The sequence below is a fragment of the Pavona decussata genome, unplaced genomic scaffold (genome assembly GCF_977016875.1).
Source record: "Pavona decussata unplaced genomic scaffold, jaPavDecu1.1 SCAFFOLD_46, whole genome shotgun sequence".
Classification (NCBI taxonomy): domain Eukaryota; kingdom Metazoa; phylum Cnidaria; class Anthozoa; order Scleractinia; family Agariciidae; genus Pavona; species Pavona decussata.
In genome coordinates, this window is record NW_028145468.1 from 978,519 (window position 1) to 1,122,697 (window position 144,179).

At 38.5% G+C, this 144,179-nt stretch overlaps 9 protein-coding genes, 1 non-coding gene and 1 pseudogene across 12 annotated transcripts in view; 9 read left to right on the forward strand and 2 right to left on the reverse strand.

Moving 5' to 3' along the window:
* Positions 1-15,164: 15,164 nt before the first annotated feature.
* LOC146482355 (uncharacterized) lies at positions 15,165-60,973 on the forward strand. 2 transcript variants are annotated; one of them, XM_085107209.1, is made up of 28 exons: positions 15,165-15,355; positions 15,830-16,180; positions 19,363-19,594; positions 20,514-20,827; positions 21,982-22,028; positions 22,558-22,660; positions 22,814-22,942; positions 23,554-23,730; positions 24,834-24,921; positions 26,052-26,152; positions 26,755-26,821; positions 27,494-27,602; positions 29,091-29,169; positions 30,536-30,708; positions 32,416-32,497; positions 34,893-35,146; positions 35,636-35,864; positions 36,278-36,334; positions 36,933-37,028; positions 37,441-37,511; positions 37,917-38,076; positions 41,860-42,030; positions 43,182-43,363; positions 53,685-53,868; positions 54,524-54,668; positions 56,017-56,167; positions 57,242-57,314; positions 58,297-60,973. In XM_085107209.1, the coding sequence occupies exons 2-28, from the start codon at positions 15,872-15,874 to the stop codon at positions 58,768-58,770; spliced, it is 4,257 nt and encodes a 1,418-aa protein (XP_084963335.1). In that variant the 5' UTR covers positions 15,165-15,355; positions 15,830-15,871; the 3' UTR covers positions 58,771-60,973. The 2 variants fall into 2 exon arrangements, with proteins under 2 accessions (XP_084963335.1, XP_084963336.1); XM_085107210.1 differs by lacking the exon at positions 15,165-15,355 and adding an exon at positions 15,506-15,669.
* Positions 25,818-25,890, forward strand: Trnav-gac (transfer RNA valine (anticodon GAC)). Its single transcript has one exon. It is a non-coding gene; the product is annotated as a tRNA-Val (tRNA).
* Positions 60,974-61,116: 143 nt separating the features above from the next.
* LOC146482357 (sodium/hydrogen exchanger 7 pseudogene) lies at positions 61,117-64,651 on the reverse strand (annotated as a pseudogene).
* Positions 64,652-66,787: 2,136 nt separating this feature from the next.
* LOC146482358 (E3 ubiquitin-protein ligase RNF216-like) lies at positions 66,788-71,215 on the reverse strand. Its single transcript, XM_085107249.1, has one exon. The coding sequence runs from the start codon at positions 71,102-71,104 to the stop codon at positions 69,011-69,013; it is 2,094 nt and encodes a 697-aa protein (XP_084963375.1). The 5' UTR covers positions 71,105-71,215; the 3' UTR covers positions 66,788-69,010.
* A 127-nt stretch (positions 71,216-71,342) lies between these two features.
* On the forward strand, positions 71,343-89,352 carry LOC146482359 (BRO1 domain-containing protein BROX-like). The gene is made up of 11 exons (XM_085107253.1): positions 71,343-71,538; positions 73,158-73,361; positions 74,826-74,921; positions 76,579-76,651; positions 80,679-80,787; positions 82,098-82,187; positions 83,092-83,177; positions 83,708-83,789; positions 84,634-84,784; positions 86,509-86,668; positions 87,929-89,352. Exons 1-11 carry the CDS (start codon positions 71,435-71,437, stop codon positions 88,028-88,030), a joined length of 1,257 nt encoding a protein of 418 aa, XP_084963379.1. The 5' UTR covers positions 71,343-71,434; the 3' UTR covers positions 88,031-89,352.
* Positions 89,353-102,307: 12,955 nt separating this feature from the next.
* On the forward strand, positions 102,308-103,541 carry LOC146482360 (adenosine receptor A2b-like). Its single transcript, XM_085107132.1, has 2 exons — positions 102,308-103,080; positions 103,119-103,541. Exons 1-2 carry the CDS (start codon positions 102,308-102,310, stop codon positions 103,228-103,230), a joined length of 885 nt encoding a protein of 294 aa, XP_084963258.1. The 3' UTR covers positions 103,231-103,541.
* A 2,584-nt stretch (positions 103,542-106,125) lies between these two features.
* On the forward strand, positions 106,126-107,055 carry LOC146482361 (putative G-protein coupled receptor 45). Its single transcript, XM_085107142.1, has one exon. It carries the CDS (start codon positions 106,126-106,128, stop codon positions 107,053-107,055), a length of 930 nt encoding a protein of 309 aa, XP_084963268.1.
* Positions 107,056-113,496: 6,441 nt separating this feature from the next.
* Positions 113,497-115,950, forward strand: LOC146482362 (histamine H2 receptor-like). The gene has a single exon (XM_085107226.1). The coding sequence runs from the start codon at positions 113,758-113,760 to the stop codon at positions 114,697-114,699; it is 942 nt and encodes a 313-aa protein (XP_084963352.1). The 5' UTR covers positions 113,497-113,757; the 3' UTR covers positions 114,700-115,950.
* Positions 115,951-122,998: 7,048 nt separating this feature from the next.
* On the forward strand, positions 122,999-124,512 carry LOC146482363 (melanocyte-stimulating hormone receptor-like). The gene has a single exon (XM_085107111.1). It carries the CDS (start codon positions 123,521-123,523, stop codon positions 124,463-124,465), a length of 945 nt encoding a protein of 314 aa, XP_084963237.1. The 5' UTR covers positions 122,999-123,520; the 3' UTR covers positions 124,466-124,512.
* Positions 124,513-130,364: 5,852 nt separating this feature from the next.
* On the forward strand, positions 130,365-132,899 carry LOC146482364 (5-hydroxytryptamine receptor 1E-like). Of its 2 annotated transcripts, none has more exons than XM_085107112.1 (2): positions 130,365-130,926; positions 132,170-132,899. In XM_085107112.1, exons 1-2 carry the CDS (start codon positions 130,465-130,467, stop codon positions 132,320-132,322), a joined length of 615 nt encoding a protein of 204 aa, XP_084963238.1. In that variant the 5' UTR covers positions 130,365-130,464; the 3' UTR covers positions 132,323-132,899. The 2 variants fall into 2 exon arrangements, 1 of the variants encoding a protein (XP_084963238.1); XR_014864109.1 differs by lacking the exon at positions 130,365-130,926 and adding an exon at positions 131,612-131,716.
* Positions 132,900-144,039: 11,140 nt separating this feature from the next.
* The window catches only part of LOC146482365 (putative G-protein coupled receptor 45), a 930-nt gene continuing 790 nt past the window's right edge, over positions 144,040-144,179 (forward strand). The window contains exon 1 of the mRNA XM_085107144.1: positions 144,040-144,179. This exon is cut by the window's right edge and continues 790 nt beyond it. Within this exon, the coding sequence (XP_084963270.1) occupies positions 144,040-144,179 (140 nt within the window).

Consider the following 144,179-nt stretch of genomic DNA (forward strand, 5'->3'; position numbering starts at 1 on the left):
AAAGGCGTAATCCAATTCGGTTAACTCTCTTCTCGGTCCCTTGACTTTGAGTCTATTTCTGCTTGTCGCGATTTCTGAGTGAGATGAATGCTGCAATGAAAATATCTTGTCACTGAGATAAGGCCATGACGAGTTCTTGTTTAATCGTTGTCTTCTTTTACCCAACAGCGGCCGCGGTAGTCCGATTGAAGATGAATATCCAATTGTCTTGTTTTAGTTGATTTAGTATAATTGTTACAGTAATTTGTTTAGTTTTGTTTTCCCTTTTTCCAACCTGGCACAAATACACTCATCGTATACAAATTTTAGGTAAGAAATGGCGGCTGAAATCCTCCCTTGATTTTGTTGGCTCGATGACATTCTCTGTAGCAAAGGAACCAAGCTATGGAGGTAAGTGAACATTACACAATCTTTTCAAAATTTTTGACCAATAGGAACCATGGAAAACCCAAAGAACGAGTTTTTAGAATGCCGATATTTGTTTGATCTTTTGCAAAATACCGCGTAGTTGCTGTCATTTTCCCCTTTGACATGCAGTTTTAAATTTATGCATTAACATCGTGATGTTGCGTTATAGCAGATATCAACAGACGTATTATTTTTTGAAGAATACTCATGTCTGTAGACTAATTGGCCTGATTTAACCTTGATGGCTTGTTTTTCACTTTTATGTCGGTTCTAGAGCTTAAACGTGAGTCAAATTATGTTTCTGAGTTTAGAGCAAAATCGTCAATTGAAATAAAACAACAACGACAAGAACAGAAATCGAAAAGTCAGGTGCTTGTTAAAGCATTTAGGAAGAAAACTTAAAAGTAAGGTTGTTCGACGTTTCGATGTATCAAACATCATTATCAACAATGAAGAAAACGTTTGTTGTCGGGGTTGCTAAAAGAGTTGAGTTTGAATAAGTAAATGAAATCTCATTCGACGTCATTCCTGCGTGTTTAAGTTTTATGTAAATAAGTTAGCAGAATATCTTCGCACGAATCGAATCTGATTGCACTTTTAACGATGTTTGAGCTCTTGTATAAACAACATTTCATAGACAAGGCAGTCAAATTTATTCCGGCACTTTCTGAGGACCGAGAAATTGTACCGTGATGGTTGATTCGTCGACTCAAATTGTTTTATGTGTTTCCCGATCGAAGATCTTGAGCTTGTATGTGCGTTAATGCGTTGATAGAAGTGTTGATTTATAAAACGAACGTAGTCCATTTCACATAGACCACATTTGTAATGAAATACCACGCATTATTCGTTTACGATCTTCGGTTTTGGCTCTCTGTTCTTGAGAATGTTGCAGATTTTCATAGTACCGAAAACAGGTTGCAGAGCGACACCAATTTTGGGAAAAACAGCAAATGAATAAAAATATAAAAATAAAAATAGCAAATAAATAAAAAATTTAAAAAAAGTAGTTTTATTTGGCTGGAATATAATAAGGTCTATCTAAAGCACCCGAGAACCGAGTCTTGGAATACCTTCTAAGACACCGTGTGATAATAAACTCGCGCCAAAACAAGTCAGGAAACTTCTAGTTTCTATCATTAATTTCCTACCCAGATCTATTCTCGCTTTAAACATCTGGGCACCAGACTTAGTTTCCAAAACATATAAAGCAGCCATACACTAAAAAGTACTGTACAGAGGCGTTGGTGTGGTTCACTTCACAGTTCTGCATTTCGTCCACTGAATTAATAAATCGAGACAGTCAAAATGACCAGTTCTTCAAAGGGGGCTCTTAAAACCTTTGTCAGTTCTTCGTATCTTTTCTGCGAGCGGCGACATTTTGAATAATTTACGCGCCGTCGACTAACTTAAGGAGTGGACCCGAGTTTCCTTCGAAAACCGTTCGGAACTCTAGTATAAAGAGACAAGGGATGAAAGTAGATTGAAAGTGTGCAAGATATCGCCGCATAATGTAGCCAAACCCCTTCGAAACGTCATAAAAAGCAGCATATGGGAAAGTCAGATACGTTTGTGGCTAATTTCGTGCAGAAGTGGAAAATTTAAACATATTTTGGCGTCGTTCTGAGATGCTTGATTTCGTTTTATATCAGTCTGCTGCCATCAGAGGTCACGAAAGTGAGAACTGTGAGTGCTTGATTGACAGATTTAAGGTGTAAGTATATTTCTCATGTGGTTTGATTGCTGGATATGGAATTTGTAACATTTTTTGCGTCGTTTCTTAACGCTTTCCAGATAAGCCCGTTTTTAGTTGTTTCAACATATTAAAGACGTTTAATTTTACAAGGATGAAACTGTTTTTCTTTTGGTTTTATTTACAAAATTTAGATTTGCGCGACAAGTCGGCTGAAATTTATTTCCGGCCCCGCTCAATTTGTGACTAAACAGGGAGCGGTGACTGTCCATGGCTGTCGCGCAAAAACATCTTTGCGAGGTAGGGAGAGGCGACATTTCGCTCGAGATGGCGCGTAAATCTGTGACGTCTGCGCCAAGGTAACTGGCCGCAGCTGTTGCGAAAAATTTCACCGAGCAAAACTACGAAAAGGGAGCTCAAATGCTGGCTCAAAATTGTTTTTTCTTGGGATTCTAACAGGTAAGTGTGTTCCAAAATTATCCAGATTTCATTTAATACGAATTTAGTTGCAAAGAGGCGAACAAGTCGAACGCTCAAACTATTTTGCTGAGTATGTTCAAATTGTTTCGCGAAAAAGTTGCCTCCCTTGTCAATATTTATATAGTAAAGTCAGCAGATGCAGATCAGCTCGCGCACAACTCAGTACACGACATTAGTGCTGTCGCGTAAATTTTATGCAAATGAGCACTATAGAAAACCGTAAGAAACGAACAACGTAAGTCAATAATTTAACAATTTATTCCTTTTTCACATTTTTTGTTGACTCCCTGTGCTCGAACAGAACCCACCAAACCACAAAATAGATGGTGGCCTCTGGCTGCACTCCCCCTCCTTAACCTCAAAAGATGGTGGCTTTTTTGCATAGCCATCTCTCTGTCTAGCAGTAAAACCTGATGACAGTGAGATTCAAGCCTCACTTTTCTTGTTTCAATTATCTAGTAATGCTGACTCTTGCTATCTGAGTATTTCTGTGTCGACCCAAGTTTTAAAGCCTATCAATAAATTTTGTCGGTAATGTTTATGAGATAGGTGGTGTTTTCGATAACCCTGCTAGGTCCAAGACAAGATGCGTCCTCTTCGAACAAACTTGTTCTGACCAGTTCCCTAATTGATGTGAGAACCCCTATGGTATGCAAAAGTAGTACAAAGCCTGAAGGAGCCAAAAATATTTTTAAAATATATTTCTATTCTCTTAAAAATGACTAAAGAAATCAAAGAAAATGATTGCTATCTTCATTTGAACAAATGCTGTATCAAGGAAAATCCGTGGCCGGTATGGACAAAGTACTTACATGTTAATACAAAACAAGTCCAAACTGAATAAAATTCACGCAAACTTAGCAAAATATATACATACTTGAAAAATTGCATGCAAACTTTCTAAAACGCAAGAAAAATTTAAAAAAAATTGGCCAAAACTATTTGAAGTTACAAACTTAATAAAATTCACGTAAACTTAAAAAACAAAACAAAAAAAATTTATAAAATGCACGCCAGCAGGCTTAATAAATTACATGGAAACTTTATGAACGTATGCAAACTTTGCGAAAGCAAAAGCGAAAGGCTAGGTGAGTTTTAGCTCAATAAATTCCGCTATTTTCTTCCTTTTTGTGCCTCACTAGCTAGGGAGATCAAGGGCAATTCTATTTCTCAGTTTATACTTCTTTTGTTTAATTACATCAAAAGGTCACGTATTAAAGCTGTTTAGACCGAAAACGTTGATCAAGTGAGAAAGTAAATTGGCGAGGCTTAGTGCATGGTTTTTATTATGAAAATCAGTTTTCATTCATATGCAAACAAAACTAATTTTCATATGAAACGCTTTGCACTTAGCCTCGCTTTCATAATGAGACTCAAAGCAACTCGGAAATGGCCTATCATCACGAGAAAGACAAAACTGAGGGATCCTGCTAGCTGTAGTCACATAACATCATAATGAAATTGTCCTGTTCTCTAATTCACAACTTCTTAAATATAAGATTACACTCTTCGGGATGAAATTATTTACCTATTTGTCACTGCTAAATATTGACGAAATCAGCTGCGTAGAATTCTTTATCTGTTTAAAACACCCTCTGTTAAAAGTTTATTACCAGATGGCTCTCTAGGGATCCCTTTTGGCTATATGAGTCAATCATTCTGTTTCATTTTTCCTCTTTTGCCAAGTAAGTTACGCGCTCTGCTTTGGCTGGTAGAATATTTTTACCCTCCCTCCTTCCCTTCGGCGACGTTTCTCTTTGCCTTCATCACTGTCTCGTGACCTCCTCCCTAGGCTAAATTTTGCCTCCCATATCTTAATTCAGCCGAGGCGGTGAGTTGTTTTAACTTGACCACAATTTTATGCTTGACTTATATAACCAAAAGGGTTAGCGTGCTCTAGGCCTGAATCAGCTTTTTAGTATCATGGAGTTTAGGGCTAAGAGACCCTGTTTAGGTTGTTCAAAATATGCAATTATCACAGTGACTTGTAGTTTTGACCTGTGAGCTGTAAAGCAACCTGCTGAATTAGAAAAAAAAATACCGTTGAAATCAAGGGATCAGTTTCCCTAAGGAGTGTGACGTGTTCTTGAAACATTTCTCTCCCATTCATCGAAAGATATGCTCGATATTCTCAAGTTTCGCGGCGCCATAACAAAAATCACCGGTAATTACGTCTGCATCACCATGACAACCTTCACAGATCTCTTTCTGTCAACCATTTTGTTCTTTTTCGCTCTCGTCGATGTAGGATTCAATTTGCAGATCCTCGATTATGATCACAGAATCGTCCCCAGTGCCGTCAGTGGGAGCGGGGTAGTCTCGAATTTCTTGACTTACATTTTGAGATATAGATAGATCGATTGGCTTATTTATTGGAATCTGACGGAGTTCAAGAAATTCCCCAGAGGGTTGACTTGTAAACTTCCCTGCAGTCTCATTAGAACTGCCAATCTCTCTTACCTGATAAACGCGAGCAATATTTCTTCTCCCAAAAACTCTTGATGTCGACCCGTTTCGTATTCCAGGGAGGCAGTGACACAAACGGCAAGCGAATCTCTCACTTCGTACAACATAGACGAGGGGTTTGATCCCACACTGTAACCAGTAGAGCCAAAGAAGGGCGCAGAGAACATCATCCGCTATCGCGTCTTTCCCTGCTCGTTCCCTTTGCTGATTGACAAGTCTTGCCGCGTGTATTGGTAACACCAGTGTTAGGTACATTAACACGAAGAAGATCGTGGTCCAAACCGATCGTAAATGTGCAGCCACTGTCAGTTTTTCCTCGTTAGAAAGAAGTCCAGGACTGACTCGGCCACGAAGAGGACAAAGATATGCCAAGATTTTCCAAATCATAAAGAACGCAAGCAAGAAACCAACAGAAGTGCTAACGATTTTTGTGACTAAATGCACATTGTTCCAGATGTTATGCTGTTCGAAAATTGGCAGACATATTCCAGCTATTTTCATGAAGGAATAGTTTTGAGGGATGATAGGTGCAACGATCAGCACTGGCAAGAGCCATACCATACATAATAAAATTGTGACCTGACGGTGCGAAAAACTGGGAAATCGCTTGCGATAAATGGCTCGATATCGCTCGTAAATGATAGCAGCGGTGCTAAAGCCAGCCACGGTGGCCAAGTACACTACCAACAGCCTGCTAATCTCACAGAAAACCTGGCCAAATACCCACTTACCGCAGATAAGGGAAATAAACGTGAAAGGCATTATGAAGATGCATGTGGCAAGATCGGCAATGCTCAAGCTTGCGACGATAAGGTTTAAAACTGGACAAAGGACATCGTCCACAAGCACGGTGTAAATAATACGTCCGTTACCGTAAATACCAACGACGAAGAACAGGAGGAGTGAAGCGGCCTTGAGGACGAGAGAGGACGTGTTTTCTCCTTGTTCAATCGAAGATTGAAGTGTACCGTGCATGTTTAGTTATTACCAGATAGAACCTTCGATTCCAAGGCAGAAGACAATCCACAGTCGCTTGTCGCGCAAAAGACGCTTGAAGTCAGAAATTGTTAGAGGATCGTCCTGGTTATGGTCGTGCAGTTATATTAATCCTAGCACAATGCAGCAAATTGGTGTCATTATCAGGAATCCATCTTTGAATTGAGAGGATAATTATTTTTCTGAACTGAGAGTCCCTCCACAAACGCGTAATCCAGTTCGATAAACCCTCTTCTCGGTCAAAGCTAGACTTTGAGTCGCGATATCTGAGTGAGATGAATGTTGCAATGAAAATATTTTGTCACTGAGATAAGGCCATGACGAGTTCTTGTTTAATCGTTGTTTTCTTTTACCCAACAGCAGCCGTGGTAGTCCGAGTGAAGATGAATATCCAATTCTCTTATTTTTTGTTGATTTAGTACAATTGTTGCTGTAATTTGCTTAGTTTTGTTTTCGGTGTTTCCAACCTGGCACAAGTACACTCATCGTATACAAATTTTAGGCAAGAAACGGCGGATAAAATCCACCCTCCATTTCTTTGTGGCTCGATGAAATCTTCCGTGTAGCAAAAGAACCAAGCTTTGGAGATATAACGTGAACATTGCACAATGTTTTCAAAATTTTTGACCAATAGGAACCATGGGAAACCCAAAGAATGAGTTTTTAGATAGCGAACTCGCGTTTGATCTTTTACAAAATACCGCGTAGCGGCTGTCATGTTTGTTTTCCAAATTTTTCCCTTCAACATGCTGTTTTAAATTTATGCATTAACACTGTGCTGTTGCTTTATAGCAAATATTAACAGACATATTATTTTTTCAAGAACATTCATTTCTGTGGACTAATAGACCCTTATCACTCGGCGGCCATGTTGAGTCTTGGCGGAATAAAAAGCTTTGTTTTTGCGCGGCACGCCTGGCTTGCCGCGCAGAAACAAAGCTTTTTATTCTCCTGATACTTAACATGGCCGCTGAGTGACAAGGGTCTATTGGCCCGATTTAACCTTTGATGGCTTGTTTTCTACTTTTTTGTCGGTTCTAGAGCTTATTAAATTAAACGTGAGTCAAATTATGGTTCTGAGTTTAGAGTCTGAGAACAAAATCGTCAAATAAAACAACAACGCAAAAGAACAAAAATAACAAATATATAAAAAATTAAAAAGTAGTTTTATTTGGCTGGAATATAATAAGGTCAATCTATTGCACCCGTGTCTTAGAGTACCTTCTAAGATACCGTGTGGCATGAAATTTGGTGAATTTCGCGGATTTTTAATCGATCCGCGAAAATTAGACCCGTGAAAATAAACTCGCTTCAAAACAAGTCAGCGAAAATCTACTCCTTTTATTTACATAAATAATTTCAATTAAATTGGTTGCAAACAACATTACAACAACGACCTGTATTCTTTACAATTGTAATGGAGAGCCTCTGTTGTCTCTTGGTAAATTTGCTTTTAAAGACAAGGATACTAAGGTACGGTATCTCCTGTCGAAGAACAAAACAAACAATGAATGACTGCGGTACACGGTGGAACTTTTTTGTTTATAAAAATGAGTTGTCCGAAGGTACATCATTCTTAGGGCACATCTTCATGTTAAAAATTGTGGTGAGAATTTTCGAGATTGTCGTAGGTGGCCGCTTTGAATTGTACCCTAATCGACTACTCGGCACATTAGGAAAATAAACAACGAAAACGTGGCATTCCCTTGTTGTTTTATGCAAGTACCGCACATGAAATCTGCGAAAATTTGTTCCCAGCATTAAACTCTGAAATGCAAATAATGCAAATGTAAATGCGAAAAAAAAAATTAATCCAAAAAAAGAAAAAAAAAAAATGGATAATCCGCGAAATTAAAATCCCGCGAAAATTTCATGCTACACGATAGTAGGGATGTCTGCCTTGTGTAGCTATTTGGCTGATTATTGTTTTGGAGGGGAAAATGTTCTCTGTGGTTTACTATGATAGCAACCACCTTGGTTTGCCTGTCTCCCGAAAAGCCTCCAATCGGCATGCGTTTCATGGCCGCATCCCTTCTTGGTTTGTAAGTGGTCGCATGAACTATATGGAACAGTATCGAAACAGCTCTTCGATATTGTTAAGCATTCCTGGGTATTCCTTTAATCTCTATTCACTATTATGTTTTACTGTATCATACTTTAAAGAGACTATTTCGCCCCAGGCGCATGCGCCCGTTGGGATAAGGACTTTGAAATCGTTGGCCCACCTTTTTCAATACCGTCTGAGAGTTCATCTGTTTGAATCGCGTTCATGTTTGGAAAGATAGCTGAATGTTTTATTTACAAAAGTTCTTTAGTAATTACAGAAGCTGTTTGTTGCGATATTTTTGAAAGCTTTTGCTATGGCTGAAAAGCAAAAATCCTGCGACGAGTTGTATTCAAATTAATCTCAACCGGAATCTACTGTGTATCTGCCCCAGCTAACAACGTCCTTTAATTAAGAAGTATTAAAATAACTAGTCGGAATGAAAGTGAATAATATAAAGTATCATGAATTTGCCCTGCAGGTGAAAGATTTTAGTAGCAGAAATATCGTCGCTGCGTACGTTATTCCTACTGGGAATTTATAGTGCTACATACACGTCTGTTCATGAAAACGTAAGGCTCTAAGTGGTGCAACATCTCTTGCTTAGGAAAGCAACATGATGACAGAGCCCAAGATTCAAACAACAAGTAGACTTGAACCACCGTCGAGTTAGGACGATATCATCCTCAGAGAAACAGGGGGAGTCAGTCGGGGGCGGGCGAAATGGCGCGATGAAAGTTTTCAAGAGCGGGCAAAGGATTGAGTGGCTGTAACGAGTCTTACCATGACCTTTCTGCCCGTTCTTGAAAACATTCGTCTTGTTTAGCGCTCCATTCCATTGATCTGCACGCTGCTACCAATACGAACTACTTGAGTGACTTGACTCTAATACGAACGCCATTATTACTAAAACGAACCACTTGACTCTACACTTGACTCTACAAAAAAAAAAAAAAAACAAACAAAACCTAAAAACAAAGGTAGCAAAATGGGAAAAACAAAACATACTGGGGCTGGGTCAATGATAATATTCACTTCACGTGCGTATGTAATTTGTGCATTTTCCACTGTACCTGAAGAAGGCTGGCATTGACCAGCCGAAATATTGGACACTACAAAATCAATTAAACTCTACGTTGTGTCTGCTTTGCTTTTTTTCTTTATTATATTTTAGCTGATCAAACGTATATTAGCAGATTTTCGTCCACGGTTGCCTGCTACTTCATGTTATAACAATGCAAGTGTCCAATGAGAAAGTCTTAAAGATGTATATACAACAGAGCAAACTTTAAAACTTTCACTTCCTTTACAATTACAGCTATTTTTTCAGCAATGTTTTCCATAAGAGAAGTGGTCAGAACTACTATGCTCGAACAGAACCCACCAAACCACAAAATAGATGGTGATCTCTGCCTACACCCCACTTCCTCAACCTCAAAAGATGGTGTCTTTATTGCATAGCCACCTCTCTGTCCAGCAGTAAAACTTGATAACAGTCAGATTCAAACCTCATTTTTCTTGTTTATCTGGTAATGCCGACTCTTGCTGAGTATTTAGCTATTTAGCATTTTCGTATTTCGTGTCCAAAAAAAACCCCGTTGAAATCAAGGGATTAGTTTCCCTAAGGAGTGCAACGTGTTCTTGAAGCATTTCTGTCTCATCCATCGAAAGATATTCTCGAAATTTTCAAGTTCTGCGGCGCCATAACAAACATCAGCGGGAATTACGTTAGCGTGACCATGACAACCTTCACAGATTTCTTTCTGTTAACAATTTTGTTCTTCTTCACTATCGTCAATGTAGGATTCAATTTCCAGATCCTCGATTATGACCACAGAAATGTCCCCAGTGCCGTCAGTGGGAGCGGGGCAGTCTCGAATTTCTTGACTTACATTTTCAGATATAGACAGATTGGTTGGCCTATTTATTGGAATCCGACGGAGTTCAAGAAATTCCCCGGGGGCTTGACTTGTAAACCTCCCTGCGCTCTGATTAGAACTGTCGATCTCTCCTACCTGATAAACGCGAGCTATTTTTCTTCTCTCCAAATCTCTCGATGTCGACCCGTTTCGTATTCCAGGGAGGCAGTGACACAAACGGCAAGTGAATCTCTCACTTCGTACGACATAGACGAGGGGTTTGATCGCGCACTGCAACCAGTAGAGCCAAATAAGGGCGCAGAGAACATCATCCGCTATCGCGTTTCTCCCTGCTCGTTCCCTTTGCTGGTTGACAAGTCTTGCCAAGTGTATTGGTAACACCATTGTTAGGTACATCAACACGAAGATGATCGTGGTCCAAACCGATCGTAAATGTGCAGCCACTGTCAGTTTTTCCTCGTTAGAAAGAAGTCCAGGACTGACTCGGCGACGAAGAGGAAGAAGATATGCCAAGATTTTCCAAATCAAAAAGAAAGCAAGCAAGAAACCAACAGAGGTTTCCAGGATTTTTATGACCAAATGCACATTGTTCCAGATGTTATGGTATTCGAAAATTGGCAGACATATTCCAGCCATTCTCATAAAGGAATAGTTTTGAGGGATGATAGGTGCAACCAATACCACTGGCAAGAGCCATACCATGCACAATAAAATGGTGACCTGACGGTGCGATAAACTGGGAAATCGCTTGCGATAAATGGCTCGGTATCGCTCATAAACGATAGCAGCGGTGCTAAAGCTAGCCACGGTGGCCAAGTAGACTACTAACAGACTGCTAATCTCACAGAAAACCTGGCCAAATACCCACTTGCCATAGATAAGGGAAATAAACGTTAAAGGCATTATCAAGATACATGTGGCAAGATCGGCAATGCTCAAGCTTGCGACGATAAGGTTTAAAACTGGACAAAGGACATCGTCCACAAGCACGGTGTAAATAATACGTCCGTTACCGTAAATACCAATGACGAAGAACAGGAGGAGTGAAGCGGCCTTGAGAACGAGAGAGGACATGTTTTCTTCTTTTTCAATCGACGATTGAAGTGTACCGTGCATGTTCAGTTATTGGCAGATAGAACGTTTGATTCCAAGGCAAAAGACAATCCGCAGTCGCTCGTCGCGCAAAAGACGTTTTAAGTCATTAATTGTTAGAGGATCGTCGTGGTTATGGTCGTGCAGTTATGTTAAGCCTTGTACAATGCGGCAAATTGGTGTTGTTATCAGAAAACGACCTTTGAATTGAGTGGATAATTATTTTTCTGAACTGAGAGGCCCTCCACAAACGCGTAATCCAGTTTGGTAAGCCCTCTTCTCGGTCAAAGCTTGACTTTGAGTCTATTTCTGCTTGTCGCGATATCTGAGTGAGATGAATGTTGCAATGAAAATATTTTGTCACTGAGATGAGGCCATGACGAGTTCTTGTTTAATCGTTGTCTTCTTTCACCCAACAGCGACCGCGGTAGTCTGATTGATTGAAGATTTAGTATAATTGTTACGGTACTTTGCTTGGTTTTGATTTCACTGTTTCCAACCTGGCACAAGTACACTCATCGTATACAAATTTTAGGCAAGAAATGGCGGCTGAAATCCTCCCTTGATTTCTTTGTGGCTCGACGAAATCTTCCGTGTAGCAAAAGAAACAAGTTTTGGAGATAAGTGAACATTGCACAAGCGTTTCAAAATTTTCGACCAATAGGAACTATGGGAAACCCAAAGAATGAGTTTTTGGAATGCCAACTTGCGTTTGATCTTTTACCGCGTAACGTCTGTCATGCTTGATTTGAAAAATTTTCGCTTCAACATGGAGTTTTAAATTTATGCGTTAACACTGTGCTGTTGGTATGTAACAGATATCAACAGACGTAATATTTCTTCAAGAACATTCATTTTTGTAGACTAATAGACCCTTGGTGGCCATGTTGAGTCTCGGGGGAATAAAAAGCTTTGTTTTTGCGTGGCAATCGTCGACCAGACGCGAAGCTAACATTGCAAAAACAAAGCTTTTTCTTTTTATTTTTTCATTCCTTTTTTGTCGGTTCTAGAGGTTAAAAGTAAGTAAAATTATGGTTCTGTGTTTAGAGTCTGAGAGCAAAATCGTGAAATAAAACAACAACGACAAGAACAAAAATATGAATTAAATAAAAAATTAAATAATTAGCTTTTATTTAGCTTGAATATGATAAGGTCAATCTAATGCACCCGAAAACTGAGTCTTGGAGTACGTTCTAAGACACCGTGTGGCATGAAATTTCGCAAATTTTGCGGATTTTTTTTATCGAGAGGCGAAAATTAGACCAGTGAAAATAAACTCGCACCAAAAGAAGTCATGAAATTTCTAGGTTCTATCATTAATATCCTACCCAGAAAATCCGTGGCCGGTATGGACAAAATACTTACATGTTAATACAAAACAAGTCCAAACTGAATAAAATTCACGCAAAACTTAGCAAAATAACTAGAAATACGTGACTCGCAAAACCTCGCGAAGCGGGGGCTGGGTGGAAAGCCCTCTTTACTCGTATTGTAGCATCAAACGAGGAGATTAAGAGGCGCATAAGAATTTTTTTTTGATGAGCATGGTGTTTTCGTAGTTCCACGGGCTAGTTTGCGGTTGAAAATCTATTTCTGACGCGACGTAATGTACAACGGGCGTGCAGCGCTGTCGTGTTCGATGAATTTATTTTCCCACGGAAAATTATTGACCGCGGCCACAAAACGTGTAATTTCTTTAATGCACTCTTTCACAAAAAAGATTTTTAAAAGAAAGGGAAAAGATTCTGGAGAGATAGTTCTGTGTCCAGTGAATATTGATGAACATTGCAGTTGAAATTTGATCATGCACGCATATTTTTTTCCATGTATGCAAATTTTGCTCCAGAGAACGCCAGACAGTCTGACGTCATTGTGCGGACACCGTCAAAGATATAAACATATATAGACATATATAAATATATTTTTCGCTCGAATTCGCGCGGCTTAGCTCCGCTCGGGCCGGCTCGGCCCGACAAATTTATTAACCTCGCCTTCGGCCCTCGCTTCGCGAGGAAAATACATACTTAAAAAATTGCATGCAAACTTTCTAAAACGCAAGAAATATTTAAAAAAAATTGGCCAAAACTATTTAAAGTTACAAACTTAATAAAATTCACGCAAACTTAAAAAAAAAAAAAAATTATAAAATGCACGCCAGCAGGCTTAATAAATTACATGGAAACTTTATGAACGTATGCAAACTTTGCGAAAGCAAAAGCGAAAGGCTAGGTGAGTTTTAGCTTACTAAATTCCGCTATTTTCTTCCTTTTTGTGCCTCACTAGCTAGAAAGATCAAGGACAATTCTATTTCTCAGTTTATACTTCTTTTGTTTAATTACATCAAAAGGCCACGTATTAAAGCTGTTTAGACCGAAAACGTTGATCAAGTGAGAAAGTAAATTGGCGAGGCTTAGTGCATGGTTTTTATTATGAAAATCAGTTTTCATTCATATGCAAACAAAACTAATTTTCATATGAAACGCTTTGCACTAAGCCTCGCTTTCATAATGAGACTCAAAGCAACTCGGAAATGGCCTATCATCACGAGAGAGACAAAACTGAGGGATCCTGCTAGCTGTAGTCACATAAGATCATAATGAAATTGTCCTGTTCTCTAATTCACAACTTCTTAAATATAAGATTACACTCTTCGGGATGAACTTATTTATCTATTTCTCACTGCTAAATACTGACGACATCAGCTGCGTGGAATTCTTTATCTGTTTAAAACACCCTCTGTTAAAAGTTTATTACCAGATGGCTCTCTAGGGATCCCTTTTGGCTATATGGGTCAATCATTCTGTTTCATTTTTCCTCTTTTGCCAAGTAAGTTACGCGCTCTGCTTTGGCTGGTAGAATATTTTTACCCTCCCTCCTTCCCTTCGGCGACGTTTCTCTTTGCCTTCATCACTGTCTTGTGACCTCCTCCCTAGGTTAAATTTTGCCTCCCATATCTTAATTCCGCCGAGGCGGTGAGTTGTTTTAACTTAACTTGGTGTAATAATTAGGCGCATCCAGGATTGGGCTGGGAAGCAGGTGGTGCAGAGGATGGCTGGAAGACTTCATTTTCGCCATATTTTTGTAGCACAAGTGTACTCTTCTATCATCTAACCTATCTAGTTTACCTAACTGTAAGGCATGAGCATATTACTCTGCCTCGGGGTTAAGCGCCCTTTTTTGCACTCGTTCTATGGCTTCGGACAGGTAGGCAGGAATGTTCTGCCAGACTGGTACAGTAGTTACTCAAATGCCGCAGTTCAATTCGTTAAAGTTTTTTATTCAATACCAAATACATGGCCTATGTGCAGTTACCCGAACAAGAAAACTTTAAATGTGCGTATCAGTTTTCCAGGATCAGTTTCGGCCCTTTCAAAGGGATATTTATGTAGGCCAACACCGTTTAGTCTGTTTGCATTCTTGGAGAAATTTTGTCCTTCCAATTATGTCCTTGTTCCCAGAATCCCATCGTCCAAATTTACTCTCCCCAAAATTTCTAGCCAGCCTTGTTTCACATTCTTCTTTATACTTACTTATATTTACGTGCATTGCCCCTCGAAAATAGAAGGAATTGATTTCCCCATTCTTGCGAAAGTTTGAGGTAATCCGATTTTGCGGGGCCTGCCGTAACAGATGTTCTATCGAAAAGAACTGTTGGGCACCCATAACTGTACTAACCATAGGAATCATCATAGGAAACCAAGAACGCTGAAATTAACAACATTAAATTGCTCTCGGCTGTCAGTTCTGGCAAATCAAAAATTGAGTAGCTTTTTCAAACTCAAAAGAAACACCGCGGAATTTCATGCATTCGAATTTTAAGTGACTTTGGTGGTTTTCAGTTGCAGATTATTTATAGTATACTAATGCTGTTAAAATAACAGAATCTGATTACTGTGAATATGCATTATGGTCACATAACGCACGTGTTTGTTGTCACGGTTACAATTTTGACTGTCACTCGATCGAAACAGACAGAATGTGTGTCGACCTACCTCGGGTCTGACAGACCTGAAGTAACCAAGGTTTTCAAATTTGTGCAAGTCGATGATGTATATCTTTCACAGCTACTGAGAAAAACGTTCCTCCGCCAGACGATAAACCACGTAATCTAGAAACTGGCGTGATACACTCGGCAACAGCTAAACAAATATACCGTCTGCATAAATTATAAGGAGGCTGGGAGTCAAAACAATCGTATGGAAAAGGAAATTTCACGTTTCATCTAAGTAAGCTCCAGGCGAATTCACTTAAGAAGCTTAGATCACAAACTATTCTCACGCAATCTTACAAATTCAGGTAGGCGATACACTTCTTGTTGACAGAATACAATCGTCTATAACTAAGTCATTGTCGAAGAATGCATGCAATATTCAGGTGAATATTGTTGGGACTTGCGAGTATATGGGCGAAGGTCCAAGTACTGCCAATCAAGTGACACCTTTAAAGCATTCCTTCCATTCAATATTACTTGTTATGTGTTGATACAACGCGATTCTATGTTTTAACTCTGATAGTGTCGTGTGTGGTCAGTGGTTATATAAATGCAAATGCAAATGCATTAATTTCCCGTGCCACTGTTTACAAACCTACAAAGCGATTACTATTTTTGAGTAAGTGGATGAAATCATTCGCTATACATATTCAAGCGAATGCTTTTGAACAGCACCGCCAATAACCGTACTTCTTGGGTTGTATAAGGATTTTACCAGGCGAAGGTTTGTACGATAAGTAATATAAAGCTGACGTTACATGTTATTTCGAAATTCGCAGATCCACTTCCGTGACGAAGCAACCGATGACGCTGGACTAGTGATGGAAACATTCGCCATCTTTGCCATTTTGTGTCTCGTCTTCATTCGTTCAAGCGCAACACCACCAGTCTTAATCGCTATCCCAGACATCTACGAAGTTCGCAGTGGTGGGCATGCCCTAAAAGAACACTATGATTCGGTAACGGAGAGACACTGGAAGACGGAAGCCAGTTTGGACAGGCTTGAATTACTCCTGAATGACTTGGCCTATAACTTACCTTTCGAAACATGCATAGAGGAGAAAATGACACGCGAAAACAAGTTTGCAGACCAAGCAGGACAGAGTTTTAAGTTTGAAGAAGTACATCAGGTACAGTTGATTTTAGCCTTTAAAGCCCCGATATCAACATACAATTTCTCCTCACTGTTCTTTCTGTTTTTCTTACAGTAAATGTTAAGAGAATTTGTTTTACAATCAAGTCTGTCTTTTCTCATCGTCATTATGTCGGATTAAGTGACGTTAGTTCACGAGTAATAGAATCCCAAAGTTTTCGTTTCTGTTTCCTCCTACGCGTATAACATTTGCATAATTTTGGACTGTTAAAATTGGACATTGTTACGCTTTAATTTTTCACTCCAACACAACGTTGCCGCGATGAAGATCTAAGCTCTTAGGTCGAAACGTCTTTCGTACTTTTACAAAACGTTTGCTTTAAGCGCTTATTAAAGCAGTTTCAAACCTTTTCACATATTTTCTATGGTCTCAAAGTGTATGGATGAATCTCTCGGATCACATTAGCGACCCGTTATTGGTAAATTTAGGAAGGAAATGGCCACTTTTGAGAGAATTTAAGAGACTGAATAAAGATAGTCGCTGGTAGCGAGGATTTAACTGCAGTATTTGGCTAAGACTGAACTGATTCAAAAGGGATTTTGAGGAGACAAGTCGCTCAAGGAAGTTAATCACTCATGTCATTAAAAACAGTGTTAACTGACAACTGGTTCAAAAGAGATTTCAGCAAGAGTTCGCGGTCTTTCAAAGAAATTCTTTTCATATACGCTTTCGATCCTTTTCAAACCACTCGATAAATATCTTGAATTCCAGTTGGGTTTGGTCAGTTTACAGGAAACTACGTAGGTTTGCCTCCCGTCTGACGCTTGTGTCTAATGTACATGACGAGGATCAAGAGCATACAACGGCTGAGAACATGGCGGAGAGCAAAATACTTAAAAATATTGTATCTTGCATTCCCATATCATTTTCTGCCCTTTTCGAAAAAGTAACACATTTTGATCTGTTCGGATTCTCGGGTTCTTTAGCTGAAATTTAAATTGACGAACATTTTAGGAAATGGAATTTTATTCCCCCGAATTTACAAACTGCTGTTGACTTCCGAAAATGCTTGCTGGCCTTAATTTTCAATTTCAATGACATATTTACCCCTCCGAAAATAAAAGGGGTTAGGGTTTCGAAAGTCTAATAATAATAATAATAATAATAATAATAATAATAATAATAATAATAATAATAATAATAATAATAATAATAATAATAATAACGACAGAAACAAACCGTTGGCGCCCTTAAAAGGCGCACATAGTTCAGAGAAGTGTGTGGTGTTTTTTGCCGGGTTTTGAGGACGTGGGTTGTCCAGGGTTGATTATGATTTTAGTTTAATCTATGTTAAAGACAACTTGAAACATGCGTTTAGAAGAGCTCCTCAAGGAAACAGAAAGGCCAAAGAACACAACGTCGATCGGTAAATGGGTTCGACCTTTACATTTCGAAATTAAGAAAGTACTTGGTGTAAAATTATTTGGTACAGATAAAAGGCTGTTTACAAGGGCCTGGGTAGATTTAATTTCGAAGGACCTGATCGCTTGTTCCAAAAAGCATGTGAAACCTAAGCACAGTTGCGTGAAGGCATGCGATCAAGTGGATTAGTGTAAACTGCTTTGTCATTTGAAGTTAGGTTTTGTAAGGTGTAAGAAATGCAAAGTGACGGACTAACTCTTGAAAGCTGTTTATGATTCAGAATAGAATTATTCGTCAAATGCTGCGGACGCTTCAAGTTATTAAATAATTTTTTTGACAAATGTCTGGTAAAACTTTTTTAGCAGCTTGTCTTGTCATATTTGAGTCTAGTGAATGACGTAGCTCGCCACGAGTTTCTTATTAGCTCAGTGGCAGGGCAGGCGACCAGTGTACGGCAGGTCATAGGCTAGACTTCCCCAAGGGGACTCTTCGTTCCATGCTTGTTACACGAACATTTAATGTGTTTTTCTTATCTCTAATATAATTGTTATAACTTTCTTCAGCTGTTATAGTAAGAGTCGGAAAACTTAATTTGCTGTTAAAGGGACTATGTCACCCGAGGCGCATTCGTGCGTTAATGAGAAGCACTTTGAAATTCTTGGCCCAACTGTGTCATCTTTTTCAAATACCGTCGGAGAGTTTAGCAAACAGTTTTCATCTGTTTGAATCGCGTTCATCTTCGGAAAGATAGCTGAATTTCTTATTTACAAACATTCCTTAGTAAATCCAGAAGTTGTTTGTCGCCATATTTTTGAAAGCTTTTACAATAGAGGAAAAGCAAAAATCCCACGACGAGTTGTATGCAAATTACTCTCAACCGGACCTGCCCCAGCTGACCTAGCTTTAAGAGACAGATAGTTTATTAAGAAAAACCTATTGCAGCTGAAGGGCTAAATTATGGTTTCTTTACAGAAACATAGAAGTAAAATAGTGGCCGAATTTATTATGAAACAGAAATAATTGATACATTAAGAGAAAGCCGGTGAAAGTCAGTCCCAGTAAGTTCAGCTTTTGAAATCAGGAGTGAGTTGTTGAGAATTCCTCTTCAGGGCTGAGTTGCTCGAAGCATGGTTAGCGCTAACCGTTGGTTAACAGGTGTTAAAACCTATAGGTTGTCATGGTATTTAACCCGGGTTAGCGCTAACCATGCTTCGAGCAACTGGGCCCAGAAGCGGCTGGGGTAGTTTTTCTGTGAAAGGCTCAAACCAGCTGCGTTCTAAACAGAAACACCTGTCCAGCTGTTTTCAGTTGGTTCTTCAGAAGTTTGATGGAACATGATAGCCCAAAGGGTTGAAACTACATTGCTGATCAAAAGTCTTTGGGAAGAGATCAATAAAAGGAGGAATTCATTCTTAACTTTTCTAAGCTTCCCCACCCCACCCCATGATAAATGTTGAAATATTGTTGCACTTAAGGACAAAAATAAACATTAAAGTTGAACGGAAGTGGGGTGACGTGGAGGAGAAGGGGGTGGGGGTGGGTGGGGTACGATGGCCCCAATGATCTTTTTGTGACTAGGACTAAAGTTTGCCAAGATAATAGGACATTTCTGAGTTGCTTTAAACCTCATTACGAAAGCGAAGCTAAGTGCCAAGCTATTCATTTGTAAAACTAATTTTCAAAATAAAAATTTTGCATGAAGCATCGCTTTCATAATGAGGTTCAAAGCAACTCGGAAATGGCCTGTTTTGACGTTCAGCATTGTAGGCTCAACTGGTTAATTTCATTCCATACAGCAAGCTGGATTCCACCATGTTCACCGGCCCTCTATGGCTGTCAGACCTCATTGTGTGTTCGATGTTGTGGTACCGCTTTATAACTCTTCCCGCAAGACGCAGATTCCTGGCGAGTACTGCATCCCGGAGCACATCACTGGCGGGGCAGCGGTGGGAGATTACGATGGAGACGGCATGGAGGATATTTACTTCACCGTGTTTCACGGCAACAGTGTATTGTACAGAAATAATGGTGAGCATGCGCACTGGAATCCACCGTACCGATAAAGATGGCGACTGGTACATTTACCCATAATTCTTTACGTACGAAAAACCCCCAAAACGCCCATAAAAACGCACAGGAAAGTTCCAAAAACTTCAGAGCTGCATGCATGATGTTGTTAGTATTAGGGCGAATTTCGCAGAAACTATTACTTTCTATGTGCTTTTTGGCTGTATTAGGTTCGCAAGGTATTGTGGTAAAATGTACAGCCCCCATCTTTTACCGTACGGTGGATAATAATATTCGACACTCCTCTAAGCTATTTAGTTCTTTTGTTTTTATCGCAAAGCTTAACAAAAATAAATTGTAACAAGGGCTTTTGGGGAATTTGGCTCTGTGGCTGAGCGAGAGGTGCCCTGCTACCTTCTGAGATTTTTTTTTACAAGTGGCCCAAATCTTCTTCACAGGAACATAGCGTTTATTGCAGATCTTGAATCATTCTCTTACAGAGCAGAACTCAGGAGCTTTTACTGAAGAACATTTATCATATAAGACCCGTAGCCAATAGCTAGTATTTTGACAACTCAAATTCACTTGCGTAAGCTTAACAAATGGAGGAAATTCTAAAGATTAAAATTACTTTTCGCTCCTTTACAAACTGAAGCTCATTTCTTATTCGAAAGAACAGCGGGTGTTTAACACCCATGTGTTTTACTTGACGGTTGCAAAGGCTCCGATATTTCCTAAACTGAGTGAAATCTACTTTTACTGCCAAATGTCTCGTGACAAAATAAATAAATAAATAAATAAATAAATAAATAAACAACGAAACAAATAAACAAAACACCCTAGTGCTTCCTTACAGACCATTTCAATGTTGTAGTGTGTAGCTGATGTTAACGCCTCCAGTGACATCTGAGTCGTCTATTCACTTCCTCATACCTTTCAGGAGATGGGACTTTCACTGACGTCACCAAAGACACCAATATTGGACCCAGTTCCCTCGCCAATGGTGCTGTCTGGGTTGACATTGATCAGGACGGAGACCTGGATCTTTTCGTGACAACAGTGGGTGATACAAGACACTACCTGTATATCAACTACGGAGGACACTTTAGGGAAGAGGCAATGAAGAGAAACTGTTCATTGCAGACGAGTGACAAAAGAAAAATTTCTGGAATGACGCCAAATGCTGGTGATTTTGACCATGATGGATTTGCTGACATTTACGTGACAGAATGGCTTCCGCAGACTTTGGGAAAGGTAATGGCGTTTTTGAACGTTACGCGCTATTTCTATTGCTCCTTTTCGTCGCCAAACCCCTGTTTTTCAGGGTTGGCATCAACTTTTTAAGCCTTTTTTTTTAAAGTTGGGTCGTGTAAATGTCACTGAAATGTTTTCAGTGACCTGTAACTACTTTCCCCCGCTCACTTTTTGACTTCATTAAACTGTAATTTCAAATTAGAAATATCATCAAGAAGGCAAAAAATCAAAGAAGCACTGGTTTACTTTAAACCTCGGGTTAGCGCTGGTTTGTTTCCCTTCGAACACTTTGTGATTTGACTTCCCATCAAGTTAAGGTAAAGTTTATTGAGGCAGCAAAGCCGGAAGATAAGCTTTTAGAGATTATAACAGAAATGCTTTTGTAACACCAATGGAGACACACATACCTTATAAGTCTTAGAGACGATAAATATACCTTGACACTTCGCTCTGGTACACTAGCTACCCTTAGCATTATATAGCCTTAAGTTCGTGTTACTAGACGTGACGGCCTTTCGAGCTGACAAAATCAAAATAAATAGTCTAGTGAGCGTGACTTTCATAGGTAATAAGCCTGGTTAAAAGGCAAGAAGACCAGGTTTGGGCCGAGAAAATGTTAGCCTGGAACAAGGTGAGTCTGGCTTTTCCAGGCTTACTGGATTGGTATAGTTTTTGTGGAGAGGCATTCTACAAATTCATTTAAAGAGCCAGCTGGAAAAGCAAGTTTGGCCTGATTGAAAATGTTATTGTCTCTGCTTTCTTTGTTGGCCTGGTTAAAAACTGAGAAGAAAGGGGAGTTTGGTTTGTGGCAATGAAAGATAAAAACGCGCTTACTGTTTTTCAGAACTGACAAAACGTTAAATGGTCGGACAGGACTAACTTGTCAGTTTATATATAACAGTCCTTTCCAGTTGTTAACGAACTAATTTCTTTGTAATTCGCCGGTTAGTTCCGATAAAACGTGGGCACCCAAAGGAGACCTGGTTTTACCCGGCTTTCTGTGTAAGGGCAGCCTTGCGGGCTTCAACAACAATGTGTTATCTGCTCAGTGAGCGAATGATGTACCTCCTCGCAAGAATCAGCTAATCACTAGTAAAGTTAATTTATTTTAGTTCTTATTTTGATTTCGATTGATTGTGATAATCTCATTTCAGCCGTCAGCCTCGAGGCTTCTTCGGAACATAGGCCACCAAGCACCTGGGTAGGTTTGATAAACAAACAGTGACTTTTTGTTGATTTCTTTTTAGTTTTTTGACAACGACTAAAGGCAACGAAATCTAGTACAACGAGGAGCTGAATAACCTTACAAAGAAGGACGCTAAAATAAATTTGGGGTACAAAAAACAAGGGAGTCTCACCATCACCCTGTACTGAACCATGTTATATTTAACAATTAATCTACGAGCACGCGTTGGATATAAGATGATAGACTTGAAACGAGGCGCGTAGAGCCAAGTTGGCTATAATCATCTCACATCCAACATGCGTGAGTATAATAACTGTTTTTATTAAAAACAATCGAGAAATATTACTAGACATTTCTAATTTCGCTTTGTACGAACAACCAGAGGACATTTTAATGGTCGCTATTTCTCGGACATAGTATAATGGCTCTTATACCATGGTTGCTATGCCAACCAAATCGCTGGAATTGCATTATACAATGATCAAGTTTTTAATAAAAAGCATTAGCTGGATGGTAACGTATATATAATTGTGTTATTCCTCAGATATTTTGAAGATGTAACCTCAAAAGCTGGAGTGAATATGGATGATTCCTTTCGTGGTTCTCCGCTTAATCTCGGGACTTACTCGTTTGGCTCATCATTCACGGTACGTTGGTATTCTGGGTAGGAGAAAATATCAACTAAAGGTTGAATAACAGGGTGCTGATTTTGGGAAGCATTTAAATTTTGTTTCTGTTTTTCAACAGATAATGAGATGTACACTAGTTTTTTTTTTACAATGATGACATTTTTGTTTCAGGATTTTGACAATGACGGCTGGCAAGAGTTGTTGGTTACTGCAGATTATGGCAGCAGTAAAATGTTCTGGAACTCCCAGCGTAACAACTTCACTGAGTGCACGCAATCTTGTGGCCTTGACGCCAAGCAAGTAAGCCTTTTTTAAATTACCCGTTCCGAAGTTCATAAAGGGACTGGGCCCTGGCTTACACATTGTTCAAATTGCATCATATGAAGAAATGAACCCCATCGTCAGAAAGATCACAATAAAGTTAATAAGTTTACCAAGCTTGGTTATGTTTTATCGCATAGTTACCAGTCTATGAATTGTCAAAGGTCGGCAAAATGGCGTCACCCAAATCCATACAAAGTCTCAAATTTTTCCAATTTTTAAAGCCTTCTAGATGGTTGCAATCTAACGACAGAACCTCCAACTTGGTAAACTGACTAACTTTGATGTGATCGTTCTTGTGACGGACCTTAATTTCGGATTAAATGAACTTTCAAAATTCCTCCCCCGTCTTCATTTGAACTCCGGAACGGGTCATTGGAGGTTAGACCTGGGCTTTAAAAAAATTCAACTTTTAGGATAATCAAACCCTGAAACTGTCGACGTGGTTCATATTAACTAAAGAAACGTTTCAAGCCAATAAACAACAACTCCGTGGAATGATGGTGGTACCAATGGCAATAATGATAATGATAATGATGATGATGGTGATGATGATTATGACGAGGACGGTTAATTTTAACTCGTTTTAGGACGCCATGGGCCATACAATTGGGGACTGGGATAACGACGGTAATCTGGACTGGTTTTCAAGCGCCATTTGGCACAACAGAACCGAGTGTTCCGTGTCTGGGTGCACGTTTGACAATAAAGGAAACGTGTTATTCCGCAACCTGGGCGGAAGGCAGTTTGAAGATGCCACCGAACAGGTAACAAATTTAAATTATTAGCCTCATTTTTTTAACCTACATCTCAATATTTCATTAAACTGATCCGTCAACCATCGCTAGACCTTTGTGTGGCTCTGTGGTCACGTAGAATTATTATTCAACGCTGCCCAAATACGGTCATGGTGCACTGAATGTTCGTTGTCCATAGTCTACAGATATCCCGCGATATACGTAATTTCGTGTGTCGGAGAGAAAAATGGAAAACTGAAGATCCTCTCAAGATTTTCTGCAATAAAACTGTGCTTTGTTGTTAATGTGTTGAATAATAAAACAATTATCCTGCTCAACCTTTTGAAATATCCCCAGATTTTAACCAACTCGGCCTACGGCCTCGTTGCTAAGTATCTGGCGAAATTATATTCTGCTCGATTTCGCAGGATAATTGTTAAATAGTTGCCTTAAAAATCTGGAGCGAACGGACATAGAAGTTTCGATGACGTAGCGGACCAGTGGGCTAGCCGTGACTACCGTCAGTGCCAACATGTGTGATCATGAGACTGAGCAGAGTCGTTCAAAGTGGGTTGCTAGCTGTTCCTATTCGGGGCTATGTGAACTTCTAAGAGTGCTGGTTGACAAACAAAGAAGAAGTAACTGGAAGAGGTCACAAGAGATCTTAGTGTCCCTGCGAATAATTAGAGGAACGTTCTGAAGCTACAATTGGCGACAAAATGTTAAAACACTGTTTTTTCAAAGCGTCTCCGTCCCTCTCCCTCCCAAGCAATGTTGTTTAAAAGCAAATTGGAAGCGGTGACGACACGGTGGCCAATTTGCTCAACCAACATTGAACCAGGGGAAAGGGGAGCAGTGTTTCCACGACTTTTGAGAGTCGTCATAGCGTCAATATAAAGGAGTTGACAGAACACATTCTCAAAGTTACCTTATTTGCAAATCTGCAAAAACAATGGCAGTTTGGCTATGATAAACCAGTAACAAGATTTCTTTTTCTCCATCACGCAGATTCTTAGTTGAACCAATTGTCGACCATTATATTTACATGTACTCCTTGCTATGCTGCTTTACTTCGTTTTTAATGGTTAATTATCTTTTTTGTTTGTTAAATTGTTTATTTGTTTGTTTGCTAGGCTGGAGTAACAAATGGTGGATGGGGTTGGGGAGCAGCGTTCGTGGATTTTGATAACAACGGATTCTTGGATTTTATCATGACCAGCGGTAAACTTTCATTTGCGCATGTTTATAACGGGAAGATATCCTGGCGTCATGTCTTTACGTTAGGGTACTTTTTAGAAGCGACGACGGTAACACCAACGAAAACGTCACTTAAAAACATACCTTTATTTTATTTGTGTTAAATCAGGATTATTTCAACTTGTTCAACTTGTACAAAAATGGCGAACTACACTGGAGCTAAACTGTTAGAGTAGTGGCGTTCAAGTTAAAAAAGAGAATGAAAAATTCATCTCGTGTGCTTACATTCTACAAAAACCTAGAATTTGGTCATTTCACGTTGGTGTTCTGCAGAGGTCACGGCAAAGAAATGTACCAAAATTTTAAACGCACGTACAGAGTGATTATTTTTCCTCATCTAACTTCAGTTTTGTTCTGTGGCGATGTCGTTGCTTTGCTTGTCGCGCGATACCGGCGCAGTATTCTACCAACTGAGCTATCAAGCCACACTGTGAGCTGATCATGAACTGCAGAAGAAAGAATGAATAAGTGAATGACCATCACAGATATTAATGAGCTAATTAGTTACTTACTCATTATTTCAACCGCAGCTTAAAAGTATGAATTTCTTATATTTCATTTTCATCTCATTACCTCTATGGGTACATTACGAACTCACAATATGACCAGCTCCCAGTTGGCTTCACTTGATAGCTCATTTGATAGAGCACTGCACCGGCATCGCAGAGGTCATGGTTCGAATCCCGTTCAAGCCCGAATTTTTTTTCAGGCGTTAAAAGTTGCATACTAACTGCAAGGATCTTTCGTCTGTTTGATCTTTCATCCACAGCTCAAAATATGTTTCAGTTTCATATATTTACATTCATTTATTCATCCTTAACGGGTATATTACGAACTCACAATATGACCAGCTCCCAGTTGGCTTGAAAGCTCAGTTGGTAGAGCACTGCACCGACATCGCAGAGGTCATGGGTTCGAATCCCGTTTAAGCCTTAATTTTTTTTCAGGTTTTCCTTTCGCAACTACTTAAGTTGCGCACAAAGCTGCGATTGTCATTCACTTATTCATTCTTTCATCCACAGTTCAAATATATGAATTTTCATATATTCACTTTCATGTTTTAAAAATATTAAAAAATCATTTTCTTTTATAAGGAATCGATTTTCCAACGACGACCACAGACGACCATTTTCGCGTGAACACGATCCATCTTTGGAAAAACCTGGGCGCTGGCCAGAACGGAAAAACTCTAGAGGTATACTCCCTGTCGTTCATTTCTTACTTGTTTCACGTGTTTTTAAGGGCCTCATTATGTAAGCGAGGCTAACTGCAAAGTTTTTACTATGAAAATTATTTCCATTCATATACGAACAAGACTAATTTTCATATGAAAAGCTTTGCACTTAACCTCGCTTTCATAATGAGGTTCATGGCAACTCGGATGTGATCTGATCACCTGACTATTGACAATGCGTAATTACAGAAGGTCCACTGTGTAGGGAATGGTACATTAATAAACGACCAGACTAACCGCTTAGTTATTGCCGGTTTCTGGTCTCGATTCGTTATGGTCGATGGTCTAATTTTGAGTTGGTAGTGTGTTTGCTTCAGTGAACTTAAGAAAGGTAACAAACATCTTCCTGTCTTGTTTCACACATGAAGTTCTATAATAAAATGGAAAACACTCCAAGAGAGCAGTAGAAAATGAGAATTCTGATACAGACTGAAATAATCTGAATTGAATGCAAAGACAAACAGAAAGGAAGAAAAAGGTTTTTGCATGTTTTATAAAAGTACTAGACCATGTCACTCGCAAAGGAAGTTATCTAAAATTTTTTTTGTCTCTGTTTCTCCGAGGTGTCTGCCTTATATGGATTAAATGGCACAGGACAAGGGCGTGGTCTGTTGAAGTGGGACTACGACGGTAAGACATGCACCTTCACAGCGGTCAAGCCTACGACGCGTGCGCAGTTGAGATCATAATTTCCCGAGGCAAAATATAGACAAACCTGGAATTCTCCACTTTAAAGCCAAAACTGGTGACCTTTTCTGATATCTTAAGCTTTTTGCGTTAGGTACACATTTAAACGTAAACATGTACAACCTTTGGCCAACAGTTTTGTTGGCATTAATCCCTTAGTCGCTCTACTTTTTTATCGTAAATAATTGTCAACGCAAGCTTCACTGAAGACATTTCTTCCACCTGTTCTGCAGGCTACCGTTATAGCTGCTTAAGGTCTCCATCATTTGACTGAATGCGCTGGTAATAATATTTGACTGTTTCAACAACAACAACAACAACAACAACAACAACATCACAACAACCTTTATTTTCCTCATGGTTAATTAGGAAGATTGTTATAATTACATTCTTGTATATATAGTAAAATTTTGTTTTAATTTATTTTGAATAATATTGAGGTAGCGATTGAGGATGGAGGCCAAGCTAACCATCCGATTTTCTAGTTGGCCTCCATATTACGTAATGCTGTTTAGAAATTCATGACAGATGAGGCTCCAAAAATGAAGAGATTTAAAATAAAAAGAACTAAGGCAATAAGTACCTACCGTGATGTTCGTTATTTTATTTTCCAAGATGATGGCGACGAAGACATCGTTGTGTGTAACAACATTGGAGCGCCGTTTTTCTATCAAAATCAGCAACGAGAACCAAACAACTGGATTCGAGTCCGTGTTGTGCATCGGTATGTCAAAGGGGCTATGATCACTGATAAAGCAATGCCGTACTTGGCGCAGAATGGTCGGGCACTTAAGGGGTGTTTACATGTGAAAACTCGCCCTGGTGCGAGTTTGATACCGGTATGACATTGTGATTTCATACCGTGTTTACATGAATGGACACTTTATTTCGACCGACGTGATTGTGACGCCCAGGTGACGCCATATTGGATTGGATATCGAAGACTGTGCATACGCTATCCGTTCTAGACTCCCAGGAGAGTGATTTCATGCCGGAGCGAACAACCGTACCGCGTTTACATGACATCGGGATGAGTTTTCGTACCGGAATGAAAATCTCGCCCCGGTACAGTTACCGGGGTGAACTCGCACCGGTATAACTCGCTCCGGTACAAGATTTTGTGCTGGTATCATGTAAACGAATACAGAGCCACAAGAGGGAACTGGAGTGAACTCGTACCGGAATGAAAGTCACGCTGGTATCATGTAAACACCCCCTTAATATTCACATGATTAAAGGGGCACTGTCGCGGCGATTTTGTACTTTGGTCAAAACTATTAAAATATTTTGCAAAGAAATGGTTTGTAAATGATATTTCTCTTACTGACATCAGGAAGTAACCGTTAAAGTTTTTACTCTTCGGAAGAACAAACCACAATCAATTTTTAGCAATTTTTTCTCTAAAATACATAGGAAAAACTTGGAAAAATTGGCCAATTTTTTTTTTCAATTTTTTCTTGCAATCCACTTCTATCCTAGTAATCAGCAGCAAAACATAATCAATAGTCATGATAGTAGTTTCTTTGCACTAGTAAGGTTATTGTTAACAAACACCGACCATTATTTTGAGGATTCCGTTGAAACAAATACGTTTTTTGGCTATTCGTAGCGACACTAAAAATCGGCGACACTGTCCCTTAAAGTATCGCATTAGCATAAAAAAGACGCGCTGGAGCGCCAAATTTGAAAGCGAACAAACTGGTTTTTAAAAGTAATGGCGTCAGAAATGGGCGAACCGCTAACTTTTTAAATTTCATTCTTAATGGCTCTTGGTTGTAAAGTCCATACTTGTTAGCTGCATAATGGAGACGAAATTACACTTACTTTATAAACTGGAGGTCTTAAGCGAAATGAAAAGACTTTTCGAAATGAGCTGATAAGAAATTACTTGAGACTAAAATACAGTTTCCTTTCACTGATTTTTAATTAAGCTCATAAACATTAAAATAAATCGAATTCATGTCAATATTTAGAAAAAGAGATGCTCTACATGCCGGAATCTACTGACTGCCGTACACTTAATGCAACAAAAAATACTAAACAGATACTTTAGTCACATTTGGCGAAGTGGAGATCAACTTGATGCTGCGAAACTGACCACTCGCACCACACTTTCCTAATTTTCTAAAGTTGTACAGTGTTGATGGGTAAACCTACTGAGGTAATTTGCTTTCATGGTCTCAGTGTCTCTGTTATATTTGTTTTCTTTTAGATGCCTTACGGCCCACGATAAGTTATGTGACAGCCTTGGTGCCCGCGTGCACGTAATCATGGGAAACAACCACACACAAGTAGGGCAGCATATACTGTAAAGTAAGGGTGCGTTCGATTGACCCTATTCCGGAATAGGACTACATACAATGAACACAAGAAATCTCTCGTGAGAGATTTTGGAGTTACTGGAATACAAAATCGCTGGTAAATTATCGTGCATCAGCGGACATTTGCAGAAATGGAGTCCCAAATTTACTTAAAAAGAGAAATCTAACAGCTATTTCGGATATTCTTATACCGTAAAACGGTCAATCGAACGCAACCTTAAATTAAATCGATTTTGGGGCGACATTAGGCGGCTTTTTAATGACGGCTAGTTGGGAGTAAATAATACGGAATATACTCTCCCAATTTTGACTTTCTACGATGAATGTTAACCACAAAATGAAGCAAATAAAAGTGTTGAATAACAAACAGAAAATGTTTTGAATAGTGTAACTGAAACGAAAAGCAATAAAACAACAACAACGCCGTGCAAAGTCGCCTGTTCATTCACAGAAGTAAAATTTTGATCTGGTCGTGCCGATCCCATTGAAATATCGCGCTGCCATGACAGCTTTTGAACAAATTACAATCCTGCACTTGAGGAGACATTATCGCAAAATAATTTCGTCTCGAACACAATCAAAAGACTCCCCTGGATTGCGAAAAAAGAATAATCAGTTACCGGCCATGTTTCTTGCAAACAGCAAACCCAGCTGGGTCGGTGGGGAGTGGAAACTAATATTTGGTTTTATCAACCAGTTGATAAGGTAGTTGACAACCGTAAAGACATTCGAGTGCTGAGCGTCAACCCCTCTTCAGAGGTAATCGATTCGCGTCAGAGCGATTCGTTCTGACGAACGGCTAATTAAAGGGGAAGTGTCATGGGGTTTTTGACCTCTTTTGTTAAAAATGGTGAAATAAGGCCTTCACTTTGCTACAAAATAATGCTAGAGCAAGAAGAGGAGAGAAATCAACTCAATTCTTGACAGGAACAACTCGTACTCTGTTCTAGCGCATTTTGGAAGTACAAAAATGCGAAAACTTGAAAAACGTTAGACTAACATTTTTCAATTTTCCATTCCGACCTACTCTGTCTCTGGCCAGAGGCACTAATAAACAGTTTTATTGCACTGGGGTGATAATATATAACAAAACTAGAGAATTAGTTTTTTTTGTTTCTGCTGTTAGACAAACATTTTCGGGTTTTGAAATGACACAAAATTTTCGTGATACTTCCCCTTTAATTAACGCTCGAAACATCAGCACTTAAATCTCTTTACGGTGGTAAAATTACCTTTTTAGCTCACTAGATAAAAGCAAACATTCATTTCCATGCTGAGTATATAGCTTATTTTAATAAGCCTTGACTTGCTGTACCGCTATCTTCTTTTTTTCTAGACACAGGAAATCGGTTCCAGTACACATTTTCTGGGTCAGAGCTCCCTGGCAGCTCATTTTGGACTGGGACGAGACAGCGGTAATGTCACCGTTAAAGTCACGTGGCCCCCTCATTTCATGCAAGTGACATACGTTAATGTACCTCCTAACAAAAGACTTCGAGTCACAAAAAGGTACGTAACAATGTCATAAACAAAACTTCATTTAATGTGCCGTTCAACAGCTATTGAGCTCTGGACCCAGTTGTTCAAAGCCCGACTAAGCTAATCCTTGGTTAACGCGAACTTTGATTCAAGTTTAATTACTATTTAATAAAGATGTTTTCCAAAAAAAAAAAAATTGGCCCTTAGTTGTAATTTAATTTTTTTTTACCATTAGCTTAAAATACAGAAAAACAGGAGAGATTTATTGCTCGACGTTTCGGGGTCATCGTCGAGCAATAAATCTTTCCTGGTTTTTTGTATGCAATTGCTTTAGCTTAAAATGGGCTTTTTAAAGACGTTTCTTAGTGAGCGAGATGAAAATTAAACCTGCTTTCAAACAACCGGCCTCTGAAGTTTAACCCTTTACGCCCGAATCAATCAACGTATCCTAACAATATCACTGCTCGACGAAACAAACAGGTCACGTGACTAAAAGAAATGATCACCACTCAAGTAGCTTAAGGTATCTCGATACGGGACCATATCCCACTTTTTCAACCGGCTACTGCGTGGTCTACAAGAGGCTGATTGATGTCTAATTTACACCAGTTATTGGTTTTGGATCGAAATTTCTTAGGATTGATGCTTTGGCAAAATCGATAAAATTAGTCGAAATTAGTATAAATTGTAAATTTTGCGCGATCCCGGTTTGAATTAGAAAAGCCACTACCGAATCCTTAAACTATAGTTTATGGACAAGATCAGAGTAAAAATGAAATTCTGTATATTTGATTACAAATAAATCAATAAAACATTTCAGAACTGAGTTGTGTGTACTTATAGTGAATGATGCGTAAAATAAACACTGCTTTGATCAGGGGCACCCAACGGATCGTTTCGGTAAATTATCTGTTCGGAAGGCCCTTAATCTCCTACAATTTTCTAAAGGGAATTTTCACTTCGAACTTTCGTGATATGAAAAAATTAAGGCCTAGTGTTTTCGGATTGATAAAAATGTCGTTTCGAGTACCGAAAACGGAAAGGAAATAAGGCCTAAGGTTTTCGGGAAATGGACAAAGATGCCCTAGTAGTCCTAGTAATTTCGAAAAGACTCAAGTTGCCCTAGAATGACCGAACAGATAAAAATATTATAGTGCGGCCTGAAATGAACCTAGAGAGCTTTAAAGGCACTCCAGATAGCCTAAAATAGCGCTTCAAAGGATCTGAGAGAAAACTGTCGTTGGGTGCCCCTGTTTGATGAAGTGACTTGAAAATATTGTCAAGTCAATATGTGCCTTGAAGTCATCGTCTCAAGCCACCATCGTTTTACTGATTTTTTTTTCTCTGTTGTATACTTTGGCTGTCGCCTCAACCGTGTTTGACGGCAACCAAAAAACGCAATTGTTAGTTCGGTTTTGAAGTTCAGTTTGATTTGAACGTTATTAAAACGCCCAATAATGTAATAATGCTTGCAGCAATGCTCGCGGCACGCCCAAAACCTTGGAAAACTCCGTCCGACTACATTTGGTTGAAATGCAAATGCAATGCTGCCCCATTCCTGATAGAAGCATTTTTGATGCTTGGAAAAAGGAGGATAGCAACCAGTCACGCGAAATATAGAAAGGTGCTTTCCAACGCACAGTTATTTTACTGAGTAGCGAGGCTTAGGGCCTTAATCCTAATTTCAGTTACATCGTCTGTCCCAGTTGAGTAATGCCATTTTGAACATTTCTTTAGGTTTGGTGATTCAGGGAAGACCTTTCATTACTCCTCACTAAACAAGTGTCCTTCTTTGAAACTTGCGAAGATCAACAAACAGGTGATTTATATTCTAACACAATTAGTACAGAGCGACATCTTGGAATGCATTCAGTGTTCAGTTCCACGCTAAGAAGAATGATTTTTTTACAGATAAATGGATAAAAAAGTAAAATTTTTTGAAATGACTTAATTGAAAAAGCCTTTCTGAACGAAGAGATGGGTCCTTATGAAGGATTTAAAACACCCATCAGAGGATTAATTCTATTCAGGAGGCGTGTTCCACAGTACAGCTGAGCAGTGACAACAAACGCACGATCCCCACTCCCCTCAGATGCCAGCAGCCCACTGAACAAATCAGAACTCGTAGCAAAGACATGGCAATCGCGGGAAATCGAAGACGCTTTTCCACGCCTAACTAAACTGTCACGTGCAGCATTGCACGCATGTTGTGTTGCAGACGTAGAATCGTAACGCAGAAACCCGGGAATGGTCGCAACGAACTACTGTGTCATGATCTCCAATGCTACGTTGTTTGTTCAAGGCATTAGAGAGGTTAAGCACCACGTTTGCGGCAAACGGCAAACGGCAGAAATGACCACGTGACCATGTTTATCCTTCATTTGCCGCTCGCTGTTTTCAATTTCTCAGAAAAATTGAGTGTTTTTACGTTATAATTAAAGGCCAGAATTATTTCTACTATTTTCATCTACGCACTCAAATTTTCAAGAAAACATAAACGCGAATCTCATGTTTGCCGTTTGCCATAAACGTGGTGCTTAATCTCTCTATTAACTTAAGGTGGCCGAACACAGTTTTCCAGTATACAGGTGTTGGTAAACATTATTTGAAAACTACGTAGTTCTGAGTACTCGAAATTAGCATGGTGCAAGATTAACTAAGAAGGAATAAATTTTGATACTTCTTGTTGAGCAAGGTGGCGTTGCCATAGCAACACAGCAAGCTATTAACCGTCCAAAAATAATGGTTTTCCTTAATTTTTAGAAAATGTACTCGTTAGATTTTTTTCATTTTTTGTATCCAGAAAAACTCACAAAATACTGACAGAGTGACGCTGCTTTCATGTAATTTTAACAGAGGGATATCCTGTAAATGTTGCTTTTGCACTTTAATGTTTTTTGGAGATACCCTCTGTTAGATTTTGTTTTTTGTTTGTAGGTGAATTACACTTTTAAGGAACTACTGTTGTGTCAAATTTTACAAAATTCTAACGAGCGGTTCCTTAGAAAAAGGGTTTTTTCCATTAAAAAAAACAGTCACAATTTTTTGGTCAAATGCGCATGCGTGGCTTTAAATTAGTTTTCCCAGCAAAGAAGAAAAGCCTGCAAAAAGGCTTAGCTCTTCGTGAACTCACTTTCTTTGTTCGGTGATAAATGAAGAAGGATTTGCAGATAAAAACTGAGTTATTTTAAGAGCAAAACTCACCTTTGTGATCCATTTAGTATAAAACCGAGGGATCGATAGTATTTGCTTACCACAACCCTAGCGTGCGCTCAATAGCATCAGAAACAGAATCTGTAAAGCGCGCGCAAACTGTGTTCGGCCACCTTAAATGAGCCGTGTTTACATTGAGTTCAGATCCAATTAAATTTTAGCAGAGTTAAGGTTGGCAAGGCCACATAAACCGACTAACAACATTCTCTTAATTGAATGGAACGTTCCTTGTTGGCATATTTTCACGACCTGATAAAAACCCAGCAATTGTGAGATGTAGAGATTGACAGGTTCAATTCTAGTTCATCTGAAAGGAACGCAAGTCCAAAACCCGAGTGACACTAATTTCTTAACCCTATCTTGGCCTGGGGAAGCAGATTCTGCCCGCGGCGTTTTTGAAACAAAATAACTTTTTTGATATTTGAGCAAACAGCCTGAAACTTCAGGACTTTTTTTCTGAATTTGATCTGGGAACAAATTGATGAGATAGGTTACTGTTCATTACTTTGATGTTGACAGGTCATCTTTTCAGAAAATGGAAAATCCCGTTTTAGAATGAAGATAAATTACTTTTCTTTTTGTAACTTTTATGTTTTTAGCCCATATCAGTGTTCCTTTATTGGTTCTGATTACTTTTCGTTCAATTTCGTTCTCTAAAAATAAATTTCCTAAAGTTTTGAGAAAATCCGGAAATCCAAGATGGCGGATCCAAGATGGCCGCCATTTGACAACTTCATATGACGTCATCACTTCTCGTTGCGGACTTCAAAGGAAACACCTTTGGACGTACTTTCTCTTCTCCAAGTCTCACTGTCATAGCATTTGTACCTGCGAAGTTATGGAAGGGGGGATGTCCCCCCCCCCTCCGGCCCAGAAGACGGAAAAATCCCGGTCTAGATAAGGTGAACGATCGACTTTAAAGACAACGAAAATTCAATTAAATTCAATTAAATTAAATTTCTATTCACCTTTCAAAAGTAATACTCTATAACTTTTTTCAGCCCTCCCACTCAACGGTAACCATCAACCCAGATGGGAAGACAGTGAAATTTCAAGTTAATCGTGATGTTAACCCGGCGGAGCTTCACATGCAGAAATTCACCTACTCGATTGGCCTAGAACCTAGTCCGGGTAACCAGCTGAAGACTAATAACGCCACATGTTACGTCATTTTTTCCTATCGCCGTAATTACTCTTCCAGCGAATGCGAGGATGGCAGACAGATTGGACTGAAACCTGGTGTTACAGATGAAAGGTAAGTTGGTAGTGCCGTTAGGTTTTTCGAGAGGAAAGTGTGGCTTGGTCAAATAAAAAGTACGTACTCGCTCGCTCACTCGCTCGCTCATGTAAAAAGTAAAAAGGAAAGTAAATTAATTTATTTATACACGGTTATATTTAAAGGTAGAGGCTTGTGGGGCCGTGTAATCAAAGAAATATTTTAAACAGAACAGAAACTCTTTAAAAAATCCCAACTGGCAGGAAGGCTTACCAGTTGGCTATTAACAAAGCGTGGCCGAGGATTTGAACAGGGGACCACCATGAAACAAATGCAAGCTAGGGGTCAGAGAGGGGACTCGAACCTGGAACCTCCAGATTACGAGTCTGCGCCCTTAACCACTCGACCACGTCGCTCCCCTCACTCATTCACCCACCCTGTCTGTCTTAAGCTGCCTTCACTACCCTATATAAGTAAAAAGCAGCCTTCCCACCGATTGGAATTAAGTATTTATGTTTATTTTTAAAGACGCTTTGATGGCACCTCTTACAATAAGGATCACGTGTGGTGGGGCGCTGCAATGGAAGATGTAACACGTGAAGTGCCTGCCATGTACGCTGACGGCATCGCGATGCCCGCGGGCACATGTACCCCAGAGCAGAGGCAAAATGGAAATTGTAGATACTTGGACGCTGTGAATGGATTTGGATCTAACAGGCCATCGCCAAGGGATATCAGCAATGGACTCTTTCGTCAGGTACGAAACTTGATGTTTTGAAACGCAAAGGGAAAAAGGACGCACAAAAACTTTGAAGTGAAACATGAACTTATACGAACTGATGTATCACTAATGATGGTTAATTATTTACCTGCTTTGCTGCATGAGGAAATACTTTTTACAAAAAATATATTCTATATTCTGTCTGTAATTGTATTTTGTTTCTGGGGTCATCCACTAGATTAGCCCTGCTATTTGGATGATCCCAACTCCCTCTCTATTTTGTTGTTATAATTTTACTTTCCTTAGTTGAACTCTGTTTTAGTTACCTATTTAAATTCAACCTATCCATGTAAAACTGAGCTGAGTTAAATAACTCATCTTGTCTTGCCTTGTCCTATGTTGAGAAGTTAGCGTTAGATGCTGACGCAAATGCTTTGTTTTTATTGCAGATTGAGTCAAAGATTAGCGCTCGAAGACTTAGTGATTTACATTCACACTTTGGTCAGGTAATCAATCGTATAGGATTAATTTTTTTCAGCCTTGTTCAATCTCCCTATCAATTTAGTTTTCGATTCGTCATCCCCTCTGTCTGTCAGGGAGCCAGCAAACGAGCAGGGAAATCAGTCATTGAGTCAGTGAGTCAGTCAATCCGTCCGTCTGTCAGTCTATCAGTCAGTCCGTCTGTCCGTCCGTCCGTAAGTCAGTCAGTCAGTCAGTCAGTCCGACCTTCTGTCAGTCAGTCAGTCAGTCAGTCATTTAGCCCGTCCCTCTGTCTATCAATCAGTCAGTCAGCCAGTTAGTTCGTCCGTCCGTCAGGCAGACCGTCCATCCGTCTGTCAGTTAGTCAGTCAGTCAGTCCGTCAGTCAGTCCGTCCGTCACTCAGTCAGTCACTTCATCAGTCAGTCAGCCAGTCAGTCAGTCCGTCCGTCCATCCGTCAGCCAGTCACTCAGTGGTTCAGATTCATAGAATAGAACTAAGACCAATAGCGGTACATGTTTTAGAATAGTATTTTGACTCAGATTTCGTGATCACTCGCTGCAGTTCACTCATGAAATCATCACGATTTATAAGATAATAGTATTCATTTGATTCTATTTTACAGTTCTTGGCTCACGACACGGATTTCTCCAGTCCGCTGCCTCGCTACGAATTTCAAGGTGTTTTGAGTGACGTGTGGCTACCAATTAAAGTGCCCAAGGTTCGTCTTGCATTTACAAACTTTATTTACAAGGCTTTTAATAGTAATGAGGTCCGACGAACATTTTTGATATATATTTCTGAGCACACACCCCCTGCAAAAACAAACAGATAAAATAAAAAAATTATATATTATTCAACTAACGTCTGTGTACATAAAACAAGAGATTTAGATGTTTCAACGTAAATGGATTGAATACCTCCTTTATGTCTTTTGAAGTGAGCAGTAGTCCCTCAACTCATGGTTCAAGATTTTTTTAAGTCACTTATAAGTCGTAAAAGTCGCCTGCATTTTTTATGCGTTATTAAACTTTTTGTTGTATTAATATGTTAAATTTAATAAAAGGAAAGTTAGTTTTTGCACCCATATTCAAGTTTTATCATCAAAACTGAACATACTTATTTTTTTTTAGGGCGATGTCCACTTTGATCCGCTGAATAAAGGCGATATCTACCTTCCTTTTGTGCGTTCGACTTATAACAGGTTTGACTGATTTATTAACGGTTAAAATTGTTTCATGCGGCCACAATAGTTTTAGGCTCAATTTCCGCTGCTCCCTTGGGTCCGGTTTTCCTCCCCGAGCGCGGGCTCGTTTCCCGAACAGCGGCTGGTTATCGAGCCTACAATAATTTCTCCTTTTGCTGAATGCCGAATGTTACTAGTGTCGTAAAACCAAAACCAAAGTTATTACTCTGGCCAATCACAACTGACGTAAACAACACAACGAGCCAATCAGATTTCGAAGCTATATTATGTAAGCGTCACCTCCGGTTTTGTATTCGGGTTGGGAGTGGAAAGGGGGGGGGGGGGGGGGGAGTTCATTATTCATTACATATTGTTTCAATTTATTTCCTTTTACAATGGTTCATGTTTGCTTTGTACATTTAGATGTACCGGTCGCAACACCAACATTACGAGACAGCAGATCAACAAAATAACCTCCTACATTGATGGTTCAGTAGTGTATGGTGAATCAGAAGGAAGAAACAGGGCGCTGAGAGAATTTAAAGATGGCAAGTTGAAACTTGGCCCTGGGGATCTCATTCCGGTAGGTTGTACAGTGGTTTCATCCATTAAGGAACTTTAGATCTACCACGGTGACGTCAAAGGGAACGTCACAAAACAATTGCCCGTTCCGAAGTTCATAAACGGACTGGGTCACAGATTATAAATTGTTCAGATTACGTCATATGAAGAAATAAGTCTCATCACCAGAAAGATCACATAAAACTTAGGGTGTGCTCGATTGACCCTATTCCGGAATAAGAATACATTCCGGATTATTCCAGAATAGCCATTCCATCTTTCGTCAATAAAACGATTATTCTGTTTCTGGAATAATGCCCGCGACATAACACGCAGACAGCGGTTTTCCGAAGGAAAAAACAAATTTCCGTAACATCGTGAACAGCGACATGGCGGCGACATTGAAGGTCATTGTTGCAGGTTTTGCAACTTTTGTTGAAGAATTTCTCGAAGAGGAATCTGTATAAGGGGAAGAAGATGTCTTAGAAGAGTTTCTGCCCCTGTTTTATGCAAATAACTTGTTGTCAGAGCGGCGTAAAGCGGTTTGCATCGAAGGTTATGCGGAAACTGTTGTTCCCAATTATAATTTGTCAGAGTTTCGCAGCCATTTTTGCATTTTGGCGGACACATTTGAACAGCTTGTTGTAGAACTTGGAAACTGTCCAGAGCTTCTTACTGGCCCGCAGCACGGAGGTAGAGAGCCGATAAGTGTTGAGAAGCACTTGTTGATTACATTGTGGTTTCTTGGAAATAAAGAATCAATAAGATCGATATCAGACCGGTCAGTATAAAATGCAGACTGCAGATTGCAGACTGCAGACTGGGTATAAAATGCAGACTAGGTGTAAAATGCAGACTGCAGACTGCAGACCGGGTATAAAATGCAGACTGAGACCAAAACCGCCTTTTGACGTCAAATACAGGATATTCTATTCTATGCTATTCTACATTTTGAATTTTTCAACTTAACTTACGCTAGTGCCATACAATCGTCTTTCGAGATCATTTCCCATGAAATTGACATTATTATAGCATCAACCTTGAAATAAACAACCGCAAAGCATGACGTAGGCAATAACGCGGACACATGACCTTTACTTCGCACGTGGTTGACCTTTTCGCCGCTTCGGCGACATCGGTAAGTGGCATGGCAGTCAGGGTGGGAGTAAATCCAAATAATGTTGAAATGTTTTTTGAATAAAATATGTGTTCATGTATAGCTAGAATACTGAAGGTATACAATTTGTCTTTGACAAGCTTCGTTAATATTCAAAGAAACTAGTTAAAATCTGTTGATGCCAAATTGCTTGCCCCGTCTGTTTCCCTCATTATAATAATTATGAAAACCGTCATGGGCGTAATTGTTTACGAACTAACGCAAAGCAATTTATATTAAGCTCGAGTCTTCTTTGTGAAGAAAGGGCCTCAGGAAATGAAAGCTACCAAATCGAGATAAAGAAAACAAACTGTTGAGAAATGGGTCAAAAATAAGGTCAATTTCGTGGGAGATGATCTCGGAAATGTGATTGCGTGCCCTAGGGTAAGTTGAAAATTGAAAATGTATCCTGTATTTGACGAAGAGACGGTTTTGATATCAGTCTGCATTTTGTACCCAGTCTGCAGTCTGCAGTCTGCATTTTATACTCAGTCTGCAGTCTGCAGTCTGCATTTTATACTGACCGAATATCAGACAGATTCAATGTAACGAAGAGCTCAGTATTTACATGTGTCAACAGAGTTTGCAAAGCGCTGAAAAATAACATCACTGGCCAGGTTATTGTGTGGCGGAAGCCATTTTGTTTGTTGATTTGAAAAAAACCGTGAAGCATGACGTCATTATTCCGGATTATTCCAAGTATTCTGCTCTCTGGAGCAGAATGTTTGGAATACATTCCATGTATTCCGGAATTGGAATAGCGTCTCAATCGAACGGTTGTTCGGGTTTATTCCTATTATTCTTATTCCGGAATAGTGTCAATCGAACGCACCCTTCGTAAGTTTACCAAGTCTGGTTATGTTTCATTGTTTAGAAACCAGGCTGTGACATGTCAAAGGTCGCCCAAATAGGCCTTATCACGGTTTTCGACGCCATTTTGACGGGTAGGCAAACAGGCTTGAAACAACAGTGTTTGTATGGAAATCCAAAGTCAAATAACTTTCATAAAACATCGCTTCTGAAAAATTAATGAATTGGAAACTTTTGGCACTAGGAAAAGGATTTTAAGAAAAAAATTGGAGGGATGTAGCTGTGACAGAAAACGTCCAGTCGTGTTTTGAACTTTCCATACATTTCCCTGTATTTTTTCGCGCGAACTATTTTTAGTAGCAGTTCACGGCTGGTTTGCTACACAGACGTATACCCCCAGTCATACAAACGTCTGTACGTTTGTCAAATTTCATCTTACATTTCCCAAGCTGATATAACACCTAATATGCTGAAACTTTGCAAGGTTACTAAAGTAAAGGAGCTCTTTCCAGTGCTGGTATCAGTTTTTCATTCAGTTCAATTTTAACTCATTCAAATCTGTTGCCGCCATTTGGGAGAAGGGTCTATTGTTCGTCGGCGCGATGTCCATCCGTCAACCCAAACGATCTCTAAATTCCTTTCTCGTACCAGTCTTCTCACTATTTCTGGACATAATATCTCTGCTGTCCTATGCGGAACAGCAACGTGAAATGACCAAATCCAACGTCTTATAGAGAGCGTGAGGGCACGACAGTGAATCTTTTAAGCTCTAACTGGGTAATTCGGTTACATTGTCCAAGTTGAGCGAATTAGAATAATCGCGAAGAAGTTCAATTAACGCAGACTCGCATTTTCAAGAGACATTTTTGTTGGGGGTAATCTTCGTAGCTAGCTCTTAAGGTCCCAATTTTCTCTCCACGTTATCAGGGAAGGGTCATATGTGCATCACGGCTGAAAAGAAAGCGAATTTATCCAAAAAGGAAAATGGATACGTAATAAAATTCTCCCCGTTGTAGTCGCATAGGAAATTAAACAGAAATAAGATGTAGACTTAAGCTCTCATAGCAACATTTCTCCCTTCTTACTCCCTTCTTAATTACTTTTATTTATCCCCGTAAGTTGTCGAACCCGCAAAATCTCTATCTTCAAGATGAGGACGAATTTTCTGATTTGCCCTCTTTTCTCAGATCTGTTAAGCTCTTCAGAACTGCATTTTAATTTTCCGATAGCCATTTAGTTTGTTTCTTTGTTCTTTTTAGGCATTTCCTTTTTTTTTGTTCATGCATATAAAAGTTAGCACTTAATCCTATTAATTCCTGCAGTGTATATTCACTTTCTGCTGATTTGTTATAATCCTAGCTAGTAACCCGCCACGATTAGTCTAAGCTTCTTGCGGATTGCAGCATATTTAATCTAAATGCAGTAAGATAATTTTAAGTAACGTTTAAAAAACGAGCAGGAGTGTTTTACCGGGTTTTAGACCCAATAAAACATGTGCTGCGAGTTTTTTGAACAGCTTTTAAAACATTCCTGGAGTTCATAACAATTTTACTTTTGTAAACGTTGGAAATTAGCAGGCGAGAAAAACACCGCATACTGATGAGGAGTGTTTTATCAGCTGATAACCACAGCATGCTAATAAGGAGGAGGTTTATCGATATAAAGTCACTGCACGTGATGTATTATCGACCATTTGATAGGTCAATGGGCTTATGAGTTGCTAATGAGTTTTTGAATTTGCACGAATGTACATTAAGTAGGTTATGTATGCATGAAAGTAATGAATCAATATATAAATGTGTAAAGGAATTTCATCTTTTTGTGTATTTCTTACCGCAGGATAATACTATGGCGATAGCAAATGACAATCCAGTGGGTCGCGATGCAGACAGCCTGTTGGCAGCAGGCGACTCTCGAGCCAATGTTCAGCCGGGTTTGATTGCACTTCACACTCTTTTTGTGCGCGAACATAACCGGCTTTGCGACGAGTACAAAAGGAAACACCCACAGGTGGAGTAGTAGCTTTATTAACAGTATCACTTTATTAAAAATGCTCTTCCAGCGAACCGTTTACATAACAAATTAGAAAACTATGATTCTAAAAAGACACAAATATCAAATACTAAAAGAAACAATTCTACAGTTAATTGCACAAAAATTAACCTAAGATATAGCTAGATTAGTACTAACGCAACTCCCTCAGGCCGCCCCAGTTCCAGACAAAGTCAGAGCGGACTTGAAAGAGTTGAGTTCTGTATCGTCTTTAAGTTTGTTGTTAAGGCCATTCCACATGACAGCCCCCTATAGCTAAACGCGGTCTTTCGTTAGTTGCTTGTACTGCTAATAGAACCTAACTAAAGAAATACTGTGAAACAACAGTTGCACGTAAAGGTGGCGCAGTACCTTTCTCTTTGCTTTGATCACACCGAAGGAATTCACTGACTCAAATAATTAGATTTCAATAGACCTTTATCACACGGCGAACATTTTGAGTCTCAGGAGAATAAAAAGCTTTGTTTTTGCACGGCAAGCCTCGCACTGAATTCGCGTCTGGCCGAGGCTTGCCGTGCGTAAACAAAGCTTTTTATTCTTCCGAGACTCAACATGGCCGACGAGTGATAAGCTGGTCTATCGAGTTTTAAAACAGGAGTGGTTGGTGAACATGTTACGCTTTGAAACTAGCAACTGGATATCCTCAGACAATCTCGTTCCCAGGACCCCCTCTGTAACGAAGGAAAAGAGAGAACCCTGGGAACGAGGTTGCTCCTCAGGTTCTCCTCACCAAAAATCCAAGCTGTCCCAGGCCTCTACCGGTCCTCTGGAATATTAAAAGACTATCAAAACATATTTCAAATTCACACGAAGAATCTAAACTACTTGCAATAAAAGACGATCTTAAGACTCCTGAACATCGTTCCAGAAAACTCTTCCAAATTACCTTGTGTACTAAGTCCGGCATTATTCGTTTCAACCGAATAAAGTGATTGAAAATATTTGTTTTGGGCAACGCCACTGCTGACCTGAAGGTATTTGAAAATTGTAATGGCTAAAAAGCTAGGCAGATGTGACCTTTGCTTGATTTTTCTGCTTATTACATGCATTTTATGACGCACACTCACCAAATGCTAATGAAATGCTGAATACATTTTTTTCTTCTCCAGGCTACCGACGAGCAGCTATTCCAGGCCGCGCGTCGCCTGGTAGCGGCTGAGCTCCAGGCCATCACGTTTCGTGAGTACTTGCCGTCGTTGTTGGGGGGCACGAAGCACATTCGTCCTTATGAAGGGTACAATAAGAGTGTGGACGTTGGGATGAGCAACATCATGGCAACAGCGGCTTTCAGGTTAAATTCCCACATATTTTCCATTGATTTCCAGTTAGTTATTTGTTATGTGACATGTAAACGTGGATCAATCCCAAATCAATTTTGTTTTAAGTTACCTAAATGGTATTTCATAAATAAAATATTTCAATGCTGTCGTTACTGAATGAATGTTATTGGCTAAGATTTCAAAGCAACAAGATGCCTATACCGGTATTTTTAGCTTGAAGCTGTGGTTGATTCATTTATTCCAACTGTATGCTTCGCAGATTGATAAAACTATCCTTGCTAACGGAATAGCTTGAGTCACGAAGATCGCGTTACGTCGTTTCCCTTGTGTTACGCTACTAAGGGTCTTACCTAAGTAGCGTGTTTCCAAGACTGTCAAACAAAGCACGATTCCTTCGCCAGGAACTCTCCAATTTCCACCGTTTTATATGTCAAGTGCTTCTTAGAAGTTATTCTTTCGATTTACCGCTTCAAAATGGTGAAATTTCCGTCACACTTAAGTCCACAACATGTTAACAATATGGCGCCACATATTTAATCCGGTTTTAATGAATAAATCAAATGATACTTTGACGTCACACAGGTAGGGGTGAGTGGGTCCCCTCCCTCGCGATATAAGCGACAAGAATGGATTTTGATTGGTCTGCTTTTGTTGAAGACAATCAGAACAATACATCCAGACTAGGAGAGGGGAGAGTTTAATGAATAAATTAATGTGCGGATTTGTGGCTACGACGAAGAAAAAAAAAAACAAAACAAGATGCCTATACGCTTGATGCTGTGTTTGCTGTACAAAAAGGTTAGACTTTGCTTTCACAGAATAGGTGGTGCACGGGGGTAAGAACTGGACTGAGTGGAGATCAGGAATAAAAATTTTGCTTACGCTTTTTGCTGGCCTTGGTTACATCGGCAATCGTTCCACAGTAAATAAATGGCTGTTTATTTAAAAATAGATTTAGTTATTACGCGGGATGCCCTGAAGGGGCATACCGTGACTAAAAACGGGTCGATTTCTTTTTCTTCGTCGTAGCCACAAATCGGTACATTAATATTTATTCATTAAACTCTCCCCTCTCCTACTCGGGATGTATTGTTCTGATTGTCTTCAACAAAAGCAGGCCAATCAAAATCCATTCTTGTCGCGTATATCGCGAGAGATGGGACCCACTCACCCCTACTTGTGTGACGTCAAAGCATCATTTAATTTATTCATTAATCTTGGATTAAATTGGTGGCGCCATATTGTTAACATGCTGTGGACTCAAGTGTGCCGTTTTAAAACGGAAAATAACAATTTTGAAACGGTAAATCGAAAGAATAACTTCTAAGAAGCACTCGAGCTTTACAAAGGTGGAAATCGGAGAATTCCTGGCGAAGGAATCGTGCTTTGTTTGACAGTCTTAGGCCACTGTGCGAGACTGAAAAGAGGTCATTGAGAAGCTTACGTTATCGTAATGGAATTTCAGAAATTTCCGGTGAACGTCTGAGTCGCGTAACACAAGGGAAACAACGTAACGCGATCATCGTGACTCAAACTATTCCATCAGCAAGGATAGTTTTATAAATCTGCGAAGCATACAGTTGGAATAAATGCATCTCGCGTAAATGCCAGTATAGGCATCTTGTTGTTGTTAACTTCGGTACCTTCAATGAATCAGACTTAAAATGTCCCGATGATTATCAGTTGCTGTTTCATTTAACCATTCATTCAAAGATTTATCTTAGTCGGCCTGTTGTGTTCAGTCAAAAGTAAGGGCTAGAGTGAAGCATTGACTCGTTATTTCAAAAGAAAAGAAAACATAATCTAGTGGATACAGTAAAAACTTTATATCAGTGTTGCAGTTTTAGATGTATTTCTAGTCATTTCAGAAGCCTTAACTTTTAAATTTTTTCAGGGCCTCGGACCCCCCCCCCCCTCCCCCCCTACTTGGCTCACCGATAACGCGTTTGAACTTGAAGCGAAAACGATCTGAACACGTTTTGATCAAAAGAGAAAAAAATCTCAGAAAAGTAAACAAGAGAGCATTATACTGAGGTCTTAATGTACATTTAGCGACCAGCGGGAGTTGTGCTTGGCCTGTCACTTTTATTAATTTTTTTTTTAATATCAAAACTGAATAATCAGAAGTGGAAGGGGTCGAAGAGGTGACAGAAGTGGGAAGACCGACTGCCCCCGCACCCCCACCCCCTTCTCCGCCAAGTACAGCCACTAGATCTGGAAGGAAGTCAGGAAGATCCACCCTAACATCTGTTGTATTCCGACTCACTGAACAAGTGACATCTGTCGGTGTTCCTTTCCACCAGTGATGTCGGCTTCCTCTTTCGGCAACTGATTCCTACCATAAATTTTCCTTTGATCGCTGAAACTTAACAGGGTTGTGCACTGCTTCAGAGGTTTATTTTGAGAGAATGGCAAAATATATATAGTATAAAGGCTATTTTTGTAGTTGTAAAGCAATTAATGTAAACTTTATTTGTTTTCGGGGAATGACGTCATCAGTTAGGGGATATGGGATATTTAAAGGAAAAAAAATTAAGAGATACAGGAAACCCATACACCCCACTAATAGGGCCTCACTGGTTTATCTTTGTCGCGCCGGTTGATCTGCTTTGCTAATGCCTGGCATTTGGACAAGTGAAACTATCATCTAATCGGTTTTTTTTTTTGTTTTAATCTATCGTTCGCCGGCAAACGATTATTTTGCTCGCTCGGCAGAGGAAGAGAATAGCCTATATCAGAAAACAAACAATGCCAGATACAACTTTTGATAGAAGTAGCTTCCGGCAGTGGCCAGTTAACAGAAATAGTTTTCTCGTTCTTTGGCAATTTCTGGTAAACTTTGTACTCTCAAGGTGTTTTAAGGCATGAAAAAATGAGTTAAAAATGCGAAATGTTCATACCTGCCTGTGAAACAAATCATTCATCGCATCGACATCGTTTTGGAGATAAGTGATCGGCTTTAGGACTGATCTTTTCGGATCTATTTGCAAACGCTCTTTTATTGTTCGACTTATCGTCCAATGAACGAACATGATACATCTGAAAGATTTGCTTGGATTTGAATAGGGTGCCGGGGGATCCTGTGGGGATGTCCCTGATACTGTATACATACCAAATATAACACTCTTCACAAATATACAGCAAACTGCGTTACAAAAATGAATAACGGAAATCTAGATAGATAAATTTTAATAATGGCGTACAAGAAATCTTAAAAGTTGAAATATTGTAAAATCACTATGACTGATAAATATACAGATATCTTATAAACTTCTCCGTTACAGTCCTCAATTTGTTACAGGTTCATATTCTCTCCTAAAAAGGTATGTCAGTAGATCTGACACAGAAGAAGTGAAAGAGAGTTCCAAAAGAAACGGGTTCAACAGAAGAAAAAGCCCTGAAACCATAGGTGAAAAATATTTGAGGAGGTAACAATGATGGGGAATTTCAGGGGTACAATCCATATTATTTTTTATCAGTATTTGGCAGGGAAACTTTTTCCAGGTGAGTCTCGGAACTGTATAAAACTCTCAGTAGAATCGTTGAAAGAGATCACTTTCTAACTCAATTCTCAATTGTCAATTCTGGTCCAAAAACTGATAATAATTGCAAAAGATGGCGTTTTCCTCCGAGAGCAATTTGCGATTGTCAAACCTTTGGGAGCTACAAATACAACGAGTGGGGAGGGGGGGGGGGGGGGGGTGGATTAATAACTGATAAATTCCTGATTATACTCTGAAAGAAACAGCGAAAATGTTCCGTTTTCATACACAAGTGTATGTAGCATCAAAAATAACCAGTGAAAAGAGTTAGAGGAGATGAAAGAAAAGAAATAGTATGCAGCGACTCTTACAGAAACATCCCACAAGCAGTGTTGCCTAAAATCACAGTGAAGTAATATATTGAGTAAGAGGAACAGTGCTTCATCCGATTTTCCAACACCAAGTAGTCAGTTTAAAAACACAAGGCGCAGCTGAGGTGTTTGGAAATGGAACAAAACACTCTTTCGAGTTTCCAATCTGAAACAGAACAAAACTTCTAAAATGAATGGAACTGGTTTTATAGCAAAGTTACCTTATCCACTAAGAGTTCAAATACCAGTGAAAGTACTCAGGATATGTTCCATTGCCATATTCCGGAAAAAGAATATAAGCAATGATTACTTAAAATCGTTCATAAGAGGCCTAGGTTTATGAAGTCACCTGGATACAAAACTGGTCTTGAACAGCATGCGCGAGCAAGTGCTTGTAAATAAGTCATATACCTTATGCTCGCCCCTAAAACTAGAAATCTAGAGACTATTGCCTTCATATTAATCCTGGCATGCGGTCAATCGAACGCAACCTTAAACTTGATAGAATTGGCAAGCTGTCCTTTTTTTCTAATTACATGCAGTATTCTTACATTAACAGCCTGTGCTATTTATACAAATGTTTTGTTTTATGAACAGAGTTGATTAGGCCCATTTGGCCACCGTAAAGAGATTGCTTGAATCTGCTGATGAAATATTCGTTTCCACTCCCCACCAACGTAGCCCCACAGTTTCTTTAGAAACTAACCCCCTTAATGTATGTGCAAAACACGATAAAACTACATTTATTTCGTTACCGTAAATGCCATATTTTGTAGAGGGAAACTGCGAATTTACTGTAAATTGTTTCGTTGGTAAAAACTGATCTAGTAATTAATTATTAATTATTAAATGTTGTTATTATAAATTATTATTATCAATTCAGTATTAATATATTCTATCAAGGGTTCATTTTTCTGAAGGAATCGATTACTCTAGATTACTTACAATGCTTGTTGTTTTTGTAACTGATGTAAGATAATCTTTATTACTCCGAGTTGAACATTAACACCACACTCAAGGAATAAAGTCATACCGTTCGCGCTATTTATGGCACAGTTAAGCCCAACTGAAATTGTCTTAAAAGAAGTTAACATTACAATCCTGATTAAAATTGTTCACAGTCACAAAAACTGCTTGGCACAAAATAGATAGGGCGGGGGATAAAAAAAATTAAGAAAAAAATGGCTATGCTCGCAGCTTAATGGCATCAGTTTAGCTTCCGAACATTCCTTGATTTTATCAGCGCAAAGGAGGAAGTCTACTTTAGGTGAAAAATTTTGTTTTTTGGATACTAATTTACCGTAGATTTAGTCTACAATAAACATCACTATATTGGCGAGAAGTCCATATCCACTTTGCCTTGCTTGCTATACCACTGATAAATCCCCAAGGTGAGTCACCGTGATTTGCAACCACAACTGCAAGAGGCCACTGCTGGTCATCGAAATCCGGGGAATTCCATCCGGGAGATAATACACCACTGCATCGCCAGCTTTCATTAGTCACCAGTCCGTTGCTGAAGGAGCCGAGTAAACCATACTTTACTCCCGAGTCCTTTCCTGCCACTGAAATAACTTGGGTGTCTCCTGGTATCAGAAAGGTCTCCGGGCGATTCCACATCCCGTTATCTTTACCGAGGCTTCTACCATCAGCAAACATTTCCATTGAGTTGTCACAAGTGAATGTTGCCTTGAAATCTAATGAACCAAATTAATACTCTGGTAATAAATTAATGTCATGTCGGCGGTTATGCTATGTTGTTATTTATCTATAGAGAATAGCATCTAAGTTTGTTGTTACCTGCTGTTTCGCATCTTTCCCCTGTAAATCCTGGTGGACAACTGCAGTTGAAGCCATTGACTCGATCAGTGCATGTGCCATTGTTGAGACAAGGGTTGCTCTTGCACTCGTTGACATCTGCAGTAAGAATCAACTTAATACACTCATGGACATGTACTTACTGACTAGAATTGTTTAAATCTTTTAATAAACATGACTGAACTGAATTCCATAGCTACAATATCAGAGAAGCCATTAATACCCCGGTCCGCATCCCTTTCTGTACAACTAACTACATTTAAGCGCGGTGCCTCCTTTTCCTTCTACGCGCACGTTTTGCGCATCTAGGGCCGAGATGGTCCAAGAAACTCTTATTTCTTAAGAATGGTCCTAAAAATTCAGAATTATTTCTGCGCGGGTTATGACTAATGGGAAAAGAAGATCTTAGAAAGGGTAAAAAATAAAACGAAATTGAAACTGGAAATGCCTATTTTCAACAAAATAAAACGTAAACGAATGGAAAGTTGATTTTTCCACAATGGATACAGACACCAAAAAATACGTCCATCTAACAGGTCAGTGACTTGGCAGCTAGAATAACAAGCAAAAGTCATAAAGAAGGTTTCTGACTGGTGACTGCTGCAATAACATATTCAATGCAACACCTGGCGGGTGCCAAGTACTGTAATATCAAGAAAATACTTTCGGGAAAAGTCCCTTACTTGTTTCGCAGTTTTTCCCGGTGAAGCCTTCCTTACAAATGCTTCTCGAGGGCTATAATGGGACGTTAAAGAGAAATTTGACCAGTTATTGTAAAGGTACAACCGTAGATAGTCCTAATGACCAGAGAAGCTATCGCGGAAAACATTTAAGAGATTTCAAATACGAGACAACAACTAAATTAACTGACCGTGTTGAAAAACACTTGGATATTTTGTACAGTAAAATCAAAGTGATTGTTTTCTCTGCTTGCTTAACTTTTCGATTTCTGAAACTAGTTTTACGTATAACATGTAATCTGTTTTTACAATAGCGTCCAGCGAGAGTTTTTCTCTGATTAAATAGCAGTATTGTTATTCGTTTATCGTAAATGAATTGTAAATTCTCCTTACCAGGAGATTGAAGTGATGGAAAAACTGGTTGGAGGCAAACTTATCCGAGTTGTTGTATTTGTCCAATGACAGCAGTTCACATAACAGTTTTCCATTACGGTCAGGAAATGCAGCCAAGTTATAAGAAAAGCAAGAAGAGCTTTCTAAACAGGCAAACCCACACTCGCTTTCGTCTTCAATTAGATCCGTGGCAAGGCTGGTGATGTTCAGATAGAAAAACTTGTTCACCCGAAAGTTGTGATAAGCCAGAGTAGCCTCAGAGGATCCTTGGCTGAAAGCTTCATAAAACACACCCAGCAAAAGGAAAATAAGTGCTTTAGTGAAAAAATATCATAATGAAATGTAGACTGATAAAAATTTATTTTTAGATCAGGATTTTAAAAGTCGTAAAATGGTAAAGTGCCAAGCAGCGAGTAATCTTACCTTTATAACTAATCACAAACATGGCGAAGATCGCCATTGTACAAACAGGATAACTTTTTAGAAGCACTGGAAAGACGGTAATCATGTTCTCTGTCGCGGTTTGAGTTTCGTTGATAAAAAATCTCTCTGTATATGCTAAACGTTCTATATAATTCAGGTAAGACAAACGTTTAGCGCTTAATTTGATTTTCGCTTTCGAAACAATTTTCACCTTTAATTAATGCCTGAAAATCGACTCAGGATATAAAAATTGTTAAACAATGAAAATAAGAACAATGAAGAAACTCACACTTGTGCTATGTTACCTTTGGATTTCTTGAGTTTATTTATCGTTTGGTGTTGGGAAGTGATGCAATAAGTGTTTTCTTTATGGTGAATATTCGAATCCAGGGGATAAAATATTTAAAAAGTTCAATGGTTTACCATTTTATTTATATTTTAGTTTAGTACCGATCTACCGCTGATCAAACGTTGTTTTCTCTTGGTATATATAAATTTGGTATAAGCAGGTGTTCTGCTTTGGACTTTTTCTCAGGACACTAATCTTTCCGTCAAGTATTTTTGAAATTGGTTTTTTACAAATAACAATAGATTGTTTACATTGAATCCTGCCTTATTTTACTTCAAGTTAACCTTTCGCTGGTATTGGCCTGGAAATGGCTATTCTTCCTATTTTTATGGTTTTTGGTAGGTTTTCACTGTGTTTCTTACCGAATTTATACCAGCTGATATTTTTCTAATTAAAGTTAGTCTTAACCGAACTAGTTTGAATCATAATAATAATAAAAATAACCTTTTAAGTCTTTTCCTTTGAATGTGACTATCAATGTAAATACTTTTGTTCTATGACCACGTATTTTTAATTACGCAAATGAAACTTGTAAACATGTACTCTGTAATTTATGGAAATACGCAAAAACTTGTAGTACCGCCTCTCTTCTTGGAAAGTGTGTGTGGTTTTGTTTTTGTTTGTTTGTTTTTTTTTTTGCGACAACAACGATGGACACTGCTTGAGACTTCAACTTAATATTAAACAAACTTATGATTGTAAATGACTTGTACAATTTTTTTTTGCTGCAAATGTTCATTTTAATTTTTATGTTTCTCCTATTGCTTTATTTTGGTTGGACATGGCGAAGTACATATCGAAAACTTTGAAAGAAAAGTAATTTTCTTTGTCAAATACAGAAAAGGAACATATTACAAATTCCGATACCAACCAATCATAAAAAGGCTTACGTTAGGCTACATTAGCAGTTGACGAGTGTTTGGCAGTAGGTTGTCAATCATACTCCGGTCAACATAAAAGCAATGCGAGAAGTTCTTCAATAGGAGCACTATGTGAACTAAGGAGTAAAGTAGATGTCGAATTAAAGTAAAGAGCTATTGAACAACCAACCGACTGTTTACATCTAAGCTGATTCGTGGTTAGACGTTTAAAACTCTATCTTACACAATGTGTCTAATTTTTGCCGTTGATTAATGCCTGAAAACGAATACAACATGGTGCCTAATTGTCGCCTTTAATTAAGGGCTAAGAATCTTGTCTAAGTTTATAAGCATGGGTTAAATTTTAGTATATATAACATGTATAATTTTCTCTTCAATGCTTTGGTAAGACCATATTTATAGCCCATATTTATAGTACATTTAAAGCACATTTATAGTATAGCATTTATAACATATTTATAGTACATAGTTCGATTTCTCGCCCTCAACAATCGATTTGGTATACAGCTGCCCTTACATTACATATGCATGCAGTCTTTGTTCAAAGGAAACAATAGGGAAAAAAACGCCTTTGGATTACTACGCTTTGTTCAGGGTTTAAATTTCACTTGTTAGGACTTGTAGTGAAGAGTGAAAAATATATATATATAATTTTTATTTGATTTTATTATTATCATCATTACTATTATTTATTCATTTTAATTTTTTTTTTGGTCTGCATACCAAGGAGTGAAGCACGCCTCCACGTATTTTAATTATGCTGGTTTTTTGTTGTTGTTGTTGTTTTTTTGTTGTTTTTTCCTTTTCTTTTCTTTCTCTTTTTTTTTTGCGGCTAAATAAAATCGAACAGTGCGTTCTAGGACTACTCATTTTTAACAAAAACACAAGATGCCTATACTGGCATTTACGCGTGGTGCTGTGGCTGATTCATTTATTCCAACTGTATGCTTCGCAGATTGATAAAATTATCCTTGCTAATGGAATAGTTTGAGTTACGAAGATCGCGTTACGTTGTTTCCCTTGTGTTACGCTACTTAGGATTTTCCTGGAAATTTCGGAAATTCCATGACGATAACCTCTTTTAAGTCTTCCATCGTGCTTCTAAGACCGTCATTCCTTCGCCAGAAACTCTCCGATTTCCACCGTTTTCAATATCGAGTGCTTCTTAGAAGTTATGCTTTCGATTCACCGCTTCAAAATGGTGAAATTTCCGTTTGAAAACGGCACACTTGAGTCCACAACATGTTAACAATATGGCACCACAAATTTAATCCGGTTTTAATGAATAAATCAAATGATGCTTTGACGTCACACAGGTAGGGGGTGAGTGGGTCCCCTCCCTCGCGATATACGCGACAAGAATCGATTTTGATTGGCCTGCTTTTGTTGAATACAATCAGAACAATACATCCCGACTAGGAGAGGGGAGAGTTTAATGGATGAATTAATGTGTAGATTTGTGGCTAAGACGAAAAAAAAAAAGAAAAGAAATCGACCCGTTTTTAGACACGGTATGCGCCTTAAGTCATCCCGCGTAAAAAAAAAAAATCGACCCATTTGTGGACACGGTATGCCCCTCAGGGCATCCCGCGTAAAAACAATAAACAGAAATTAATGTTAATTGCTATATGTATGCGTATGTGTGAATGGAGAGCCTAGCTGCCAAGCAGTTTAAACATTCTCAACTTGCTTTTGCCTGAACGCATCGTACACCTTGAGTGATGACGCAACACAGCCATTAATTCCCAGTCAACGATGAGGTCACAATGTTGATGTCGAAAAAGTGCCAAATATCGATATAAACGGTCGTCCTGGTATCGGATCGATTTGAAAAACTGGTATCGGCCCACCCTCAAAACTGAAGGGCCACTAGCTGGTCTGTAATATACAAAATTATAAAATAATTTTCTTTAAACCTTAACTGTTTCATCCTAGATTTGGTCACAGTCAGGTCAACACTCACTTGTGGCGGTATGAAGAAGATGGTAGTATGTCTCCATATGGACACCTTCTCCTGAGAGACGCTTACTTTGCTCCTGAAAGAGTGAAAAGAGAGGGAGGAATAGACCCTCTCCTTAGAGGAGCAGTGAGACAAGCAGCACAGGAAATAGATTTAGAGGTGTGTTAATTCTGAACGCTCACCGCACTTTTTGTTTTTATCACACTAGACTGTGATCCTTCAAAATGATGGCCGGAATCTAGCTGGACTAACTTCGTCCCCAGGGTCCTTGCAGAATTCGAATCGTGGAGTACTTTGGTTGCATGTGTCAGGGTTTTCACCGCCCGCCATTCTGAATTTTGCGAGGATCCTAGGGACAAGGTTGCCGTGGAATGAGTTCGACATTGTGGACATATTTCCGGGCAATATTCCATACTTTCATCGAGAATTCACAAAGTGATAGAAAGCTAGTTTTGTGTAATTGTTAGGGGCATGACGTATACTACTTCTCACGGTCATGCGAAACTCCTTTAGTTTGCACTTATGTTTTACAAACGTTAACTATATAAAATAAATAAATAAATAAATAAATAAATAAATAAATAAAACAAAATAAAAGTGAATTTTAGTGGCACGTCTGCAGAGAGTAGCTCTTCATCCGATGCTTCATGGCTGAAATGTTCGTTTCAATCTGTGTGGTGCACGTTTTCTATTTGGTAGTTTAAATCGTTTGAATTTGGAGCCATTTCAGTCTATGAATTAAAAAATAGAAGATAATTTTACACCCTTTAAACATATTTTTCTTTTAATTCTTCTTTCTGCATTGTATTAATAGATGGTAGATGAGATGAGAAATGTTCTGTTCCCTTCTGGTCGTGATCGCCAACTTGGTTTGGATCTAGCGGCTATGAACATACAACGTGGAAGAGATCATGGCTTGCCTGACTACAATTCTGTGAGAAAGGCGCTTGGTTTAAAAGGTTGGTGACTCATAAACGTAACATGAAGGTCTCATCTCCCGTTTTTGGCCGCTGACGAACCTCCTTTAATTGAATCTTCAGTCATCAGTCAGTCAGTCATCATTCGTCGGTCAGCCAGTCAGTTACAGACGGTCGGTCAGTCGGTCGCTCAGTCAGTCGGTCGATCGGTCGCTTAGTCAGTCAGTCGGTCATTTGGTCGACCTGTCAGTCAATCAGTCGGTCAGTCAGCCAATCGGTCGGTCAGTCAGCCAGTCAGTTGGTCGGTCCGTCGGTCAGTCATTCGGTCGGTCGCTCAGTCAGTCAGTCAGTCAGTCAGTCAGGTAGTCAGTGAGTCGGTCATTTGGTCAGTCCGTCGGTCAGTCAGTCAGTCGGTCAGTCGACGGTCAATCAGTCAGACAGTCAGTGAGTCAGTCAGTCAGTCAGTCAGTCAGTCAGTCATTTAGTCGGTCAATCGGTGGCCAGTCAGTCATTTATTCCTCCTTTCGTTCGCTTCGTGACCCAGTCAGTCAGTAAGTTATAAATTAGCTAGTCAGTCAGTAAGTAAGTCAGTCAGTCAGTCAGTCAAACAGTCAGTCAGCCAGTCAGTCAGTCAGTCGATCGGTCAGTCGGTCGGTCAGTCAGTCAGTCAGTCAGTCGGTCGGTCAGTCAGTCGGTCAGTCAGGCAGTCGGTCAGTCAGTCAGTCGGTCGGTCAGTCAGTCAGTCAGTCAGTCAGACGGACAGTCAGTCAGTCGGTCAGTCAGTCAGTCAGTCAGTCAGTCGGTCAGTCAGTCAGTCAGTCAGTCGGTCAGTCAGTCAGTCAGTCAGTCGGTCGGTCAGTCTGAGTCACTCAGTCAAACAGTTGGTCATTCAGTTACCAATTTAGTTATGCAGTCAGTTATAACCAGTCAGTCAATGTGACAGACAGACACAATGGCGAACAGAAAGATGACCGGAAATACCCACCGTCCGGGAGACTTCAGGTGCGAGGACAATCTCGTACCCAGAGTCTTCAGGCTGTTTGGTCAGCGGGGCAACGCCGGGAAGACTCTAGGGACATCGAAAAAATTCAATTTTTTTGATTGGTTGTTCCGTAACTGTTTCCATTGTTTTACCGCAGAAATCCTGCGGTAATAAAATTCAATGTCCCCAGAGTCTTCCCGGCGTTGCCCCGCTGACCAAAAAGCCTGAAGACTCTGGGTACGAGATTGGTGCGAGGATCTTTCTTCTATTTGAGACTTCAGTCACTTAGACTGTAGCTGTAAGTCATCAAACTGAGCACCGACCGATGTTTATCGCAGTACTACCATGCTTTCTAAAAACAACTATTCCTAGATCTGCTGTTGAAATGTCGTTCTTTTTTTTCTGAAGAGATTAGTAGTTTCTCCGACATCACAAATGATTCCGTGATTGCCCATAAAATGAAGGAGCTTTACCAAGAGAGAAACAATATTGACTTATGGGTAGGAGGCTTGGCCGAGGAACATGAGGATGGCAGTGAGCTGGGACCGACTTTTAGAACGTGAGTTATTTTGAAAAAACCCTGGGAGGAAATATATTACGTTAAAAAGATTAAAGTAACAATTCCGTGCGTTCAAGAGTTGAGCAATTTCCTTCGAATCGGCTTATTTATTTGGAAAACGACACGTGAATGCCTTGGGAGGAACAAAGACCCCGTAAATTTGGAACTTGGAAAACTTACGCTTTCTCCGACATGAACATTATCCCTACGAGTTGATTCCATTGTTTGTGCTGTACGGTATGTGAGCAATAAAGCCTTTGAGATCTCCCTATTGTATAAAATGACACACGCGTCGCCATGGAACGAGCAACCATTCGAATTGACGTAATGTGTTTTACATAGGAGTATACTTATATTAACGTAGGCGCGTTGGTGTAATGATTATAACGTTGGACTTTCAATCGAGCTTTCTGTCGAAGGTAAGAGGGTCGGTGGTTCGAAGCTAGGTTGATCTCTGCATTGTACTGTTGTTTCCTTATTCAAGAAACTGCACTCCACATTTTCTCTCTTTACCGTATCCCCAGTGGTCCAAAGAAAGAATGACTTTATCCACGGGATAAGTCGCTATCCTGTGGATAAAATGCACTTTAGATAATACATTTTATTACTCAACACATTGTAATACTCAGTGCCCAAACATGGTCATGATGCACTGAAAACTCGTCATCCGTAGTCAACAGAAATTCTGAGATATACGTAATTTCGTGTGTCACGGGGAGAAAAATGGCAAAAAAACAAAAAAAAAAAAACAAAAACAAAAACAAAAGCAAAAACAAACAATAATAAAAAAAAATCGTCTCCAGCCTTTCTGCAATAAAGTTGCGCTTTGGTATCGATGTGTTGACTAATAAAACAATTATCCTGCTCAATCTTGCAGAGTATCCCGATTTTATCCAACTCGACCTAGGGCCTCGTCGGCTCAGTGTCAAGCTTAGCCAATAAAAAGAACTACTCGTAATTGCTTCATGTCACAGAACCGGATTGAGCTTCTTTCGTGTTGGCCACTTAAGCTGACTTTACCTTCTCTAATTATGTTGGCGTTGAACTATAGACGAAACATTTTTTTTCTTGCAGAATCGTGATTCGTAACTTCCTTAGAATCAGAGACGGTGACAGGTTCTGGTATGAGCGTCATCTCTCTAAAGAGGTAACACTCTCTCTTGCCTTTCGTTGCCTCTTTGTGTAATTCATAATTCTTATCCCTGAATTGTACCTCGATCAGTCCTATTGCAATTACTCAGGGTGCATTCTTTTGGGGCTATTCTAGCTATTCTTATTCCGGTTTGGGAATAATAGAATGCACAGAATTTCAATTTGGAAAAGAACGTTCCTAATATCTGGAAACGGAATACCCATGGCGGTGGTGACCTGAGAACTACGTACTAGCTATGTCTGCGCGCGCGAGCGGCCGCGTAGGATTTCCCGCCAAAAATTTCCAAAAAAGAACGCGTATTATGTCTTTTCCAAGTAAACCGTATTCCTTCCATTCTGTTCATTCTGCTATCGGGAGCAGAATGAACAGAATGATGTTCCGTTCATTCCGAAAACAGAATAGCTCCCAAAAAACACAAATACCGTCTATTCCGAGTATTCATATTCCGGAATAGTCCCAAAAGAACGCGCCCTTGGTTTTAGATCATGGATTAAATCCCGTAAATACAAATGGCGACGGGACTGCAGTCTAACCTTGTGTTCTTAACTTGAGTAGAGGGGCTAATTTTTAAGGCAACTGGTCATAACGCGTTTTTTCAAAGAGGGCCCACCTTGTCTGTGGTAGGGGAGTTATAGCAGACGCCACCTGTCTCATGAACATTACCGACAAAACCTTATTGGGTTTAAAATTTGAGTCCACACAGAAATATTCAGCTAGCAAGAGTGCTCATTGCTAGATAAACAAGAAAAGTGAGGTTTGAATCTTATTGTCGTTTTTACTGCTGGATAGAGGGGTGGCTATGCAATAAAGACACCATCTTTTAAGGTTTAGGAAGGGGAGGGGGTAGTGGGAAGGGGTGCAGGCAGAGAGTACCATGTTTTGTTGTTTGGTGGGTCCTGTACGAGTATAGTAGTTTTGACCACTTCCCCTGAATAAAAAAAAACACTCACGCTAAACCTTTGGTTCTCACTGACAGGAAATTGAAAAGGTCCATTCCCTGACACTCGGCAAAATCATCCGCCTCAACACTGGATTCAAAAGCGCACCAGATAACGTGTTTTTTTCCGCACAATATTGCGCAAGCGTAAAAGATTTCCAGTGCGTACCGCATGACGAAGAAGTCACCGAAAGTTGCAGCATTATTAAAGAGAAGCTGGATAATCTTGAGCGTAAACTGTCAAAACAAAAGCAAAATTGTGATGGAAGATCGACCTCAGTGACTGATGCGGATTCTTCAAATGATACGTTGACTACTACCTTAATAGTGATTTGCGCCATGTTCTTCATCGTCGCCTTGGTGTTGTCCGTTCTTTCCCTCAAACTTTGGAATCGATCGCGGCGGCGTAAACTGAAAGCTAACCTCTGCGAGAACAAAGAAACCGAATTCGAAATGAACTATCAGCTTAAAGAATGTTGTTTAGTCCGTCCAAACGCCGCAACTATTTCATAATTTTCACTATTTCGTAAAGGAGACCTGATGGGGGAGGTGTTGATTATTGAAGTACAGTGGAAACCGATTAATACGGACACCAAAGGGACACGCGAAAGTGTCTGCATTAAGCGGGCTCTCAGAATAAAAGTCACGGACAAATGGTTTATCGATGCAAAGACTATAGCATACAATTAAAAAGCAACAGAACGATGCTTAACGCCTCAACTGTAACTTAAGTTGAAACTGAAGAAACTTGCGCTCATTCAAAAAGCCTCACATTAAAATTAATGCTAAGTTCTCTCAGTGCTTCAAATGCGACTGACAAGGTAATCATTTAAAATGGTCTGTGACTTTGCTCGTCACTGACATTTTGAGTTTGTAGTTTAGCCAGACTGTCTTGGACGGCTAAATATTTGACAATTCATACACTGCGTAGATAACCACTGTCCGTAAAGCGAGGTTAACTTTCAATTGTATGAGAGCATGTCAGTCGGGTCACAGATAAGTGTCCGTTTTTTTTTTTTTAACAACCACAACAACTTATTTACAGATTTAGATTATATAAAGGGCTTGTTCCGCAAATAGCCACAAAGCTAGTCGAGGCGGGACAAGACAAAAAAAAAATTACAGCAAATTGCAAACATTCTGGCCTGTGCTAATCGGTGTCCGTATTGAGTGGGCTAAAAATGTAAGAGAACATAGATGAGCTTTTGGTCAGGACAAACACAACTGACCGTAATAAGCGGGTGTTCGTATTGTGGGCTTCCACTGTACTCTAATTCCCTGTGACTGTCGAGCACAAAAGACGTAAAACGTATATTAGAGAGATTTAGCATCGCGTTGACGTGAAACGGCAAACGTCACCTTGTTGTTTCACGTTTCACGTTTCACGTAAAATACCGTGAACCTTTTGACTTTAGCTGGAACTTTGCGAGTTTCGATAAAGCTGATTTGCGACTCACTGTGGTGAGTTCATGAAGAAAAGTGCGGTGAGGAGTGAGTTGTGAAGGATTTTTAAAAATGGAACTTAATTTTCCCTAGTATGACTTGCCGGAAAAGTTATTGGGGTACTTGTTTTTAACAATTAGCTACTTATATGTATAAGAAAAAACGGATGAAATACTTACGTAGTTCTCACGTAGACGGAAAACGCGAAATAGCCTATTTTCACGTAGAAACAGCAACCGGCAAACACGAAAAATGGCGGGAAAATCGTGGTCACGTGGTCATTTTTGCCGTACGCGTTTCACGTATACGTGATGCTAAATCTCGCTATTATTACACGTAAAACGTATACGTAAAACGTATGTTACAACGTTACTCATTCTTCAATCGAAAATTTCATTCCCTCTCGGCGACCAATAATTTTGGCGATTTCAACAGCTTTTAAGGAAATTTAACTTGGCGAGTACTTAAATTTATATATTAGAGTTCTAAATAAATTGTTCAATTTGCTATATAGTGAAGTAGAAAATGCCTGTAACTTAATATATTTTTCCACTTGTTCCATTTTAAGGTAAACTAAAGTTTACCAGTTCATTTTGTCGTCTTTTTAATTCAGTTGCTATTGCTCCCGTTGTAAATATTACCCGAAAATAGTTTTTTTTACGTTCCTAGCTTTTACACAGTTTTGACCGAAAACATTTTATACCCTCTTTCGTTTTCATGTCAAATCTCTAAATCGAATATCTACCACTATCCACCCCAATTTTGCTTAATAGCGTTCAATTCTCTTCGCGCCTTTTGGTCACTCTCAACGCCCGCAACACGTCCCAAGGTATCTCCGCGTTCAAAATGGCGCCTGGGTGAGTAAGCTCCGCTATTTTTTGAATATCGAGAAGATCCTGAGGACGAGGGTGCGCCGGGTCAGCGGTGCATGGCAGGCAACAAATTGGAATGTTGCAAAACCTGTTCACTCTTAGGTCCTCTGATGCTTAAATTTAAAGATAAAATATTCCTGGTTCAGTGAGGAAATAATTAGCTCATACTGTAATGGATAGGATTATTTGGAACTAACTTGCAATGTAAATTACAGAATGATGAAATAAGACTTCGAAATTGACTAAAAGAGTTTTATAGTTCCAGTTAAGGCATCTGAATGAACAAGAATTTACAAGAGGACGACGAAATATGTCTTAAATATCTTTTATTTTTCATAGAAGAATTAAAAAGACTTACATAATAAAAAATACAATAAAAATTAAACAGTAATTTTGGCTGAGGTCATATACTTTCTTCATCTGACCGATTCACTCTGAAATCATAACGCTTAATTGTTAAAGCAGTTTTCATTTTGTAGCGTTTTCCAACTGAGTGTCGTACTGAACTAAAACCAAAGTAATTACTCTGACCAATCGCAACAGATGAAACAACACAACGAGCCAATCAGAATTCGAAGCAAACATGTGTAACTGACGCCAAGCGCGGGAAAACGCGTGCGGCCAAAACACGATTGGTTTTGGTTTGGATTCCCATTGGTTGAAAAAGTGGAGCGAGTTTTGTTAACCAATCGCTGACCGCAGTAATGCAAAACCAAGGCAAACGCGAATTTCTTTCGACAATCAATTAAAAACCGCTCTACAGTCGTAAAAGCAAAACCAAAGGAATTTCTCTTGTCAATCACAACAGTCAAAAACCAAAAACATTGAGCCAATCAGAACTCCAAGTAAATACATGTATTCATGTAAGTGGCGCAACCTCTTTCCCAGGCTCCTCTCTCTTCCTCCCTGGGAACGAGGTTGTAACCGGCGCCGAGCGCGGGAAAACGCGTGCGGTCAAGTCACGATTGGTGCATGGTTTTGGTTCTCATTGGTTGAGTAAGTGGCGCGAGTTTTGTTTACCAATCATAGAGCGTATATACGTAGTGAAGCAAAAACAAAACAAACGCAAAATTACTTTCGATACTCAACTGAGAACTACTCCATCGTTGAGTTTCATCTTTGCTTGGCCCTGATGAAATTAAATCCAGCAACGCACGCAGACAAGTTTAGTCACACCCTTTTCACTACAAAGATCGCCCCGATGCTCAAAACGGGAAAAACTTTTTCAAAGTAACGTGCCGACAGTAGGTATCTTAGAACAAGAAAAATGAAATTATTTTGAAAATAACTGAAAACATCGAAAGGCTAAAGAATATAAACCCAAACTTACCCCTTAACCAATGTGTTTTGAACCAAAAAGCAACAACAACCACAAAAAAAAGGAAACAAAGGAAACAAAAAAAAAAATAAAACAAAAACGCAAAAATGAAAATGAAATCAAACAAACAAAGAAAAGACGTAACTGAAATGAAGTCTTCTATGTAATTAAAAGCGTAACGGATCTAATTAAATTCTTCAAACCAACAAGCGGAACAAAATCTCGTTGAACTGAAAAAATTCTGATAGGGATTAGGGCGTGTACCTTGCTCAAATCAGTAAATTAAGTGAAATCCCATTATTACGACCTCATTTGGATAGTAACTTTTGAGCAGAATACGACCTTTCAATTGTTCCACCGTGGATAAGGGTAAAAACAACAGGTGCACTGAAATCCCGTTATTGCAAATCGGAGGGCACATTGATCCCTGTTTTTGATCAACTTGTTTTAATCCATGCTTGATGAAGACAACTGCAATTGACTTTCTTCAACAAAAATGGGCAACAAGTATTTCTCATCGAAACGCGACCAAACTCTGACCAACCAAGACTTTTCATATTGTCTCTTCTCGATTCTCTCTTGCGGCGTGCTTCCAGAAGGGTCATTAACATCAATTAGACTCAACCGGCGCGCCCGCTTCTCTTCTTCAAGCACATCGATGCCTGTTTTGATTTTCAAACATGAGAGAACCGGCATGGACACACCTCCAAATACGATCACAGACACGATTACAATGATAAGAGTCGTTGTTAGCATCATTTGACGCGGGATAGACACCGTGTTTCTCACAGCTAAGGCAAACGCGATCGCACCTCGCAGACCAGAGAAAAACATCATATGCTGAACGTTGAGTGGTATTTTTCGCGTTCTTCCGATGTTCAGGAAAAAGGAAAGTGGGTAGATGTTTAAAGCGCGGCCAACCTGTATCGCCATGAATGACCAGCCGATGAACCCCGCGTTCCATTGATGATTTGTAAAAGCAAAAACAGACAGACCGATGTAAGAAAATATGAAAGTCTCTGCTAGGAAATTTAGAAGTTCAAACGTTTGCATGGTGCGCGTCCTGGATTCTTCCGTGAGATTTCTATACGTATAATGTTGCTGAGTTATTCCGCAGAAGAGTACAGCGACAATACCTGACCAATTCGATAGTTCAGCTGCTAAAAATGTGCAATAAGACATGAGGAAAAACAGGGCTGTTTCTAAGATCGGAAAGCTTCCTATTTTTGTGAGCTTTGTCACGAGTGCGTTGATACAAGACATACTACATCCGATCGTGAAGGAACCAACGAAAATAGCCACAAAATCTGCTATGGCTTTTAAAAACGACAGCAGGTCGAAATCCCGCAAGTCGCTCTGGTTGTACGCCAGGTACGTTTCGATAGCTCTGTAAAGGACTATAGCAACGGCATCGTTGAGGACGCTCTCTCCAAAAACGAGAGCGTACAAGTCGAGATCTGCGTGAATATCGTGAAAGATCGCCAGCACGGTTACGGGATCAGTGGCGGAAATCAAAGCGCCGAAGAGCAAACATTCCGCGTAATCGAAACTCTCTGTGACTCCAGTCCAGATGTTGAATCCAAAAACAAGGGAGCCGGTAACGATACAGGAGATCGTGGTTCCAAAGAACGCGTACGTCATTATTGCGCCTAAATTTCGGAAGAAATAACGCTTCTGAAAACTATACCCCGCGTAGAAGATGATTGGGGGAAGAAGTACGTAGAAAAATATTTCCGGATTAAAGGAGGACTTGGACTCAATCTCGTTTCCTTCGTCTGATGGAGAGGTGTTTGGCGGAAAGCGAATTCCTGTGAGAGTGTAGGAATATTCTGTGCCGTTGATACTGACGAAGACGTTCTTGGGTGCTATGGTTATATTGCCGCAATTTTTCAATTTCACAGCCAGTGGCTTTCTGTGTGCGTGGTTCTCGGAGTACTTGATAATGGCACCCACTGCCACTCCGAGGATCATGGCGACCCCTGTTTCGTGAAAGAACTCGAATCTACGGATCTTGAACAGCCAGATCATGAGCACGTTGATGATCAAAAGAGTGATGAGTATGAGCATGCTTAGACTGTCTGTCTTGTGAGTGTTTTCCATCTCGTCCTCTTTCTTGCCCTCTAGTGTGGTCGGAGTTTCCACGGCGTCCACGAACATGGCGCAAAGACTTACGAAAACAAGAACAGCGAGAACATAGTCCACTTTGGCAATCGTTCTACAGCTTAAAGGAAACATCGTGATTTGAATTCCAAACGGCAAATTCACTGTCTTTAACCGCGTTTCAATTTAACTCATCCACTGGTTCGCTGAAGTGCAGTGACAGAATTGGAAGATCAATATTATTTGAAGCAACCAATATTATTTTCGAAGCCAGTGCTAGAATGGAACTTTCACAGAATTCGGAGAATTGAATGAAGACCATGTTTCTTCATAATCCATCGCTCTTGAGAAGTTGAACAGAGATTTGAGCGATGATCTAATGGACTTTCGTCTCGGATGCCTGCGGAGATTAGAAGAAATAAGCTCGGGAAGGAAGAAACATGGTGAATTTTTAATGAGGAACCTGTTTTCTTGTCGAAAGGCTATTTGCTCAAGTGCGGGAATAGACAGGTGGATGAGATGAACAGCGAAACGTGAAAAAGTAAACTATTTAACATTATGAAAGAAAAAGAAAAAAAAAAAGAAAAAGAAAACAAAAAAAAAACAAAAAAAGAAAAACAAGAACAAAAAAAGAAAAAACAACCAACAACTTCCAACAACTTTCAACTTTCAACTTTCAACTTGGCAAGTTTTGTCACCTGAATCTACACATCACCCAAAGAACTTCTGCGACAAAATATTTGGATTCGCAGAAAACGCTTCTTTTTTTTTTTTTTTTTACAAATTTTTAAATCCTGTATTTCTGCGGTCTACCCGTGCCGCTGACTAGGAAGGACGACGGGCGTCATGTGACGTAGATTCAGGAACCAGCACTAGAGTGTTGGAAACGAAGTGAAAAGAAAATAGTGAGTGTTGGTGTCTTGTCTTCGGTCTTCGTGTTATATCTGCCATGTCATTGGCTAATACAAATTTGAAGTCACGTGTTCCTTAATCTACGTCACAGTTCGGAGAAGAACCGAGAGAAGACTAAGTAAAGCGGTGAGCCAAAATGGCGGCAAATTTAAAGGTTTTCGAAAACCATTTGAAAACCTGCGTTTTTGAGTTCATCACCTTGCTCAAAATTCCTTATCTTAATTCACTCCCAGGAGTGATCAATATGTAATTTCTCCTTACATTATCAATACATTGTCATCCAGACAGGTGATGAGAATGAAGAAACTCATCAACTAAAAGAATGGAACATTCTACCTTGTTTTTTTTTAGATCAGCCATCTGTGGACGATTTCAAATCTGCTGACGAACTATTTTAGTTTCTCCCACTGATTTTGTATAATTATTTATTATTATTTATTTATCTATTTACTTATTTCTTTTTGTAACATGATAGCACCGCCTTTTTCTTGTAATTTTAATCTTTCACATGCACATTCACAGTGATGTGAAACCTTTGTGAATTATAATAAATAAATAAATAAATAAATAAATAAAAAAGTAAATAAATATAGGTTATATTGTTCAGTGATGTAACACCAAATTCTGTGAACTAACTTTAAAAAGAAATGTATGGAAGTCAGTCAGGAGAATTAACATTCAGATCATGGGAGTGAAAGGGTTACAACTGGGTTAAAAAAGGGCTAAAACTGCAAAATTTCAACTGTTGATCAGGACCGAAAGGGTTCAGTTCTTTCCTTGCTCCAAATTCTCAATCTTTACCAAACTTTTTACCCTTTATTTATAGTTTGGCATTGCTTTCCTGACTTAACCTCAGTTAGTCAGTAATTAATTTTGATTTAACAACATACAACAACAAGAACAACAACAGAATCATGCGTTTATAAACAATTTTTCCCTCTGGACTGGCAGCAAGAGAGCAATTTGGTCAGGAAATACAACGCATGCAATGTAAGGCAAAACCAAAGAGAGAGGACCCTGGGATGGGGTTGATCCATCCTTGGAGACCCTGGATCAGGAGGAAGTCCAAACGTTCTTGTTAACTTTTTGACTTCCTCCTGACCCAGCTATCTGCCCCTGGGTCTCTGAGGACGTTTCAGATCCCTTGTCTTCCTCAAAATACCCTTATTTTCACACGTCATTTTCTTTTGTTCTTCCAAGTGATGATAAATTATTGAATAAACACATACAACTACTTGAAATTAAAATTAAAATTGGGCTGAAAATTAGGCAGAAACAATAGCTTGCAATGAAGCAAAATTCATTACAATGGAAAAAAACAATAGAACAAATCCCTTCACCATACATCCCTCTCCCCCTCCCCCGGGGAAATATTCTAGTTAACCTTGTCCCCCAGAAAATGGTTGTGGTATACATGTATAACAAGGCGGGACCCGGGTACCACGACCAGGATACACAAGAGTCAGTACCTGCCTACTTTTAAACTGAACATAAAGAAATTCACTTCAAGTGTAATTTTCTGCCCAGCTACTCTCCTATAGGTGCTCCCCTACTTCAAAACTTAATGAAACTCCTGAGTGCTACCCTTCTGGTTCAGTCAACCAGACTATTTTTGCAACACTAACCTTTTTTTTTAATTTTTCTTGCCCTTTGCGTTTTATGCGGGGTGAAAGTTAACTTAAAAAGGCACCCTTCTTGGGTGGGGTTGCCCCAAATAGCCCACCCCCAACTCCCTGAGTGCACCACCCAAGGTTACAGGTCATAGAACAGTACCATTTTAAGAGATTGTAATGTCACTTTAATTCACTTCATATTGTCATTCAAAATTCTTAACAAACCCAACAAACTACATGTAACAATACATCATTTTTAAGCCATTTGCAAAATCAATTCTTCATTTAACTCTTGAATAAACATCACCTACTTTGCACAAAAATCTGATCAGCTTCAATGTAATTTCTAAGTAGACGCCTAAAAACCCTTACAAATCAATGATTATTCTATTCTCCAAAGCACCGATGGCACATAATAAATTCATTACTGGAAATGCAGTCAATTAACTTTTACATAATTCTGTTTATACCAACAAATTATTATAATTCCCTTGTGATGAACAATATTATTGTTCAATGAAATTGCTCCTATTAGGAGAAGTGAATGCAATCTCTTAAATAATGTTCGGGAATAACATTAACGACCTAATTTATCTAAGCACAAGGACAGCAATCATTACTGCATACGTACACAGTGCACATTGTGGTTCAATTTCTTATTGCATAAGCTTTCAGTTTGCTTGTCTAAAACTCAAACCATCGATTACCATGACCAGAGAGACGGAAAAAAGAAAATCAAACCAAAATGAAATTAGATGGAATAAAATAAATTATATCGTTCCGACAAACACCTTGCTTATTCTAAATATTGCCATGAACTCCTAGAGCTAGCATATAACAACTCCATAATTTGTTTGTACATATAAATGCATGATAATATTATTATGACCATCCTTATACATGTATAAATCACAATACAAGTTTAGGTGTCTTTAATCATAAATGATGTCACAATATAAAATGCACAAAATGCCAAATCTATGTAAATATTCTACAAAGATTAATAATATTAATTGTGGATGTTTGGTTCTGGCCAGCTTACGAATTTTAGTGCATGTTACTTTTGTATTTCCACCACTGAATTTACATGAAATAGCTAAATAAGATTACACTAAAAAATCATGTAACAACCTTATGTTAGCCATCAATTTTAGTGATTCACATGTACATACATGTACAATGTATACATCCACCATTATCTGCTGGAATACAGGGGTTTCCCCTGCGTCTGCTTTTGTAAAAAAAGCATTCAACATCTTTAGTTTTGTTGCAAAACCCTCACAACCACATTTTACTTCAGATTGCCCCACAGTGCATCGCAAAACTCTTTGAACAATACATCATGTATACCCATGGATTGTTTCTTGTGTAAAAATTCAAGATGGTGGATGTTTAGAAAATTTTGCCACATTGTCTGATCATAATAAAGATTTGGAAGGACACATGTCCTTTTACACGCAGGCAAGAAAAAAATATTATTTCCAGCAATGTTTTGGGCTAATAGGCATAACGAGATTTTCTGTACATGTACAGTACTTGCTATAGCTATAGCCATTACAATAGTTGTGCGACACTACATGTACTCACTAGTGCCGCATGTCATGTATGCAGCTTTGTTTGATGGTTCCTTGAGGTCTCCTCGCCATATCTTTACTGCTACTTTTGTCTTTGATTGATGTGTTTTGTGGCAAATTAAGATGATGAATCAAAAACAAATGCCTAAATTGGGTACATTAAGACAACCAACCAATCTATGTAACATGACAAAGGTATTACAACATTCTCCATGTAGATGAACCCAGTGTTCCAAGCCATAACCATTTCAGTTGCTATGCCTTTAAGTCTGACTAGTGTACAGTGTTCAAATGTACACACACTGGTCAGTGGTTTCACTCTTCATAATTAATTTTAATAAAATAATTACAAAAATTAATGTACTGTATATCTCAGCAGGCAAGAAAAAAATAAAGTTTTTAAAGATTTGTGACCAAAACGTTTGCATTAATTTTGGCAACCACTTTTTCAGGTAGAGATTTCAAAAAAATCTGACTTTGATCTCTTACTGTAGTTAGTACTGTACATGTAGTTAAACTTTAGTGCACATGTACATGTACAAATGATCTGCATCTAGGTAACATTAATTTTTCAACACCTTAATCAATTTTTCATTTTTTTTACATGTAGCTACAGCACAGGTAGCCCAAGTTCTACGATTTGTGTTGACCTTTGTAATGTAAACACCAGCGTCACATAATTATTTTGAGCATCAAGGTAGCCACTGCGTAATAACGAAATTATAAGGGTTTGTATACCTTCCAATATGATAATTCTTCTCCCCATGAAAACCCTTATAATATATTGCACTATTACACAGTGATCATCTTGATGCCCAAAATTAATTACGTGGCCCTGGTGTTTACATTACAAAGGTCAACACAAATCACAGACCTTGGGCTACAGCTGTAAGTGAAAGCATCCATAAATGTATCTAATGGTCAGTTTGTCTTCACCTTTTTGGTTGGGTTGTCCTCTGATTCTGCCTTTTCTTCTTCAAACTTCCTCTTTGCCTCTAATGCCTCTTTTTCTAATTCCTTGACTGCACGGTTATCATCTTCTGAGGGATCACTCCACAGAGAACAGCTTGTACATTTGGTGCATGATTTCCCTGGATCCTTAGGGTGCTGGCAGAAGTGATTGTAGCTAATTTTGGGCTTCCGACAGACATAACACATCGTTGTTCCACAGCGGCATGTCATCTTGTTGCAGCCATCTGATTTTGTAAACTCACATCCACACTTGGGACATTTTCGTATCTTTGCCATTGTCATTTTCTCTTCATAAGATAGTCTGACATCTTTGTGTGCTGACTTTTCAACCTCATTACACTTTAAGCCAAAGTGCTCCGACCACTCCTCTTTACAATAGCGACAAGTCTCTTTGGCACAAGACGGGTTCTGACATTTGAACACTTTATCTTCTGGCGGCAGGATTGCCGCAAAATCGCAGGAAGGACATCGTACAAAATCATCCATCTGAGCCAGCAACAATGACTCTTCTTGAACACGATCTTCATATTTTGCTAAGATGTTGTTGGGCAATGCTTTCTTCAGCTGACTCATTGGGAAAGTACCATCACAGCCGTCAGTCATGCATGTGAGAGCTGCCTTTCCTTGACCAAATGCGGCCTCCTTAGCATAGTTCATAAGACAACTTGCGCAAAATAGATGACCCTCCTGGCACTGAACCATGTCCTCAAAAGACGCATCTCCATAGCAACAGCCACACTCAATCTTCTGACCTTCTTCTTCGTACTGTTCATCGTTTAAGTTCACAGCAAGGATTCTGTCCATCTCCTCACTTTTGGACAGCTCATGTCTTTTCATAAATTCTCTCTCACTTTGCAGCTCCTTAACCATTTCAGATTGAGTGCATTCTGGAACAATAGGGCGTCCACACTTAAGTAGCTCTATTTTAGGTGGATTAAAAAAGTCTTTACTTTCAGCCAAGTGGGCTTGTGTTACTGGTGTACTGTGAGTTGCACCAGTTGTAGTCGATGTCGCCCTTCCAACAGACACTCCAAGCTGCTCTTGTAAATACCTCTTGCTTGGAGCATAATGGCCATTAAACCTTTTCATAGCTAATCTGATGTACCTAAGGGAAATCATCCTGAATTCATTTTGCAAAATTTGACAGCACTGATGCCTATATTTGTTAGACACTTGAGTGGAAAAGTCTTTGAAGTAGTCCTTCACATTCTGGTCTCCAGTGGGACTTGCAACTGGAACCAGCGGACTAGACAAAGTTGGTGATTTTTTGGGGTAATCCTTTGTCTCCAGCAGTTCATTACAAGCATTGTTGATTGCCTCGCTGGGACTGAGATGGGACCACTTGGCGACCAGCCGCTTAAGGTAAGCATCTTCTACATCAGGGAATAACAATTGAAGGTTTTTAAAAGCTTCTTTCATGCTATCTAAGCGGTTTTCTACACGAGCAGTCTGAATTTCGCACAGTTCTTGTTCTCCTGAAATTACAGTAGCAGCATTCCCAGTCGCTGTGGAAGTTGCAGATGAATTTTTCAAGACACTTCCAGAGGATGAATTTCGCCTTGGTACAGTCGTATTACTATTTCTAGCGTTTTGAGAACGAGGAGAAACTGTCGCAGTACTATTCAGAGGAGAGGACCCGCTCTGGACCGTGAAACCAGACTCCTCGATCAGAATTATTTCAGGATGGCCGCCAACCTTTGCCGGTTGACCATTTGGTTGACCTTTCGAATTCGGCAAGCGGAAGTTGCTCTCTAGAATAATTACCTCCTTGTCGTCGTTTCCAGTGCGAAAATTGTCTCGATTTTCACCATGGTCTAAAGAAGTGGGAGACACAGGAGGTCTGTTCACAGGTATAGGTTCTTCAGGCGCAGTCTGTTGAGCAGCCAAGAGAATATCAATGCAACCAGGAATAATTGTGGCTGGATCACTGCCTACAGTTTCGCGCACATTCCTGATGCAGTTAGATAGAATGCCGTCATTTAGCTGTGGGAAAATTGGCCTCAAAGAATCCAGAATTCTCGCCTCATTATCTACGACCGCCATTTAGCACAGTTTTTTCACAAATACAAGAGATTTCAGCGTGGAAATTTCGCCTAAGAGAACTCCCCCGTTGAATAGCACTTTGTTTCAAAATCGGCGGGAACAAAACACAACGGTATATCCTTCATGTAAGTTATCATGAGCATACTTTTAGCATGTTTTTGCCGCTGGCCACGGTCATGAACCAATAAACACGAACAAACGAACAAACACGAAGAAGACGAAGACGAAGAACTGAAACAAATCGGATCCAATCAGAACAACGTAGATTCTTTCGGTAATTTCCGCGAAGCTAAAGCAGTTACCTTTGCAGCTAAAAATAGCAACATCAAAATGGCGCACTGGTTTCACAGAAATCCAATCAAGGCTTCTGCTCCTGTCACTTTTGAATCAATTCGCAATGTTGCAACGAATTCCTCGTCCTCTAAAATGTTATCGTAAGTTTCGTCTTTGTGTTGTTGCTGTTTGTGATCTTATACTGGGGAAAACTGCAAAACTGCATCATCATGACTTCGGTGTATTTAAAGAACTTGAAAGGATGTCCTAAACTTTTGTCCAAATTTAGCCAGGCTTATTAAAATGCTTCAAGTTCGTGGTAGTAACGTATTTAAAATTTATTTTGAGAAAACGTTTGAGATATTTGAGGCTCTGATGAATATTACTTTTTAATTTGCATCATAATTATGCTGTATATGGTTCTGTTTTTACTTTTTGTTGTAAGCTTATCATTTTGCACACTAGCTTAGCTTTTTAAGGCCTATGTCAGGTACAAGGCGCTAACTTTTTGTGGTATGTGGCAGTGCTTGCCACCTCAGTACCTGTTTTGTAAATCTACTGCCTATAATTAAGGCTATTCCTTGTTTAGTTAATTCCAGCTCATAGTTAAGCGACTGTAATGATTATTTGGAAACATACTTGTATAATTATTTGTTTACCTGTTGGGTTGTTACATGATTATTTGATTATTGTATCTTATTATGTTTAGTTCCTTCTAGTCGTAGCAAAAGCCCTCCATCTCCCCTCCCCTCCCCCCCTCCCCCACCACACGTATGCTAGAGCAGCCATATACTTCAAATTAATTGGTTGAAAGTAATGGGTACAACTGCATCAATACAGTCAATTCTGTTTAAGGTTGGAAGTCCTACATGTAGGACCCTCGGTCTATTTTATTCTTTGTCTGGTTAGGGTATTTTTAATACAAAGCCATTTTAGTTGCAGTGCGGAGCTTGATTGGTTTGGAACAGCTAACCTCATTGTGTTGATCATCTTATACAGCCAACGCCTGATAACTCGAACCCTCGCTAACTCAAACCTTGCACTAACTCAAACCAAAATCTATTTCCCCCGGATTTCCGTTATGCATTTAGTATTTTACTGTAATTTTACCCTTAGTAATGTTAACCCTCAAAACTCCAACCTCCCAATAACTCGAAGCAATTTTTGTTTCCCTTCAGGTCATTTCCTATATAATTTACCCTCGATATCTCGAACAATGTTTGTCAAGCTGTAGCAGGTCAAAACAAACAGTACTGCAGTCCAAGACCTTGAATTTATTTTAAAAGCAGCCTTTGTATTCTTTGTCTTTTTTTTTTTTTTTGCATAACAAAACGTGTCAGTCCAGTTCAAGTTTGTTGTACCGTTGTCTTCTCCTGCTGCTTTTCTTTATTTCATTTGTTTTGTTTCACGTTACGTTACATTCTGATATTTAATTTGGAAATACAGTGTATTGTTCCACTTTCACTCAACTTCTCTATAAATAAATTTGATTCAAATTTGACACTGTATGAATATAAATGCTCACTTATAAACCCCGTTTTTTTCTTATATCCGGTCATTAGTTCTCAACTCCCGATAACTTCAACTCCCGATAACTCGAACCTTTTTCAATTTCTGTCTAAGGTTTGAGTTATCAGAAGTTGACCACAGTAGCATTCACACTCAGAGAGTACAATTAAGTGCAACAAGAGATTTATTTCTTAATTAGTTAAAATTCTTATAATTTGTATTTAAATTAAAATTTATTATCATTAACATTTAAATATTTTCATTTTGACAGGGAATTGAAGATGGCGAGGTCAAAGCTGTTAAATTATCTGACAGATCCTTCAAATGACCCAAAATCAGTCCAGCAAGCAACTGAGATATACCTGTCACTTCTTCATGGTCTCGTCAATGATCCTGTGGCAGGCTCTGGTGATAGCAAGCTCCGTAAGTTAGTCATGTTCAAGTGGACCAACTCAATATGTGGTAATACACCAACGTGAGTTTCCATTTCAACTAATCATATTGAATGTATACAGTACATGTATGTTGTGGTTCAAATTTAACTTTGGTTTATTCTATTTTCCTTTGTTCTTTGGTATAATGGTAACATCTGATAATGAGTTTGAAACAACGGAAAAAAAATTTAAACCAAGAATTAAATTGAACCACAACATATAAAACATTTTTTGAAAGATAGCTGTGTCCAGTTTGTTTTAAGCAAAGGTTAAAGAGAAAAAGTCTTGATTACAATGAACCTGAAGTGACTTGAACCAAGGACTTCACCTGAAGAAATAATAATAAATGTGCCCAAATTTTTATTGTGTTTGTCATGAGTGCTAGACTCAGCCATTCAGATCTTGAAACTCAGATAGCCTACCTGTATTTTATATGTACATGTATATCAGGGCATGACTGTGCTTCAATTCATTTTTAGCAGTTATCAGTGACTAAATGAATGTAATTATTATGGAATTTACAAGCCTATTGAACATGAATGTCTCTGTAATGCAGCACCTTGAACCTGCATCTGAGCATTAATTAAAAGCATCATCAGGCAGTTAAATAACTGAATATAATGGCTTAGTTAACGGTGAAGAATTCCCAATGGACCTACATTGTATCTATGGGTTCATTGCTGTTCAGACAATCGTCATCAAAAGAACTTCATATACGGTGTATTAGAAGTCTGTCAAAGTCCTCAATATTGACACATGTACGTTTCAGAGTCACCCAATGTTCAACATTATGTGGTTAGTGTGAAGTACATGAAATATTGGCATTTATTTTGTCACATACATGTACATGGATGGTGAGTACTCACAAAATAGAGTTAGAGGTCATCTTAAGCCTGTGTGCTGTGTGGTACATAATAAAATGAGAGTTTTCATGCAAGAACAACGTGCACTGTTAGTACCTTTTCCACCTTGAAATAATAAATAATTATTGAAATTGTTCCAAATGAGCTCTATTTTGGCACTAAGGTCGACTGGTTATCATACAGGATTTTCTGCATGTAGTTTTTTGAGCAAAAGGCTAACTAAAAGAACAAAATTAACATAAAATAATGTTTTTCAATTTAAAATGCAAGCGACTATGAACGCAAAAATGGAACTGTTTCTTGGCTGATTTCTGTTGTTTACGAAACTGAACCAACTCATTTGAAACATTCAAGGCCCTAGGCTAGACAAAAAAAATCAGACAAGAGCTAACTGTAGTTCCACTGTTGTTGTTGTGTAGGTTGCTTGCAGTATATTTTAAGCTAAAATTTCTTGTTATTTTTTTAGCCTTTTGTTCAACTAAATGTAAAACTGTACCAAATACAGTTTATTGGAGAATCTTCAATTTCAAGGTGAAAAAATGTATTAAAAGTACCCTTGTATACATCTCTTCAAATTTGACTGAAAATAGGTTGACTCATTGTTGTGACATCCACAATTTGCTGGTGTTTATATTTTTTTAGGTGTGCTGCTGACGGTGTCTTTGAGCTAACATCCATTTGCATTAATGTTGCAATCTGGTACACAAAATATGCAGCTAAACTGGCAGCAAAGGGAGAGTAAGTGTGATATTTTCTACGTACACTACTGTACTTTGACACTGTTTGTGCAGGGGATTTTGCTGGCACTGTGTGATCAGCCTCTTTTATTGTGACTCAAGGTTAAATAAACCAAAAGGGTATCCTGCCATTCTGTCAACCTCGTTCCCAGGGTCTCTCCTCTCCCTAGGGGGGGGGGGGGGACTCCTGATTTCAACTCAAGTGACGGGGATGATCGAATGGGGGCAAAAATCAAAACCCAAAAATATCCCTGGACCAAAAATTAACCCCCCCAAAAAAGATGCATGGAGACTGGCCATGCAGTTACAATTGCCTAAAATCCCAGCTGACGGACATGTACATGTCATCTGTATATAGCATTTTTATAATGCTGACTGCATCCAGACAAGATTATTTCAGCCTTTTAGTTGATACATGTAGCTGGAAATTTTAAAATGCTGGCACAAAAACTGTCAATGGCTAGTCACGTTGCATTTATTTTAATGTTATAATAATTTTATTCCATAGTAATAGACACATTTTAGATGTATTTAAATATTTCTCTGATTTATCTTTACAGTCGAACCTCTTTATTACGGACACCAAGAGGAAAGGGATAAGTGTCTGCATTATAGAGGTGTCCGTTTTAGAGAGGTAGGCTTAATATGGATTTCGGTCTCTTAGGGACCAACTGAGAGGTGTCCGTATTAAAGAGGTGTCCGTAAGGAAAGGTTCCACTGTATTAACTTTTTAAGAAATTTACATGTAGACAGTCTGTCAGATAGAAGCTACTGTATTGTTGAATGAGCACATTGTTCAAAATTCAAAATTATTTTAAAATGATGGTAAACTTATTCACAAGGTACTGCATGGATCTGTTTTACAGCAGTTGTCTTCTTACACGATCAAATCATTTCCTTCATTTTGGGACCAACAAAATAAGCTACAGTCAGATCAAATAGTGCTGTTTATTGCATGATTTTGTTGGTTCATTTTACTTACAAAGCAATTCCAAGAAGATTGATTAATTTTGTTATGGTGTGAAACTTTATGCAATATGTGCGTGGCTAAAAACACAATGACTGCCCTGAATTGTGTGCTGAATTAGTCATCCCAAATCTCTTTCAATTACTACAAAGCCATGTTTGTTTTCAAAAATTTGTTGAGAACCTGAAGGTTCCATTCTCAGTACAGTTGATGTCAATAATGTAGTTATCTTTAGACATGATTTCAGTTCAGTGAGAATAAAAAGTAGCGAGATTAAAACATGACGTTTGGGCAACGACATGTAACCATTATCAAATGTTACTTATATTAAGTTCAGTAATTTTATATAAAGAAAGGAAGGTGTGAAACTACGTGAGAATAAAATGAGATGGAACAAAAGAATGGGAAAAATTAAATTGACAGTTTTGCTGGTATGGAGTCTTTTTGAGTGCACATTCTTTTGTTTCACTCCATCTCATTTTACTCTAAAATGTAGTTTCACACCTTCCCATTTTTATATAACATTACTGAACTTATAATAATTTACATTTGATAATGGTGACATGTTGTCGCCGAAACATCATGTTTTAATCTCGCTACTTTTTATTCTGAAATGTTTTTCCAAATCCTTCGTTATCAGAAGTCATCTACACGATGTCATTGTAATAAGTGAATATTGTATTGCCTGCAGGGTGACTATGGATGAAGCAAAAGAAGTCCACACCAATCTTAGAAATGCTGCAGGAATCTTTAAATTTGTTGAGGTACTAGCTACATGTATACACTCGATTACAAAAACGTTGACACCTAAAAAGCATAAACCGTGATGGGTCTCATCGTTCACGCTGTATGCTTTTTAGGTGTCAACGTTTTTGCAATCGAGTGTATGTAACTAGCAGTTGTGAAGACACTATTAAAAATGTCTGTCAGTAAATGATTGATTTTTGTGGAAATAAACTACACTGCATATACATTTTATCAGCTACATGTCATGTATATTTTTCTTAGCTTCCAATGCCCATATATTACTAACTTTGGTGGATGGAGGCTAGTCACCAAAAATTTAGTGCAAGCTTGACATTGTTGGGGTAAAGTACATTTAACTAAGTCAACTTTTTGCAGCATTACCAGTTCTTGGACATCCTGGCTTAATTGTGTACAGTGTAGTAAAGATTTGTAAAACTTATGTCAATTGTACTGGCATATAATCCAAGTGTACATTTATGCATGCACATACATGTACTTATGTAAACTTGAGGCCTGTACAATAATGATAAATTACACTGTATTTAATTAATCTGATTTGGCATACTTAAATTAGGTGAGTGAAAATAATAATCTATTCAATGGTTGATCAATAATAATATTATTTTAGTGTTGCATGTAGCGGGATACACTGTAGTAGCAGATACCAAACCAATGGGTGGTATTTTTTGCACAGTTTGATCGGCTACTCAAACTCCAGATAATACTTAACTGGCCATGACACTGGCCTAGTTAATATCATTTATTTGAATCTTGGTGTTGGTGAACGGCGACCCTAAACGCCGGAATGGTAGAAGGGCTGAATGGTGGAAAATCACCCCACACGGAACGGCAAATCACCCCAAATAAACTATAACCCTAAACCTAACCGTAACCCTAACCCATTCCGTGGTTTAGGTTTTGGGGTGATTTTCTGCCATTCTGCCGTTCCACCGTTCTGACTTCTAGGGTCGTCCGTTGGTGAATGGTTGGGTGACCACCGCTAGATTCTGACACCTCTCCACCTCAGTGCTCAGTGTAAAGTATCGACCATATCAACCTCCACTGCAATTATTGTTAATTATGGGAAGGCCCATCTGTTATTGCTACTGAATCACGGTTAAGGGCTGAGTGCCGAATGTGCACATTAAACAAAATGACAGAAATGGAATATCAGATTGCTGGACAGTAAGGGTGTAACGATTAACATACCTAAATACAGACTGTAATTCATTAAAATTTTTTTCAGCCAACTTGGCTTTCTACAAAATCAATATTTAATATTTTTAATCATATTAACCCATTGACCCCTCAAACGCCCGTAACCGCCCGTGCGCGACAACCCCCGAATTTCCTGAAACGCCCGAGACCGCCCGTCCAAAATGGCGGCTGGTTCTTCGCCTCTCTACCTCCCCCTGGTGGCTTTTTCGTTTTTTTGTTGTCATGGAGATCAAAAGAGATGGTTAACCAATCAAATGCCATCTTTTGCGCATTTTTTGACAGGTCATGTCAAGCACCCCAAGGTCGGTAATTTTTTCATCGCGCGAGGTAAATGAAATTTGCAAGATAATGGCGAATGCGTTCGAAAATGAAACGGATGTAGCGGAGCTTTTTGGGGACTCGGGGGATGAAGAAAGCTTTGATGGGTTTGGGGAGGGAAGATCTAGTAGAGACGATGATTTGGATTTAGATTTCGGGGGCCTAGACGCTGTAGAAGACGAAGAAGATGCTCCTGATCAAGAAGAAGCCCAAGTTCCACAGCCAAGCCATGACACAGACGACGAAGAAGAAGAAGCGAGATGGACGGCTCACCTCTCAGATGTTCAAGTTCCTCCGTTCGTGGCAACGTCTGGTCCTTACATAGCCTTAGATAATCCTTCCGAATTAGAGGTCTGTTTGAATTTTTTAGGAGACGAATTGTGGGATAGAGTTGTAGAGGAAAGTAATCGCTACGCGCAGTAAAAGTTAGGCGATCGATTTGCTAGTTTTCATCAAATCACGCGCGCGGAATTAAAGGCTTTTATCGGGATAAATTTGATCATGGGGATAAATCGCCGCCCAATTCACGCTTTATTTTGGTCTAACGATGATTTTTTTTGGCAACCAGGGTATCAAAAGGGTAATGACTAAGAACAGGTGTGAGGAAATAAGTCAATATTTGCATTTTAACGATTCAACTAAGGAGCCCGCTCGCGGTGCTGAAAATTTCGATCGCCTTTTCAAAGCGCCGCAAAATTGATAGTTGGTCGGTCGCCCCAGAAAATATTGGGAAGCATTTTAATGTTAAAATTGAAGGTAGGAAGAAAGTTTGTGTGCATTATAAGAGGGTGGGTAGAAAAACAAGCGGGGGACGTTCAGTAGAGACCACTTTTCAGTGTTTACCATGTAGTATTATAGCGCTTTGCAAAACTTGCTTTCATGAATACCACGCGGCTTGAAATTGCATTCTTTATAGCCGGCGCCCGAGTCCTTATCTGCGACGCTGCGCTCTATGAACTATCGGTGAGTTTCAAAAGTATATACGATCATGATTTCATTGCATTTTGGCCTAATCAATATTTGAGATCTTTTCTTGGTTAAATAACCTTTGGCCACTAATAGTGACACGTTTCACTAGTTTGCACTCGGGCCGCGAATTGTTTTTCAATGATGCGTAGAATATAGTATTTTGAATCTCATTTTCGTTTGGACCGGTCGCACGATTTTGGCCTTTATTTGGCACGATTTAAGTTTTTATTTAGCGTCATTTGTCACATTTTGGCTGCCGAATTCTTTATCTTGTAAATAAAACTTGTTTGGAATCTCTACTTGTTTGTTTTGTCGTTCCTTGCGCTGCGTGAGTTTTTGTTTGCGATGCGATGCGTTTGTACTTTGCTTTTCGCGAAGAGTTCTCGTGCGGCTCGAGTCATTCTCTCCTTCTCTTATCATTGCCTGCCTTTAAATGGCCTTGAATCTGCAAGAAAACTTCAATAAATACAGTTAAAATTCATATTTGATGTATACAACAGTGATTTTACCCATTTTCGGTTCTTGACATGACCTGTCTTAACAGTTTTATGCGGCCGCTAATTATTCATATTTGGAGCTCGCCGCGCGTAAAACACAAAAAAAATTAATTTGATTTGTGCTTTTCTCCCTGTCCTATATGTCCATGCATCAAATGATAAAATTTTTACACTTTCCGGCAGCAAAATTCCTCCTCTTTCGGATGAGCTTTGCTTTGAAACCTGATCCCGTCTATAGTACTACTGCGCATATGGTTTATTTCAAGCGTTTGGATCACGCAGTCTTTACTCCAAAATTTCTAGGAAATTAGCATAATGTCATGCGTCACGCACTGAGGGGGCAATGGGTTAATGTTTGATTTTATCACAAAGTTGATAAGGTACATGTAATTTGGCCCGGATAGTGCCATATGGCACAAGATGCAATTACATACTCAATATTCAGTCATTTTGCGTGAAATTTGCACAACTAAAAGATCTTGGAAAGATCTGCACATGGAAGGCATAATATCAAGCCCCCCCCCCCCCCCCTCCTATACAAGAACTTGATCTACCACCCCTGCAACTTTTGGAACTTTTTATCTTTGTACTTTTTAGGCCAAGTTAATATCTGACAACAACCAATGCACTGAGAGCTGCAAATTAAGCTATAGTTTAGGGACATACCCAATCTGTACAAGGAACAGGAAAATTTTAAACGTTTTTATTTTTTCATTTTGGGCACTTGTCAATTCAATCTGTGACCTCCTCCATTTCTTTTGGTGTGATTTATGGCATACCGCAGAAAATACCTTTAAAATGATATATCACATGTGGTCTCCTCGTTCACAGTTACGGATTTAGAAAAATTTGGCATTTCCCTCAGGGCTTAAAGGGTTAGGAAATTCAATGGAGTACTGATGTTTTGAGCGTTAGCTGTTTGTCAGAGCACACTTTCTTTAGAGATTAACTTTCTTATCCAATTAATATTTCCTTCTATACATGCCTTCAGTTTTAAATTGCACCATACCTGAGTACACTGTACTTTGTTTGCCTTCCCCAGGAGAGCTTGATGCCACGTCTTGGTGACTTATCAGCTGAGAAAGGTGCAGATACAGACCAGCGGGTACTGAAGGCTTATCAGAGGCAGTGTGTTGCCGAGGCTCAGGAAGGTGAAGTTTCTACATGTACATGACGTGTCTGTAGCTTCAAATCATTGATGATAATTTAACCAATCATAACAGGACCTGCATTGATAGTACATGTAGTTTTCTTCTTAAAACTGATGCAGCAGTCCTGTATAAATATGTTTGAATTATTATAATAATAATAATAATAATAATAATAATAATAATAATATTATTATTATTATTATTATTATTGACAAGTTCTCTTGGTATGTGATTTGTAAAGGGCTAATTTAGGTTGCCTTTGATTGACCGTATTTGGAAATAAGAATATTAGCAGAATAGCTATTAGATATATCTTTTTAAGAAAATTTGGGGACATATTTCTGCCAACTTTCCCTGATACACGATAATTTAAGAGCCATTTTATGCTTTAGCAACTCCAAAAACCTGTTATGAGGGATTTCTTGTCATCATTACATACATTCCTATTCAGGAAATGGAGGATATTACATGACCGCGCGGAGATACGAAATTTCTTTGCGAGTGTTGAAAAATCAAGAAGAGAAACTTTGTATCTCCAAGCGGCCATGTACTGTCCTGTTTATTATATAAACACCGATGAAATACCAAATCAATGCAAAAGGCGCAATTTATTATGTAACCATGGCAATGGTGATCTTTTCATGTGTGAAGGTAACATGTTATTTTCACGTGTTAGGATATCATGTTTTCGCGCGAAAGCTCCCCTGGTATTTCATTGGTGTTTATGTAACAATAGATTCAATCAAACGCAACCTTAGTTTATTCACAGGTATTCAGAACAACGACAACAACAACAATTTATTTATAAATTCAGATTACATATGGGGCGTGTCCAGCAAATAGCCACAAAGCTAGTCGAGGCGGGACAAGACGAGCACGAGAACATAATAATTAATCGAAAAAAATTACAGTAAATTACAAACATGCTGGAAAACAGAAAAGCTTAACTTTACATAATAACACAGATTTAGATAAGGCTATGCGTCAAAATTAAAGTAAATACATGTATGTGGGCCACTTAAATAATATCATAACAGTTATAATAGACCATTTCCGAGTTGCTTTAAACCTCATTATGAAAGCGAGGTTAAGTGCAAAATTTTTATTATGAAAATTAGTTTTCATACATATGCAAACAAAACTAATTTTCATATGAAAAGCTTTGCACTTAGCCTCGCTTTCATAATGAGGTTCACAGCAAGTCGGAAATGGCCTATTGATTATTGTGAGCAATGAATGTTTGTCTTTTTGTTAAGTAAATTATCTTAAAAATATCAATCATTTCATTTAGTTTCTTGTTCGATTTTCAGTGACTGTGGCCCGTGCTGTGGAGCTCAAACATAAAGCATCACTTATCTCTGCCCTCACCAATGAAACTTCAAAACTATTTACTGAAGCAGGTGAATTTTTTTATCCAGGCATCGGTCGTAGGCAACGACGACGACAACGGCAACGAAAACGTCACCTGAAAATATATCTTTATTTCATTTGTGCTGCTTCGCGATTATCTCAACTCGCTCAACTTTTACAAAAATGGCGAACTATCCAGGAACCAGTAGGAGTGGCGTACAAGTTAAGAAAGAAAATGAAAAATTCACCGTCGTGCGTTCACGTTCTCTACAAAATCTTAAATGTGGTCATTTCATGTTAGTTTTGCAGAGGACGGCAAAGACATGTACCAAAATGTAAAACGCACGTGCAGAGCGATTGTTTTTGCTCGTTAAATCTATTGTTTCGTGGCGTTGTCGTAGCCGTCGCCGTCGTCGTTACTTAAGCTCCCTATTATCCAGTGGATAACTGCTATTCTTCTTCTTACTGTAACTCATAATTTTATCCCCTGCATAGCAATTTATCCACTGGATAAAGTTATCCACTCTTTGAACGACTGTGTTCTGTCCGGAGACTGAGAGTAACTGTTTTTAGCAGTGAAACAAAGTTGAGTCAGGATCCTACAATGCTACATGTTCATGACCCATGGACAATGCATGTGTATTTTGGGTGATTTTATACACCTTTAATTAATGATGACCTCTCAACTTGTAAATGGCACTGGCATTGTGAAATCAGTTCATCTATTGACAAAATCGTGACCACGTGACAAACAGTTCCGAGCATTATCAATCACACCTTCAACCGAATCATTCTTGAAACTAGAAAACCATGAGGCTGACATTTTTCAAGTTTGCGCTGTGTTTATGACACAACTGTAAAAGTGGGCTATTAGTGTTATGATATTCCCTTGTCCGTTGCCGTTATCACTGACATGTTAATAAAGTGGTTCATTCAAATGTTATGTTCACGTAGGTGATGAATTGAAGTCAGTGGAGCCACTAAAAGCAGGCAAATGGAAGAAATACTTGGATCTCAAGGCAGCTTTTTATCAGTCTTACGTGAGTTTGACCCTGAGTTCATGAAATTAATGCGAATTTTAAAAAGTCGCGTTAATTTTTGTTGACGTTAATTTCTGCGTCCTTAATTCCCATTATTTTTGCCTGAAATTATTTTTTCCAGAAAGGAAAAAGCATTGCTTTATCAGGGTGGAGATATGCCGGTGTCATGGACACTGTGAAGAACGCTCGAAGTGGTCAGATTTCTTCGCTTTACCCCTACGTTTAGGAATAATTTCACGAACATTGTTTGCATTTCGGATCAATTTGTTCCTGTTGTCTCAACAAATTCTGTTTCTTTGTGTAAGTCGCGTTAATTTCCCTCGTTTTGAAATTTTAGTACCTCTTTCGCGTTAATTTCCTTTATTGGGAAGTAATTTTTCCTTCAATTCGTGTCAATTTAAGTCGCCTTAATTTCCAATACTTTAATTGACACAAGTGTTAATTTCCTATAATAAGGTATGTTTCCTTTTCTGATTGTAAATTAATAACACAGTACTAATTACGTGTCTATTTTGTCTTTGTTGTTGCAGGCATATTGTTTTGCTGGGGACACACTCCTTGAAGAAGATCAGTGTGGAAAAGCAATTCGAGCATTGCGTGAAAGTGATAAATGTAATTATTACGTTTTGATTTGTTGACAGTTTAATTAGTCTAAGATAAACGTCGACCTTGTACATGTAGCTATAGTTTTTGTTTTAACATAAATGTAGCAGATTAGACGTAACATTTTTCATATAAGCATCGTAAGATTAGGCTCATGATTTTGAGGACTGCGAGTATTAGAATTAATTTTACGGGAAAATTGTTCTTGTTTCGCACTGCACCGAAGAGGGTTGAAAATGTTTAATACCTCTTGCAGATTATTTAAAGTTTGAAATGCAAGGAACATATTTCCATCGAAGATACATTTTAGGAGCAATTGTTTTGAAAGGTTTCCTGAAAAGAGGGGAGGTCATTCGAGGGTAAGATCGGGGGGGGGGGGGGGGGGTGGGGTTGGACAAGGGTGGACCGTTTTCAATAATACTAGAGACAGCTAGTGTATTGAGATTTGGAGAGGTTGAATTTGGTTAGGTTATGTGTGTTGTGTGTGGTTTTTCTTTTTTATTTTATTTTCAGGGTACACAAAGGCAGAGACGAGTTATCATTCAAGATACATTTTAAGGGAATTACTTTGGAAGAGGGGAGATCATGTAATAATCGGGGAGGAGAAAATTTGAAGAAATATAATTGTAGACTTATGTGTGCTTTTGGTCTTTTTGTTTTGTTTTGTTTTATTTTCAGCGTACAAAAAAGGCAGAAAAGGGTGATATTTAGGGGCAATTATTCTGAAACGTTTCCTTGAAAGAGGGGTGATCCTTTGAGCAGGGCTGTGGTGGGGAGCTGTTTGAGATCTGAAGAAATTAAAGCTGTTTATAGCTTATGACTTTTTTGTGTGTTTTTGATTTGTCACTTTCAGTGTACAAGAAGGCAGAAGCCATATCCCGTGAGTATTCTAGTACAAAAGGACCTGGTTCAACTGCCAGGCCGTGGGAACATCCGTTCTTCCTGAAGCTGGGTCCCTTGATCAGAAAGAAGCTAGAGAAAGCCAACCACGAAAACGGATTCATGTAAGTTGACCCAACTGTGCGAGACGGAACTTTCTACAATAAGAGATCGCTTACCGCACGGCGCGCGAGATTTTAAAATTTCCCACCATTTTTCGGTAATAAAAATAAAGTAATTTTTGGTCCACCTCTTATTCAGCTTGTGTGGTATATACTAAAACAATTATTCACCTCAGTGTCGGTGAAAGTGATAGATCACTATTGACCTCCACTTTGGTGGATAATTGTTAAATATTGGTTAAACGAATGTCAAGGTTTATCAACTGAGTTGATAACTTAAGGTAAATTGGCCACCGTAAGGAGATTCGAGTGCTGACGTTTTTCAGGTCTCGAACTCCCCACCGACGCAGCACCACAGTATCTTTAGAAACTTACCCCCTTATCCATTTTATATCAATTTAGATTTCCGGTTGGCATTGTTGAATTTAATATCCAGGGCCCAGTTGTTCAAAGCCCGATTAAGCTAATCCTGGGTTAACGTGAACTTTGATTCGAGTTTAATAACTAGTCAATAAAGATCGGCTTCCAAAATACTTTTGGCCCTCAGTTTTGACTTAGACTTTTCTTTACCTTTAGCTTGAAATTAGATGAAAACTTCGATTAACTTTTAATCGTAGATTAGCGTTACTCGGCTTTCGAACATCCCGCCCCCGGTAAATATACAATACGCTCAGTCCTTTTGGAAAAAATGTCTGAAAAAAATGTCCTTTTGGAAAAAAAACCCAATAAATATAGTTTTTTCCTCTGTGAAGTGCCAAGCCCGCCAGCAAATTCCCAAATGTCCAAGGACTGTTCGATTGAATTTATCGTTTATCCAATGCCACGGCAAGAGCTGTGGGTGTAAAACCGAAACGAATAGTCTAGAATTGTACGTTATTCCATGTATATCAGAAGGCAGACGATGGTATCGCTCATTAACTTTCATGCAGGCTGTGAAATTTATGTTTTCATCGATGGCACCAACATGTTTCTAGACTGTGAGTAGTTCCTTATTTTTGTTAAGGACGGTGCCTACTAATAAAATAGTATTTTTGTGTGGTTTATGACTATGAGGGGAAAGTAGATGTTAGCAATTGAAATCCAAAAAGAGAAAATTGGGGGTAACCACGCATTTTTTTTCTTTTTGGATACCAAGGGCATCTACTAAGTTCTGCTTTCTCCGCATAGTGTTAAGCCGCGCAAAAATATGCCTGTGTAAGTAGGCACTACCGATAGGAAAACCCGAGTATCTCGAGATGCGCAGAAAGTATGCGTAACAGGCGAACGCATGCGAGAATTGTCCCCCGCGTATTGTCCCCCGCGTATCATCTCTCCTAGCGGGAGGCAATTTTCGCTTTCTCGCACGTTTCGATCGCTTAACTATCCTTCAAAAACTCATTAATAATTCATAAGCCCATTGACCCAGAAATGGTCGATAATACATCACGCGGAGTGACTTTATATTGATAAACCTCCTCCTTATAAGTATTCGGTGTTTTAGCACCTGATAAAATACTCCTCATTAGTATGCGGTGTTTTTCTCGTATGCTAACTTCCAACGTTCACAAAAGCATGATTGTCATGGACTCTCTTGACACACGCTTTTCCAGGAATGTTTTTGAAGCCGTTCAATGAACTCGCAGCACGTGGTTTTAAACCCGATAAAACACGTGCTGCGAGTTTTTTAAACATTACTTAAAGCAGAATAAAGGGAATACTCGTGGACTAACATGTTTTGTTTTGTTCAGCTACTTCCATAAGATCCCAGAAGAAGCTCCTGAACTTGAACTGAAGGCAAATCATGGCTTAGCGATCCCACAAGAATTTACGCTGCCAACTCCTCATGCCATGTGGGGTGGTGATACCTACGCTGGATTTGATGCATCAAAAGCCCGCCCTCCTCAACCAGTAAGTCATTCTTCGAAGGTTTTATGGCAACAAGCAGCGGTGTTTTGTTAGGTGTACAATCACAGGGTGCAGCTGAGTGACTGATAGCTCCAAAAGCCCGCTGTGTTGCTGACTGTTAACAGTTCCTTATTTTCTTTGTGATCTCGTTGAGGTCGTGCTCCTCAGTCAAACGACTCCCATCTTGATTTGTCATGTCGATTGTAACGTAGAGAGATTACCAAAACTACGGTGCATGGGGCGGACCTCTCGTGATTTGGTAGTTTTCCGGTCGAATATTTCAAGTGGCGTTCGACATTACAAAGCAAAATGACTACGAATACGAGATCACATGAAACAACCGTGCCATTGATCGATGAAGACACCCCCTGGCTGTACAATCCAAGGTTGGGAAATTGGAAGGGTGTAGGTGGTTTTCACGTAAACTAGTGACGGAAGGAGCTAATTCGCTCCTGATTTGTTGTGGGAGAAGGTGGGGAGGGCGGGGGGGAAGTTACGTTGTGGACCGTTGGGAGTTTTGATCCAGTTTAGCCCAATAGGGACCTTTTGGGGTTTGGCAACTTGACGTCTTTCGTATACCCCCCCCCCCCCCCACTCCCCCGGTCAACAATATAAATGAGTACCCCGCCCCGGGGTGGTGTAAAGTTTTTCTTATTGTCTAGGGATTTTACCCCTCCCCCAAACCCTGTCACAGTAAGGTTTTTGTCTAACTTCCACATTCCGGAAATAAAACGTCACGGTCTGTGATAGTGATTCTCTTAACGAGAACAAAATAACAACATCATGACATCTCAGAAAAAAAACAAATAAACATGGTTAAAATCTATCTTTTATGTCACATCAATTCAAACCTTTTTTTGTACAACAAAGGATGACATCACCCCTAGACCGGAATTAGATCATGACATCATAGCAAGTTTGACCTGTCCAAAGTTGGTGATTGAAACACGTTATTGGTACAGTAACTGTAACGGTAGTCTCCTACGCAGCCGTTTTAAGGCCTCGCGTTTTGTGACGAGCCTAAAAACGGCTGCGTAGGAGACTACTATAACGGTCGTTACATTACGCTGTATTACAACCTAATGTGACCTGAAACATCAATTTTATACTGCCACCAATTCATCGTGAATTCTCATGTTTTGTGTAAGAAGTTGGGTCCTCTTTCGAGGACGAAAACCCTGCTTAAATTAAGGAGGCCCACTACAGTAGGCACTCGGAGCTAGGTTCTAGAATAAACCCTGCTTCTCTTAATTATTTCTTCAGCAATCCCAAGGTGCTTCAGGAGATGTCAAACCAGTGTCCGAGCCTGAAGATTCAAGTCCCGTTAAACCGGCAAACAATTCATCTGGCTGTGTGGTGTCCTAATGTGTACAGCTTAATATGCTTTTACTTTATGGATGTTTTAGATTATTTATAATATTTTAATTTGTAATTTGCGATCTGATGTGTTGGCTAGATAGAGGAAGGTTTTTTTGTTTAATGCAATTCTTTTTATCGGCTCCAGGAAATATTTCTTTAGTGAAAACAACTAGTATCGCACACTCTCGCTGCACTCGCTGATAAGTAGCTAGTGCTCACTAGCTATGGTCATGCACCCGTTTGCATTTCAGTCATTCATAGTCTCAAAGACTAGAACTACCTTGAAAAGCGTAATGAAGAAATTAACCACATGAAAGTACTGCTCAGTAGCTTTCATTCAATGATCACACTTCAAAATTTCATCCGCAAAATTAAACATTTTGTAGGTGGAGCAGGGATGGCGCAGTGGTGAGAGCGTTTGCCTGCCACCAATGTGGCCCGGGTTCTATTCCCGGACACGGCGTCATATGTGGGTTGAGTTTGTTGTTTGTTCTCGTCCTTGCTTTGACGGGTTTTTTCTCCGGATACTCCGGTTTTCCCCACTCCTCAAATACCATCATTTTATTAACTCCAATTCGATCTGGAAAGTTTCCCCTTTTAGTGTTCTGCGCTAAATACATTCACACTTAAATAAAGTGATTTTTATAGAACCACATGATGCAGCGTAATAAACGACTGCACCACAGAAAAGTACTGTTAAAGTAGCTTTTATATTACGTATAACTAGCTTTGGACGGAGGCTCATACGGGAAATAGGAGAAAACATAAATGCATTTAAGAAGATTTTCTTATTGTGAGAATACGAATAAAACAACCTATCGCGGAAAATTGTGGCCTGTTGAGCCAAACGGACAGTTTACAATGTAATAGGACCAGGGGAGTTTATTTGAAAGTAGGATCAGTTATTTAGCAAATATAGCTTTTGTAGCGTAAATGACAAGGCAAGTCTACTGCGAATATCTTGTAAATAGAGGGCAGACTATGTAATAGACAAAAGCATACAAAAAAAATTTGGGATTACTTACTCCAAGCTACTCATGAACTAAGGAATGGAAATTTTATCTGTGAATTAGTTTTGTTATGTGTAAATTGTAGTGCAAGGTAGAGATGCGTAAAACGCACTATTTGGACACTATCTCGGTTTCTGCAGTTCACTTGTACAGCGGAGGTTACGTATGAAGTCTCCTGGATGATTGATCCTCTGTGGTTTCATCCAGAGAATCAAAAATTAGAGTCAGAATAACCTCAATTGTATGGCACTATATTTGACTCTGTAAGTGAAAGGGTCCTGAATTTTTTCTTTTAATAAACCGGAGACAGTAAAAGTCTATTGTTCAATTGGCTCCAAGTGTAACGCGGAAAAAAAATATTTGGTTTTTGCACGGTCACGTACGAAGACGCAGACAAAGGCGTGTACTTTATTGTGCTTCGTAATTTATCGCCTGTTATTACTGAAATGCCAGCGAACGGAAACAGATTTTTGCTCGAGAACGCCAGATTTTTTTGCCGGCATGCATTTTGGCGTAACATAACCAGCGTATGGTGAACAAAGTTGTGTATGCATGAAATGGCCTGGGAGGCAGCAGGTTCTGTTGTTCAGATTCTCCAACTACAACGTGGCTCATGATAACTTTTTCTTGGCTTTGCACGGTCCAAAGTAAACAGGTTTTGTTCGAGAGCGTCAGAATTTTTTTTGAGGCCTGCATTTTGGCATTCGATGCCACTCTATGGTCAACAAAGTTGTGAATGCATTTAATGGCATAAATCTTGCCTCACTTTATTGCAAGGTTTTTACAGCGGTTACCAATAACACGCGACCTATCGCCTTTAAAAGACTCCGATAAAGTTGCGTTTTGGTGGACGTCAATCATAGAAAAGTCGTTGAAATTATTTTGAATTCTGAGACCATTTCAAGGCAACAGAACCAAGAAATTGACAGATTTATCCACTGACGGATGGTAAACTTTATGAAAGTTGATTTCCAAGCCAGATTATCTAAAAAAAATGGGCATTGTTTAGACGAAGCCGTATTTTGTTATGAAACATTTGAAATCGATACACCTGATAATATCAACGATGCGTGTAAGTGAGTAAATTATCACGTGCAGTAAAAATTGAAATTTTTAATTAAAAAAACCTTTTATTTGCGCTTGATCTGGCTCGAAAATCAATTTAAATAAAGTTTACTTTCTCTTAGCGAGGTAAAATTCTTAGTTTGTTGCCGGGTTACCTTGGAATCTTGTCAGAATTCAAAATAATTTCAACGGCTTTTGTTTGATTGACGTCCACCAAAACGCAACTTTATCCGACTGTTTTGAATTCAGTAGGTCGCGTGTTATTGGTAACCGCTGTAACTACACCATTCGTTACTCTTAATAATTTTACTTTAATGTCTCAGCCAAGACATCCCCGTGCGGCTCGTAAGCGAACCCGTAAACCTTTTCAAGAATGCAGCCAAAAATTCGTCCGTCCGTCCGTCCACCATCCATCCGTCCGTCCATCCTTCCATCCATCCATCCATCCATCCATCCATCCATCCATCCATCCATCCATCCATCCATCCATCCATCCATCCATCCATCCATCCATCCAAATTTTGCTTTGACCAGTACTGATAAGCTAACGGCATCATTCTACCCGACAGTTTTGGATGCTTCAATGGCGTACATCTTGCCTCACTTTGTTGCTAGATTTTTAACGAGACCATTCGTTATTCTTGATAATATTACCTTATTGTCTCAGCCAAGATCCTGTGCGACCCGGGAACGAACCCGTCAACAATGTGGCCAAAACAATAATCCCCAAGCTTTCCAAATTTTTCTTTGTCTAGTACTGCTAAACTTACTGCATAATTATACTCAACAGTCGGTCACAACATCTTTATCCGATTACCAGAGCAAGGCCTTTTACTCTGCAGCTTCGATGTCATGGTCATCCACATCCGCTGAGAAGAAAATAGTCAACGTATGCTCATTTCGCTAAAACAGTTTCATGTTTACGACTTTCATGAATACCACTTAGGACCGTACTGACGGTTTAAATTTCCGCATCCGCGGTCTTCGTACCACCATTCAGCGTCATCTTTGTCAGTGCAGTCTCCGTTATCTGAGTCGCTTGTCATTGTACAATAGTCGCCGTTGCTCCCATTGTAAGCAGATATTTCCAGGGGATACTTATAACGTGGACAGGTTACGAGCCCGTTATCCAGCTCCTTATGAACGACTTTGGAAAGTTACTGGTGCGCCTTTGAATCAGTTCCGTCGTATCGATCAGAATGGAAGCTAATGGAATATGTTGGTCCGTCAACATATGCTTTCCCACGATAATTATAAACCTGTCCGGTGACTAGAACCGTCCTGCTGCTACAAAACACGCACAAGCGACCATATCGGGATGTGTTTTAGCCTGCGAGCAACTCTCGGGAAGGATGAGAGCTTGCTCACAGGCTAGATGTGTTTTCCTTTCTTCTTAACTACTATAATAATGGATTTCTTACTTGTTTGAAAGTTTTGAAAAGAGAATCGTTTGATATGATTGACCCTTTAAACCATATTAAATTTTATGAAATTTGAAGAAGTTTTCAGGGCTATCAACGTAAACTATTATTTGAAACCCACTTGTATCCGCTTTGATTTGTCCCTTGAGGGAATAAGACAAAGTAAAGTACGTATCAGAGACTTTCACCACGATAGATGCAGACTGTTTCCTCCATGAAACACATATGCGAGCCCTGATTTAGCTTGGAAGAATCCAAAACAGATGACATGTTTTTACCTTTATGGCTTCTACCAGTGAAGGAGATGATGATTAGTTTGGACGGCTATACATGCTATGCTAGAAAAACGTTTTCCTATAAGAACACTAATTATCATAACCCTAATGATTTTATAACATTGATATTATTACTATTATTATTATTATTATTATTATTATTATTATTATTATTATTATTATTATTATTATTATTGATGACTTGTGTTCTGCTTGTTGGTAGAAACCTTTACATATCTGACTGAAAGGCAATGGTAACAGTATGAAAAAAAAAACAACAACAACAACAACAACAAAACAAAACAACAAAAAAATAATTACAAATTCCTTTGATAATGTATGTCACAATTCAGACAGTGTTAACCACAGTGTTAAACATTTTCAGACAGCTTCTTGATGAACACTGTTTGACCAGGTTGTTACTCAGCAATGCTTTTCCTTCCACATTCTAGTAGAAGGCCTGCTTTTGTTTGGAGGTAATTAGTTTCTGTTATACATCCAGCCGGTTGCAACAGTTTCCTAGTCAGCGGCACTATATTGCGTCTTAATAGTTTCGATTGCCTCATCCAGATGGAGATCTCGCTTTCCAAGTGTTCATCACGCACTCTGTCATCCTTACTCCAAGACATAGGCCGTCGCGTACAAACGATTTCACAGCGCTCCCAAGCCACATAACTCCGATAACCTATTCAAAGCAGTTATGTATAAACTATCCAGTGGCTCGCTTTTGTAAAAATACATAACTGTTGTAGGTTTCGTTGCGGGCTGGGAGATAACGTTCTTCAAACTTTTTCGACACTTTATCGATTGTCAAAGCGTCTGACGAGTCATCCCATTGAAAGGATTTGTACATATCCATGCCATCTTCGCCGATAACATTTTACAGCGAAGTTACTTGTACTACCTAATATTTCTTGTGAACGCCGGCCGCTTAAATTCGTCAAATTTCCATTCTCAACGAGACAAGTTCCAATTCTCTCCTTGGTGCAGGCGCTCTGGTAGATACAGCGTCGAAGGAACTTTTGGCAATGGTTCTGTCACGCAACAAGGCGAACGCAAACTGTAGGCTTCAACTTAGTCAACCAACTGCAAAAGGAATGTATGACCTTGAATGAACAACCCTGAATGGACCCTGTATGTACCAATGTTCACGGCAATGACTTGGCTGGTCCCATTTGGACACCGTGTAATACGATAGAAGTAGATTAAAGAACAAAGAACCAAATGCGAACGCCAATGCAACAACAAATTTAATGGTGAACTGCAAGCAAGCGAGCCCAAACCACGAGGTCTGAGACCCTTAACATCAAGCGCACCGCAAGGAGAATGAAAACGCAAATTACATCATAACAGGGCTGGTAGGGCGTCTTCCGTCAAGGGTCTCAGGTTTTCGTTCGCGGTTGGGGCCAATGCCCTGTCTTCTCCTGGCAGTGCCAGTGGTTCTATAATCTTTGTGAGTGGCAGTATCTAGGCTTTGTACTCCCTATGAATGTTCTTATTTACCACACTATATATCACGGGGTTAAATAAAAGGGCCCGTTATCGTATTAACCAAGTAGCTGCTTACTGTGTACGCTTTCTAAGAGAGCATCCAACTCCAGCGAATGGTACCGGTCTCTACCAGCTCAATCAACAAAATTGTAGTCCAATGCAGATTGACAGAAACCAATGTAGCGAACAATGTGCTGGCCACCTTAATTTCCTCCACGTTTATAGCAGTAGTTCAAAGTCCAGAGGTTTGATGATTGGATGTGTTGAGCGCAATGGACCTGTTTATGGAAGCCGAAAGTAAACTGTCACTAAAAACTTCGAGTGCTCCGCTATCGATGTCAAGAAATTAAAGTAATAAACAAAACGTAAAATTAGAATAAAATAGCAACAAAAATAATAATAAGTTGGTTCTTGCCAGCAGTCAAACTCTGTGTTGTTGAGTGTTGTTGTTTGTTTGCGAAAAAAAACTAACTTTAAAATCAATAGCTCAAAACTCTCGATCTCGATCTTAAACCAGAAACTAGAATGTGAAAAATGGGAAGACATATATAGAGAAGATAATCCGCAACACGCATATACTAGATTTTATAACACACTTTTTAACGCATTTTATAAAAGCATACCCCTAGTTAATCATACCAATAGCTACCATAAAGCCACTTAAACACCCTGGATTACAAAAGGCATTTTAACGTCTAGAAGAATTAAAAACAAGCTATACAAAAAATATATTGACGATCCAACTGAAGTAAATGAGAAAAGGTATAAAAGATTTCGAAACAGATTTAACAAAATCAAAAGGACGGCAAAGAAAATGTACTACCGTGACAAACTTAATGAGTTAAAAGGAAATTTAAGACACCCGTGGAAACTGATAAATGAAATGATTAACAAAACTAAATCGTGATCAGAGTTACCGGATTACTTCGTAAAGGATGATAAAACGATTTCTTAAAATTGCTCTGCATGTTTAATTTTTTCTTACTATAAAATATATTGTATTTCGTTCTAATAAGTGTGAATAAAATTGAATTTAATTGACCCAACTGAAATAGCTGAACATTTTAATGAGTACTTTATTGCATAGGGCCTATTTAGGTAATAAAATACCTGCAAGTTTTAGGGATTTCAGCTTGTATTTAGGTGAAAGTAATCACAACTCCATGTTCTTGGATGCAATCACGGAGAACGAAGTAGCGACAGAAATAGGTCAATTAGACGTGAACAAATCAGGTGGTAATGATGAGATATCTCCAAAAGTTGTGAAAAGCAGTTTCAAAACATAAAGTAAAACCTTTGACGCACATATATAATCAGTCGTTTGTCATGGGCATTGTCCCTTCTGAACTTAAAACAGCAGTTGTTACACCAATATTTAAATCAAACGACAAAGAATCATTTTCAAACTATCGACCGTTTCAGTTCTACCATGCTTCTGAAAGATTTTGGCGAAACTGATGTATAAGAGAGTGGTCAAATTTTTGGATAAGTATAGTATTCTAAGTGAAAATCAGTACGGATTTCGGAAGAAGCGTTCAACAAACCGCGCTATAATGGAGCTTGTAACAAAGATATCAAAAGCCATTGAATATAAGGAATATACTATGGGTGTGTTTTTAGATCTCTCAAAAGCATTCGACACAGTAAATCACAATATCCTATTATATAAACTTGAACACTTTGGTAATAAGAGGATTGTATTAGAATGGTTCAAGAATTGTTTGTCGAATCGAAAACAAATTGTTAACCGTCTCAAACGGCTTGACGATGAAATTTGGAGTACCACAAGGCTCTGTTTTAGGGCCTTTTTTGTTTTTGATCTATGTTAATGATGTAACTAAATACTCTCAGATACTCTCTTATATTATTTGCAGATGACACGAACTTATTCCTTAGTCATAAAGATCTAGAAACATTATATAAAACGATGAATCAAGAACTTAAACAAGTATCTTTATGGTTAAATGCAAATAAGCTATCTCTTAGTGTCATTAAACATGACACAATTCATGATTTTCAAAACTAAAAAGAGGAAGTTGAGTTGTAAAGCAAACGTGATTATAAAAGAACAACCAATTAATCAAGTGAACTACACAAAATTTCTAGGATTACACATTAATGAAGAACTCACTTGGAAATACCATATTAACTATTTGACGATGAAAGTGGCAAAAATGACCGGCATAATGGCTAAAGCAAGACATTTCTTACCTCTTAAAACACTACTCACATTGTACAACGCCATGATCCACCCATATTTAACATATTGCAACATTATTTGGGCAAGCACGTATCCCACTAGACTAAAGCGTATCCTCAGGACACAAAAGAACATATCAGGATTATAACCTTCGCCAATTATACATCAAAATCTGGACCACTGTTCAAGTCATTGAAAATACTCAATATCTTTGAATTAAATACGTACCAGACGGCAGTTTTCATGTATTCATATAACCTTATAACATTGCTAGTAAATTCGTGTAATCAAATTCAATTGCGCGAGCTTGCTTCATATTCCCATTGTGCACGCTGATGACGTCAGCAAACAAATGCCTCGAGAAGAAAAATTTCTCCGTGAGTGACTTCGGCATTTTGCATTCAAAAACGGGGGAAAACTTCAGCAAAATTTTCAACTACAGATGGCAACAAGCGAACCAGCTGATGAAGAAGATCTGTCTACTTTTTCTTTGGGATTGGAGTTTTTAACTCCCGAAAAAAAATCTAAAGAAATGGTAAAAAGAACAAGCATGGCCCGTGTCATCGTGTCTCGCAAAACTATTAATTTTCAGACGCCAATTTCGCTTTCTCAGAGGGAAAACACACCTTTTTTGGAAACAAACTGAAAGAAAAACTGCTAAGGAATACGCGACAGTTTCAACAGCAGAAATCCGATAACAAACGGCGAAGAAATTGTGCCTCAGGGACAAATTGTCGTTTTATCCAGCCGACAAGCAAGCGGAAATCTCACGCAGATCATTATTTAAGCCACGGACGTTCTTGGCAATGTTCGAGTACTTGTGGGAGTCCAATTCACAAGAAATTACAGGTTTGATTGTGAATTAGTACTTAAGCTTAAATACTTTTCCAATTGACTGATTCTTCGTATTCCTAACAGTTTTTTTGAGAAATTTTTGAAAACTGTGCTCTGCACGCGGGTTCGATAACTTTTACTTCAAAATGGACTTGCAGTTCCTTCAAATCGCTTGCGCGTTCAGTTATCGTCTCGGATTAAAAATTGACTGAATAAATTTTCATTTAGGAAAGCTTCAGTTGTCTGTTTTCTTTCTATATTTTCATTGAAAAAAATCTTGCCTAAATCTTGCGTAAACAAACACATATCTTCGCGAGGATCAATTTTTCAAGTTTGTTTTTTGGAAAATTTTTACTGAATTGGCAACCAGTGTATTTTATTCGATAATTAGAAACTTTAACTATTTGAAACCAAACGGGTGTTGCTTTTTTTACCCTGTAAGTTGTGTATTTTTACTTTGCACATTGGGTGAACGCTTCGAAAACCTCTTATCAACCTAGAATCCAAGGGTTAAACTACTCGTTGAAAAAATGTTATAAAACGATTGATTCATGAGTCAGCTGTGCGGTCTTCGAGATATGAAGCACTTGGGAAGTTTGAAGAGCACTCAAGAAGCTAGAGTTGCTCTCGGCCACGCCTCGAGCAACTCTTACGCATCTTACGTGCTCTCCAAACTTCCCGCTTGCTTCATATCTCGATGAAGCACGCTGACGCATGAATCAATTGTTAAATAGTCCTCGTACTTGCCTAGTTCCTAGGCCTCTCTCTGTTTTTCATCTCGGTCAATCCGTTTCGGGTCATGTGGTCCGAGCGAAAAAGCGAGGTCTAGACAAAAATCAAAATCAAAATCAAAAATTGAGAAAAATGTCTCAATTTTTTCTGGCGCGAAATTCTACGTTGAGCGGCTCGCGCCATGGCAGAAAAATCGAAAGAAGTGGTAAGTTCGAATTCATTTTCGACGCAAATGCTTCGGTCCATAAGTCCCTTTCGAGTGTATAAGACTAGTTAATTCATATTATTTTTGTAAAGGAAACAAATGGACCATACGGTACAGCTTTATCTTCTAGAAAACACCTTTTCGACGAGCAATTTGAAGGTAAGCATAAGTTTATTTAACTGGGAAATCATCATGTTGTAATGAAAGGCTCTCTATTTTCAACTGGTTATTTACTATAGCTACGTTTTTAGAAAGCGAACTAGAGAGTGTGACCCAGCAATTTGGCGGTTTAACAACACCTTCGAAGGAGAAAGACCAAGGTAAGCCTTCTTTTGAGTTTGAACTCTATACCTTTTTCAGGGGACTACGTTAGGACTTTTGTTTTTCTTCCCTTTTGCATCATACAGCAAGAGAATTGAAGTCTTGACCAGTTTTTAATTTTCGGTACATTATTCGGTTGAAGAAAAAGTTAAGAGAACTTTCATATTTCAGTCGCAGTTGTTTACATGTTAAAGCTCCGTCGAAATAAGGTCGCAAGAGCTAAAATCGATCGCATGCAAGTGGTCCATGCATTACATTTTCAGAAGTTGGCAAAGATGGCAACAAACGAGCTAAAAATACCAGTGCATTCAGAAGGGTTTTGAAACCATAATTTAGCGAGCTTAAGCAACGACGACGGCGACGGCAACGACAACGCCGCAGAACAATAGGTTTAATGAGCAAAAACAATCGCTCTGCACGTGCGTTTTACATTTTGGTACATTTCTTTGTCGTTGTCTGCCAAGCCAACGTTAAGGAGCTTAAGCAGCGACGACGGCAACGCCAGCGAAAACGTCACTTGAAAATATAACTTTAGTTCATTTGTGCTACTTCGCGATTATTTCAACCCGTTCAACTTTTACAAAAACGGCGAACTACTTAGGAACGAAATCGGTACGGGTGGCGTTCAAGTTAAGAGACAAAATGAAAACTTCATCGTCGTGTGTTCACGTTCTCCACAAAACCTTGAATTTGATTCCTGGGTAGTTCGCCATTTTTGTAAAAGTTGAGCGAATTGTAATAATCGCGAAGTAGCACAAGTGAACTAAAGTTATATTTCCAGGTGAAGTTGTCGTTGCTGTTGCCGTCGTCGCTGCTTATTAAACCTCCCTAATTTGCTGCTGTTTGCAACATCTTATATAAACCCGTAAAGTCCGCCATTCTAAAAAAATAAAACTAACGCATGCGCAGTCTGTTTTTGTCTGGGTTTTCCCCGGCCGTTCGCCTAACCGTTCGCCTCGGATACGTCACCGTAACGAATTGACCGTGAGGACCTGGAAGAAAGCCGAACAGGAACTAGACAATCGTCGTACTACGTGTTTCCATTAACAATTGATTCATGTGTGAACGTGCTTCATCGACGAGATACGAAGCACTTGGGAAGTTCGGAGAGCACTCAAGAAGCTAGAATTGCTCTCGGATACGCCTGGAGCAACTCTTACACATCTTTCGTCCTCTCCAAACTTCCCGAGTGCTTCATATCTCGATGAACGCACGCTGACGCATGAATCAATTGTTTAATAGTCCTCGTACTCCGTGTTTCAAATAAAGTTAGGGGAATCTAAAGTTTAAATGAAAGCGGTGACACACTGACGTCGAAAAAGAAAGATCAGAGGAAGTTGAAATTAATTTTCGAGTGCTTTGGTTCAGTCTTTGCATGTTTGATCCTGTTATTACAGCTTCATTTTTTAACAGGCAAATGCACGTCTCTTTCGCCCTGCAATGAACTCACCTCAGAGTAATACTTAGTTTCTGAAATTAAAACTGGTTTGCGCCATGTTTTATTGTTCAGCTACATTTTATGTTTAATAAGAAAAACTGCTTCGTAGAAAATGGTGAGATCTAGAATGAATGCTACATTACAAAATACTTATTAAACTCAAATGCAACCGAAACATATCTAATACTTGTCTCTCAGCACAGTCCCGAACAGGTGGCCCGCTCAAAGGAAAATATATTCACCAAGAAACCCTTGTTGAATATTTGTTGAAAGGTAGGCAGTATATATTAAGCACTGTATTGCGGCATTTGGTAATATATTATACGCATTTTGTAAAAACGATTGCGGTATTTTGTAACAATGTGCGCCTTTTGTAAAAACTGGTGCAGCATTTTGCAATTTTTAACAATTATTCGCCGAAGGCGAAGTAAATATTCACCAATATTTACTAAGCCTGAGACGAATAACTGTTTTAGTATAATTACTTAGGTGATAATCAGAGGAAACAAGAACCGTCCGAAAAATGTCGAGCTTGTTTGTTTGCTTCAAATTGTCAGGCGTCAATGAACAGAGACGCGCAGTCTGCCAATTGCATGCTCAATCGAAATTACATGCTCAATCGATAAACTGCACATGCCTCAAGCAGTATTTTTTAATCGCGCTTCATTAAGACGAAGCGTTGCCTTCTGTGAATGAATGTTGGGTTTCTCTGACCCGTTTAACAAAATAGATAGAGATCGATGAACCAGGTTGTTTAGTGTAAAACTCGAGCCGGAAACACAAGCGATAGCACTTTATCGCACAATTTCTTGTTGACATGATGGCTTCGCCGGTAAACCGACGTTTATAAATTCCCCACGGAGATAAGCTGCTTCAGGTAGGAATTAAGTCCATTATTGGCTTCACTAAATAAGTACACGGTTGTCGCAGCTGAAAATTTTTTGTTGTGAGGCGGTGACTTTAGACGGTGGTCAAGAGCCGCTCGAACCGACAACAAACTAGTTTTCAGATTATAAAAACTGTCGTCTTTCCTCCTCACTCATCTTGTTTACTTCCATGCTTTAAAATTCTGTCTTAAATCATTTTGTTTGTGAAATAATTCTGTTAAATAAAGAAAATCTTGCGCGAATTTAACTTAATTTGTTGTCTTCATTTTCAGCCATCGACAACATGCATTTACAAGGTTTTTTTTTTTGCAGTTAGCAAAATTTTCATACCTTGCCTTCGAAAAGTGTCATCTCGGACTTACCTGCATCTTTACTGCCTTTCGGAACTGCATTTCAGTTCTTTCATCCCATTTTCTTCTTCCTCAGAAACATCAACAAATCCTCAACCAATCAAATCAACAGAATCTCTATAATCACCTGAGTAAGTATACTAATTGTAAGTATACGCAAATTGCAATAATACTGTAATGAGGTATTCTAAAAGATTAATTTGTGAAAATTTTGACTTGCGACATCTCCTTTTTCTTCTCCTCCTCCTCCCACCCGTCGTCGTCGTCGTCACCGTCGTCGTCGTCGTCATCATCATCATCATCATCACCATCATCATCGTCACCATCATCATCATCATCATCATCATTATCATCATCATCATCATCATCATCATTATCATCATCATTATCATCATCATCATCATCATCATCATTATCATCATCATCATCATCATCATCATCATCATTATCATCATCATCATCATCATCATCATCATCATCATCATTATCATCATCATCATCATCATTATCATCATCATCATCATCATCATCATCATCATTATCATCATCATCATCATCATCATCATCATCATCATCATCATTATCATCATCATCATCATCATCATCATCATCATCATCATCATTATCATCACCATCATCATCATCGTCATCGTCATCATCATCATCAAAAATTATTCTATAAGTTTTCCGAAACTTTTAAATTTTTCTTAGCTAAAGAAGTAATTCAACCGGAAGCTGAAACTGGGATCAAAATAGTCATTTGGGAATAAGAATAAGGAAACCCTATCTGGCAATGAAGGTCCAGTGTACTTTAAACCTGAATAGTATATGATCATGGAAAATAAACAACATAAAGTCTTCATTTGGGCGATGGTGAGTAGCTTGCCGCACATTGCCGCATACTGACCAACTAAGTGAACATAATACATGTCATAGGAAAAAAGAGCTGATGACGGTATTTTATACAAACCAACAAGTTTTTCGACTGACAAGGTCAAGCTTCTACCAAAAAAATATCTCACTTGTTTAGACCGGCTTGGGTTTACTCAGGAAGCTGACCGTGTGGAGAAAATAGTCGTTTTAACTTCCGTTTAAAATGAATGGTGTGAGCTGTGGAAATAAAATGATGTGATCATCGCATTTGGAATCGTTTGTTCGTTCTTTCTTTCTATAGTATTTCGTTTTTGTTGTGGGAATCTCAGTTCGTTAAGCTAAACACTGAGTAAATAGAACCAACATAAATCGAAAATTTGGATGCCTCATTTTTTCGCGCGCCGGTTAACAATGACGCTATTCAGTGTTCTAAAATTTACACGCTGGTCACTGAAGTGAAAACTGGAAGGAAAAGATGAACAACTGAACAGTACAATTCTGCAAAAGGAAAAGCGTTGGGAAATAGGAAATAAATACAGAAATTCCATTTGGCCGTTTAAGTTTACTTTAACGCCACTTCCGGGGAGGCGCTGTATCGACGTGTGACCAGATCATCATTCTCTCGGCAGAAAACTAAAACCAATTTTTCAATTTTGAGGCAACCAGTCAACACAATTTTACCACATTAACATCACTTGAAATAACTCATTGCAATTTGCGTCAGATGTTATAACAATTTGCGCATACTTACAATTGAAATATTACAAAATGTGCAGCACTTATTACGAAACGCGTAGGTTGGATTTATTACAAAATGCTGCACCTTTGTTATACAACGCACACGCACGTTATTACAGAATGCTGCAATCGTTATTACAAAATGCCGCAGAACAAGCACTTTTCAAATGGAATTTGTCTGTGTATAACAATAGAAATGGTGCTTATCATCGCTCCCAAGCATGCAACATTCGTTTTCTATCCTATGGTTTTCTAGTCTCAAAAAGAGCGAGGCGTTCCATTTTTAGATTAATATATCTTTTAGATAAACAATCTAATCACTCGTGTGTCAAAACAGACGTAACAAAGTTTTTAAATTTATCAGGTTTGACAGATAAGGATCCCTATAAAGTACCAGAAGAACTTCTGATCACGTACACCTCGGTACTGACACTGCAGGTGATATGGCGACAACAAACTTTAGTAAAGGCGTGAACCAGATAACGCTGACAGAATTGGTTTGCACGGTGGAATTTACCGAAGGTTTGCAAAACCAGCTAATTTTCCTTTCAGTCCTGAACGTTTTGTTGTCCATTATTGCATTTTTGGGCAACACACTGATTCACAGAGAGTCATCCCTTCATGCACCGTCCAAACTCTTGTTTCGTTGTCTGGCAACAACGGATCTCAGTGTTGGTCTCATTGCAGAGCCTCTTAAGGTAATCTATTGGATATCTACGGTGAAAGAACAATGGAACATTTGCCGTTTCATGGATGCCGCCAATTTCATAACAGGCTGTATATTGTGTGCAGTGTCTTTATTTACTTTGACTGCAATAAGCGTGGACAGACTTCAGGCCCTGTTGTTGGGACTCAGATACAGACAAGTTGTAACTTTGAAGCGAACATATGCGGTAACAACCGTATTTTGGGTTGTGTCAATCGTCGGTACATTATTTTCCTTTTGGAAGAAGGTTATTTTGTCACTGTGTGTTTATACATGCATCTCTTTGTGCCTCGTAATTTCGATTTACTCCCACACAAAGATTTTCTACACGTTGCGTCATCGCCAACATCAAGTACAAGACAATGATCAACGACAACCGGGCCAAACAATTCCACCCAATATAGCTCGATACAGAAGAACAGTGTCCAGTGTACTGTGGGTGCAGTTGACATTAGTTATTTGTTATCTACCATTTTTTGCAGTGGAGCCTTTAACAAATTATATTGCACAGTCGACTTCAGCATCAGCTAGCTTTCTCGCAAGGCAAGTTGCTGTTATCTTAATTCATCATTAAACCCCATTCTTTACTGCTGGAAGATCAGACAAGTAAGACAAGCGGTTAAGGAAACAATAACGCAATTTATTTGTTTATGGAATTAGTTGTTGTGAGGTGTCTTCGCCCTTAAGTGGAATTTCGATTCAATTTTAATTCCCCTGTAGGTTTATAGCAATAACTTTTCTTTCTTTTGTGCGTTATTTCTTATGTCGCTTTTTCCCGCGGCCGAAACTATCGGGAAAAGCATTGAACATTTATAACTCAACCAAATAACAATAATAATAATAATAATAATAATAATAATAATAATAATAATAATAATAATAATAATAATAATAATAATAATAATAATAATAATAAATGGAATGATAACTTTATTATTTACAAGAATAAAATCTACTAGATACAGTTTGATTCTATTAAAACCTGAGTGATTTCACAGTTTGCTGTCATAAAATTGTAAAATATCAACATCATATAAAAAGCTAATTTATATGGGTTTGGTTCAGAAGATAAAAGAACAATTTCCGCTGATGTAATAAAAACATATATATACCCTCATACTAAGAATATCTAAATAAATGCCCAGTCACAGTGTTTCCAATCATACACTAAAAAGAGAAAAATTCAGAAACCTATCAATCAACCCATAAATGATAATAAAGTTTCTAAAGCAGTCTAGGAAAGTCCAGCTTGGCCGTTCTCTATTTCGAAATCCCTGTCCTTAACGTCTAACTTCCTCCTTCTTAATGTCTAAGTTCCTCTCCTTATTAATAATAATAATAATAATAATATTTTTTTTATAATAATAATAATAACAATCTCTTTATTAAAATATTCCAAGTAAAATGTTACTTACAGGTTAAAAGTAGAGAAAAGAGGTATTAAAACTTATTTACAATTCTTTTCGATTAAAAAAAAGATGTAATAATAATAATAATAATAATAATAATAATAATAATAATAATAATATAACAACATCTTTATTGACATATTTCAAGCTATTTACAAGTTAAGAGTTTTAATGTTAAAATATCCAGTTCACAGAAAATAATAATAATAATAATTAATAACAATAAAAATAATGATGATGATGATTAGAAGAAGAAGAAACAAAAAAAACGGTGATAAGGTAAATGGCTTTGCAAAAAGTCTAAGTTAAAAAAAAAAAAAGATATTCCCTAACGAATTTTTGTTGTTTATCATTAATTATCAGCGTTTGAAATACGAGAAAAAATGGGGAAAAAAAAGACGTCCACCTGTGAATTTATCTGTGTTTAGCGTAGGCTTGCCTTAAAGTAAGAAAGAAGTGCGAGCAATCGAAAAATAAATTAAACGAGAACGTCAACAGATTACCCCATAGTATGTATAAAAAACACAAACAGGAGATTTGACTTTTAATTGTGCATGTAAAGTTGAGAGACAAAAGAAAACGAAAGCTATACATCTAGTATTCATTTTATCTATATTTGATGTCGGATCCTTTGTGTGCAATTAATATTTTTGTAATTGGTACATCTGCATTCTTAATTAACATTACATTTGTTGGGCCCACTTCAGCAAAGTAAAGGAAACAAGATAGTGTTTTTGTAATGGAAAGGCCATTAAGCTTCATATTACTGAGCCGACGTCTACCTCTATTAAATTTAATGAAAAAACTGATACCAGCACTGGCAAGAGCATCTTTACTTTAGTAATCTTGCAAAGTTTCAGCATATTATGTGCTATATCAGCTGAGAAAATGTGAGATGAAATTTGACAAATTTACAGACGTTTGAATGACTATACGTCATACCCCCAGTCATACAAACGTCTGTAAATTTTTCATTTTTCAACTTACATTTTCTCAGCTGATATTACAACTGATATGTTTAAACTTTGCAGGGTTACTAAAGTAAAACTGCTCTTTCTAGTGCTGGTATACGTTTTTAATCTAAAGTGATTTGAATTTTCGGGCGACATTTTGGAAAAGGGTCTATCTCGCCCTTTAATGTGGTACTCCTTCTTCACCTTTAAGATATTTCAATATTTATCATGTCACGTGACCTATTTTCCTTAATTGACTATTACTGTCAAAATGTGGACATCATTAAAAGGCGGAGTGATAAAGCCCTTGGAAGGGGCCATCGAATAAACAACAAACAAGTTATAAATAAGTCGTTTTCAGGTCACGTGGCTAAAATGTGATACAGCAAATTTTGGAAAATCAATAAGAAAACCAATAAAAAGCTGTTTGCCAAGTTTCACGGAGAATTGGACAAATGTTTCCCCGTTTAAATAAAAATATGCATAATAATTAGGCTTGTCAAGCTTTTATAGAGTCGAGTAAGAAAATATATTTTATTAAGCTTTTATTATATTTTGAAACGTCTGCTCAGTAAAAATGCTGAGTATGGTCCATTTTGAAATGTTAGACAAAAAATACCAAAATTTAACCCGATGTGGTAAACAAAATGGATCGAATACTGTTAATAACTTGCCGTTTGCTTTTTTACTTTAAAATTCTTTGAGATCATAAGCTTCGTCGTTGTTGTATTCCTGCCAACTGCTGCAGGTAAGATCTTTTGTAACTTTGGCCGTAAATCTTTTTTGCGTCCGTCCCTCAAGACAGCCATGAACAGGTGACCACCCTAAGGTAAAGATATATTCGAGAACGTATTCAAATATACACAGATAGCTTTAAACGCTGTGCTCACCATCTTCCTGTGAGACAGCGGGATAATGGATTCGATCATGCACATCGACTCGACCGTTTAAAGACATTTTCCAACCTCCCCATTTACGTTCTCGCTTTATATTTTCTCTGTCTCTAGCAAATCGATCGACGTCTTGTCAGACCGGTCGATTCTCCAAACCAGCTGCGTTTTATGACGACATTAAACGACTCTAGTTAATTTGACATGTTGTACAAATACTCATGTTTATTCGTCCTTATATAAAGAAGCGGACAAACTAAATTTCACACATCCTCGGTGTTAATATTTTACACGTACATCGAAATGACAATACCAAACGTTACAGGCAACGCAAACCTGAAAACATACAGACAATCGGTTTGCTCCGCAGAAACAACTGGAGGTACACAAAACTATCTAATTTTCCTTTCTGTCTTAAACATCTTGTTGTCGATCGTTGCATTTCTGGGGAACAGTCTGATCCCAGTCGCCCTTCACAAGGATTCTTCGCTTCATCCGCCGTCCAAACTCTTGTTTCGTAACTTAGCGGCAACTGATCTCTGTGTTGGTATCATTGTAGAGCCTCTTGCAGTTATCAATTGGATATCTGTGGTGAGTGAGCAATGGAGCGTTTGTCGTTACTCATCTGCCGTATTATTCTTAACAGCCTATGTGCTGTGTTCAGTGTCTTTTTTGACACTTACTGCAATAAGTGTGGACAGACTTCTGGCCCTGCTGTTGGGACTCGGATACAGGCAAGTTGTAACTCTGAAGCGAACGTATGCACTTTTAGTTGTGGTTTGGGTTGTTTCCATCTTCGGTACAGGGTTGTCCTTTTGGAACACCGTTATATTGTCACTTTGTAGTTATATCATCACTTCTATATGTGCGGTGATTGCCATGTGCTCTTACACAAAGATTTTCCTCACGTTGCGTCATCACCACCATCAAGTTGAAAAGATTGCTCAAGTCCAACCGAGCCGAACAATTCCACTTAACATAGCGCGATACAGAAAGACAGTGTTCAGTGTACTGTGGGTACAGTTGACATTAGTTGTTTGTTATCTACCATATAATTTACTGGCGGCTTCGACAAATCATATTACACAATCCACAGCTATTTTTCTCGCAAGGCAAGTTACAGGAGTCTTAATATATCTTAATTCATCTCTAAACCCGATTCTTTACTGCTGGAAGATCAGAGAAGTAAGACAAGCGGTTAAGGAGACAATAACGCAGTTTATTTGTTTATAGAATTAGTTGTTGTGACGTGTCTTCTCTCTTAAGTGGAATTTCGCTTCAAGTTTAATTCCTCTGTAGCTTTATAGCAAAAACTCTTAAGGCCGGGCCAAACGAGAGCCGATAGTAAACGATAGTGGCCGATAGTTCAACTATCGGCCACTATCGGCTACTATCGGCTCTCGTTTGGCCTGGCCCTTAGGGTCAGTTATCAATTATAAAAGACAGTTTACACGGTGTTTAACAAAACCACGTTCTAAGCCGTTTTCAATTTTGCCAACAATCATATCTAAACATTGTCTACTGCCGACGGTAAAAAGAAGGCTGGCTTCCCACACTAGAAAACTATTTATCTACTTAAAATAAACCACTAATAATCAGATTTGGAGTCGCACAAATTGTTTTAAGCCGCCGGCTAAGTTAGACTCAGTCTATATAACTGGTCCTTAGTCCTACGTCGCATTTTCGGAAACTGAAGGGAAAAACATAAAGCATTTAAAACAAAAGAAAGTAAAAAAAACAACAACAACAACAAAATAATAATAATAATAATAATAATAATAATAATAATAATAATAATAATAATCAGATTTCAAGGGACCATACTTCATCCATACTTCATACTTCCATCAGATCGAGTTCTCTCAACATAGTAAGAACTTTCAAAGCTACCGTCACTTGACTTTCCCTAAGGGAATAGCATAGGAGCTCAATATAGTTTTAGCATTAGAGTGCGTTAGATTGTCTGTGAGATTTTTATATTTTATCGCTAATTTTGTTTAACTCAGCAGTTTACTTTTATACTTCCTTCAGATCGCAAGGTTACGCTGTGCGCCCTATGTGGTTCTATTTTAGCATTTATACGTTTATCAACTGCTCTTAATAATAATAATAATAATAATAATAATAATAATAATAATAATAATAATAATAATAATAATAATAATAATAATAATAATAATAATAATAATAATACGTGACCAAGATCTACTTGAGGAAGTAACCCCGTGGTACTCGCCAGTGATGCCAAAGCCGGTGTGGTGTGCACGTCAGAACAAGTAGAAGCGTGGTGGGATGTACTTGTGCATGCAGATCATCACGAGGTGCGAGCCAACCGGGTCGATGCGAGGGTTGTGAATTCAGAGATTAGTAGAGAAGAGGAGCGAGGAGAAAACTATGAAGTATAGTCCCTTGAGGAGGGAACTGAAGAAGCAATATAAAGGATACGACGGTGCACCAGTATAGTATTATCATGGATGTGCTAAGCGGCTGGTCGAAAGAGACAGAGATTAGTGTGCGATCACTAGTTGGGCGAAAGACTACTCAAGTCTTAGAGAAAATGCAGAAGGCGGTTTTATCGGCGACGCTAAACATTGCAAGAACTTTCAAAGTAGTAACATGATAATGCTATATTATACCAAGATTGATAGACCAGCCATAAATAGTTATTTGTATGAGTTTTAGACTTTCAGACATCTAGACTATGACTTTTATATGTGTAAATATATTTTATTGATTTATTCACGTGCTATTTTAAGTTTCGCTTGGCTCACAGGTTACGCTATGCGCCCTGTGTTGCTTTCTGATACTGTGCATACAGATAGTTTTACTGCGCATAATAATAAGAATAATAATCATAGTATTTTCATAGATATTCCCATAAAGATATTACGCTTCGGAATTTAGTTGTTTAGCATAAGTTTGCAGCATTTGAAATACAGGAAAAAATGGGAAAAAAATAAGTCTTTAGCGAAGGCTTGCCTTAAATTCAATTATAAAGTTGGAAGACAAAAGTAAACGAAAGCTATACAAAGCTAGGGCATTCATTTTATCTTTATTCTGTTTCCAGAGCACACATTTTTACAGATTAAAAGTATAGGGGAGTTCCTTTTAAATTGAAACTATTTTTCAGTTTTGACGTGCGAGGTTTTCAATGACGCTTAGAACACCTTGCCCTTTTGTTGTATGTCGGATCTTTTGCTTATAATAGGCCAATTTCGATAAATGAAAATTCTAACTTGGGCCGAGGCTTAGGGAAATAAAACAAAGGAAATTATACGGAGGTTCATAAATGGATAAATAATTAATTTTGTTTTATTCTCTTAAGACTCGACTCGGAGCTAAGTTAGAATTTTAAAATACCGAAACTGGTCTATTGAGATTCAGAATAGGGCTACTGATTTCTATCAGTGACTCTGGTGGCCACAGCATTATATGGTGCCACCAACCATCCCTGATACAAATATGAGAACTTAAAAGCTGGAGTTGGAGGACCCTTTTATGAAAGTAAAAGGCCTGCTTGTTACACATTTTAACACAAACTCTAAATGGTACAGGAATGTTCTTTCGTTGACATGGCTCCAATTCTCTTGCACCCCACGAAGCCTTCTTGGCAGGGAACTGACGCATGTGTTTCAAAGCAGGTATGAATTAAGCGATGGAATCTGACTGTGCTTTAATAGGCTTACGTCATGTGAAGTTATTGAGGCTGAAAAGGAAAACGTGAAATGTGGAAATCTTTTCCTAAACATAAACTTTTTATTGCAATATTTTGGAGAACGCAAATAAATAAAGTAAAAAATGAGTTTTTCTTTTCTAATAGGACGATAATAATTTTTCTAAGTAAGTCTTTAAGTTTAATTTAGGCTAAATAAAAATCATGAGGCACTGCCTCTTATCAAGAATTTACTAAGGTTAAAATATTATCCAATATCAGTTTCTTACCGATTGGAAAACTAATCAGGGGCCATCGAACAGGAAATAAATGTAAGAAAGGATAACTTCTCGATATTGACGTGCCAAATCCATTCGCAATGGGTGTCTATTTCGCAACAACATTTAACTGAACATTTGTAAACAAGCGGAAAAGCTGAAATATGCCAGGCATCCGGCCCGGCTGAATATCGTTCTGATTTCATACATACATTGAATTCAGTTTATCGCTGCAATTCTTCACTACCAAAACGTTTCCTGTAATTGACTATTAAGTCGAAATGCAATTTAACGAACATATTTTCCTCTGTGACTGTAAATAATTCCAAAACCTGGCATTCAATCCAGGAAATTCGCAAGTCACACGTATTTGAGTGTAGCGTGGGCACTGGGAACAAGTAGAGATGAAGAAATGAACCCTTGGACGATCGTGCTCTGATGAATCAAAATGGCCGCACAGATGCACGCTTTCATGCGGGTTTGTTTATGTGTACAATTTTATGAATTTATAATGCGTATTGTGGTTCTGTTATATTGCCATCAACTGAACGGAATATATTTTCTTTAAATACAGGTAAAACACACCCAAAGGAAGCGTGTTAACATTTTTATAGCTGGATTTCTGGTATAGAGCAGGTATGTTCTTAGCATCCCCCGGCTATTAAAGCAAGTGGGATTTGGAGAGTTCAGCCATTGACGTAAGTTTTATATTTATAGTGAATGTAACCAAATGCTGTTAATGTAGTTGATTAAATTGTTTCGATATAAGCTTGCTAATCTTAATTCGTATTAAATATATCATTGTGATTGATTGGGTGATTCTTGATACTCTTAACATTTATGTATTACTGATCTATTATATATTATTGAAATAATATAATATAATATTGAAATACTAGATGAATTATGTATCAAAACATTCCAGATGTGATCATCTGTGGGAATATGGTGTATCATGCCAAATTGTCCAGGGATGATCACGCATGGAGTTGACTTATACATAATTCTTGCATAACAGTCAATAGTTTAGTTCCTTTCCTGGACAAATTTTGTTCGAGTCTATTATGCTTGTTAGTTACCGTTAAGGTGATATTGAAAGCCTTTATATAGGATGTCTATATAAAGGCCTTGAAATCTTTGTAATGATAAAGCCTGGGTTTGTCAGTTATTTTTAGATCTATTTGACTAATAGAAGCCTCAACTGTGCTTTGTTATGTGCAGGAAAGGCACGATAGAAGCGTAGGGGGGAACACGAGACGTAGTTGAGTGTTTCTCCCTACTTCTTGAGTACTCCAGCCGCTTCCTAAGTGCTTTACAACTGAACAGAGCACAGTCGAGGCTCCTTTATTTGTTTTGTGATAAAGAATCCTTTTATTTCCCCACGTACTCACCCTTATTTTCAAAACAAACTTCATTTTCCAAACGAACAGAAGTAGCGCCAGCGTGCATCGGTACTCTGATAAAGCACGCTGAAATAAGGCAATCACAATCCCTGTTAAAATGGTTAGAATGATTTGACGGGTTGAACAAGACGAAAGCTGTCAAACATGTCAAAGCAAAGCATCAAACTTTCCAAAGTTCGAATGAAACGCCGGTGTTTCTTCATGCTTTGTCCATTTAAAAATCAGGATGGAAAAGTGAATGTTCAATAAAATTCGGTGGATTTGTGGCTCATGAAAATCTGGACGTTATTAACTTGGCAATTCGAAAACAAACTGTTTAAAGTTTACGGCTGGTATTAAACCAACTACTGCGCTATTTTTTGTGAATGAACAACAGTCGAATTTACGGAAGAAACAGGATTGCTCCCTGTTGACACTGTTAAGAAAACTGGGCTGCTGTGACTGCTGTGGCCTCCCACTCAATGCTCCAGAGAGGATATCTGAACAAGCTGTTAGTTGTTCACTCGAAGGGCGAGCCTTGTAATTTCTGAGGCTTGCTTCACCACGGTGAGCGGAGGTGGCCATGATGTGTCGTGATGGAAATTGCACGAAAATGTTAGGATCTTGTAAGCTTATTGTATGTGTGTATTCGTTAGCTAATTAAATTTTCAGTTTTCTCAGTTTTTTGATTGATATTTTGCACGAAAATATAGCTAACGAGCGTTACCGTATTTGAGCTTTTAACTTCTCTGTACTTAAGCTTACGACATTACCTAATAATTATTTTTACATTTTTGGTGTTGTTCGTCTCTGCTTTCGTTCTAATTTAGTCAATTTCGGCAGTTGACATGTTTGCAAATCTCTGTTTGTTTATGTTTCTACTTGACTCTGTGTTTTCATCGCTAACTTCTTCGGAAACGTCACTTTCAATCACCGTGTTATTTGCACTGCTATGCACAGGATGGGCTATATCCATTGAAGCTAAGAGCTCGTTTTCGTATTCGTTTTCTAGGTTATATAAGACGTTTGGGTAAAAAAAAAAAACTAAACATAATAAATTAAAAAAAAAAAAAAAAAACGAGAGAGAAGTCCAGGCATTTCACAAACGGGCAGATGGCGTGACCCCGTTGCTCTGTGCATCTGTATTCTGATAAAGTACGCTCTTTCAACCAATCAGCGCCCGAGTTATATTAAAACTTTATTATAAATGCCTTTTAAGGCGAGCATACGTTCTGCACATCTCGAGGTATTCGGGTTTCCTATGGGTGGTGCCTACTATAGAGGTCACCCTGGTTAAATAACATTTATTATTATTATTATTATTATTATTATTATTATTATTATTATTACTATTATTATTATTATTATTATTATTATTATTATTATTATTTACTAATATAGGGGTATTTTTGCACAGTTTAAAACTATGCGGAGGAAGCAGAACTTATTAAGTGCTCTTGGCATCCAAAAAGAAAATTAAAGGGGGGGGGGGGGGGGGACCATGCGTTTTTCAGAGATATTGAGGCTTCAGTATGGAATAAATCGCCATGCATTACTTCGTATTTTAGCGCTTTTTAGAATTATTGTTGCTTAATTATCTCCGAAAAAAAGGGGGGTTATCCAATTTTCTTTTCGGATTCCAATAGCCCTTGCAAAGATCTAACTGCTTTTCCCACATAGTCACAAACTGCGCAACAATACTTTAAGTTACATAAAATCGCCTTAAGTTGGTGAAAATCGCGTCAATTTTACAGCGTGTTTTGCTTGTCGCCTCAGATCGCCTTCAGTCGCCCTAAGTAATCCAAAGTTACGGCTACTCCAGAGTGAGACTAATTGACTCCTTGCATTTGCTATGCACGTATCGATGGATCATTATTAAAGGTGAGCGTAAATTGTTGTTAAGGATGTCGTTTTATTGGTATGTTAAGAATTCTCTCAAAACTATTCTCAGAATTCCGTCGCAAACGCAACAGAAAACAGCTTGCACTCACAATTTTGTTTTGGATCAGTGTTTGCATGTTTGAACCTATCAGTGCACTGGTTTAAAAGATCATCATCATCATCATCATGGTTTGGCTTCGCGAATACACGTACGCCATTTATAACTGGTTTGCCGCATCTTTAATTTTAGTAAAACAACAACAACAAAAACAAAATTAAAACTGCATTTTCTATTATCAAAGAACTGCCCAGTAAAAAAGGCCGTGATTAGTGTGACTTGAATTGCAAAATACTGGATGAATTAAAATTCAACCGGAAGTGCTACACTCTGAACAAAAACATGAACAGGTGGCCGCACAAAGGAAAGAAAATTAACAACTTAGAAACCTAAGACGAACTGAAACTGAAGTGCGACTCTAACTGTAGAAGTTGTCCTCATCATCGCGTTCAGTTTCTGCCAGAAATATATTGTTTTGGAGTATAAGAGGATTTAAACAGGATGGAACTCGTCATTTTCTATTTTCTATTGTTTTGTTTAACTTTGTTTTTGTAGTTGAGCTGTTCGTTATTAGACATGTAATAAGCGCTGCTCAAATTTGACATGTTTGGCAGGAAGAGCCGAATAATTTATTCGTCCTTCGAAGAAGTGGAAAAACTAACACACAGATACTGAGCGGACATCATGGCACTAAAAAGCTTTACTGAAGATGCGAGCCAGGAAACGTACGAACAATTGGCTTGCACGGCAGAATTCACCGGAGGAACAAAAAAAAAGCTAATATTCCTTTCAGTCTTTAACATTGTGTTGTCGATCGTTGCATTTCTGGGGAATACTCTGATCCTAGTCGCCCTTCACAAGGGATCTTCACTTCATCCACCGTCTAAACTACTGTTTCGTAGCTTAGCGGCAACTGATCTCTGTGTTGGCATCATTGTAGAGCCTCTTGCAGTTATTTATTGGTTATCTGTGGTGACCGAGAAGTGGAACATTTGTCGTTACACATTTGTCGTATCTTTGATACCGGGCCTTATTCTGTGCTCCGTGTCTTTAATGACATTGACTGCAATAAGCGTGGACAGACTTCTCGCCCTGTTGTTAGGACTCAGATACAGACACGTTGTAACTTTGAAGCGAACATATGCGGTTATAATTGTGCTTTGGGTTGTCGCTATTGTTGGTACCTTATTGTCCGTTTGGAATAACGTTATATTGTCGTCTGGTATTTATTCAGGTACCTCTTTGTGCCTAGTAACTTCAACTTACTGTTACGTGAAGATTTTCCTCACACTGCGTCATCGTCAACGTCGAGTACAAATTGTTCAAAGACACCCGAGCCAGACAATTCCAGTGAACACTGCAGCCCGTTATAGAAAGACAGTGTTTAGTACACTGTGGATACAGTTAACATTACTTGTTTGTTATCTTCCGTATGGTGTAGTGGCGCCCGCGACTGTCGCGAATCATGGTGCACCGACCCCAGCTATTTATCTCGCAAAGCAAATCACGTCAACTTTAGTTTATCTCAACTCATCTCTAAACCCGATTCTTTACTGTTGGAAAATCAGAGAAGTGAGAAAAGCGGTGAGGGAGACAATCAGACAAATGTTTTGTTCAAGGAACTAGGCTTTTCACCCAAAATGAAATTTCGAGGTTGCGTATTACAAGTCTAATTTCGGTGTGCATGCCGGAGTATTAATTGAACCATGCAAATATATCTATATTAAAGTAAAATAGAATAGAGACCAATAATAAGTAGCTGTTCATTCGATAAAAAAAAGGTCTAAGTGAAAACTAATAATGATATTCCCTAGCAAATGTATTTGTGTACATAAGTCCGCAGATATTAAAATCTAGCCAGAAATAAACAGGCTAAATAAGCTAGCTAGTTTTTACCAAGAGTTTAATATCCTAAGCAACCCCTAATTAGTACATTGTCTGACAATTTGCCGCCAAGTTAAGGTTGACAAGAGGGATAAGAACTTTCTAATTTTTTTTATTTGTCTAGTGATTACCACATTTTTTAGCAAGTGAGATTCGATACGAATATCACTTAAAGAAGTATAGAACGATTAAACCAATCAGAATGCTGAAAGTTAAATATATATAGAGTCTAACTAACGAAATGCCTGCTTCTTTTAAACAGTCGGTTCACACAGCTACTTATTTTGCGCCGTGGCACACGTTGGCACACGGTACAGACCACAGCAGGTGACCAATTGAATTCTTAGCACTTCCATCTTTTTTTGTGTGTTCACTGTGTATTAATTTACAGTAAAAACATACAGAGAGAAAAGGCGAGAAGAATTTATTAAACGAGAACGTAAATTATCCTTCAATTATTCCAACTGGGGCTGTAAGACAAAAACGTCTCAGGGTCTGATTCAGCCATATAAATATATTTTTACGGTAGCCTATTGGAAAAGTTCATTGTGCGAAACTTGGATGAGTTAGGTATTAGTAGTTTTTCATTTCAGTATTTATTCCTCTTTTACTTTATTCGCCGCAAGACGTTGGCTTGTCGCCCCTCTATCCTCGCTGCAGCGATCACCAATAACTACCAATGTCCCCTGTGGCGCAATTTGTCTTTGACGTGCGCTCCCTGTCGCCTTCTTGGCTAGAGTATTTAGCTTGGGGCTATAATCAGCTATAATCAGCGTGTGAGTGCCCGTTGAGAACAGGAAGTATATACGGTCAGCTAATATGCCTTTCGTCTTGAACATTTTGTTGTCCATTGTTGCATTTCTGGGGAATACTCTGATCCTAGTCGCCCTTCACAAGGTGTTTTTGCTACACTCGCCTTCTAAGCTTCTTTATCGTAGCCTAGTGATAACTGATCTCTTTGTTGGAGTCATTGTGGAGCCTGTTGGCGTTATCAACTGGATTTCTGTGTTGAGAGAAAAATGGAGCATTTGTCGCCACACATATGTCACATCTTTCATAACAGGCTAGACGCTGGGCTCAATGTCTTTGCTTACTTTGACTGCTATAAGTGTGGGCAGACTTCAGGCCCTGTTGTTGGGACTCAGATACAGACAAGTTGTATCTTTGAAGCGAACATATGCGGTAATAATAGTTTTTTGGGTTGTCTCTATCGTTACTACTGCGTTGTCTTGTTGGAACAGCATTATATTGTCACTGTGTATTTATACAATTACCTCTCTGTGCCTAGTAACTTCAAATTACTCTTACACAAAGTTTTTTTTGACGTTGCGTCATCGTCATCGTCATCATCAAGTGCAAAACAGTGTTCAAGTCCAACCGAACCAAACAATTCCGCTAAACATTGCGCGATACAGAAAAACAGTGTCCAGTGTACTGTGGGTACAGTTGACATTAGTAGTTTGTTCATAGTACACTGACCTCAGCTATTTATCTGGCAAGGCAAGGTGCAGCAACTCTATTTTATCTCAACTCGTCATTAAACCCGATTCTCTACTGCTGGAAGATCAGAGAAGTAAGACAAGTGGTGAAAGAGACAATCACACAAATGTTTTGTTCATGGAGCTAGTTCTAATGTGTGATGTGTTTAATTCCTGTTTGAGTGTATGGAAACTGAAGTGAACTCAGTTTGCTTTCTTTGCCATTCGTAATGTGATAAGGGAAATGGATACTGAATCTTGAGTCGGGTAGCAAGTAATTTTAATTTCGGACACCGAAGGCAAACGATTCCATTGAACACACCTCGGTACAGAAAGACAGTTTCAGGTGCACAATGGTTACAGTTAACATTAGTTATTTGTTATCTACCATTTGTGGCAGTGGCGACCTTGAAAAATAATATTACATCCGGCTTCCTCAACCCAAGCTATTTTTCTCGCAAGACGAGCCCCATATACTTGAGTTTTGATCTTAATTCATCACCAAACCGGATTCTTTACTGTTGAAAGGATAGGGAAAAACTGTGAAAGAAAGGGTAACACAATATATTTATTTATTTATTGATCCCAACATTTCAAGTTGCCATGGGATACGTTGGGCTCATGGACCAGGGACACCCAACGGTTCGTTTCGGTGGATATCTGTTCGGAATATCATAATCGCCTCAGAAATATGGATTTAATCGTAAAATAAATGGGAATCTGCTAACTTTCGTTGACGAAGAGGCAAATATCTCGTAAAAAATACGAAAACAAGGTCAGTTAAGATTTTCATAAAAGTAGCCACAGCTTGTAAATTCGAGAAACGAGATTCCATTGCCTTAAACTTCATGCAATTGAAACTTCAGCTTAAGCATCCGAGCAGATCGACCCGAATTTAGATTACACAAATATGTCTTTAAAAGGCCAGAAAACGATCACAAAAACAATCACAAGTGGGAGCACAAAAAACAACATTTTAAATATATTATTTTTGATGTTATCGTTACGAGGCGCTCCTATTTATCCGTATCAGTTTACAGCCAAAACTGACAAACAGGAAAGGCATTTTATAAAGGAAGTTATTGAAAGAGGAAGTCCTTCAAATGTGTTTATTTATAACCTGTTTTTCGATCAAGAGAAAAGTGTTTTTTTAAAATTAATTACGTCATTCGCTGATGATTATTCAATAAGCCATGGCCATTGCCGAGTTGCTTCGAACCTTATTGTAAAAGCGAGGCTAAATACGAAGTATTTATTATGAATATTAGTTTTCATATGGAAACAAAATTAATTTTGATATTAAAAGATTCAAACTAAGCCTTGCTTTTATAATGAGGTTTACAGCAATACGGAAATGGCCTAATGCAGCGCAAGGAATTGTTAATCATTGACTATAGTGTTGTTCTTCTTTTTTAAACTATCGTGAGCTCAGGTCTAGCTAAGAATTCTTGTGTTAAACTAGTTCTTACATTACTAAGTTTTGATTCTCCGAGTAACCGGTTTACCGCCATGTTTTAACGACAGGTGACAGGCCTGTAACCAGGATGTCATGTGGGGGGGGGGGGGGGGGGGTGCTAACGAGGCCAAAGTGGACCAAAATACCGAAATGTGTTTATTTAGGAAAGTAGCAATACATGAGAAGTTGTATCGGCAAAGTTCACGGTAGGAACTGAATATTGCATTTGTCAAATACAATTGTTTGAATTAAGGACTAATTTTACGATGTAAAATGATACATCAAAATACTGCGGAACTAATCCCTCAGAATTGTCCCGAGCTCCAGCCTCCGTGGGTGTTTGGCAAACAAATTTAGACCTCATCAAAAACAATTTTAACTTGATAATGAATGTGCATTTGTGCGAGGGACGACAGCCTTTCCTGGCCCATGCATGCCCTGTTAAATGTATATGCAGCTGCCTTAAACAACTCGCACTTCTTTCGCATTCACAGCTCGTTGCAGGGATTGTGGCGCATATCTTGAGGAGCGCATATATATTTGGAAAGAGATCATCATTGCACTCCTAAAGAGCTTTGGCTGCTGTATTTGGCCTGTCTTCCTTCGGTTTTGAGGAGTATCTGAAAGAAATAAGAAACAATATGTACTGTTATCTCTCACTTACCCATTTGTGTAATTTGTTGTTGTAAGCCTTGATTTTCGTCATCTATTCGGTTGTTCACGTTTTGCTCTGGGTTTTCAACCGAATTAAGGAAGGATTCGGTAGCGATCATTGCGTCGTACTACCTTCTATATCTCGCTGTAAAACTGTAGTTTACTGAGATAGATCTGAAGTCGTTTTTTCAGCTGGGCTGTCGTCGTAGACTGAACTGTCATTGTCAGCGTCTGATGGCTCTTGACGGGGTACTTTACTGACCATGAATAGAGAGACTGGCAAGATTTAGCTCCAGCCTTCCTCTTTCCATTTTCCTGTTCTCTCCTACCCATAACATTATTCATTTAGATAAGCTCGGACATCTGTGCGCTCATTGAAATGTTCTGAATGTCTCGGGCTACTAGAGTGCAGCTGGTTTTAGTTTCTCGGTAAATACATTACTGCTTTTTCCACTATTTGGCTTTGTTTAAATATCACTGTTAAGTTTTAAACTTCAGTTTAACCGACTATACTCCTTAACTTGGATATTGAGTATCAAAATGCAGACCTTTGGAGCCTGTGGGGGGGGGGGGAGGGGGGGTGTGCGAACGCACCCCGTGCACCCCCCTTCCCCCCCTGGTTACGGGCCTGGGTGAGAGTATCTTTTTTAAACCGTTATTTTATCATGAAAGGTTTGCCCAGTACAAATGTTAAGCTTAATCCAGTTTAAAGATTGTGCACAAAAAGAATTAAAATTTAATACAGCCTAGCAAACAAAACTGAATACTGCTAATAAGTTGCCGTTTACTTGTTGACTTTAAAAGTGTTTTACATATCGTTTTATTTAAACAAATCCGGCCAACACTCAAGACAGCCACTAACGGGTGGCCACAATAAGGCAGAGACAAACACGAGAATGTTCTCAAATGCGTCTTATCTTTATGTCATAAAGTTTAAGTATACACAACTGTAGAAGCTGTGCTCATTATTTGGGATTCAGTTGCGCCATGTCACATTGTATTTTTAATATGCAGCTAAACTTTCGCACGCTTAAATCTTCCATATACTGATAAGACCTCTAATAATTTCACGGAAAATGATGACATGGTGTCATCGAAACGTCATTCAAAATTGCTATCGGTTGTTTTTATTTTAAATTATTGAATTAAAACTTCTATTATTTCTCGCGAAGCGAGGGCCGAAGGTCTGATGATGAGCGTAGCGTGGTTAATAAATTTGTCGGGCCGAGCCGAAGCCCGAGCGGAGAAAAGCCGCGCAAATTCGAGCGAAAATTGACAAGGACAATTTGACACCTTAGGCGCTCCTATTAATTCATATCAGTTGACAGCTAAAACTGACAAACAGGAAAAACATTTTATAAAGAAAGTTATTGAAAGAGGAAGTCTTGCAAATGTGTTTATTTATGGCCTGAGGGATTTTTTCTTGTTCAATGAAACTAACTCTGCTTTTGGTTCAAGAGAAAAATTAGATAATTAATTAATCGCTCTTTTGAAGAAGTGGGAATACGCTCAAGCGCGGTATTTATATTCCGAGCCAAATGGCAATAACAAACTTTACTGGTGATGAAAACAGGAGAAAGGAATATGAAGATTTCTTTTGCTCGGCAGAAATAAGCGGAGGTACAGAAAACCAGCTGATATGGCTGTCAGTTTTGAACATCTTGTTGTCGTTCGTTGCATTTCTGGGGAACACTCTGATCCTAGTCGCCCTTCACAAGGAGTCGTCGCTGCACCCGCCATCCAAACTCTTGTTTCGTCAATTAGCAGCAACTGATCTCTGTGTTGGTATCATTGTAGAGCCTCTTATAGTTGTTTACTGGATGTTTGTAGCGAAGAAGAAATGGAATATATGTCGTTACCCATTATTCGTATTTGGAGGAACAAGTTCTATTTTGTGTACAGTATCTTTGTTGATAACGACTGCAATAAGCGTGGACAGACTTCTTGCCCTGTTGTTAGGACTCAGATACAGACAAGTGGTAACTTTGAAGCGAACATATGCGGCTATACCTGCATTTTGGTTTGTCTCTATAGTCTGTTTAATAGTAAGATTCTTTTTGATTAACCCTGCATCGGCACCATACATAATCTGTATTGGTATAGTACTGTGTTTAGTAACTTCGAGTTACTGTTACACAAAGATTTTCCTCACGCTGCATCAACGTGAACATCAAGTACAAACCAACAATGTTCAAGGAGGACGAAGCCAAACCATTCCACTGAACATAGCTCGATACAGAAGGACAGTGTCCAGTGCACTGTGGGTGCAGTTCACATTGCTTATTTGTTACTTTCCATATGTAGTAGTGGAGTTTTTGACAACGCAGATTGCACCGAATTCAGCTATGTATCTCGCATGGCAAGTTACGCTCACTTTAGTTTATCTCAACTCGTCATTAAACCCGATTCTTTACTGCTGGAAGATCAGAGAAGTAAGGGAAGCGGTTCAAGAGACAATCAGACAAATGTTTTGTTCATGGAGCTAGTTTTAATTTGTGATGTGTTTAAATTTCTGTCGAGGTTTATGGAAACTAAGGTTAGTTGCTCAGAAAGTGATAAGGGAGACGGATAGTGAATTTTGAGCCTGGTAACACAGAAAGACGAATCTTTATGGACATTAGGCTTTACCAGGCTTCATTTAAAATTCAGAAAGTGATGTTGAAGCAGACAAAAAAAAAAAAAAAGATTATGGACACACCGCCGGCGGACGTTTTTGTTCGTTATGAGAGACTAAAATGAAATTTCGATTTCCATTTGCATTTGCCGCTGTGTTCCGTGTCTTCGTTGAAGACATTGGCTGTTTACCATTTACTAAGAATTCCGGAAATCTCGGTTGCGAATTTCCGTCTGTGTAGAACTTTTTCCGTTTTACCCCCAAAACTGGGATTTCGGCTAAGACATATTCTGCATGACTGTCAAAGCCAAGGGCTTGAGGATGTGACACATGTAAATCTAGTGAAACTCTAATTTCCATTGGGAACTTTCCAACAGAGAAAAAGGAACTACCTCTTACAAAAAATTCAGTTTTTCCCGGAAACCCAAGGCAAAGGATTCCACTGAAGATTGGGTGATACAGACAGACAGTATTACACCGGCTTCCTCAACTCAAGCTATATCTCTCGCTAGACAAGCCACATATACTTGTCTTCTGTTCTTAATTCATCGTCAAACCTGATTCTTTACTGAGGACTGCGAAGCGTTCCTTTTCTTACAGCGGTTGTGTAACTTTTTAATATATTGTCAACGTAATTTTACTTTTTTTTAGCTGTTAAAGATCTTGTTGTTAAGGCTATTGTTCTTAACCTTGTGGATTAAGTTATTTAATTTTTAGGTTGCTTTATTACCCAGGGCTCCCATTGATAGCAAGTCTGTTGTAATACATGTCCTGAAGGGACAACCCGGTTTAAAGAAAGGTGTTTTAGTTTCAATTTCAGGAAGATTAGGGAAGTAAGACAAGCTGTGAAAGAAAGGGTAACATAATTTATTATTTTGCATTATCGAATCAGCTTTGTGAGTTTCAGTGTATAGTAGTAACTGTTATTTTCTTGTTATCCCTTATATATGCCGAGATTCTTCGAAACTGAGAGGGGGAAAGTGTTTAACATTTAAAACTCAGCAAAAAAGGAAAAAATAAAATGTAAGAAAGACTGATAATTGAATTAGCTGATTCTGAAAACAAAACAAAAATGAGTAACTTTGTCAAGGGTGCTAGCGTTGCTGGTTATATAAGGAGTTTATTTGGTAAACGATTATATGGCACTTGCAAATTTTTTGCTTAGCATGAAGGTTAGAGCATTTAAAGTACAGCCAAGAAAATGAGCTGAATAGTGTATTAGTTGTCGAATTTATCTCTTCACCCTAACCTTGTAGCCCGACTTTAAGCATGCAAAAAGTGAAGCAGCGGCTAACATAGGTCGATTTACAACGGTCAAACTGAGATATAATAAATTTGTTCACTGTCAAATTTGTCTACCATCAGCTCTCAGCATTTAAGCTCAGGAAAAAAAAATAAAGAAGGAAACTTTGGGTAGCGCACTGGTCTTATTCAAAAATCTTATTGAGTAATAAAGTAATAGGGATATTTCCTCCGAGATTCATTTCCTTATTCTTCGTAATAAGTTCGTAGACTTCTAAGTGAAAACTAATAACGATATTTGCTGCCAATTTTTGTGCTTATTTCGGTAAAATTCAGTCAAGAGATGACGAAGCGCTTGATAACGAAACTGGTCTAACTCAGTAAAACAATAAACTAAAAGATTCTGACTATAAAACGGTAAAATAATAAAATAAAAGATATTTATTTCACTGTCAAATTTATTTGTTTACCATTTTCACGCAACATTTCAAGTTGTCATGGGATACATACGGCTCATGCACCAGGGATACCCCGCAACGATTCGTTTCTGAGTTACCGGTTTGCCGCCATGTTTTAATGACAAGTGAGAGTATCTTTTTTAAGCAGTAATTTTATCATGAAAGGTTTGCCCAGTAGAAATATATGTTTAGCTTAATAAAGTTTGAAATGGTGCACAAAAAGAATTAAAATTTAAAACAGCGTAGCAAACGAAACTTCATACTGCCAATAAGTTGCCATTTACTTGTTTACTTTAAAAGTGTTTTGCATCGTTTTGTTTAAACAAGTCGAACACTCAAGACAGCCACGAACGGGTGTCCACAGGAAGGCAGAAACAAAGGCGAGAATGTTCTTAAACGTGACTTATCCTTAAGTCGTAAAGTTAAGAGGCTGTGCTCACCATTTGGGTTCTTTTAGGACTTTTAAAAGCAGTCCACGCAGGTCATTTTTTGGTCTTTTCATCTTGTTTGCTTTTTTTTTAAACAAGCTGCATGTTATGAAATAGATACTAGACATAGCCAACGTAGTGAAGTTTGATATGTTTAGCAGATGTATAAGAATAATTATTAGCTTTTTTGAAGAAGCGGAAAAACACACGCACGGTATTCACATTCTAGCGAAATGGCTATAACAAACTTTTCTGGCGATGTCAACCAGAAAACGGCAGTCGAAGATGCCTTTTGCCCGGCAGAATTAAGCAGAGGTACACAAAACCAGCTGATATGCCTGTCAGTCCTGAACATTTTGATGGCCATCATTGCATTTCTGGGGAACACTCTGATCCTAATTGCACTTCACAAGGAGTCTCCCCTTCATCCACCGTCCAAACTCTTGTTTCGTAACCTAGCGACAACTGATCTCTTTGTTGGCATCATTGTAGAGCCTCTTACAGTTGTTCACTGGATGTTTGTGGTGAGGAAGCAATGGGATATGTGTCGTTTTACATTTGCCGCACTTGTAGTAACAGGTTATACGTTATGTGCAGTATCTTATTTAATATCGACTGCAATAAGCGTGGACAGACTTCTTGCCCTGTTGTTAGGACTCAGATACAGACAAGTTGTAACCGTAAAGCGGGCACGTGTGAGTGTAGTTGTGTTATGGGTTGTCTCTATACTCAATTTACCAATTTTCTTTTGGATTAACCCTGTATCGGCACGATATCTTCGCTTTACTGGTGTAGCACTGTGTTTAGTAACTTTGAGTTACTGTTACACGAAGATTTTCCTCACGCTGCGTCATCGTCAGCATCGAGTACAAACCAACAATGTTCAAAGAGAACGAAGCCAAACAATTCCACTGAACATAGCTCGATACAGAAAGACAGTGTCCAGTGCACTGTGGGTGCAGTTCACATTGTTTATTTGTTATCTTCCATATGGAGTAGTGGTGTTTTTGACAATGCAGAGTACACCTAATTCAGCTATGTATCTCGCATGGCAAGTTACGCTCACTTTAGTTTATCTCAACTCGTTATTAAACCCATTTCTTTACTGCTGGAAGATCAAAGAAGTGAGGCAAGCGGTGAAGGAGACAATCAGACAAATATTTTGTTCATGGAGCTAGTTCTTATTTGTGATGTAATTAAATTTCTCTTGAAGTGTATGGAAACTGAAGTTAGTTGCTCAGTTTCGCCAATGTGCCCTTGCGAAAGGAAATATGGATACCTTTCGAATGCTCAGAAATCGCGTGAATCGTGAGCGTAAGATCTGCCGGGCAAAGTATTACGAAGTAAAGGTTAGCCATTTGAGGGAGTGTAAGCCATCTGTGTGGTGGAAAGAGGTGAAAAAGTTCAGCGGCATGTCACCTGCCTCAGAAACGCGGGACAACACCAGCAAATTACTGCGACACCTAGGTTTTTCACCTGGTGTCCTGGCAAATCACATCAATTCAGCGTTCCTGACCCCAATGCAGGATTTTGAGCCTCTTACCCACAATCCTTTTGACCCACCACAAGCCAACAACGAAAATCATGCCGTAAATATGATATCGGAGTTTTCAGCTTTTATGAAACTATCTGCACTCAACCCCTCCAAAGCACATGGGCCAGACGGTATCCCGGCATGGTTATTAAAAGAAAACGCTGATCTCCTGGCGGGTCCAGTCTCTGCGATCCCCAACTCCTCTTTCCACGAATCCCGCCTTCCGCCTTCTTGGAAAGAGCCTGACGTAGCCCCGGTCCCAAATCAAAGGCCTATTAATGACATTAACAAGCACCTCCGTCCGATTTCCCTTACGCCCATCCTGTCTAAACTCGCTGAAGATCACATTGTTGAGAAAGACGTTAAACCTGCTGTGTTACAAAGAATTGACCCTCCACAATTTGGAACTATTCCCAAATCGTCTACTACACATGCCTTGGTCAGTATGACGCATAATTGGCTTGTTAACACCGACGGAAATGGTGCCACGGCAAGAGTAGTCCTTCTTGATTTCCGTAAGGCCTTTGACCTTATCGATCACAGTGTTCTTGTCCAAAAACTAACAACATATGATATTCCGAGTCAAGTCAGAGGTTGGATCGTTGACTTCTTGATGGACCGGAAACAAAGAGTTAAACTTGTTTAGGATTGTCACTCTGAATGGCGCTCTGTGCCATCCGGTGTCCCCCAGGGAACAAAATTAAGCCCCTGGTTATTTCTTGTCATGATTAATGAATTGGACACACCAGTTGACATGTGGAAATACGTGGATGATACATCTTGTTCCGAAATAGTTACAAAGGGTAGTGAGAGCAAACTCCAAGAAGCTGTGGATGACCATTCGAGACAAGCGAGTCTCGATGGGTTCCAACTGAATGAGTCCAAGTGCAAAGAACTTCGAATTGGTTTCTCCAATAGCAACCACGATTTTAAACCCCTAGTCCTAAATGGCAAGCCCCTTGAATTAGTCACCAGTGCCAAATTGCTAGGCGTGACCATTAGCCACGATTTAAAGTGGAACATGCACAGCTCTGAACTAATTAGAAAATGTTCCTCTCGTCTCTACTTTTTACGTCAACTCAAGAGATCCGGAGTGGCATCAAGTGAACTGGTGCAATTCTATGTGACATGTATTAGGCCCGTCCTGGAATACGCAAGTCCTGTATTCCATCGTTCTCTACCAAACTACATTAGTGTGGATTTGGAACGGATCCAAAGAAGGGCATTCAGAATCATCTATCCTGACCTGTCATATAGTGTAGCACTAGAAACAGTTTGCCTACCGAAACTTCATGAGAGGAGAGAAAAGATTTCAATCGATCTGTTCGACGAGATCGTCTGTAACCCCACCCACAGTCTCCATAGCCTCCTCCTTCAAAGGAAGAGTTGTAAATATGCACTGAGACGCAAAAGTGATTTCACTCTCCCCCTATGTAAGACCGAGCGTTTGAAGAACAGTTTTATTTTTAGCCATGTCTATAAGATGTAGATATTTTCTCATTTCTTAGTCTATTATTCATTGTAACTTTCTATGTTTGTATGTCGTGGTGAATAAATAAATAAATAAAAAATTATATTTTTAGCCATGTCTATAAGATGTAGATAATTTTTTATTTTCTCTTTGTTATTATTAGAATTTGTAAATATCCCGTAATTCAGCCTATGGCTGCAATGGTGTTTATAATAAAGTATCTATCTCATCTCAGAAAGTGATAAGGGAAACGGATACTGCATCTTGAGCCTGGTAACACAAAAATACGGCATTTTATGGACAAAATATTTCCCAGGCTTCATTTAAAGTTTAGAAAGGGATGTTGAAAAAAAAAAAAAAGTTGTCGACACATCGCTGGCAGACGTTCTTGTTCGTTATAAGAGACTGAAATGAAATTCCGATTGCCATTTGCATCTGCTGTTGTGTTCCGTGTCTTTGTTGAAGACATTGGCTGTTTACCATTTACTAAAGAATTCCGGAAATTTCAGTTGCGAATTTCCCTTTCGGTAGAACGTTTTCCATTTACCCCAAAAACTGCAATTTTGGCTGAGACATATTCTGCACAACTGTCAAAGCCAAGGGTTTGAAGATGTGACACATGTAAATGAAACTCTAATTCCCTTTGGGAACGTTCCAACCAGAAAAAAGGAACTACCTTTTAAAACAAAAATTCTGAAGATTGGGCGATAGAGAAAGACAGTATTACATCCGGCTTCCTCAACTCAAGCTATTCCTCTCGCAAGACAAGCCACATATACATGAGTTGTGATCTTAATTTATCGTCAAACCCGATTCTTTACTAAGGGTTCGCACTGAAACTTCAAAACGTTTCTTTCCTTACAGCGGTTGTGTAACTTTTTAATATATTGTCAAGATAATTTAACGTTTTTTAGCTGTTAAAGATCCTGTTGTTAAGGCTATTGTTCTTAACCTTGTGAATTAAGTTATTTAATTTTTACCTTGCCTTACTAGTACTCAGGGCTCTCATTGATAGCAGGTCTGTTGTAATATATATGGCCTGAAGGAACTACCCTATTTAAATAAAGGTGTTTTAGTTTCAATTTTAGGAAGGTTTGGGAAATAAGACAAGCTGTGAAAGGAAGGGTTATACAAGTTATTTATAGTTCTCAGGCGGTGTCTTCGCCCTTAATTTGATTATCGAGTCAGCTTTGTGAGTTTAAGTGTATAGCAATAACTGTTATTTTCTTGTTATTCCTCTGATATATGCCGAGTTTCTTCGAAACTTTTCGAAACTTAGAAAACTGAGAGGGGGAAATGTTTAACATTTAAAACTCGGCAAAAAAAGGAAAATTTAAAATGTAAGAACGACTGATAATTGACTTAAATAGCTGATTTCGTAAAGAATAAAAAAATGAGTAAACTTGTCGGGGTAATAACTTTGCTGGTTGTATGGAGTTTATTTCGAAAACAATTTTATGACACTTGCGATTTTTTGCTTAGCATAAAGGTTACAACATTTAAAATTCAGCTAAAACTATGAGCTGAAAAATAATAGTATATTCGCTGTCGAATTGTATCTCTTTACCCTAACCCTGTAGCCAGACTTTGAGCATGGAAAAAGTGAAGCAGCGGCTAGCGTAGGCCGATTTACAACGGTCAAACTGAGATATAATAAATTTGTTCACTGTCGAATTTGTTTACCATCAGCTCTCAGCATTTAAGTTCAGGAAAACAACTTTCAAAAGGAAACTTTGGGTAGCACTTATTCAAACATTTGATTGAATAATAAAGTAATAAAGATATTTCCTCCCAGATTGATTTCCTTATCCTTTGTCATAAGTTCGTAGACTTACAAGCTCTTTTAACTGAGAACTAATAAAGATATTTGTTGTCAATTTTTTTTGCTTGTTTCAGTAAAATTCAGTCAGTCAAGAGATCATGAAGCGTTTGATATCGAAACTGATCTCACTCAGTAAAATAATAAATTAAAAGATTCTAACCATAAAAACGGTAAAATAACAAAACAAGAAGATATTTATTTCACCGTCGAATTTATTTGTTTACCATTTCCTCGCAACATTTCAAGTTACCACCCAACGGTTTGTTTTGGTGGATATCTGTTCGAAATATAATAATCGCCTCAGAAATTTGATATTAGTCGTAAAATGAATGAAAAAACTAAAAAGTTTCGTTGACGAAGGGACAAATATCTCGTTAAAAATACGAAAACAAGGTCAGTTAACATTTTCGGAAAAGTAGCCACAGCTCGTAAATTCGAGAAATAAGATTCCATTCCGTAAAACTTCATGCAATTGAAACTTCAGTTAAAGCATTCGAACAGGTCGACCTGAATTTAGATTACACAAATATGTCTTTAAAAGGCCAGAAAACGATCTGGGAACACATAAAGACCACATTTTAAATATTTTTCTTTGATGTTATCGTTATAAGGCGCTTCTATTAATCCCTATCAGTTTACAGCCAAAACTGACAGACAGTAAAAGCATTTTATAAAGGAAGTTATTGAAAGAAGAAGTCTTGCAAATGTGTTTATTTATAACCGGAGGGATTTGCTAGTTCAATGAAATTAACTCTACTTTTCGTTCAAGAGAAAAGTGAGTTTTAAATATTAATTACGTCATTCGCTGATGATTATTCAATAGGCCATTGGCGAGTTGCTTCGAGCCTTATCTTAAAAGCGAGGCTAAATACACAGTATTTATTATGAAAATTAGTTTTTTTATGGAAACAAAATTACTTTTGGTGTGAAAAGCTTTAAACTAAGACTCACTTTCATAACGAGGTTTACAGCAACACGGAAATGGCCTACTGCAGCGCAAGGAACTGTTAATCATTGACTATAGGGATGTCTCCCTGTATACTTCTTTTTAATACTATGCTGAACTGGATTTCATATAAAAGTAAAAATACCAACGTTTTATAACACGGAAAAAAGGCTTTCAAGAAATTTTGTTGTAGTTTAATATTTGCTTGATGTATAAGGAAACAAAGCCGAGAACCTTGCAGGCATATTAAGTAGAACGGTGCGAATGATTGTAAACCCAAATACGCGCGATACGCATCACTCAGGTCTAGCTAAGAATTCTTGTGTCAAACTAGAACTTACATTACTAAGTTTCGATTCTCTGAGTAACCGGTTTGCCGCCATAGTTGAATGACAATTGAGAGTATCTTTTTTAAGCCGTAATTTTATAATGAAAGGTTTGCCCAGTACAAATGTTAAGCTTAATCCAGTTTAAAGATTGTGCACAGAAAGAATTCAAATTTAATACAGCATAGCAAGCGAAACTGAATACTGCTAATAAGTTGCCGTTTACTTGTTGACTTTAAAAGTGTTTTACATATCGTTTTATTTAAACAAATGCGGCCAACACTCAAGACAGCCACTAACGGGTGGCCACAATAAGGCAGAGACAAAAACGAGAATGTTCTCAAACGTGTCTTATCTTTAACTCATAAAGTTTTAGTATACACAACTTTAGAAGCTGTGCTCATCATTTGGGATTCAGTTGCGCCATGTCACATTGTATTTTTAATATGCAGCTAAACTTTCGCACGCTTAAATTTTCCCGATACTGATAAGACCTCTGATAACTATCCGCATAATCGGACACGGAAAATGATGGCATGGCGCCATCGAAACGTCATTCAAAATTGCTATCGGTTGTTTTTATTTTAAATTATTGAATGAAACTTCAATTATTTCTCGCGAAACGAGGGCCGAAGGTCTGATCATGAGCGTAGCGAGGTTAATAAATTTGCCGGGACGAGCCGAAGCCCGAGCGAAGAAAAGCTGCGCGAATTCGAGCAAAAATATATAGACTCGATTGCAAAAAACATTGACACCTAAAAAGCATAAAATATGAACGATGAGAACCAACGGACTTGTGAGTAGCGTTAAAAAATTGGCCCTCGTTGGCGAACTTGACACTTTAAGGAAAGCTTCGCAGTTTCCATCATTCACAACGTACAACTAATTTTGGGTCAGTATCAACCATCGCACGAGAATAGAATATTATGCAAATAGATTTAGTATACTTATACCCATCAAGCCATTTGGTCTCATCATTCACAGTTTATGCTTTTTAGGTGTCAACGTTTTTGCAATCAGTTATTCGCTCTTCTGAAGAAGCGGAAAAACACATGCGTGGCATTCACATTCTAGCGAAATGGCTATAACAAACTTTTCTGGCGATGTCAACCAGAAAACGGCAGTCGAAGATGTCTTTTGCTCGGCAGAATTAAGCGGAGGTACACAAAACCAGCTGATATGCCTGTCAGTCCTGAACATTTTGATGGCCATCATTGCATTTGTGGGGAACACTCTGATCTTAATTGCACTTTACAAGGAGTCTCCTCTTCATTCACCGTCCAAACTCTTATTTCGTAACCTAGCGACAACTGATCTCTTTGTTGGCATCCTTGCGGAGCCTCTTGCCGTTATTTCCTGGATGTTTCTGGCGAGGAAGCAATGGAATATGTGTCGTTATACAATTGTCGCCCTTGTAGTAACAGGTTATACGTTGTGTGCAGCATCTTTGCTGACATCGACTGCAATAAGCGTGGACAGACTTCTTGCCCTGTTGTTAGGACTCAGATACAGACAAGTTGTAACCGTAAAGAGGGCACATGTGAGTATAATTGTGTTTTGGGTTGTCTCTATACTCAATTTACCAATGTTCTTTTGGATTAACCCTGTATCGGTACGATATCTTCGCTTTACTGGTGTAGCACTGTGTTTAGTAACTTTGAGTTACTGTTACACGAAGATTTTCCTTACGCTGCGTCATCGTCAACGTCGAGTACAAACCAACAACGCTCAAAGAGATGGGAGCCAAACAATTCCACTGAACATAGCTCGATACAGAAAGACAGTGTCCAGTGCCCTGTGGGTGCAGTTTACATTGTTTATTTGTTATCTTCTATATGGAGTATTGGCGTTTTTTACAATGCAGAATATACCGAATTCAGCTATGTATCTCGCCTGGCAAGTTACAATCACTTTAGTTTGTCTCAACTCGTTATTAAAGGCCCACATTCACCCAAGATGTATTGCGCGCCGAGGAACAGTTTTCATATATGAAAACCCCCCTATTTTATTTGAGCGGGAGTCGAGTGAGAAAGCAATAAGCGATCACGAATAGTCTTTCCCTCCAGCACGAGTCGTAGAGGAAACCCGTATGAACTGCTTGAGTTCGTAGAGCCAATAAGATCACGCGTTTGGACAATAAAGCATTTCAAAACAAAAACAAACGACCGCAATGACTCTTGGGTGAAGGTGGGCCTTTAAACCCGATTCTTTACTGCTGGAAGATCAAAGAAGTGAGGCAAGCAGTGAAGGAGACAATTAGACAAATATTTTGTAGATGGAGCTAGTTCAATGTAATGTGTTAATTTCTGTTAAACTGTATGGAAACTGAGGTTAGTTTTCAGAGAGTGATGAGGGAAACGGATAGTGAATCTTGAGCTTTGAACCTATTGACACAGAAAGAAAACCTTTTATTGGCAAAAGGCTTCCTAGCCTTCGTTTAAAATTCAGACACATCGCCCGCAGACGTTCTTGTTTGTTATAAAAGACTGAATGGAATTTCGATTGCCATTTGCATCTGCCGCTGTGTTTTGTGTCTTTGTTGAAGACAATGGCTGTTTACCATTTACCGGAAATTTCGGTTGCGAATTTCCGTCTGGGCTGAACGTTTTCCATCAACCCAAAAAACTGAAATTTCAGCTGAGACATATCCTGCACGACTGTCAAAGCCAACGGCTTGAAGATGTGACACATGTAAATGAAACTCTAATTTCCATTGGAAACGTTTCAATCGGAAAAAATTAAAGCAACTACCTTTTAAACAAAATTTCATTTTTTTTTTCCAGAAACCGAAGGCAAACGATTCCACTGAAGATTGGGTGATACAGAAAGACAGTATTACATCCGGCTTCCTCAACGCAAGCTATTTTGCTCGCAAGACAAGCCACATATTTTTGAGTTCTGGCATTAATTTATCGTCAAACCCGATTCTTTGCTGAGGGTTTACACCGAAACTGCGAAGTGTTCCTTTCCTTACAGCGGTTGGTTAACTTTTTAATATATTGTCAAGATAATTTAACTTTTTTTAGCTGTTGGAGATATTATTGTTAAGGCTATTGTTCTTAACTTTGTGGATTAAGTTATTTAATTTTTACCTTGCCTTACTATTACCCAGGGCTCTCATTGATAGCAGGTCTGTTATAATATATGTCCTGAAGGAACTACCCTGTTTAAATAAAGGTGTTTTAGTTTCAATTTTAGGAAGGTTAGGGAAATAAGGCAAGCTGTGAAAGAAAGGGTACCATAATTTATTAATAGTTCTCAGGCGGTGTCTTCGCCCTTAATTTGATTTTCGAGTCAGCTTTGTAAGTTTAAGTGTATACCAATAACTGTTATTTTCTTGTTATCCCTTATATATGCCGAGTTTCTTCGAAACTTAGAAAACTGAGAGGGGGAAATGTTTAACATTTAAAACTCGGCAAAAAAAGGAAAATTTAAAATGTAAGAACGACTGATAATTGACCTAAATAGCTGATTTCGTAAAGAATAAAAAAATGAGTAAACCTGTCGGGGTAATAGCGTTGCTGGTTATATGGAGTTTATTTCGAAAACAATTATATGACACTTGCGATTTTTTGCTTAGCATAAAGGTTACAACATTTAAAATTCAGCTAAAACTATGAGCTGAAAAATAATAGTATATTCGCTGTCGAATTTATTTCTTTACCCTAACCTTGTAGCCCGACTTTGAGCATGGAAAAAGTGAAGCAGCGGCTAGCGTAGGCCGATTTACAACGGTCAAACTGAGATATAATAAATTTGTTCACTGTCGAATTTGTTTACCATCAGCTCTCAGCATTTAAGCTCAGGAAAAAAAATAAAGAAGGAAACTTTGGGTAGCGCTTATTCAAAAATCTAATTGAATAATAAAGCAATAGAGATATTTCCTCCCAGATTGATTTCCTTATCCTTTGTCATAAGTTCGTAGACTAATACAAGCTCTTTTAACTGAAAACTAATAAAGATATTTGTTGCCAATTTTTTTTGCTTGTTTCATTAAAATTTAGTCAAGAGATGGTGAAGCGTTTGATATCGAAACTGATCTCACTCAGTAAAATAATAAACTAAAAGATTCTAACTATAAAAACGGTAAAATAATAAAACTAGAAGATATTTATTTCACTGTACTGTCGAATTTATTATTTTACCATTTCCTCGCAACATTTCAAGTTGCCACCCAAACGTTTGTTTTGGTGGATATCTGTTCGGAATATCATAATCGCCTCAGAAATTTAGATTAAGTCGTAAACTAAATGGAAAACTAATAAGTTTTGTTGACGAAGGGACAAATATCTCGTTAAAAATACGAAAACACGGTCAGTTAACATTTTTGGAAAAGTAGCCACAGCTCGTAAATTCGAGAAATAAGATTCCATTTCCTTAAACTTCATGCAATTTAAACTTCAGCTAAAGCATCCGAACAGATCCACCTGAATTTAGATTACACAAATATGTCTTTAAAAGGCACAAAAACGATCTGGGAACACAAAAAGACATTTTAAATATTTTTCTTTGATGTTATCGTTATAAGGCGCTCCTTTTAATCCGTATCAGTTTACAGCCAAAACTGACAAACAGAAAAGGCATTTTATAAAGGAAGTTATTGAAAGAGGAAGTCTTGCAAATTCTCTGAGTAACCGGTTTACCGCCATGTTTTAATGACAATTGAGAGTATTCTTTTCAAGCCGTAATTTTATAATGAAAGGTTCGCCCGGTACAAATGTTAAGCTTAATCCAGTTTGAAAAGTGGGCACAGAAAAAATTAAAATTTCATACAGCGTAGTAAACGCAACTGAATACTGCTAATAAGTTGCCGTTTACTTGTTGACTTTAAAAGTGTTTTACATATCGTTTTATTTAAACAAATCCGGCCAACACTCAAGACAGCCACTAACGGGTGGCCACAATAAGGCAGAGACAAACAGGAGAATGTTCTCAAACGTGTCTTATCTTTAACTCATTAAGTTTAAGTTTACACAACTTTAGAAGCTGTGCTCATTATTTGGGATTCAGTTGCGCCATGTCACATTGTATTTTTAATATGCAGCTAAACTTTTGCACGCTTAAATCTTCCCTATACTGATACGACCTCTAATAACTATCCGCATAATCGGACTTACACGAAAATGATGACATGGTGACATCGAAACGTCAGTCAAAATTGCTATCGCTTGTTTTTATTTTAAATTATTAAATTAAAACTTCCGTTATTCCTCGTAAAGCGAGGACCGAAAGGCTGATCATGAGCGTAGCGAGGTTAATAACTTTGTCAAGCCGAGCCGAAGCCCGAGTGGAGCAAGGCCGCGCGAATTCAAGCGAAAATTGATAAGGACAATTTGACACCTTAGGCGCTCCTATTAATTCGTATCAGTTGACAGCTAAAACTGACAAACAGGAAAAACATTTTATAAAGGAAGTTATTGAAAGAGGAAGTCTTGCAAATGTGTTTATTTATGGCCTGAGGGATTTTTTCTTGTTCAATGAAACTAACTCTGCTTTTGGTTCAAGAGAAAAATTAGATAATTAATTGATCGCTCTTTTGAAGAAGTGGGAATACGCTCAAGCGCGGTATTTATATTCCGAGCCAAATGGCAATAACAAACTTTACTGGTGATGAAAACAGGAGAAAGGAATATGAAGATTTCTTTTGCTCGGCAGAAATAAGCGGGGGTACACAAAACCAGCTGCCTGTCAGTTTTGAACATCTTGTTGTCGAGCGTTGCATTTCTGGGAAACACTCTGATCCTAGTCGCCCTTCACAAGGAGTCGTCGCTGCACCCGCCATCCAAACTCTTGTTTCGTCAATTAGCAGCAACTGATCTCTGTGTTGGTATCATTGTAGAGCCTCTTATAGTTGTTTACTGGATGTTTGTAGCGAAGAAGAAATGGAATATATGTCGTTACCCATTATTCGTATTTGGAGGAACATTAGTTCTATTTTGTGTACAGTATCTTTGTTGATAACGACTGCAATAAGCGTGGACAGACTTCTTGCCCTGTTGTTAGGACTCAGATACAGACAAGTGGTAACTTTGAAGCGAACATATGCGGGTATACCTGCATTTTGGTTTGTCTCTATAGTCTGTTTAATACTAAGGTTCTTTTTGATTAACCCTGCATCGGCACCATACATAATCTGTATTGGTATAGTACTGTGTTTAGTAACTTCGAGTTACTGTTACACAAAGATTTTCCTTACGCTGCATCAACGTGAACATCAAGTACAAACCAACAATGTTCAAGGAGAACGAAGCCAAACCATTCCACTGAACATAGCTCGATACAGAAGGACAGTGTCCAGTGCACTGTGGGTGCAGTTCACATTGCTTATTTGTTACTTCCCATATGTAGTAGTGGACTTTTTGACAATGCAGATTGCACCAAATTCAGCTATGTATCTTGCATGGCAAGTTACGCTCACTTTAGTTTATCTCAACTCGTCATAATAAACCCGATTCTTTACTGCTGGAAGATCAGAGAAGTAAGGGAAGTGGTTAAAGAGACAATCAGACAAATGTTTTGTTCATGGAGCTAGTTCTAATTTGTGATGTGTTTAAATTTCTGTCGAAGTTTATGGAAACTAGGTTGCTCAGAAAGTGATAAGGGAAACGGATACTTAATTTTGAGCCTGGTAACACAGAAAGACGAATTTTTATGGACATAAGGCTTCCCACTCTTCATTTAAAATTCATAAAGGGATGTTGAAGCAAACAAAAAGATTATGGACACCTCACCGGCAAACGCTCTTGTTCGTTATAAATGACTGAGATGAAATTTCGATTGCCATTTGCATCTGCCGTTGTGTTCCGCGTCTTCGTTGAACACATTCGCTGATTACCATTTGCTAAAGAATTCCGGAAATTTCGGTTGCGAATTTCCGTCTGGGGTGAACCTTTTCTATGAACGCGAAAAACTGGAATTTCGGGTGAGACATATTCTGCACGACTGTCAAAGCCAAGGGCTTGAAGATGTGACACATGTAAATGAAACTCGTATTTGCATTGGGAACGTTCCAACCGGAAAAAAAGAACTACCCTTCTACGAAATTTCAATTTTCCCCGGAAACCTGCAGCGCAAGGAATTGTTAATCATCGACTATAGCGTTGTTCTTCCTGTATACTTCTTTTTAAAACTATCCTGAACTGGATTTCATATAAAAGTAAAAATACGTTTTTTAACCAGGGAAAATTAGGCTTTCAAGGAATTTTGTTGTAGTTTTATCTTAGCTTGCTGTATAAGGAAAAAAACCCGAAAACCTTGCAGGCATATTAAGTCATAGTGTAGAACGGTGCGAATGACTGTAAGCCCAAATACGCACGATACGCATCACTCAGGTCTAGCTAAGAATTCTTGTGTTAAACTAGTACTTACATTTATACTAAGTTGAGATTCTCTGCCGGCAACCGGTTTACCGCCATGTTTTAATGACAGGTGAGAGTATCTTTTTTAAGCCGTTATTTTATCATGTAAGGTTTGCCCGGTACAAATGTTAAGCTTAATCCAGTTTAAAGATTGTGCACAGAAAGAATTAAAATTTAATACAGCCTAGCAAACGAAACTGAATACTGCTAATAAGTTGCCGTTTACTTGTTGACTTTAAAAGTGTTTTACATATCGTTTTATTTAAACAAGTCCGGCCAACACTCAAGACAGCCATGAACGGGTGGCCACAATAAGGCAGAGACAAACGCGAGAATGTTCTGAGCCCAGGGGGGTACTTGGGTATAAACGTGACGGGGGGGTCCGACGGAGCCTAATATTTTGCACCCCCCCCCCCCCCAAAAAAAAAATACATGGACCTTATATTGTGCACCCCAAAAAATACAAGACTGGAAATTTTAGACCCCAAAAATACATGACTTTTATACCCTAAAAATGCAATCTTAAGAACAGGATACATACCGCCTTTCTGCCTTTCGGATCTTGCGGGAACTTCGTCTTGAATTGCGTAAGAACTATTAGCCTGGCAGAAATTCGAACGCAAAAAAATATGCACAGATTTTTCAGACCCAAAATAATACATGGTTAAATCTTTAACCCAAAAAAATACAGGAGTTCAAAAATTTCAGACCCAAAAATATACGTCGGACCCCCCCGTCACGTTTATACCCAAGTATCCCCTCTGGGGTTCTGAGGCAGCTCATTTTAAGCTGTTTTGTTGTATTTTGTTTTTGAGCCACCTGCGAGCTGTTAACTTGATAACAAACACGACAAACATGTTTTGCGACAGATCAGCATGTTCGGGATTTAAAACCTGAAAAACTAAATTAATAAACACATAGCTGGTATTGATGTTGCAGCAAAATGGTGATAGAAAACTTCACTGGCGATGCAAACAAGAGGCAAATCGAACCGCTGGATTGCTCGGCAGAATTAACAGGAAGTATATACAATCAGCTAATATTGCTTTCAGTCTTGAACATTTTGTTGTCCATTGTTGCATTTCTGGGGAATACTCTGATCCTAGCCGCCCTTCACAAGGAGTCTTCGCTACACCCGCCGTCTAAGCTTCTGTTTCGTAGCCTAGCGATAACTGATCTCTTTGTTGGGATCATTGTAGAGCCTCTTGACGTTATCAACTGGATTTCTGTGTTGAGAGAAAAATGGAGCATTTGTCACCACACATTTGCTGCATCTTTCATAACAGGCTATACGCTGGGCTCAGTGTCTTTGCTTACTTTGACTGCTATAAGTGTGGACAGACTTCAGGTCCTGTTGTTGGGACTCAGATACAGACAAGTTGTAACTTTGAAGCGAACATATGCGACAATAATAGTATTTTGGGTTGTCTCTATCGTTATTACTGCTTTATCTTGTTGGAACTGCGTTATATTGTCACTGTGTATTTATACAGTCATATCTCTCTGCTTAGTAACTTCAACTTACCCTTACACAAAGATTTTCCTGACGTTGCGTCATCGTCATCATCAAGTGCAAAACAGTGTTCAAGTCCAACCGAACCAAACAATTCCGCTAAACATTGCGCGATACAGAAAGACAGTGTCCAGTGTACTGTGGGTACAGTTGAATTTAGTAGTTTGTTATGTACCACATATCGTAGTGAAATTTTTAACAAATCATAGTACACCAACCTCAGCTATTTATCTGGCAAGGCAAGGTGCAGTAACTCTAATTTATCTCAACTCGTCATTTAGGTATCAGCCCGTCCGCGCGCGGATCGCTGTAGCGTTAGTTGTTTTTATAAAAACCCCTATAAACCATATATTTTTTAAAAGCTTAATAATTCCAGATTATGGATTTGAACTAACAAAAACTATTTACTTAAATGTGTTTCGGAATTGGAACGCTTTGTGAAAAAGTACACGCCTCTATAAATCATGTTCCACTCCCAACGGAAATAAACGGAAGAAAACAATTAACACCGCATTCGCTTCTCAACACGTTCCACTAAAAAACCGTGTCTCAGATTTTTGACAAGTGCGTTTGTTTCTCTTTTATTAGCAAATGAAGGTGGGGAAAGCAATTAGTCAACACTCCCTGTGGAAAAAAAGCTGTAGCTCTAAAATCAAAAGGAGTATTAAAATTCGCAGACACGGTTTTGTAGAAGAGATATATGGCATCGCTCTGGCCAAATTTTAGCCAAATTGATTGAAAGGCTGCCGACTTGGAGTTCAAAACGTACGAGTCAATCGGCCAAATTTGCGTTCGGAGATAAAATAGAAAATACATTTTTGGCGGCATCCTACCTGGAATGAGATTATAACACCTAAATGGTTATTCTGATTGATATCAGAGAGGGGTCAATTTTCTCGAACAATAGGACTTTGACAGGTAACATGTAACAGGAACAAACTTTCGCGGCAAGTAGAGAGAAATAATTATTTTGTAGTCGTGCGTGTGTTTATTTCAAACGCTCTGCTCTTCTCGGAAGAATTAAAAACAGAATTTGCGTTTTGCGACGGACAGCTTTCATTCTCGCACTGGATTCTCTAGGTAGAACCAAGTCCATGCTTAGTCGCTACATTTTCCATGACTTGGACACTTCCCTGGCAAAATCGACAAGATACAGACTCATCCAGTTTCTCAAGCAGCTTTTCGCTCGATACGATAGCTCGACCGCTTATCGTTTTCCACGTTCCATCAGCAGATGGGGTCGATGAGCTTGATTGGCTTTCTTCTTCTGGGTCTTCAAGCTGGATTTTGGAGCGGCTTGCGCTCTCAGCAACTGCAGCATTTTCGCTTTTCTCCTCGAGCCACTTCTCTTGCCGATAAAATGAGCCTTTGTCGCTCTCTGCCAATTTTGCGGCCCATTCTTTGTCAAACCCGCTCTTCGATTTCTTTTTCGCTCTTGGTTTCGATGACGAAAACGGACACGACCTTTTCTTTTTTTTTTTGGCGGCATTTTAACCGAAGCAAACGCTAAATGTCCACGGAGAATACTAAAGGCTATAAACAACACGAAGACAATTCGCACGTGTTATGTCGAAGCACGCACTCGGTATCACGTTAGTAGTTCATTAATTGATATATGACACGGGTATGACAGTTCTTGTCAACGATCAATTAAGATAATTTACGAGAAAAATTCTTTTACCCCCGATATCTTTCGACGGAATTAATATTTTCTTCTGGCTTTTTTTTTAAAAGAAAGCTCTCAAGTATATCTGATTGAAAACGTTGAAACCTCAAATATGGCCGCGATCCGCGCGCGGACGGTCCTGAAGGGTGGCTGATACCTTAATATATCTTTTAGATAAACAATCTAATCACTCGTGTGTCAAAACAGACGTAACAAAGTTTTTAAATTTAACAGGTTCGAAAGATAAGGATCCCTATAAAGTACCAGAAGAACTTCTGATCACGTACACCTTGGTACTGACACTGCAGGTGATATGGCGACAACAAACTTTAGTAAAGGCGTGAACCAGATAACGCTGACAGAATTGGTGTGCACGGTGGAATTTGCCGAAGGTTTGCAAAACCAGCTAATTTTTCTTTCAGTCCTGAACGTTTTGTTGTCCATTATTGCATTTTTGGGCAACACACTGATCCTAGTCGCCCTTCACAAAGAGTCATCCCTTCATGCACCGTCCAAACTCTTGTTTCGCTGTCTGGCAACAACGGATTTCAGTGTTGGTCTCATTGCAGGGCCTCTTAAGGTAATCTATTGGATATCTACGGTGAAAGAACAATGGAACATTTGCCGTTTCATGGATGCCGCCAATTTCATAACAGGCTGTATATTGTGTGCAGTGTCTTTATTTACTTTGACTGCAATAAGCATGGACAGACTTCAGGCCCTGTTGTTGGGACTCAGATACAGACAAGTTGTAACTTTGAAGCGAACAAACGCGATGATAATTCTGTTTTGGATTATCTCTATCGTCGGTACATTATTTTCCTTTTGGAAGAAGGTTATTTTGTCATTGTGTATTTATACATGCATCTCTTTGTGCCTCGTAATTTCGATTTACTCCCACACAAAGATTTTCTACACATTGCGTCATCGCCAACATCAAGTGCAAGACAATGATCAACGACAACCGGGCCAAACAATTCCACCCAATATACCTCGATACAGAAGAACAGTGTCCAGTGTACTGTGGGTGCAGTTGACATTAGTTATTTTTTATCTACCATTTTTTGCAGTGGAGCCTTTAACAAATTATATTGCACAGTCGGCTTCAGCATCAGCTAGCTTTCTCGCAAGGCAAGTTGCTGTTACTTTAATTTATCTTAATTCATCATTAAACCCCATTCTTTACTGCCGGAAGATCAGACAAGTTAGACAAGCGGTTAAGGAAACAATAACGCAATTTATTTCTTTATGGAATTAGTTGATGTGTGGTGTCTTCGCCCTTAAGTGGAATTTCGTTTCAAATTTAATTCCTCTGTAGATTTGTACGTCATTTCTTATGTCGCTTTTTCCCGCGGCTGAAACTTTCGGGAAAAGCATTGAACATTTAAAACTCAACCAAATAATAATAATAATAATAATAATAATAATAATAATAATAATAATAATAATAATAATAAATGGAATGATAACTTTATTATTTACAAGAATAAAATCTACTAGATACAGTTTGATTCTATTAAAACCTGAGTGATTTCACGGTTTGCTGTCATAAAATTGTAAAATATCAACATCATATATAAAAGCTAATTTATATGGGTTTGGTTCAGAAGATAAAAGAACAATTTCCGCTGATGTAATAAAAATATATATATATATATATATATACCCTCATACTAGGAATATCTAAATAAATGCCCAGTCACAGTGTTTCCAATCATACACTAAAAAGAGAAAAATTCAGAAACCTATCAATCAACCCATAACAAAGTTTCTATAGCAGTCTAGGAAAGTCCAGCATGGCCGTTCTCTATTTCGAAATCCCTGTCCTTAACGTCTAAGTTCCTCCTTCTTAATGTCTAAGTTCCTCTCCTTATTAATAATAATAATAATATTTTTTTTATAATAATAATAATAATCTCTTTGTTAAAATATTCCAAATAAAATGTTATTTACAGGTTGAAAGTAGAGAAAAGAGGTATTAAAACTTATTTACAGTTCTTTTCGATTAAAAAAAAGATGTAATAATAATAATAATAATAATATAACAACACCTTTATTAACATATTTCAAGCTATTTACAAGTTAAGAGTTTTAATTTTAAAATATCCAATTCAGAGAAAATAATAATAATAATAATAATAATAATAATAATAATAATAATAATTAATAACAATGAAAATAATGGTGATGATGATTAGAAGAAGAAGAAACGAAAAAAACAGTGATAAAGTAAATGGCTTTGCAAAACGCCCAAGTCAAAAAAGAAAAATAATAAAGATATTCCCTAACGAATTTTTGTTGTTTATCATTAGTTATCAGCGTTTGAAATACGAGAAAAATGAGGAAAAAAAAAAGACGTGCACCTGTGAATCTATCTGTGTTTAGCGTAGGCTTGCCTTAAAGTAAGAAAGAAGTGCGAGCAATCGAAAAATAAATTAAACAACTGAGAACGTCAACAGATTACCCCATAGTATGTATAAAAACACAAACAGGGGATTTGACTTTTAATTGTGCATGTAAAGTTGAGAGACAAAAGAAAACGAAAGCTATACATTTAGTATTCATTTTATCTTTATTTGATGTCGGATCCTTTGTTTGCAATTAATATTTTTGTAATTGGTACATCTGCGTTCTTAATAGAAGTACATTAACATTTGTTGGGTCCACTTCAGCAAAGTAAAGTAAACAAGATAGTGTTTTTGTAATGGAAAGGCCATTAAACTTCATATTACTGAGCCGACGTCTACCTATGATGAATGTAATGAAAAACTGATACCAGCACTGGAAAGAGCACCTCTACTTCAGTAATCTTGCAAAGTTTCAGCATATTAGGTGCTATATCAGCTGAGAAAATGTAAGATGAAATTTGACAAATTTACAGACGTTTGTATGACTAGGGGTATACGTCATACCCCCAGCCAAACAAACGTCTGTAAATTTTTCATTTTTCAACTTACATTTTCTCAGCTGATATTACAACTGATATGCTGAAACTTTGCAGGGTTACTGAAGTTAAAGTGCTTTTTCTAGTGCTGGTATACGTTTTTAATCTAAACTGATTTGAATTTTCGGCCGACATTTTGGAAAAGAGTCTATTCCGCCCTTTAATGTGGTACTCCTTCTTCACCTTTAAGATATTTCAACATTTATCATGTCACGTGACCTATTTTCCTTAATTGACTATTACTGTCAAAATGTGGACATCATTAAAAGGCGGAGTGATAAAGCCCTTGGAAGGGGCCATCGAATAAACAACAAACAAGTTATAAATAAGTCGTTTTCAGGTCACGTGGCTAAAATGTGATACAGCAAATTTTGGAAAATCAATAAGAAAACCAATAAAAACTGTTTGCCAAGTTTCACGGAGAATTGGACAAATGTTTCCCCGTTTAAATAAAAATATGCATAACAATTAGGCTTGTTAAGCTTTTATAGAGTTGAGTAAGAAAATATATTTTATTAAGCTTTTAGTCTATTTTGAAACGTCTGCTCAGTAAAAATGCTGAATATGGTCCAGTTATAAATGTTAGACAAAAAATACCAAAATTTAACCCGATGTGGTAAACAAAATGGATCGAATACTGTTAATAACTTGCCGTTTGCTTTCTTACTTTAAAATTCTTTGAGATCATAAGCTTCGTCGTTGTTGTATTCCTGCCAACTGCTGCAGGTAAGATCTTTTGTAACTTTGGCCGTAAATCTTTTTTGCGTCCGTCCCTCAAGACAGCCATGAACAGGTGACCACCCTAAAGTAAAGATATATTGGAGAACGTATTCAAATATACACAGATCGCTTTAAACGCTGTGCTCACCATCTTCCTGTGAGACAGGGGGATCGATGGATTCGATCATGCACATCGACTCGACCATTTAAAGACATTTTCCAACCTCCCCATTTACGTTCTCGCTTTATATTTTCTCTGTCTCTAGCAAATCGAACGACGTCCTGTCAGACCGGTCGATTCTCCAAACCAGCTGCGTTTTATGACGACATTAAACGACTCTAGTTAATTTGACATGTTGCACAAATACTCATGTTTATTCGTCCTTATATAAAGAAGCGGACAAACTAAATTTCACACATCCTCGGTGTTAATATTTTACACGTACATCGAAATGACAATACCAAACGTTACAGGCAACGCAAACCTGAAAACATACAGACAATCGGTTTGCTCCGCAGAAACAACTGGAGGTACACAAAACTATCTAATTTTCCTTTCTGTCTTGAACATCTTGTTGTCGATCGTTGCATT

Coding starts and splice junctions, on each gene's coding strand:
- LOC146482355 (XM_085107209.1), top strand. CDS start 15,872: ATGGAAACATTCGCCATCTTTGCCATTTTGTGTCTCGTCTTCATTCGT. Junction 37,029..37,440: donor TACCAATTAAAGTGCCCAAG/GTTCGTCTTGCA, acceptor ATTTTTTTTTAG/GGCGATGTCCACTTTGATCC. Junction 53,869..54,523: donor CACAGGAAATAGATTTAGAG/GTGTGTTAATTC, acceptor TTGTATTAATAG/ATGGTAGATGAGATGAGAAA.
- LOC146482358 (XM_085107249.1), bottom strand. CDS start 71,104: ATGGCGGTCGTAGATAATGAGGCGAGAATTCTGGATTCTTTGAGGCCA.
- LOC146482359 (XM_085107253.1), top strand. CDS start 71,435: ATGGCGCACTGGTTTCACAGAAATCCAATCAAGGCTTCTGCTCCTGTC. Junction 76,652..80,678: donor GAATCTTTAAATTTGTTGAG/GTACTAGCTACA, acceptor TGCCTTCCCCAG/GAGAGCTTGATGCCACGTCT. Junction 83,178..83,707: donor CAGCTTTTTATCAGTCTTAC/GTGAGTTTGACC, acceptor TTGTTGTTGCAG/GCATATTGTTTTGCTGGGGA.
- LOC146482360 (XM_085107132.1), top strand. CDS start 102,308: ATGGCGACAACAAACTTTAGTAAAGGCGTGAACCAGATAACGCTGACA. Junction 103,081..103,118: donor TTAACAAATTATATTGCACA/GTCGACTTCAGC, acceptor TCGCAAGGCAAG/TTGCTGTTATCTTAATTCAT.
- LOC146482361 (XM_085107142.1), top strand. CDS start 106,126: ATGACAATACCAAACGTTACAGGCAACGCAAACCTGAAAACATACAGA.
- LOC146482362 (XM_085107226.1), top strand. CDS start 113,758: ATGGCACTAAAAAGCTTTACTGAAGATGCGAGCCAGGAAACGTACGAA.
- LOC146482363 (XM_085107111.1), top strand. CDS start 123,521: ATGGCTATAACAAACTTTTCTGGCGATGTCAACCAGAAAACGGCAGTC.
- LOC146482364 (XM_085107112.1), top strand. CDS start 130,465: ATGGCTATAACAAACTTTTCTGGCGATGTCAACCAGAAAACGGCAGTC. Junction 130,927..132,169: donor TAACCGTAAAGAGGGCACAT/GTGAGTATAATT, acceptor TTTTTTTTCCAG/AAACCGAAGGCAAACGATTC.